The sequence below is a fragment of the Mustela nivalis genome, assembly GCF_964662115.1.
Source record: "Mustela nivalis genome assembly, chromosome: X".
NCBI lineage: Eukaryota > Metazoa > Chordata > Mammalia > Carnivora > Mustelidae > Mustela > Mustela nivalis.
In genome coordinates this window covers 123,719,159-123,862,460 of record NC_139040.1, presented here as the reverse complement: position 1 = coordinate 123,862,460, position 143,302 = coordinate 123,719,159, and the positions used below count along the sequence as shown (strand labels likewise).

The 143,302-nt window shown below is 46.6% G+C and overlaps 2 protein-coding genes across 6 annotated transcripts; both read left to right on the top strand.

Annotated features, from left to right (window-relative positions):
* The first annotated feature begins 67,919 nt into the window (after positions 1-67,919).
* EGFL6 (EGF like domain multiple 6) lies at positions 67,920-125,949 on the top strand. Of its 2 annotated transcripts, none has more exons than XM_082717020.1 (12): positions 67,920-68,217; positions 88,760-88,872; positions 92,997-93,089; positions 97,189-97,308; positions 100,539-100,658; positions 103,344-103,478; positions 105,223-105,345; positions 114,059-114,385; positions 115,468-115,545; positions 117,360-117,461; positions 119,485-119,747; positions 124,203-125,949. In XM_082717020.1, the coding sequence occupies exons 1-12, from the start codon at positions 68,144-68,146 to the stop codon at positions 124,311-124,313; spliced, it is 1,659 nt and encodes a 552-aa protein (XP_082573146.1). In that variant the 5' UTR covers positions 67,920-68,143; the 3' UTR covers positions 124,314-125,949. The 2 variants fall into 2 exon arrangements, with proteins under 2 accessions (XP_082573146.1, XP_082573145.1); XM_082717019.1 differs by having other exon boundaries at positions 117,357-117,461.
* A 6,133-nt stretch (positions 125,950-132,082) lies between these two features.
* On the top strand, positions 132,083-141,577 carry TCEANC (transcription elongation factor A N-terminal and central domain containing). 4 transcript variants are annotated; one of them, XM_082717040.1, is made up of 4 exons: positions 132,083-132,268; positions 134,370-134,496; positions 139,936-140,120; positions 140,460-141,577. In XM_082717040.1, the coding sequence occupies exon 4, from the start codon at positions 140,468-140,470 to the stop codon at positions 141,479-141,481; it is 1,014 nt and encodes a 337-aa protein (XP_082573166.1). In that variant the 5' UTR covers positions 132,083-132,268; positions 134,370-134,496; positions 139,936-140,120; positions 140,460-140,467; the 3' UTR covers positions 141,482-141,577. The 4 variants fall into 4 exon arrangements, with proteins under 4 accessions (XP_082573166.1, XP_082573165.1, XP_082573167.1 ...); XM_082717039.1 differs by lacking the exon at positions 139,936-140,120 and having other exon boundaries at positions 132,087-132,268; XM_082717041.1 differs by lacking the exon at positions 139,936-140,120 and having other exon boundaries at positions 132,256-132,360.
* Positions 141,578-143,302: the final 1,725 nt, after the last annotated feature.

Genomic DNA, 143,302 nt, shown 5'->3' with positions numbered 1-143,302 from the left:
TTAACCCCTTAGTGAGTATATGATTTGCAGATATTTTCTCCAGTTCGATAGTATGCATTTTTGTTTTGTGGACAGTTTCCTTTGCTGTGAAGAAACAAGTCCACTTGTGTATTTTCACTGTTGTTGTCTTCTTTTAAAAAAAAAAAAAATTTTTTTTAAGATTTTATCTATTTGTTTGACAGACAGAGATCACAAGTAGGCAGAGAGGCAGGCAGAGAGAGAGGAGGAAGCAGGCTCCTCGCCGAGCAGAGAGCCCGATTCGGGGCTCAATCCCAGTACCCTGGGATCGTGACCTGAGCCACCCAGGCGCCTCTGTTGTTATCTTTAAATTGTCTTCCTTAATCATGTTTTTTTTTTTAAGATTTTATTTATTTATTTGACAGACAGAGATCACAAGCAGGCAGAGAGAGGAGGAAGCAGGTTCCCCTCTGAGCAGAGAGCCCGATTCGGGGCTCAATCCCAGGACCCTGGGATCGTGACCTGAGCCAAAGGCAGAGGCTTTAACCCACCGAGCCACCCAGGTGCCCCCTTAATTGTGTTTCTACCACCAGATGGGAGGATCCAGAAAGGTAGAAGCGAGGCGAGGAGACTCCTGAGAAGCAGTGGGAAAATGTGGACCGTGTTGGAGGAACAAAGCGGACTCTGATATGGTCCACTGCTAAGTCATTAGAGAGAATAACAGAGACTGTAGGTGTGAAGAGCCCTGGGGCTCAGCCTGAAGTGTTTGAAGGCACTTGGGGAGATAAGGCACTGAGGACTTTGGAAGAACAGGGAATGTGGGTTTCTATCTACAGGGCTCTTTGACCCTGTCCCTCTCGATGGCTTCTGCTAATGTCAGTGGAAAGCACTGCTCAGAGTAGACACACAGCACTGTAGAGACAATAACAAAAAATTCAGAGAATCAGGCCGTGGCAGATTTTCTAACGACTAATTCCTGAGGACCTATGACCATGGTAGGGTTAAGGAGGTTTAGAAAGTAAACCTGAAGCCCTCTTGACCTCTGAAGAACTGGTAGAGAAAGCAAGAGATGGCAGAAAAAAGTGTATCATATGTAAATGGATATCATCAGATGGACAGAAAGCACAGAAGTAGGGAAAATTAACCAGTGATGTGGGAGTCTATAAAATACAGAAGCTAAGTCCAACAGAATTGAAAAAAAGTGCATCAGAATAGAGGAGTATAAAAACAGGGATGTCATTTGTAAAAGTACCATGGACAAAATTGACCTTTGCTGAACTGCTGAATTCACACAAAATATGTATTTTTCTGTAAACCATGTGTGTAGAATTGCATTGTTCAATAGCTGTGGCTTACTTGCATTTAGGTTTAAATTAATTAAATTGGAAGCATGCTTCCTCAGTCACGCTAGCCACATTGCCATGTTCAATAGCCACGTGCACCCCATGGCTACCATATTGGCATAGTGACAGCACAGACACAGAACATTGGTCATCATCTTAGAAAGTTCTATTAGCACTGTTAGAGTTGAGTTTCTTAAGTTTGGGGGTTGGTGAAGAGGGTCATAAACTCTTGGAGACACTAACAAAAGTTGTGGACCCTGTCCTCATAAAATGTGCAAACACATAGACATGTGTTCTTTTGTATATGACTTTGGGTTTTTTTTATGCACCCTGAAGCTTATTTATAGACCATTTAGGGGTTTATGGGCTCCAAATTAAGAGAACCCAGAAGGCTTTTAAATACTTTGGTTTTTGGGTTATAATCTTTCTCTTCGCGCTGAATCTTGTCATATTCCTGGAGGTCTCTAACATTTAAATGAATGTTGCCTAGAAAATCTTGCCTCTCATTCCCTTATTGTCTATATCAACTATGTCCTTCTATTCCGTATTGGCCACATGGTCTCTTTCTAGAGCTGGTCTTTGGAAGAACGCTTGCTGTTACCTCTGAAATCACAAACTCAAATATCTGATACTCTAACTCCAAACTACTTCCTTCCATCTCTCTCTGTGTCTCACCCACTTAATCCCAGTACTTTGCCTTTCCTGCTTCCTCAAGACACTAGCCCATCAGCCCCTACACTTCCTCCCTACCAATCACCCCCTTCCTTTATTCACTCCCTTCCCTATCCCGCTCTGATGACTTGGACCAACATTTCAACTACTCTCCTGCCAAGGTCTTCATTCCTCTTGCTTGTTAATCTGCTCTGAGCTCCGCCTGCCAAAACCCCATCCTCAGTGGGCCCAACCATCTGTCTTTTCCCCAGCTGCCCCCAAATTGCTAGTAACATTAGAGAAGAAGCAGAGAATTTCCAAGATTTGCACTACAGTACATTTATGGCATCCAAAATCAACTAGGCCGTCAATGCTCCTGCAATTCTTTGTTGTTTTTTTTTTTTAAGATTTTATTTATTTGTTTGCGAGAGAGAGAGAGAGCATTAACGGGGAGGACCAGAGGGAAAGGGAGAAGCAGACTTCCTGCTGAGCAGAGAGCCCGATGCGGGACTCGATCCCACGACCCTGGATCATGACCTGAGCCGAAGGCAGAGGCTTAACCCACTGAGCCACCCAGGTGCCCCTGTTGCTGCAACTCTATCCTGTTTCCCTTGTCAGGTCTTTCTCCCTTTTTCCACTTAAGACATTCTCTCATCTGCATGTTTACATGATGACATAGTATATAACAATAAAAAACTGGAAATAAGCCGTGTGTGTTGTATAGGGATGAACAAAATAAACTGTGATACGGCTACAAAACAGAACACTAGGTACCTATTAATAAAATGAGGGAAGTCTTCAGGACATATTGTTTTAAGTAAAATAAAGTGAAGACGAGTAGTATTTGCCATTCCCTTCGTCCCGATGGGTACATTGTATGCAGTAACAAGTAAACGATGATATCTCCGCAGCTTCACATAATAACGTAATACATATTTATGTCGTGCTCATGGCCCAGCTCAGCGGGGAGTAGGGTGACTCAGAGATCTAGATCTTAAACATGGGCGTCTTAAACATGCTGCTTTCCAAGCCATAACCAGAAAGCGCATAAACAAGGCTCAGGGAGTTGTGCAGGCGGGTCCAGAGGTGACGTAATCCCTTCTGTCCGTTTTCCATTGGCCAGAACCTCGTCACGTGGCCTCAACCTGTCAGCAAAGGAGGCTGGGAGATAGTCGGCCCGAGTTCCTCAGAAAAGGAGAAAAAGGGGAATTCGGAGAGCAGCCGCCATGGTCCCTGCCACCGTTACAGTTAAGTAAGAAAGAAGACAGAAGGGAGTGTTTATTAAAATTCACGTGTATTTGCATGGAAAATGCTTCCGACAGCAAGATTATAAACACGATTACTCCCGTGGGGGAGGGGAGAAGAGGCAGATGGGGCCGGGAGTAGAAGTAAGACTCCTCAGTGTGCGCGTACATCACGGAGCCAGGGGTCGGTGTTGAATATTCAGCGGAAAACAACTTTAAAATTTTAAAACAAACTGGCCAGTGAGTAGAAGGCTGTCCCCTCTCCTCAAACCTGCCACCCAGATGGCTCTCCTCCTCGTCCTCAGAGAAAACGAAAGCCCTTGGGACAAGTTCTGCTCATCGCTCCGACCTTAGAGCAGATTTTGGTTCTGTCCACGGAGAAGCCCTGACTCACCAGCTGCGGGGTACGCGGCCCTCCCTGGGGAGCGGGGTGTCCCTTGGCGCACTCGCAGGCTCCGCGATCACCGCGCTGAGAGCACGTGGTCCCCATTGTTCGTTTACATCTGTCTCCCCTGCTACCCCGCAAGCTCCCGGAGGCCGGCAATCTTGCAACCTCTACAGCCCTAGGCCCCATCGCTGCTGGCCACGAAGTCGGCCGCTGGTCAAAATGTATTCAAATGAATGAGTGAACTAACCCAGCAAAAGGTCAGAGCGGGTTAACTTCTGTGACGCCCCTGCAGTGTTTCAATGCTGAAGAAGGAGCCTAGTTTGTGGCCAGATGAGATACTGGTCCTATGGATAACTTCTTTCTAAGTAAATGCTGGTGGTTTTTTAGAGAGTCAACGTCCTGGGTTTTGAAGGGATCCTGATTATCACAGATCACAAAATGACAGCTGTACTCTTGTTCTTGTGTCCTCAGTGGGGCGCCTGGGTGGCAGTGTTGGTTAATCATCCGACTCTTGGTCTGCTCTGCTCAGACGGTGATCTCGGCGTGGTGCGATTGAGCCCCAGCCCGGACTAGCCTCTGCACTCAGCGTGCAGTCTGGTTAAGACTCTATTCCTCTCCCTCTGCCTGCTCCCTTACTCTCTCTCTCTCCTCAGGAAATAATAATGAAGCCTCTGATTTTCAGTTTGTTTTTAAAATACATCCTCTCAGTTCTTACTCTCTTCTGCAATTCTTTAGAAGCTTAAAAGCAGAGAGGGGCCAGTTTACCTATAGAAACGAGGCAGACAGAACCAGGAAGGAAGGCAAATTCAGGGTTAAGCTCTTCCTTCAGCCTACTTTTTCCCAACAGAGCCAGCTTGGCTGGGACCCCGGGTCTTCCCAGCCTGTTAGCTGCATGCATTCCCCATTCTGGCGCATTCTCACCCACCCCCGGCTGCCAGACTGCTTTCTGATACCAGCAGAAGCTCCTCATTACGGGAAGAAAGCTTCCCGTCTGACTCAGTGCACTGCTGAGACATCAGGTCCCAGCCTTCTGTGAGCAGTAACGTCTGGCCAGTGCAGAAGGTAGGAGGATGAGGCCAGGCTTTGGAGTAAGCAGAGCTGGCTTTGAATCCTGCTCCATCTCCCCGCCGGCGCAGAAATCTCTGACACATGATTACATTCTCTGAGCTTCGCATCCTCAGCTAGGAAAAGATGATGACCGGGGGCGCCTGACTGGCTTAGTTGGTCAAGCATGTGACTCTGGATCTCCGGGTTGTGAGTTCGAGTCCCACACTGGGCGCAGAGTTTACTTAACTAAAATAAATATAAAATAAAAGGAGGATGATCATTTTAATAGGAGTGTTGTAAAATTTAAATAAGTAATTGAAGTGTCTCATATGAGTTCTGTTTATATAATAGATGCTCAGTAAACAGGAGCTATTATTCCTAGCTGCATCATTATTAATGGTTCTATCTTACTGCAGACCCTACAAGAAGAATCTTAACGCTCCAGGAATAGGTCACAGGGACCTGCGAAGTGTAAGTAACCACCATCCTCTATCCTCTGGCTACCGCCCGTAGCAACTGAGTAAGGATGGCTAGAGGAACTATTTCTGTCTTCCAAATGAGAAAACACAGCTCAGGGAAATCGGGTCCCTTGCCTAAGGTTACACGGCTCATAAATTCAGAGCTAGGACCCAGTTCAGACTCTTCCTGCCACACCAGAATAACCAATCAAGCCTTACCTTATTTCCAGTTGAGGAGAGCACCAGCAATTTCGGGAGCAGATTTGAATCAGTGAATAAGCCCATGGGCATTGGGGGAGTAGGGGGAGGAAGAGTTTATCGGGGTGGCCCTTGGGGATTACAGAGCCGGAGTAGGAGAGCTCCACCATGACTTAGCCTAGGGGTTTTCGCACTGGCGCTGCTGGCATTTGGGGACAGATCTTGCTTTGTTGACAATCACTGACTGCCCTAGCCTTTCTTCGGACAGACGAGGCAGCGGGAATCGGTGTGGCTCAAGAGGGGTCCTGTGGGTCTCAGCAGACTTGAGATCATTTTCTTCCTTAATGATGTTTCTCCAAGGCCACTGCCTTGAATGGCAGCCGATTTCTACAGTGTTTCAGGACCAATTGGGTTCCCTTTATTCCTGATTCTGCTTTGATTGAGGCCTCCCACCTTCCTTTTCCCAACATCCTTCTGCCTTTGTTTCTTCCCCAAAGTCCTTCTGCCAGATTGATAGCTCTTGACATTTTGAGAATCGAGCGAGCTTATAAATGTGCAGACATCCAGCAATGGAGCAAAGCAGATGGCCTTGATTTGTCTGTTGTTGAGCTGTGGAGGACTGATTTGTGAGCCCATCCAGGAAAGAGACTTAAAAACTCCTCCCCCTGGAAGACTAGAGACATTTTGGTAGAGAATTGTGGTTCTCCAGGTGTGCTCTGTAGAACAGCAGCATCAACTTCACCTAGAAGCTTGTCAGAAATGCTAATTCTCGGGCCCCACTCTGGACCTACAGCATCATCAGAAACTCTGGGGGTGGGGCTCGGTCACCGGTGTTTAAACAAGCTCTCCAAGTGATGCTCATGCATATCAGAGTTTAAGAATCACTGATCTAGAACTACAGGCCCGAGGCCTGTTTTTTGTCAATAAAGTTTTATTGGCACACAGCCATACTACCCATTCCCTTACATATTGCCTATGGCTACTTTCAGGCCCGCGTTGGCAGAGCTGAGTCATTAAGTGAGTGACTGTATGGCCTTCAAAGCCTAAAATGTTTACTCTCTAAAACTTCGTAGAAAGTGTGATGACCTCTTATGTAGAATGATGGAAAAATAAATTGCAAGGCTTTTGATTATTATGGAAATAAATCCTGAAATGTATTAGTTCTTAGTTTCCAAACTCCTCCCCTTCTGCCCACCCCCAACACACGTTAGCTAACACATATGTTAGCTAAGAGTATAGCAGGTGATATGCACTATACATTATGAGGTTACTAGTGTTAACTCTTGAATTCCAGTAGCCTGGGTCTTCATTTTGACCCCATTGTTAACTAGCTTCATGACCTTGGGTGAGTTACTTGAGACCCCTGGCCTTCAGTTTCCTTTGCTGCAGAATGGTTATAGCAGTAGAACCTACCTCATAGGATTACTGGCTGAGTTCAGTGAGTTGGTACGTGTACTGAGCACCTAGGACTAAGCTCTTCAACCAGTGGCTGGCACATGGCCCCCGGTCTGTGTTAACAATGCCACTTCTGGGGGCAGAATCGCTGTGCAGTGAATGTTAGTGGCTGTGATTACTTAAGACACTTACATCAAGGTACTCCAAGGATATTTCAAAAAGAGAGTCGGCTTCTCCTCAGAACTCTGCTTTCTCCTTCATCATTCAACAATTGGGGAGGATCTGAAGGTCCAAGGTGTCTTAAAAAATTAAAGAGACATCAGAAATGTGTTATCCGTCCAGCTCCCCCGCCCCCCTCCATGAAGCTAAACCTCCTCCTAGTCCTCCTCCACCTCCCCAAACCTCTGCGGGGGAAGAGGAGGATGGGAACGGAAGGTCTGCAGGAAGTCCCAGTGTCTAACCCAGCCCTCTCTGACTTGACTTTAAACCACTTGACCTCTTCGATGGGGCTGAAGCACCATGTGGGTGTCATTCGTAGGTTCCAAGGTCATTAGGGTCCCTAATGTGGGGTAGAGAATACTCTACTGGCTGAAGCTGAGAGTTAGGCTCATTCTCACTGCCCCCTTCACCTTAAGACCTACTTCAAGGGCATGTGACCAGTGCAGTCCCACAGGGCCCACATTCGAAGGGGCCCCACACTCGGCTTCATGTTCAGTGGTTGCCATCCTGACGTTCTTAATTTGTGAGCAGAGGGTCTCCCACTTCTATTTTACACTGAACCCCGCAAATAATGTAGCCAGTCTGGCCTTCATCCTTTGTAGAAACCTGATTCTAACCTAAGCCCCCTGCCCAAGCCTTGCTATCTATTAAGGACTCTGTAGAGCATGAGCTCTGATTTTTTAAAAATTTTTTCTAAAGATGTTATTTATTTATTGACAGAGAAAGACACACAGAGAGGGAACACAAGCAGGGGGAGTGGGAGAGGAAGAAGCAGGCTTCCTGCCTGAGCAGAGCAGGGAGCCCAATGCAGGGCTCAGTCACAGGACCCTGGAATCATGACCTGAGCTGAAGGCAGATGTTTGGTGACTGAGCCACCCACGAGCCCCAAAATCCGATTTTAAAAATAAATAACAAAAAACAACAACAACAAAGATGATTTAATTTTTAAGAAGTGCAAAATAACGATGTCTCAGACTGGCCAGCAGATGTCGCCCTTGGTACATGGCAAAAGAGGGTTTTTTAAGAGGCAGGCTCATGATCAAAGATTTTTGAGCCTTTGGGGAAGCAAGGCCTCAAAGGAGCTTATTTAAGAACTTTTATTGTAACATCTTCCTCTTTTCTGATGAGGATACCACCACAAAGACAGGAAATTCACCATCCACCAAATCCAAATGGAGAATTACAAAGAAGATTGTAACAAAGTAACTCAGTTAAATAAAAAACAAATAACATAACCAAAAGTAACTTCTTCAGAGAGGTTGATGTATTTTCAACACTATTTTGTCCTTTCAAACTTGGTTAATACAGGGCATATGTGATACTAGGATTTACAATAAGAAATATGTATTTGGTCTACATCCCCATTTTTGAACAGAGCTCCTAAAACCCTTGGAATTTCCTAAGTGACAAGAGTGTAAAGGTGTGTTTTGTTATGTTAATGAGATGGCTTTGGGGAAGCACCTGAAGGTGGGGGCTGGTTGCCAAGAGAATTGACCTTGTGATTAGAGGATTGGAACTTTGGGTCCCACCCCGCCTTCCCCCAACTCTGGGGCGAGGAGAGAAGCTGGAGGTTAAATCCATCACCCAGGGTCGATGATTTAATTAATAGTGTCGGTGTAATGGAGCCTCCATAGATACCTGAAAGGTCCGCCCTGGTGAACCCGTGGAGAGGCCAGGGAGACACGTGTCCCTGGCGCCCTGGGGGCTCCTTGCCCTGCCCCATACCTTGCCCTCTGCCTCCCTTCCAGCTGGCTGTTCCTGCATTATATCCTTTTATAATCAACCAGTGATCTACAAACTAAAGTGTTTCTCTGAGTTTTGGGAGCCAATCTAGCAAATTAATTGAACCCACGGAGGGGGTCTTTGGAACCTCTGATGTGTAGGCGGTCAGCTAGCTGGTCTGAAACTCAGGTAACAACCTGGGCTTTCAGTGGGCGTCTGAAGTGTTGGGGGGGGGGGCAGTCTTGCAGGACTGAGCCCTTGACCTGTGGAATATGACCCTATCTCAGGGTAGATAAGTGTCAGAGTTGAGATGAATTGTAGGATACCCAGCTGGTGTCTGAGGAATTGCTTCTTGAATGAGTGGAGAACCCCACTCCCCACAATTTTAAATTGGGCCTCGGAATAACAAAAGAGCGTAGTAAAGACATTTTCCTAATGTGTTCCCTGTTGCCTTCAAGGGTTGGATTTGCTGCCCCAAAAATGTGTCAGAGGCTAAAGTTGAGCAAAGAATCCATGGTTTTCATTCCAGGGCTCACAGCAAAAATGGCAGAAGGAATCTTGGATGGATTTCCTAATTTGCTGGAAGTTTCCAGATAAACATATATCCCCTGTTCTTGAGGTACGTCATCCCCATGTAAATAAAGAGTGATGGAGTGAAATGATTCAGTTGCTAGAAAACCTGTCAGTGGCTAAGACCACGCTCCATTCTTAGCTAATGGAATCTGTCTGCCCAGTATTAAAACATCACTAACACTAAGGTAAAAATTCATCACAGAAAGACATTCAAATAGTTCTCACAGTCTCTCAGGCAAGTTATTTTATGTGGTGAAAGATTAGAAAGCATTTTTTTCAACTTTCACTGGAATTCATTAGTGTGTGTAACACGGCAAGACCCACAAAATTGTGGTCCATAAAGCAAATATCTGCAAACAGTAGCACGCAACAAAAGGAAAATAGTGCCTGGGTTTCGTTAAAGAAAGTGGTCTTGGTTAGTCCATCAGGATCCAGCAGTCCCTAAGCCAAACACCCTCCAAGTTTCTGGACCCGGACCAGTTATCCAGGTTGTGCGTGCCAGGAATATGTAATTCATCATATGTTGTTTTGGCAAAGTGGAACAAGCTAATTATGAAGCAGGAGCGGGAGGTTCTTGTCTCACAGAGTCCGAAGGATGCATCTCACGGACAAAGGAGGGTGAGCAGAGCGATAGAATTTTATTAAGCAAGGATACAGGAAAAAAAGGAGCCCTGACGGGGTTGCCAGTGAGGGCCCCCACCGACAAGTCTTTTATTTAGAACTCACCAGGGAGTTCGTGACCTTGACATTCCTGTGACATCTTGGTTTGAGTAAGGACCAGTGAGAATATCTTCAGTGGCTCACTTCTTTGGGGTTAGGGTTATTCTTTGTTCATCACAATGTGATGGCCATAAGAAGACCCACCTCTGACACCCAGGGCAGGGTGGTCTGGTGTGTTCCCTTATCTCTGGTTTCATTATGTCTCAGCCCTTCTGGGATTTCTGCGAGCCTGATGATGTAAGCCCCTACCTCTCTCTCCCTGCCTAGCCCCGCCTGTCCCTTACTCAATGAGACCCTTCGGATGTATATTGGTGGTTCATGTACTTGGGGGGATGATTGCCAACATGTATCGGGGCAGGGGGCAGATAAAGGACATTTCCAAGTGAATTTTTATATGTTAGAGTAGACTTACAGGGTCCCGGTGGTCAGGCTAAGATTGCCTTTTGTCCTTAGCAATGCATCAGCATTGAGACAGCTGAGTCCCTAGAGGAATGTCACTCTGCCTGTTTCAAGGACTTGTCAGTGGGCTGTTAGGTAGTAAGGAAATTTAATTTTTCTTTTTTTGCTGTAGGTGATTCCACTACCCACAGTGGGACAGGTTGGTGCAATCACAAAATTCTAGACTCCAGCTACGTCTTATCCCTCAGGGCTGATGAAAACCTTCCTCGTGACTACAAGATGTTTACTAGGCTTCTCAGTCCCCACACCTTGTTACTTTTAGCAGATGGCTCACTTTTCCCACATCTCTAGGAACAGGTTGGCAAACTCCAAACTCCACAGGCCAAACCCAGTTTACCGCATTTTTTTAATAGAGTTTTATTGAGACATAGCCACACCCATTTCTTCACATACTGTCTGTGGCCGGTTTTGCTCTACAGTGGTAAGGCTGAGTGGTTGGGACAGAGACGGCGTGGCTGGTAAAGCCTAAAATATTTACTCTCTGGTCCTGTATTAGAAAAAACTTCCTGACTCTTGTTCCAGAATAATAAGGCCATGGGGTATTTCTTCTTGTCTGCTGCCTTCCAACCGATGAATTAATTAGCATTGGATCCTGTTCTTACTTCTTCCCATCAGTCCCCAAGGATGAGACATCTCTTCCCAAGGCCAACCCCTCAATCTCTGGCTTCTGACTCTAACCCCTTTCTTCTCTGGAAAGGTCATCAGTCACCCATTCACTTTTCTCTGTCTTGACATTCTAGACTCACTTCATCTCCATGGTATTACTCTCACGCGCATTCCCTTCTATCTGATTTTCTGCATGTTTCCTTTACAACCTCCTAAATGCACTCTAAATCTCAGTTATCCATGGCCCACTGCCCTGCTCACTACATACATTTACAGCATATTTTTATCTACTCTTAGGACCTCCACTGTAGCCTATGAACTCTGCGTCTCCAGCCTTAATTAACTCTTTCAGATGCTTAGAAAGCTTCATGTGGATTTTCTTTGGCCAGCTCAAGCTTAACATGACCAAAAGCAGACTCCTCAACTTCCCACTAGTACCACTCTTTCCAGTCTCCATCTTTACATCACCCACCAGGCCCTGAGGTGGCCATTTGACGGTCATTTCTGACCTTCTTCTCATTGTCACGTGACACAACCCACAGACTTCATTCCTAACTTAGTTTCCTGCTTCATATGTATTATGTGAGCCCGTGGTTTTTAGGGTTGCCCCAGCCAATCCCCAGGGCACCCATACACCATTCGGTATTACCCCATTTAACAGGCAAGACTCAAAGCAGTGGAGTAATTTTCTCAAAGTCACGTAGCAAATACATGATAAAAGCGAAGCCAGTATTAGATCCCAAGACTGCTGTGACCTCAAACCCTGTGCTCTCCCGCTCCACCACTGGCTGTTCTCTTAATAGGAGTGATGTGGTAGCCACCGGGTTATCTACCCAATAACCAACCCTTCCATTCCCCGTTCTGTTATCAGCCATGCAGTTGGGGGGGGGGGGGGAATTGACTCCTCTCTCGCAATCCCAAGTATGGCTGTAATTGTTATCCATTTGTTTGTATTGAGGTGAAATTCACATAACATGCAGTTAACTATTTTAAAGTGTACAATTGGGCAGCATTGAGTACCTTCACGATGTGGTGCCATCATCACCTCTAGTTAGTTCCAAAACATTTTCATCACCTCCAAAGGACACCGCATATGCAGGATGCATTTATTCCTCATTGCTCCCAGCCTGAATTGTTGTAACCTCATCAGGATCACCTTCCTTGGGATTCAGCCTCAGCCAAGCTGAGCGTGGATGTCCCGTGGCTAAAGAGATGGGTCCTGGGATGGGCATGGTGGCAGGCCAGAGCCAGGGCCCTGGGCCAAAAACATGAAGAGAATGTATAAGTAGCCAAGTTTTATTAACTTCAGGCAGCAAAAATGTCTTTTCACAGAAATAGGGTGCTGCCCTGACCTCCAGCCTCCCATAGGATGTCAGCCTCAAACCGAATTTGGTGCAGTGAGGTCAAAGCAGTTCTGCTGGGGGCTTCCAGAAAAGTGGTTCCTCCAGAAAGTATTTTAATCTGTCTACACTGCCATGAACAGCCCCACGAGCAATGAGATTGCCTTGGTGGTTGAACTTCATTAGCTGTTCTCCCGCCTTCACTCCACAGATCCGAGACCCGTTTGAAACGAGTTGGTAAATAATCAGCTTTTAACAGAGCCGAGATGGAGTGTGAGGTGTATGAAAACTTCGATATGCATCACATAAAGCCAAGGCTCGGCTAAAATAGATCCTTTCATATTTGTCTTACACGTTTTTCTGCTTTTTCTAATTTTTCTCCAGTGGATCTGCATTGTTCTTCTAGTCAGGAAAAAAGAGGCCCTGTGGAACCTAGGTTCGTGTCCGCCCATCAGTCCTTCACTTTGTGGGTCTTCTGCTCCTTAGGGGTCAAGGGAGAGGTCTGGGCTATGCAATGGCTAAATAGATTCCAATCCCGACAACCCAAAATTTGAGGACTCTTATGAAATCCGAGCAAGACTGACGGAGGGGACCACTAACAAAACAGTAATAATGGAGCCATAGAACTTTGCCTCGGCTTGCAAGCTACGTATTATTTTCTCTGTTTTCACGGATGAGTCCGACAAGTTAAACAATTTCCTAGAGTCATTCCGGTTATGAGCCGCAGACCTAAGCTTGGGGCCCGGATCTGTAGGAGTCGAGAGAACATGTTTGTATTTCCAGCGCGTTTGCGCGTAGGCGGAGGTGGGCCACGGGCTCTGGATGATGGTTTTCCAGAGCGAGGAGGAGAGCAGCTGCTAGCGAGCGGGCCGGACAGCAGGTGCCCCCGGGGGGCCTCCCGGTCTGCTTATCGCCCAGGAGCTCCGGCCACGCTCTCCGCCTTCCTCTGCGCGCCGAAGGCTGTTCCCCGTGATCCCTCGTGTGTCTGGGCCCCCGCGCTGTTTTTCTGGTGGCATGAGGACGTTTGCTGTGCGGACAAGCCAAAGTGTCGGAAAGACCACGTTCTGGAAGCCCCAAGCAGCCAGATGACAAACGGGTGGACAGGAACGGCAGCTCCCTTGCCATCCTGGCGAGGCGAACTTGCCAGATTGCGCCTTCCCCCCTTTGGAGACCCCGCTGCCCACGGCGGTGAGCTCAAGGCCAGGCTTTATTGTCTCCCTCCTCTTCCCGGCGGCTCAAGTCCTGCTCCCCCATCGCGAGCTCTCCTGGGACCACCTCCCAGGCAGCCCGCTTGCCTTCACGCCCTTGCCTCAGGACACCCCCCAGGTGACACCGGGACACCATGAGGGGGAGGGGTGGCACTCAGAAGACCCTTTATTTTATACGGAACTGAAAACCGGACGTCGCTCGTTCTAGTTTGTGAGCGGGTTTGATTTCTTATCCACAGACCAGAAATCCCTGCAGGTGAATTTGGGCAGGGGAGCCCGAGAGGCCGCGTCGTCCATCGGAACACGCATGGACCAGGGAACGGCTCTGGAGCTTTACTCCAGACCGCGTAGGCCCTGGCCACTGGGAACTGCCCGGAGAGCGTCCGTCGGTGCTGCTTTGTGGGCCCAAGGGCCAATGGCCATGCAGGGGTGGAGCCACGGAGAAGAGGGGACGTGCTCCAGCGTCACACGCCCTCGGCCGCGGCCGCGGCGCAAGGCCGTGTAGCTTTCCTGCGTCCAGATCGCCGCGCTCCGTCTCCGTTTGCGGCTCTTCCGCCCACCGCCTGCCTCTCCTGCGCGTTGCTCCCGGACCCATGAGCGCGTGCCTCCGCGCCCCCGGAACCCTTGCCGCCTCGTAGGGATTTGGAAAGGGGATTCTTTCTGCTGTTCTGCGGCATATCCACAGAGAACGGCCCTCGAGGAATGGAGCAACCCAGAAATAGACAGAGTCCCAGCCCTCTTGCTCGATTTGCACGGGCCGCCGTCAGGTGTCAGTACGTGCGCGTGTGCACACGTGCAAGCGAAGAGCCACTGAGGAGTCGAGCCTGATGAGCAAGGTAAGGGGGCGGGTGGAGGCGGCTGCCAATCAAGTCCATTGTGTTCACGTGGATGGTAGGGAGTATGGCCCTACATATTGCTTATTTCCCATAATCGCTTGCTTTGAATTTGGGTCAAATTCGAGTGTGAAAGGGAGACGGAAGGTGGATTGGACAGCCCTGCCTTTAATCCCACTAACTGTGCTCTCCTGTATTAATACTTCTGTACTACTTTAAGCCTGGAATTTTCTCTCAGGGCTGTCCCAGCAGCTCTGGCTCATCTCCATTCAGAGTAATGGGGTTGTTGCTTTCCACGGAGAGCTCCCTCTACTGAGCTCACATGTCGCTTCTACGTAGACTCCTCAGGTCTCAAAGTCTTCAGGACTTTTCGGTATTTTTTATCTTTTTGGTCACTGTCTCACCTCATGTATCAAATCAGTCACTAACGGGGGCATTTGTCCTTTATGGCCCCTTTCTAAATCGTTTTTCCTTTTCCCTTGCTGCTGCCTTTGCCGGGGGCAGGTCTTCGTTAACAAGAGGACTTATTACCTAGGCTTATTACCTCGATTCTTACCCTAGCATCCTAATGGATTCCCTTAGTGGAGTTCGAGCACTTCCTCAAGGGCAGGGGCTTATTAATCTTCAAAAATGCTAATAATGACATGGCACAGCGGCAAGGGCAAGACTCTAAAACCTAAGTCGGCTCCCGTCATTCGTCTGCTCAAAACCTTCCAGGGCCTCCCCGTTCGGTTCCTAGTATGAAAATCTTTTTTATATGCAGTGTTTTAACTGATATGCAATTGACATAAAACGCTATTAGTTTCAGGGGCACCTGGGTGGCTCAGTGGGTTGAAGCCTCTGCCTTCGACTAGAGTCATGGTCTCAGGCCCCGCATGGGGCTCTCTGCTCCTCGGGGAGCCTGCTTCCTCCTCTCTCTCTCTCTGCCTGCCTCTCTGCCTACTTGTGATCTCTCTGTCAAATAAGTAAATAAAATAAAAAAAAAATACTGTTAGTTTCAGCTGCGCAATATGAGGATTCGACATATGGATATATTGGGAAATGATCACAAGTCTGTTAACATCTGTCAGCACAGAGTTAACAATTTTTTTTCTTGTGACGAGAACTTTTAAGGTTTACTCTCTTTGCACCTTTAATATATGCCAAACATTATTATGTCACCATCTGTACATTATATGGAAGTTTGTACCTTTTGACCTCCTTCACCTATTTGGCCCACCACCACCCACCTCCCCAACCTTGCCTTTGGCAACCACCAATCTGTTCTCTGTGTTTGAGTTCAGGTTTTGCTTTTGGGGTTTTTTTGAGATTCCACATATAAATAAGATCACACAGTATGTGTCTTTCGTACAGCCCTCAAGGTCCATCCATGTCACAAACAGCAAGATTTCCTTCTTTTTGTTTTTTAAAGATTTCATGTATTTATTTGAGAGAGAGCATGAGAGAGAGCACGAGTTGGGAGTGGAGGGGCAGAGGGAGAGAGAGAAGGAGACCCCCCGCTGAGAAAGGAGCCCAGATGGGGCTCAGTCCCAGGACCCTGAGATCATGACCTGAGCCAAAGGCAGGCACTTAACTGAGCCACCCAGGTGCCCCAAGATTTCCCTTTTTTATTTATTTTATTTAAAAAAAAAAATGTTCTAAGGTTTTATTTATTTATTTATTTGACAGAGATCACAAGTAGGTAGAGAGGCAAGGGGGTGGGGAGCAGTCTCCCCACTGAGCAGAGAGCCCCATGCGGGGCTCCATCCCAGGACCCTGAGATCACGACCCGAGCCGAAGGTAGAGGCTTAACCCACTGAGCGGTCCAGGCGCCCCAAGACTTCCTTTTTTTAAATGGCTGAATAATAATCACATTGCATTATACAGCTGACCCTTGAATGAGGCCAAGGTTAAAGGTGTTGACCCCCTGTGCAGGCAAAAATCCACATAAATTTTTTTACTTCCCCAAAACTTAACTACTAATTGGAAGCCTTACCAATAGCATGAAGAGTCAATTAACATGTATTTTGTATATTATGTATATTATATACTGTGTTCTTATAATAAGCAAAAGGAAATGCTGAGAAAATCATAAGGAAGAGAAAATACATTTATAGTACTATTCTATGTTTATCGAAAAAATTCCACATATAAGTGGACCCATGGAGTTCAAACCCATGGAGTTCAAGGGTCAACCGACGGGGCCCCTGGGTGGCTAAGTCACTTAAGTGTCTGCCTTTCGCTGGGGTTATGATTCCAGGGTCCCGGCATCTAGCCCCGAATCAGGCTCCCAGCCTAGAGGACGCCTGCTTCTCCCTCTTCCTCTGCTGCTCCCCCTGCTTGTGCTCTCTTTGTCAAATAAATAAAATCTTTTTTTTTTTAAGGGTCAGCTGTATGTACCACATTTTATTCATCCATTCATCCATCATTGGACACATAGGTTGCTACTGTGATGGCTTGACTATTGTCAGTGATGCCGCAGTGAACTTGGGGGCGCATACGTGTTTTCAGGCCAGCATTTTCATTTCCTTTGGATAAATACCCAGAAGTGGGGATTGCTGGATCATATAGGATTTCTGTTTTTAATTTTTTGAGGCACCTCCCTTTTGTTTTCCTTCTTGGGGGCACCAGTTCACATTCCCATCAGCAGTGCACAGGGTTCTCTCTTCTCCACATTCTCACCAACACCTGTTGTTTTCTTATTTTTTTTAGTGCCATTCTGACAGGTGTGAGGGGATAGCTCATTGTGGTTTGAAGTGCATTTCCCTGACGATGAGTGATGTTGCGAGTCTTTCCGTATACCCATTGGCTATGTGTATGGTTTTTTGTTGTTGTTTTTTTTAAATGTCTGTCCATTTGCTATTGAGGTGTATGAGTTTTTTATGTATTTTGGATATTAACCCCTGATCAACTAGATGATTAGCCATTATTTTCTCCCTTTCAGTAAGTTGCCTTTCCATTTTGTTGAGGGTTTGCTTTTTGCTGTGTGAAAGCCTTTTAGTTTGATGCAGTCCCATTTATTTATTTTTGGTTTTGTTGCCTTTCCTTCTGGGGTAAAATTGTTTAAAAAAAAAAAAAAATGTTTCCAAGGCTGATATCAAGGTGTTTACCACCTAAGTTTTTTTCTAGGACTTTTGTGGTTTCAGGTCTTATGCTTAAGTCTTTTGTCCATCTTGAGTTAGTTTTTGTGTATGGTTAAAATAGTGGCCAAGTTTCATTCTTTCGCATGAGGCTGTGCAGTTCTTCCAGCAATGTTATGAATTCCCATTATATATTCTTGGCACCAAACATTTATGTGGTTAGAAATTAATAGACCACATTTGTGTGGGTTCATTTTTGGGCTCTCTTACTCAGCTCTATTGATCTATGTGTGTGTTTCTATGCCAATACCGTACTGTTTTAATTCCTATAACTTTGTAATATAGTTTAAAATCAGGAAGTATAATGCTTCCAGCTCTGTTCGTCTTTCTCAAGATTGTTTTGTTTATTTGGGATCTTTTGTGGTTCCATACACATTTTAAGATTGTTGTATTTCTGTAAAAAATGCCATTGGGGGGCGCCTGGGTGGCTCAGTGGGTTAAGCCGCTGCCTTCAGCTCAGGTCATGATCTCGGGGTCCTGGGATCGAGTCCCGCATCGGGCTCTCTGCTCAGCAGGGAGCCTGCTTCCCTCTCTCTCTCTCTGCCTGCCTCTCCATCTACTTGTGATTTCTCTCTGTCAAATAAATAAATAAAATCTTTAAAAAAAAATGCCATTGGGATTTTTATAGGAATTGCATGGAATCTATACATCACATTGGGTAGTATGAACATTTTAATTATGAATTCTACCCATCCACAAGCATGTAATATCCTTCCTTTTGTGTCTTCTTCACTTTCTTTGTTCCTGATCTTAGAGGGAAAACTTTCAGCTTTTTTACCATTGACTATGATGTTAGCTGTGTGCTTGTCGTGTATGACCTTTATTAAGTTGACTTACATTCCTTCCATACCCACTTTGCTGAAAGTGATCCTTAATGGGTGTTGAATTTTGTCAAATGTTTTCTCTGCATATACCGAGATGATCATCTGACTTGTATCCTTCATTTTGTTAGTGATTGATTTGCAGACGTTGAACCATACTTCATCCCTGGAATAAATCCCATTTGATCACAGTGTATAATCCTTTTAATATATTGTTGAATTTGGTTTGCTAATATTTTGTTGAGGATTTTTGTGTCTGTGTTCATCAGGGATATTGGCCTGTAATTTTCTTGTGATGTCCTTGTCTGGGTTTGATAGGGTAATTCCAGGCTCATAAAATGCGTTTGGAAATATTCCCTCCTCTGTTTTTTTGGAAAAGTTTGAGAAGGATTGATGTTAATTCTTCTTCTAAATGTTTGGTAGTATTCACCAATGAAGCTACCTGTCCTGGATTTTTGTTTGTTGGAAGGTTGTTTTGTTTTGTTTTGTTTTAAAGATTTTATTTATTTACTTGACAGTCAGAGATCACAAGTAGGCAGAGAGGCAGGCAGAGAGAGAGGAGGAAGCAGGCTCCCTGCTGAGCAGAGAGCCCAATGTGGGGCTCCATCCCAGGACTCTGGGATCATGACCTGAGCTGAAGGTAGTAGAGGCTTCAAGCCACTGAGCCACCCAGGCACCCCAGGGGAGGTTTTTGATTATGGATTCAATCTTCTGACTAGTAATTGGTCTCTTCATATTTTCTATTTCTGCATGATTCAATCTTGGTAGACTATGTTTCTTGGAATTGGTTCATTTCTTCTAGGTTCTCCAATTTTTTGGTGTATAATTGTTCATAATAGTCTCATATGATTTTGTATTTCTATGGTATCTGTTGTAATGTCTTATCTTTCATTTTTTATTTTATTTGGGTCCTCTTTTTTTCTCTTGCTGAGTCCAACTAAACATTATCAGTTTTATCTTTTCAAAAAACCAGCTCTTGATTTCAAAAATACCAGCTTCTTAGTTTGAACTTCTCTGTTGCCTTTTTAGTCTCTATTTCATTTATTTTCACTCTGATCTTTGTGATTTCCTTCCTTCTACTAACTCAGGGTCTCATTTGTTCGTTTTCTAGTTCCTTGACATGTAAAGTTGTGTATTTGAGATCTTTCTTCTTTCTTTTTTTTTTTAAAACAATTTGTTTATTCTTTAAGTAAACTCTGGGCCCAATATGGGGCCCAAACTCACAACCCCAAGATCGAGAGTCACATGCTCTACCAACTGAGCCAGCCAGGTGCCCCTTCCTTATTTCTTGAGGTGGGCATTTATTGCTATGAACTTTCCCCTTAGAACCGCTTTTACTGCATCCAGTAAGTTTTTGATATGCTGCATTTCCATTTTCACTTAAGGTGTTTTATTTCTCTTTTGATTCCTTCTTTGATCTATTGATTGTTTAAGAATGTCGTTCAATCTCCATATGTCTGTGAATTTTCCAGGCTTCTTTTTGTAATTGATTTTGGACCACTGTGGTCAGAAAAGGTACTTGGTATGATTTCAGTCTTCCTAAATTGATACTGAAAAATGATCCATGTGCACTTGAGAAGAATGTGTATTCTGTTACTTTTGGATGGAGTATTCCTAAATATGCTTGTTTTTCTCTCCCAGGGTCCTTTTTTTTTTTTTTTAACATTTTAAAAATTTAAATTTAATTAATTAACATATAACATATTATTAGTTTCAGAGGTAGAGTTCAGTGACTCATCAGTCTTAAATAATACCCGGTGCTCATTACGTCACATGCCTTCCTTCATGTCTATCATCCATTATCCCCTTCCTCGCCCCCCCTCAGCAACCCTCAGTTTGTTTCCTATGATTAAGAGTCTCTTATGTCTAAATACACCTGTTAAGTTCATCTCGTCTAATGTGTCATTCAAGGTCAGTGTTCCCTTATTGGCCTCTCTGAATGATCTCTCCATTGACATAAGTGGATATTAAAAGACCCTATCATTTTTGCTGTCTATTTCTCCTTTAGGTCTATTAAATTTTGCTTTATATATTTAAGTGTTTTTATGTGGAGTGCATAAATATTTACAAATGTTATATCCTCTTGTTGGATCGACCCCTTTATCGTTATATAATGACCTTCTTTGTCTCTGTTTTACATCCCTAAACTCGATTTTGTCCGAGTGAAATACAGCTACCCCAGCTTTCTCTTGGTTTCCATTTACACAGAATATTTTCCATCCCTTCACTTTTAGTCAGTCTTCATGACAGCCTACACTGCCCTCTGTATGGCGCCTCTCTGAGCTCGTCATCTGCAGTGCCCGCAGCTCAGTCTTCTCCAGCGCACCAACTTTGCTGTTGCACACACATTCCTGCCATAGAACCTTTGTTCTAGTTGTGTCCTCTGGTTAGAATAGTCCTGTGGTAACCATCCTTCAAGATGGGACCCAGTGAGTCTCACCCGCTGGTATTCAGGCTGAACAGAGCCAACCAGTGTAACCAGTAGGACACCAGCAATGATGGCTTGCGACTTCTGAGGCTAGGTCATAAAAAGCATTATGATTTCTGCTTGCTCTTTCTTGGATCACTGGCTCTGGGGGAAAGCCAACCACCCTGTCATGAGGATACTCACACAGCCCCGTGGAGAGGCCCATGGGGAGAGGAGCAAAGACCACCCACTGACAGACACGTTAGCCAGCCGGCCATGCGGGGGAGCCCCCTTAACAGTAGATGCTCCTTCTCTAGTCACGGCTTCCTATGACTGCAGCCCTAGCCAACATCTTGACTACAGTCTTGGGAGACTTTGAGTCAGTTAAGCCTTTTCTGAATTCCTGACCCACAGGAATTATGAGAAAACAGATGCTTATTCTTGTTTAAAGCTTCTAAGTTCTGGGGTGATTTGTTTACCAGGGGTAGTTTATACAACCGTGCCCCCCGCCCCAATGCTGACTTGGTTAATGCCTTCTCCTTCAAATCCTTTCTCAAATCACACTTATCCAATGATGTGTACCCTCAGCATTCTGTTTATTTCTTTATTTGAGAGAGAGTACAAGCAGGTAGAGGGGCAGACCCTCCTCTGGGCATTGAGCCTGATGCAGGGCTCGATCCCAGGACCCTGGGATCCTGACCTGAGCTGAAGGTAGTAGCTTAACCAATGGAACCACCCAGGCGCCCATACCCTCAGCATTCTATTCAGTATTTTATTTTATTTTATTTTATTTTTTTTATTTATTTTTTTGCCGGCGCCTGCTGCCCGGCCGGGGCCGGGGGGGAGGCTGACCGGGTTGGTTTTGATCTGATAAATGCACGCATCCCCCCCGCGAGGGGGGGTCAGCGCCCGTCGGCATGTATTCAGTATTTTAATCTGTGCCCACTCTCTTGCCCTGCCCGCCAAGCCATGATTCCTTTTTACCCTGCTCTAATTTTCTTTTTCCCATAGTATTTACCACCTTCCAAAATAATATGTAATTTACATACGTATTGTGTTTTTTCTTATTTGTCTAGTCCCTCGCATATAATAGAACTCACCTGGAAGCAGGACTCTTTCTGTGATCTAACCATTGATGGAGCCCAAGCACCTAGTAGAGTGTCTGGCACATACTAAGTGCTTGAAAAATGCTTGATATCACTCTGATCAAAAAAATCTTCAGGGGCGCCTGGGTGGCTCAGTGGGTTAAGCCACTGCCTTCGGCTCAGGTCATGATCTCAGAGTCCTGGGATCGAGTTCCGCATCAGGCTCTCTGCTTAGCAGAGAGCCTGCTTCCCTCTCTCTCTCTGCCTGCCTCTCCATCTACTTGTGATTAAAAAAAAAAAAAAAAAAAATCTTCAGTGCTTTCCAGGGCCTGTAGAATAAAGGCAAGGGTACGTAATTCTCAAAATCCTTACCAACACGCCTTCTCCTTCTTCTGACCTATCTCTTGCCTCTTGTTTCCTTCCTATACATACCCTCCCTTTCTGCCAAGTTCACCTGCACACCATCTCTGCCCTGGCAGCTATCACTCAGAATACTTCCACGGCCTTCTTGGTGCAGGAGAATCTGACCTGCCCATGCTGCTCTTGCCTTGTCCCTGCTGATTTCCGAATCTCCTTTCAGCAAGAGGAGACTCTGTTCTTCGTGAACCCTCACAGTACCTGGAGACCCCTCATTTACACTTGGCTTATATTGCCTCTGGGATTAATGATGTGTGCGTGGACTATACGTACATTGACAGCAAAGAATCATTCACCAATCTAATTCAACTCACAGCATCCATGGGGCACTTGTTAAGAATTGGAATGTAGGGGTGCCTGGGTGGCTCAGTAGGTTAAGCCTCTGCCTTCGGCTCAGGTCATGATCTCAGGGTCCTGGGCTCAGCAGGGAGCCTGCTTCCCCCTCTCTCTCTGTCTGCCTCTCTGCCTACTTGTGATCTCTGTCAAATAAATACAATCTTTAAAAAAAAAAAAAAAGGAATGCAAAAGAAAAAAAATGGGGATACACAAAGTAGGAAAAGGCCCCTATCCTCAGTGTTTTGTGTAGAAGAGAAATGTAGCCACAATGAAAGCAGCAGAGAAGATGAGCCCGTGAAGGGCATGAGAACGAGAAGCTGAAGGGGGAGACAGGCAGCCGGAGGCACGTGGGGAACCCCAGAGAGCAGACGAGGCCAGGAAGCAGTCCTCAACTGTCAGCAGTGCCACAGGCAGGTCAGGGCAAAGGACAGCTGAAAAGTAGCCACTGGGTGGCAGTGAGGAGGTCACCACCCTTCTTGTGGAAGGTTCCATCCAAAGGCTCCCTGGTGCCATTTCCAGGGCACACAAAAGGTCTGCATTCCCAGACTTCCGCACAGTTCCGTTGAGGCCTTGTGACTGGTGGCTGACCGCTGGGATGTGGGAGGGCGTGATGTATGCCCAGTCGGGAAACTTTTTTTTTTTTTTTTTTTTAAGATTTTATTTATCTGTCAGCACACACAAGCAGGGAGAGGGGCAGAGGGAGAAAGAAGCAGGCTCCCTGCTGAACAGGGAGCCCGATGCGGGGCTCGATCCTAGGACCCTGGAATCATGACCTGAGCTGAAGGCAGACACTTAGACTGAGCCCCCCAGGCGCCCCTAGTTGGGAAACTTTCTACATAATCCTTTACTGCCTGGCAGGTTTTTTGGCAGGCGGAAAGCAAAGCATCCAGCGTGGAACTTAAAGGGAAGAAGGAAGGGACAAAGCAAGGGGGGACAATCTGGACAATCCTCAGCCAAGACGTGTCATTCGTCAACATTTCTGGTCGCAGTGGGAATGGATGAGCGCTTTTTTGGTTTTGAGGGAGTGAAATGGAGGTTCTGGCTGAGCCTCGAGCATCGTATCCATCTGTAAAGAGCTTCCTTATTATTTTTTTTTAATATTTTATTTATTTATTTGTCAGAGAGAGAGAGAGAGAGTACACAAGCAGGCAGAGTGGCAGGCAGAGGCACAGAGAGAAGCAGGCTCCCCACTGAGCAAGGAGCCGGATGCGAGGCTCGATCCCAGGACCCTAGGATCATGACCTGAGCCACTCAGGCATCCCACGAGCTTCCTTATTCTTGTTCACAGATGCCTAGCATTCCTCTGTGTGAATATACAGTACTTTATTAATCACTAGTTAACTAATCACCAATCAGCTAGTTAACTAATCACTAATCAACATTTAGACTGTTTTAAATCTTTAGCTACTAAAGGGCTGCGGGATAAAACACCCCAAAATGGGCCATTTGGGCATAAAGATTAGTTCAAGTTAAAAGTAATAAAAAGCCAGCAGGGCAGAAAAGGTGCTCCACTGCCCCGAGACTGCTTACATTCACATTGGAAAGGAGAGCCTGCCCGCAGGAGGGGAAGCTGGAACGGAGGCCCCTTTAGGAAGGAACTCATCTGCATGATAGACCATCTTGTTTTTCCAAACATCTCCTTTTACCTCTTGCTTAGGAGTTTTCTCCCCTTTGTGGCAGCAGGCCCCTTCTTTTTTCTTTGTTCTCCGAAGCTTCTCGGTGCCTCACTGTCTTTGGAATTCCGTGTCTGTGTGGCTTCTCCGTTTGTACATATGTTAAATTTTATTTTCTCCCGTGAATCTGCCCCGTGTCAGTTTGATTCTAAGTCCAGCTAGAAGAACCATAGGGCAGAGGAAGATTTTCCTCCTCAATACTATTCTAAACATATAGTACATTTTATGTATATATTCTATATGTATTCTAGTATTCTATAATATATCACTTTAAATTTACCAATTTCACATGACTGTATCAAGTTCACGGACTTCAGATTTTACTGTATTCGCACAGATAAAATATGGATGGATTTTAAGTGAAAAACGCAATACCGTTGATTTCGTCCAGTGAGGTCACCTAGATTGAAAGCGAAGAACCTGAAAACAAGCCCATGAGAAAGATGGAGAATGACCACAAAAAGAACAAAAAAGATAAAAATTATGTTTATTAAGAAATTTGACTGTGCGTCAAAACAGAGAAACAGCCTTCCTTACGCAGTTGTCAATAGTGGAGTCTGGTGGGGGATGGGGTAGCTGGGGGGTGGGCATGGGGGGGCGCGATGGAGTGAGCTCTGGTGTGATACACAACTGATGAATCACTGAAGTCTAGCTCTGAAACAAACAACTAATAAACTGTATGTTAACTGAATTTAAATTTTAAAAAAATAGAATCCGTGTCCCAAAATAAAGCAGTTTCCCTGACACTGTCCGAGCTTCTAGAATTTGGATCACATGCTACCTACTGCAGCTTGCCTGGGTGGGCCCTGACAAGAGAAAGAAGCTCTAGTTGTGTTCTTTCATCAAATGGTTTTCACACCAAGGCCGGTCTGTTACTTAGCAAACATAGAACCAGTCAGCCTCTAGAGCCTCAGCTTATCAAAACCCTATTTCTATGAGTTTAAAGACTGGTCCAGATTTTTTCACGTTCTGAAAGCGGTGCCTCCAAGGAGGGCTGGAGCAGTCCCATGAGAACCATTTACTTAAGTCACTAGAAGACTTTAAATTTCTAAGTCTTGCCAGTGTCTGTTTCAATTCATGCAGGACCTACCTAATATTTGAGGCTTGGCGAAGATTGCCTGGAGAATGGTTTCCTAGGGGGTGGGAATTGGGCCGCTGCGGTAGGGATTGTGATTCTTCATGTCTTTTACCATTGCATGGTTTCATTTTAGAAAACTAGATTTTGTAACCCCCGGCCCATCTGTCAGCCACATGAGGGTCAAACCCAGATCCGTATGAATTAGAATGATTTTGCATCTAGCTCAGGGAATTAGGCAATTAAAAGAAAGGCAAACCTCAGGAAAAATTTTTCTTCTTACAGATGCCTATTAATTGTAGTGTCTGATAAGTGAGTCTCAGATCCGAGTCTGGGGGCCCTGGTGTGTTCTTGGCTCTCACCAGCGTGCTGCTTCCTGTGGGAAATGCAGAGTTCCAGAACCTCCTGGTTCAAAATAATCTCACGTGTGTTAAAGAACCAAAGCTTTGATTGCTAGCTGCTCACAAGGAGACCACCACGTACGTGAGAACCGCTGGGGTCCGGCTTTTCAGATACAGAATTCTAATTCTTCAGAGGATGTTCGCATTCATTTTTTTTCCTTAGTTTTGTGAAGTTCCTATGATATGTGATCTGAAAGTTGTTTCTTTGAGCTTTCAGGAGCAGCTACTTTCCTGGCCTCGTTCAGGTGATGCCATTCTCGGGACATGGAACGCGTGTCCCCTTGTTCAATCACGTGGACATTTGGGGAGATGAGCTGATTGAGTTCAACTCAGTTACTTCTTGCTATTACAGCCCTGGAAACACAAAGCATGGATTCCATGCCTTCCATATCCTGACCTTGGTCCTGGACCCAAATTCAGGAGCATGACTAGTTCAGGACCCCCAGATGACTTGTTTACTCAGAGAACCTTCCAGGTCAGGAAAAGAAACTGATGGCCATCTGGTCCTTTGAAACTTTCACAGAAAGACAGAGTGACACACTTCAGTTCTTTTTGTTGTTGATAACGATGATCTATATTGTATCACATTCCATAGAACCACTCCTGACTGAGCTCCTGTTCTAGAAGCTGAAACCTTGGGGAAAGAAACCTGAAATATGCTTGTGTTATAAACAAAGGAGACCCCAAAAGTCTTTATGTCCCACCCCAGGGCCAGACACATGAAAGAGGGCCTTCCTGGGCCAGTGGGACCCCTGATATGCCTAGTCACAATTGCAGACCAAAAAATGCCATTACACGGATGCCTGGGAGGCTCTGTTGGTGAGGCATCTGCCTTGGGCTCAGGTCATGATCCCATAGTCCTGGGATCGATCCCTGCATCAGGCTCCCGGCTCGGTGGGGAGTCTTACCTTCTCCCTCTACCTGCTGCTCATGCTCTTTCACATGTGCTCTCTCAGAAATAAAATCTTTCTTTTTTTTTAGTTTTTTTTTTTTTTAAGATTTTATTTATTTATTTGACACAGAGAGAGAGAGAGAAATACCACAAGTAAGCAGAGCAGCAGGTGGGGGTGGGGGGGGAGCAGGCTCCCCGCTGAGCAGAGAGCCCGATGTGGGGCTTGATCCCAGGACCCCGAGACCATGACCTGAGCCGAAGGCAGAGGCTCAACCCACTGAGCCACCCAGGTGTCCCTCTTTTTTTTTTTTTTAATGCCATTACATTCTGGCCCCAAAATGCAGTTACAATCCTCCACGGCGATGTAAATAGTGAATGAGCAAATACTCAGCCTACCACTGCAGAAAATTTCTGGTCCGTTTTCAATGGCATTTATCTATTGTGCCGTCACCTACAGCTTCATTCAAAGGCAGACGTGTTGACTCGTACTGGTACTGTCACAGAATTTTAAATGCTTGTTAAATATTGCTAAAACAGAGGCACCTGGGTGTCTTAGTGGCTTAAGCCTATGCCTTTGACTCAAGTCATGATCTCAGGGTCCTGGGATCGAGCCCCGCATCGGGCTCTCTGCTCAGCAGGGAGCCTGCTTCCCCCTCTCTCTCTCAGCCTGCCTCTCTGCCTCCTTGTGATCTCTGTCTGTCAAATAAAAAATTCTTTAAAAAAATATATTGCTAAAACAGTATGAGCGTGTGACAGTGAATCACAGCTGTTAAAGCAGCCCTACTTCCTCCCCATGTCTTAATCAAGTTTCTGTCCCGTGAGCGTAGCCAGGAAGCTCAAATACGCCTGTCCTGTGCTTTCTTCCTCCCACTGTGATCAGGAGCACTCCTGACCACGTGATGGCGTGAGCTGTCAAGCCACGAGCCTCTGCTGCTTTTTCTGCTTTCTCCGGGGCCTACCCTTGCTCTCCTCTGGGCACGTAGCCTCGGTTCCTTCATGGGAGGGATGGCGCGGGCCGCGAAGGGCGGAGAAGGGCCCCTGTTGCCCCACGCTCCAGCCTGGAGAAGACGCCCTGGGATGTGGGGCAGGAGGAGGGCCCGAAGGCGGCTGAGAATCGGCGCGATGCCGGTGAGTCCCTCACGAGGCCTGGGCCCTCCCGCAGGCCGAGTCAGGGCCGACCGGAGGCCGTCACATGGGGCCAGCCCGGTTCAGAGATCCAGATGCAAAGGTGCCCTGTCCGGGGTTCAAACTGTAGGGGGCGGGAAGGCCCCGGGGTTCCCTATTTCAGCTTGCTGAGGAAGGGGAAGACACATCCATTTGTGGGGTCTACAGGAAGGGTAAGGCAGCCTCCTAGAGTTTCTCAGAGCCCTGAGCTGGCCAAGAATCACAGAATGTTCCTCCAAGCCAGGGAGGCATATAGTCATGGTACCATAAGCCAGTGAACCTCTCAAGTCTTTTTTTTTTTTTTTTTAAGATTTTATTTATCTATCTGAGTGAGAGAGAATGAGAGAGATCACGAACAAGGGGAAAGGGTAGAGGGAGAAGCAGACTCTCCATTGAGCCAGGAGCCCAGTGTGGGACTCAATCCCAGGATCCTGGGGTCATGACCTGAGCTGAAGGCAGATGCTTAAATGACTGAGCCACCCAGGCACCCTGAACCTCAAGAAGTCTTAAAGTTGGAAACATAGGGAGACAGTGGTGACAGGAATGCCCAGGCACCAAAGAGCGGAGGAGAATGAGGGCGCTCGGTGGGCACCAGGCCAGAGAGCCCCAGTGGTGGGGGTGGGATCCTCTCCCTCTGCAGAAGGAGCCCGAGATAGCAGGCCGACCTTCCATCTTCCAGGAGAAAGGACCCAAAGGACATTAGATTCTGTTACTTTGACATTTTATTCAGGGGCTAAGATTCCCAGCAGAAATCTACAAATACGGGCACGCTTTGTTCTATTGTGCTTTCCTATCCTATGCCTCAGATACTGAGGTTTTATTTTTGCAAAACGAAGGTCTGTGGCAAGCCTGTGTTGAGCAATTCTATGGGCGCCCTTTTTTCCAACAGCGTCTGCTCACTTCCTGTCTCTCTGTCTCATTTTAGCGATTCTCACAATATTTCAAACTTTTTCTTTATTATTCTCTGTGTTATGGTGATCTGTGATGTGATTATGCCTTGCTGAAAGTTCGGATGATGGTTAGCATTTTTTTTTTTTAACCAGAAAGTATTATTTGATTAAGATACATACATTGGGTTGGTTGTTTTTTTGTTTTTTGTTTTTAAGGCATAACGCTATTGCACACTTCATTGACTATGGTACGGTGTAAACAGCACTTTCTATGCAGTGGGAAGCAAAACACTCACTTGATTGGCTTCATTATGATATTCGCCTTGTCGCTGTGGTCTGGAATCACTCCTGCAGTATCTCCGAGGTGTGCCTGTCCCTGGTTTCCCAGCAGAGTGAGCTGTGTTCTCTTCAGCAGGGCCATGAAGTCAGCTCTGAGGATGAACGAGCCACAGCAAGCAGAAGAGGAAGGAAAAACACAGAGGACGTGCAGAAGGAAGAAAGGGACACTGAGGGTGCAGTACACTGCCTGGTGGGTCCCAGACACGGGAGCAAAAAGGCGGTAGAAGAACAGGAAAGGGAGGAAGCAGGGGGTCAAGGGTACGTGAACCTGCGGGACCTGATTATTTTGACCTCAGCTTTCATTTCCGCCATGGAAGAGCTAGGTGATGTAGGGGAGGGAGTACTTAGTGGAGGAGGTACTAGGACGTGTGGTTACCTTCTTTTAGCCTGTGAGAGTCGGGGAGGGGCTGGCCATCTTGAGGGCAGGGCCTACGTGAGAGCTCATGTTCAAGTGCACGAACTGGTACTTTGCACTTAGCTCAGGCCCAGAACTCCGCTAACCCATAGTCAGCTCTCAGTAGATGTTGTAAACTCCCAAACCAACCAATATACTTCACTCTGGTCATTCTTGTCTAAATTGAGAATTAATTTACCACGGCTTCCTGAGTTTAAGGAGAGTAATTCTCAAAAGCATCCCTGGGGGAAAAAGAAAGGCGTCGTCTCATATTTGAGTTTATATAAAGTCTTTCATATCACAGCGTCCTCCTTGAATTATTTTAAAAATGAAGTATTTTGAGTGAAAGGCAAATTAGCCCAATATTTTTAGGGGATCACAGTCAAACAATGACCCTCTCAGACACAAAGGGGTGAAGTGAAGTGAAAGTTTCTGAAGTGAAGGTGAGAGCAGAAAGGAAAGAAAAAGCTCTCTGGGGGGAGAGGGGTCCCCAATGGGTTGCCACTGGGGGGTTTTAGGGTCAGTCTTTTATTGAAAACTTGACCAGGGAGCTTGTGGCCTTGAGATTCTTGGGCCGTCTTGGTCTGAGCAGGGACAACAGAAAACACCCTTAATGACTGACTTCTATGAGGTTTGGACCATTTCTGCAATCACACTGTAGCCGCCAGAGACCAATACTCCCTCACATCCGGGACCAGGTGGCCTGGTCTCCTGCCTCATCTCTTGTTCACTCTTTCAGAGCCTAGTCATGGGCCCCCTGTCCCTCCCTGCCTGTACCTTAACCCTCTCCTTACTCAGAATGACTTACCCAGTATTATTCTTGGAGACCTAGAAAAGTCAGTGAAAGAGGTCCCTAGTGAGAAGGAGTAAAACAGCTGCTGATGCAGGCCGTGATTCCCGTGCATATGGTACTATCTATCATGTTTTGACTGTTCATGGGGCCAAGCACTGGCCAGGCCCGTATATCTGCTTATATCTTCTCATTAATCCTCCCAAAACACCTCTGAGGTTGGTGCTAATACCCCCATTTTGCAGAGGAGAAAACCGAGGCACAGAAAAGCTAATAAGTACCTTGCCCTGGTCATAGACCGCGGAGGCGGAGAGCCAGGGAAGGGCCACAAGCAGGCTGACTGACGCCTGCGCTCCGGCCCCTGCACCAGCCACCTCTCACAGCTTTGGTCAGTGCGTGTGAGTGTTTAAAAGCAATCTAGGAGGGGCGCCTGAATGGCTCAGTTGGTTAAGCATCTGACTCTTGATTTCGGCTCAGGTCATGATCTCGAGGTCTTGGGATTGAGTCCCATGCCGGGGCCCCACACTCCGCGGGGAGTCTGCTTCTCCCTCTCCCTCCCCCAGCTTGTGCTCTCTCTCTCAAATCAATAAATAAAATCTTTAAAAAAAAAATAGTAAAGGGCCACCTGGGTGGCTCAGTGGGTTAAGCCTCTGCCTTCAGCTCAGGTCATGATCCCTGGGTCCTGGGATCGAGTTCCGCATCGGGCTCTCTGCTCAGTGGGGAGCCTGCTTCCTCTTCTCTCTCTCTCTGCCTGTCTCTCTGCCTACTTGTGATCTGTCAAATAAATAAAATCTTAAAAAAAAAAAAAAAACAAAGGAAGTGAATAGAAATCTGGAAGATTCCTTTAGCCGACTCAAAAGTGCCTCCCAGAATGACAAAGACCTCAGCGTTAGAAGATGCATGTGGAGAATCTGAAGAAAATATCTTCTGTAAAATGTGAACAGGACAGCATTCTAAAGTCATGTTTTACATTACACGCGTATTTAATAGGGTTAGTGGTTCTCAACTGGAAGTACTCTTGCCCCCCACGGGACATTTTGGCCCTGTCCGAAAACATTTTTCACGCTCAGAAGTTGGGAGGGGGTCACTGCTGAAATCCAGTGGGTTCTATTTCTGCGTCCCTAGACTCCTAACACTCAGCCTTGAGAATGAACAATTCATGGGGCTGTGACGTCACTTGGGGTCAGACGTAACCCATGACTAATGTAGGAAAATGTCTCTCCAAGCATGTCTGAAGATCACTAATTGAGCGAGACACCCCTAGATCATGGCTTGCACTGTCCAATGATTTGGGAAAATGCTACGTACCAGCTTCTCTCTTAACTTAGCAGTAGACGGGAGTATGTTCAAGTCTCTTGAGAAGTCCTGGGAGATGCTGTGCTTTGTTTAATCCAGAACTTTCCAAATTTAGTTGATCATGGACGCTTTTACCAAGATTTCTGATGAGGAGAGGGCAGGATGCTTCCTCTGTCACCATGCTTGACTGTTGACGTGTTGAAATACATTTCGTTATGAATTACTCTCATCTTACTCCTTATATTACTGCTAGAGCAGCATGCCATCTGTTGACGGTAAGAAAAAGGTATGTGATTGCACTGTCCTGAGTTTCACAGAAGGACAAGAAAGTGGCTATAAACCATGTGTCCTAAGAGAGGTGACGGGTCTAGTCAGGTGGCGAGCCACTGTGCAGCAGTGTGACTCTGCATAACGGGAGAGTGGTGGCCTAGGCTGCCCACCAGCAGAGATGTGCCTGGAATGAGTGAACAGAAAGTTCTAGAAGCAGAAATTGTACCATCATTGTTTCCAAAGCATTTACCCTTTTGGTTCACGTTCACCAGTCTCTGAAGGGCAATGGAGTGATGGTGTGAGACGTGTTTCTCCTGAACTCTCCTTTCCCTTAAACTGCCTAGACACAACCCCATAGCACGAAGTTTAAGTGGTCCCCCTGGAGACCTTGGGATATTTCGGAAGGAGAATTGGCCAAGGAGCTAGGAAACATCAGACCAAAAACATCAGCCTTATTCTTAAGGATTAAGACCTTTTACGTTTCTTGAAACATACTCATCTCCTCCACCAGACTTTGTTGAAACAAAATGCGACTCTTTCAAAGAATCAGATCAACCCCAGAAGAATTCAGGTTTTCCACAAAAGGGAGAAGCATTTTCAAAAGGGAGAAGTTAAAGGGGCTTGGAGGGCCTGGCTCCTGCCCTCCTCGTGAGGCTGCTGGGTGTCCTTGAGACTGTCAGCTCACTTTTCTGTTTCCCCTGTCTGTATTTGTGGGAAGAAAAAGTGTTTTCTGCTTTTCTCAGGGTTGCTCTGACGGTAAAATAATGCCTAATAATACATCTTTTCCATCCTGAAATGAATGTGAATATTTCTGGAGATTTCTGTGTTGGGCCTCCGACTAATTCAGATTCCTCAGTTTGGTCACTGCCAAGTAATCTCGGTGACTTGCTGATGACGCCAAAGCGGTATGGCTTCCTCCCTCTGGACGAGGCCCGTAGAGAAACCAGATAGTTCTGGAATTTACATCCAGATGTGTTCATCACGCTTTCCAGTTTATACTTAACTGCAATGGTATTTCTCCATTTCCCAAATGAACCTGGAAATAGAAATGTTTTCCACGTACAGCATTGTATACTTGGCCACAGCAAACATGACCCTCGACCGGCAGAGGTTTCTTTCCCAGATGAACTGGAGCTGTTACCTCTGAGCAATTTTTTTTTCCTTTCTTTGTTTCTTTCCCTTGTCCAAAGATTTCCTGGCAAGGACCACAAGGGACACCTGTAGTTGACATGAACCTGGTTGGACACATTGGGCTTACTGGGCTTTTACGACAAGAGCGACTGCCCACACTGGGGCGCCACTGGGCAGCTCATGAACAGGCTTTCCAGAAGGCCTTACTTGAGAATTTGGGCTTGTGTTAGGTGACTTGGAGAGTTGCAAAAGGTGGGGTCTTGCTTTCGGAGAGTTGCTGTAAAGAAGTGAGGACAGTTCTGTGATTAGGTATCTTAGATCTGATCTTATGTATAAAGCAGAAGGATTAAACCGAAGCCCAAGCTATAATTGGTAGAAGCAATAGTCACTCATATTGGCCGGGAGAGGGACATGTGTGGTCATTTGGGGGACCTTACAAGGGTCAGGTTTTGTCTTCTGTACCCACACGTGACTATGGGGCTTATTTTTCCTGTGGCTCCACCCTGGTCACAGAGTGGGTGGCCCCCGTGTGATGTTGCTGCTCCAGAACATGTTCACGTTGAACAGAACCGTGCCGAGACCCAGCTGTGCGTACCAGGCCGTTCCAGCAACATCGAAGTCTCACTGACAGCGTCAGGCTCTCAGGGGTACTTTTCTTTTTCCTAATTCTTTGTCGTGAAATCGAGGGCGAGTACAAATCCCTACACACAACAGAAGCAGGGCTTAGTGAAGTTTTAGAAGAGAAACACCTTTGTAACCACCGTGCTCCAAGAGAGGGAGCCCTGCCAGCCATCCCAGAAGGCCCGCGGCTCCCTGGTCTCAGTCACAGCCCCCAAAGGAGCCATCGGACTTTCGCAACAATCACCTCCTGGTGTGTCTTTACCATTCTGTCACGCAGTATCTCTCCCTAGACATTGTTGGTTGGTCTTATTTTATTTTTAAAAACTTGATATATCTTTTGACTCTTTTTTTGGAAAAAAAAAATTTTTTTTAAGTAGGCTCCGTGCCCAACATGGGGCTTGAACTCATGACCCCAAGATCAAGAGTCACATGTTCTATGGACTAAGCCAGCGGGGGGGCCCCAAAAATCTTAGTTGAATCTTTTTGAATCCATGGGTTTCCTCTCTGTCCCTTTGTTGTCTTGTGATTTGTCTGTTGAAATATCAAGGCCATTCAACCTGTAACATTTCCCACTGTCTGGATTCTGCTATTTTCTATTTTAGGGCAGTCTGACCCTGATCTCTGTCTGTCTTCTTTATTTCCCTCCACTGTCATCTGGATCCAGAGGTCTGAATGGACTCAAGTTCAGTGTCTTTGGCAAGTGCGCAGGCAATGTGGTGTTCTTTCCTCGGGAGGCATGTTTCATCTCATTGTCCCTTGAGTTATTTTTATAAGAAAAATGTATGCTGTCTGTCTTCAGGTGGGAGATACTGACTTAAACAGCCATTCCCCCACCCCCAAGGAGGCCAGCTGGAAACCTGGAGAATGTTGCCAAGGAAGGCTCCGTGGAGCACAGAGGGTCTCCTTCCCTTACATCTCTGTGAATAGTTTCCCTTTCTCACCAGTTGTACATGTAATGGGGAAATGCCTGTCATTCAGAAACCCTTAAAATAGAGCGTGGCAACATCTGGCATAGGTCACACTTCCTTATGATATGATAACAGACGTCTGGCTGTTACAAGGCAAGACGTAGGCATGGGAGCCAGTGAACTAGAACGTAGGATCCTGTGCCCACGACACATAAAGTACTTGATCGTTTCAGAGATAGTACCTGCTAGAAGCAGCTACTCCCCTTAGGGCCCAGTGGAAGAGATTGGGATTATCCGAACAGGGAAGATTGTAGGAATGTCCCCGTGGGGCTGTCACCCAGCTCTCCGGGCAGGGTTCCTGTCTGATCTCAGAGCTCCGATGGGGCTGAGCAGGTGTGACAGCCTTCTGTGTCACAGTGTGACATCAGGTCTTCTGATGGAGGGAAAAAACAGCTTGAACTGGACCCAGCTGCTAGGGCCAAGGGGAGGGACCATTCCTGGGGGAGACGCTCACAGAAACCACAATAAACAAGGAGCAGCCTTCCCCCTCCTCCGGTGTCCCTCCCGTACCCCCCCCCCCCCCACACACACACACAGAAAAGTCTAGCAGGGAGCAACCGGCAAAGCGGAAATCTGGCGGTGTGAAATTGGGTCAGAGACAATAGCTTCACAGTCGGCGCACTTCCCTTCGTTCTTCTATGCTAGATGTCTCTGATTGCCCATGGTTGCGGTGAAAAGGGTCAACTTAGTCTTCTGAAGCTTATTTATGAATCCAAAGCCGTTCTCCCACAAGGGGCTGTGAGCTGTGATGCATGTTTTGGGTACACCCAGCTCTTAAAGAGCACTCCGGGTTTCAGTGTGTCTGGTAACCTGTAGCCAGGGCTTGGGATTTCCCAGTACCTGGCTGGTGAGCACGCCGCTCTTCCTCTGGAAAAAAGTTGTTACACACGCCAGTCTCGTGTAAAATTCTTGAGCCTGTGGTCTGTGGGCCATCCCACCATGGATTGGATCCCGAGGCCTTTAGTGCCCATCCTCAGATCTCTAATAGCTGAGGAGCCCTGGCCATGTCTTTGGTGGGGCCTTGAACTTTCCCAGAAGAGACAAGTTCTCGTCTGCCCCTTTCCTTTCTGTGTTGAAGACTGAAAAGAGGCTTCTGATTTGAACCATGAGCTTGGATCCCAAACAGGCGGTCATGGAATCCCGGGCACTTTGTGGGGCACCCCGTTATTGAGCAGAGTGTCTGGAGTAATTTGTTTGGGGTAAGTTGGTAAGTACCGATGTACCTAGTGCTCTCATCCAACACAGACCGCCTAGGGGACAGGGAAGTACTCCCTGACCGCCTGTTGATTCATTCACGAATTTAGTACATCTTTATTGGACACTTAGGTGCTAAGCACTATTTTAAACCTTGATGGTACAGCAGTGACAGATGACATCCTGCCTTCTTGGGGTTTGCCCTCTAGCGGAAGAAATTTACAACAGACAAGTAACTGCATAAACAGAAAGCAGACACGGGGTAGCAAGTGACATGGGGTCTGTTTCAGAGAGGGGACATCTAGGCAGACATCTGCGCCATGCTACTGGTGTCAAGAGGCAGTTCTCCCGCATTTCTGCCCATTGGAGCAAAGGCATGGACAGCCTTTGTTCTGGGTTATCTATCTTCCTAAGATGTCAGGAGACCACCCAGCTTTGGAATGCAGAGATAGTGTGTCGCTCTGGGGCAAAGGGCAGACTTCCTTCTGGATCAGGATAATGAAGACAATGGGTCCCTCCAGGGCAAAGGTGGGCAGGTTTGTTTGCTGCCCCCTTGGCCCATTAGGGGGTTCCAAACCACGGCGCCGCTCAGCGTGCACAGCGGGCACCCAGGGCCCACCTCCACATCAGCCCGTGGGACTTGGGGACTCGTGCTGCCTATTGTGCTCGGCTCTGTCCCAGGAGGCTCTGCAGTGTGTCTTCCCGCATGGAGCTGGGCACATCTCAGACAGTGCAGTCTCAGCCACTTTGGACAATTGGCTGGGTCTCCGAGACAGAAGCAGGAGGCCTTGGGTTATCAGGAGCGCCAACAAAACCGTTATTGCAGTAACGGCTCAAGCGTGTCTTCCTGATGAGATTAAAATCAAGAATGTTTTGAAACAGGACGGGCTTAGTCAAAGAAAAATTCTTCCGGCTATTGCTAAACATTTGAGATCAGGAAGAAAAGATAAACTTCAGGCATCGTCTGCACATCTGCAGGACTGAATCAAGGACTTGCAGAGAAGTCCCACTGGAGGCTTGAAAATTCTTTGCTTATCTAACACTTTCTTTGGCGGTGAAGGGGGTTCTGGCGGCATTGGGTACTAGCAGCAAGCCAGGCAGACTTTTTAAGAAATCTCTTTATTTTTCCGTGCTGGACAATTATACAGAATAAAAGGAAATCAGTTTGGCAGCCAAGCCCCCTAACAAATCACAGCAAGGTCAGGAAGAACAAAATCGTTTCCAGAGATCGCATTTAGTCTCCAAGCAACAGTTTTTAGCGACAGTGGAACGATGTAGCGGGATTTGACCATCGGAATTTACCCCAAGTCTTTCTAAATTTGTAAGGGGTCACCTGGATGGCTCAGTTGGTTGAGCACTCAACTCTTGGCTTCGGCTCAGGTCCTGATCTCAGGGTCCTGGGATTGAGCCCCAGCCCCACAGTCAGGCTGTGCCCTGCCTGCTTAAGCATTCTCTCTCTCTCTCTCTCTCTGCCCCTCCCCTTGCTCGCACATGCACTCTTTCTCTCAAATAAATCTTTTATTAGATGATAGATAGATTGATTCATAACAGGTTCACCTGTATCTACCTGACAAACCTTAGATATATTATGACTGTATAGATCCTGTGCTCTCTCTCCAGGAATGCCCAGCATTTCCCTGTAGCTTTAAACTCACACATCCAGCCCTGGTAATGATGGGTACACATCATGACACCCTTGTCCAAACCCACAGAATGTGGCAACGCCAACAGCGATCCCTCCTGTCAACTGTGGAGTCCGGTGATGATGTCAGTGCAGGCTCGTTGACTCTAACAAATGTGCTGTACGCTGGGGTGGCAGACTGGGGGGGGGGGAGGCTGTGCGTGGGCATAGGGCGGGGGGGTATACAGGAAACCTCTGTACCCTCCCCTCGGTTTGGCCATGAACCTAAAATCTCTCCGAAAAATGTGATGTCTTCAAAATAAAGCTCCAGCCCCACAGGCAGAAGGGCTAGAGTAAGTGGGCAGTTATCTGTGCAACTCTGAATGTAAGACTCAAAGAGAACCCAGATCAGCCTGCAACTGCCAGAATGACTTTGATTTTCCAGGCTCCATCTCATTGCTCCAGCAAGCTGGTAACAACAATTAGGGGAGTACCAGGGTACTGGAAATTCACAAACATTAAGCAGCAACAGAGACATTTCTCCCGCCACCTCATTCCCCAGAAGACCCCAGGTCACTTAGCGTTTACTGTGTCCATTTCACAAACTAAAGGTGGTGATCAGAGAACAAAAGGTGTACAACTAAGAAGGCTGGGGTGAGCCACAAAAAGCCACTGAGCTCCAAAAGAAAGTTGCCATGAAGCTGCTGATGGTCAAGTGTGGCAATGAACTTTTAGCAGCTTTACTGACATACACTTTCATATCATAAAATGATCCCACTGGAAATGAACGGTACAATGCTTTTTCATAAATCTGCTGAGTTATGCCACCATCCCCACAATCCAGACGAAGAACATTTCTGTCATCCCCAAAATGACTCAAATGCAGTGTCTCCCACCCCAACCCCCAGCCCCTGGCAACCACTGATCTACTCTCTGACTCTCTAGGTTGGCCTTTTCTGGACAGTTCGCATAAACGGAATTGTGCAGTATGTGGTCTCTGTGTCTGGCTGCGTCTAGCATAGTGATGTTAAGGTTCACCCATGGCAATGCAACATTTTGCTACAAGGAATTTGATATCTAATTAATAGGGGTCTCTTTTTTTTTTAAGGTATTTTATTTATTTATTTGACAGAGAGCACAAGAAGCGGGAGAAACAGAGGGAGAGGGAGGATGTGGGGCTTGATCCCAAGACCCTGGGATCATGACTTGAGCAGAAGGCAGATGCTTAACTGATTGAGCCACCCAGGTGCCCCAATCACTAAGTTTTGTAATAAAATTAAGCCACAGGCCACACACCTAAGGAGAGTTTGGGTTATTTCCCTAACCTTTTGCTTTTTTTTTTTTTCTTTATATTTATTAGGATCACATTCCATAACAGCTCAAAAACCATGGAGAACTTGTCGCGACCTAAAGTTTAAGGATTTTATTACAAACTTGGCATGATCATCTAAGAGGGCCACTGAGTGACTGACACAGACACATTTTCATCCCAGGGGAGACTACGGTAAGAATGGGTGTCAAGGGGCACCTGGGTGGCTCAGTGGTTTAAGCCTCTGCCTTCGGCTCGGGTCATGATCTCAGGGTCTTGGGATCGAGCCCCACATCGGGCTCTCTGCTCGGCGGGGAGCCTGCTTCCCCCTCTCTCTCTGCCTGCCTCTCTGCCTACTTGTGATCTCTCTCTATCAAATAAATAAATAAAAATCTTAAAAAAAAAAAGAGAGAATGGGTGTCAAGGCATCATCAACTAGGAACCACTATTCTCTGATTTCTTTTTAGTTGGGATTGAATTCCTACTTAAGGATAAATAGTAGTGTGAAGCATACTGGATTTCAGAATCATTGACATGGACAAATAATGCTTTCCCCTTACACACACACACACACACACACACACACACGCACGCGCGTGCATGCCTGGCTCTGTGACTGTTTCACTTTTCCATAGTTGTGGCCACCCCAGCCTCCTCTCTTGGGTCCGCCGCCATGCTACATTCTTCTCTTGGCAACCTGGTTAAGCTGGGAGCTAGGTGTCTACTTTAGGGTAGCCTAACTTATTTTAAGTATATACAGTTTTTAAATTTTATTTTAAAGATTGTATTTATTTGAGAGAGAGAGAGCACAAGCAGCAGAGGGAGAGGGAGAAGCAGGCTCCCCACTGAGCAGGGAGCCTGATGTGGGGCTCGATCCCAGGACCCCAGGATCATGACCTGAGCTGAAGGCAGCCACTTAACCGACTGAGCCACCCAGGTGCCCAGTTTATTTTACTTTTTAAAGAACTTTTTTTTAAGAATTAAAATCCTTCTTATATGGCTATACCTTTTATACACCAGTGAATTATACATCTAAGTAATTAGTGTATCCAGACCCAGCTTTTTTGCAGCTTCTCATTACTTGGATAAACAAAATGTTCGGAAGGTGTGCGTCAACAATCATGGGCACTGTCGAAGCCTGTGATTGTCTGAGAGGGAAACTGCTGAAGAACCTACTTAAAACATTTTGGTTACCCTTGTGTTATCCCACGGGTAGGGCCACCCACCAACCAGTCTATGTAAATCGTGATCAAGAAAATGGTAGGTCCTCCGAGCTACCCATTGGCATGAGTTTGCTTAGAGACAGTAGAGACGGCCAGCATGCAATGGTGACAGGAGGTATGATTTACACCCCAGTGGGGACAGGTTTTTGCAATTGAATTTGGGAGCCACCAAGAGGCTCAGAGAGGTGACATAACTCACCCAAGGTCATACAATTGCTTGGGATTCGAACCCACGGAAGGCAGCGACATAGGTCGTGTGCTCTAAGACTACTGTGCTGCTTCTGCCTAGCTAAAGGGGTGAGGGTTGAGGCCAGAGGGACAGAAGCCACCAAGAAGAACCTGCAGAGGACCAAGACTTAGAGTGGCAATTTTGAGGATTACTGAGGGTGAAGAGAGGGTGGGGAAGAGGATAAAGAGCCCTTAGCGAGAGCCAGAGGAAAATGCCACAACACACAGTGCAGAAATGGACCGATTTCTCTGGGGAGTCCCTCCAGGGTTCAAAAGGGGAATAGCTTTCAATGAGATGAAATTCTTGGGTGAGAGGTTCTAAAACAAGCTTCCAGCAAAACATGACCCTCGGGGGCCTCAAAGTTCTAATGCCCCAGACCATGTACCAACAACAAAGCCCTCGAGCTTGCCATCAGAGCTTGCTCTGATGATTTCCGGGCAAGGAAATGGAAGGAGACATAGAGAGGGATGTGGACAGATTCATGTCTGGGAGAAAATGAGGGAGCTTTCCTCTGGATTTTGTGGCCATTTGTGCATGCACACAGGGTCAGCATATACTGAATGAATTTTATTGAGCAGTTACTGTGTGCAAAACACTATTTTTCAAAGCTGTGTGTACGATCTATACAGATACATCACAGAGTTCACGGTGGCTGTCCCTGGGGCATGGAATTTGGAGCAAAAGAGTTCATCTGACTTTCTGCTTTCACCAGTTCTGTGTGGTCCAAATTATTATAATGTTCAAATTTTGCATACTGAGGGGCAGAATATAGCATCTCCCCTCCTCCAAATATACCAAGCTGCACCTTCTTCTATGCCTCGGAACAGATGCCTCTGTCCACGGTGTTCTTGCGCACTTGGCAAATTCCCGCTGTGCTTTCAGGTCCAACTCCCATGCCACCTCCTCCAGGAAGCCCCCTTGGTGAAGTCCTGGGCTGAATCTGGGCTCTTCGCTGTGCCATCACATTCTCCCATCCACTCTTTCCTGAGAGTTCTTACCGTAGCCTGTTACGATATCTGGGTCCTTCCTGCCCTTCCTGCTACTGGCCGGTGAGCAACTGGAAGACGGGAAGTTTGTTTCCTTCTCTTCCGTCTTTCCAGCTCCCAGTTTGGGGCCTGGCATTTAGTAATCACTAGCCCATGTTTTTTTAAAATCAGTTGTGTATTGATAGATACGCTAACTGTGTTTTCATGTGCTTTGGGTCCAGTTTTTAGTTGCTACCATCAGATTTGGGGATTTGGGGGCCCCCGCAGTGAGCCCGATGAAGACTGTACAGCTTGGTCACCACGCTTGACTACAGCTCCTATTCTGCGGTTTGCTCACCAAGTCACCAGTTTCGGGTCCTGTGTTGATTTCCAGCCCCTACACAGCCCCGGCTCAGGTTAAACTGGAAGTAGCTGTTGTCCGGCTCACGATTTGTTCAGGCTCTTGCCTTGTAGACCTACCTTCCTCATCTGTAAGTCATTTAAATTCACCTGGCATTTTGTTTAAAGAAGGGAGCAGTGGCGTGTCAAGGCAGAAGGCCCTGCCCTCTGCTGGAGAGGTCTGTCCCAGCAAATCCTGCCCGAGGGACTCGCTCTCAGCCTCTTGAGTTAAGCCCTGGGGTAGAGTGCGGGCAGGCCCTATCTTCTGGCTCTCTCTGCAAGAAGCCGGTTAGGAAGAAAGAAAGCACGTTTATTTGCAAAGGAGGAGCCCATTGGAACGCTGACAGGGACTGACAAGCTGGAGTGCAGACGTGCTTATTTTGAGTGATACAAATCCTCAGGGACCACGGCCGCAGAAACAGAAAGTAGCTGAGAATCACCTAGGGAGCGGGCCTCGTGTTAAGCAGGTCTGCAAGCCAAATCAGACTTCATTATCCTCATGAAAGAAATTGTCAAAGGCTGCGCCGTCCAGTACAGTAGCCACTGCCCGCATGTGCTGATTTAAATTTAAATTAGTTACAATGAAATGAAATAAAATATTCGGTTCCCAGGTTGCACTAGCCTCGCTTCCTGTGCTCAGTGGCCGTCCGTGGCTAGCAGCGACCCTCTGGGACAGGCCGTGTGCATCCTTGCTGAGTTCCAGTGCCCAGTGTGCGTCTAAGGGTGCCGCAAAGCGGTGTGCTGTTCTCACCACGAAATGTGCCCTAGAGCCTTCTTTCTGGTCATTTTCCAAAACTTCTGAGGGTGCCTTGCTTATTAAGGCCAGATCTCTGAATGAGCTGCAGGGGAACCAGGAACCACAAAGCAAGCAAACCCTGTCAAGGGCAAGCTCTTCACATTCAAGTTCCATGATTTCCAGCCGACCCCCCTCTGCCCTTGGCACCCACTCACAGGGCCTAAGCAGCCCCCAGCCAGCCTCGCACGTGCTCTTTCCACCAGGACACATTGCACACAAATGAAACCAGATTTCCCGAGTGAAGGAAAACTGAACACTGCGGGAAGGGATTTTAACGGCTTCCTCCCCAGATGTGAGACTGAGGCCGTTCCTCTGGGAGCTGTCTCAGATGGTGTGGTTTCCAGCGTTTTGAAAGAGGCTTTGAATACCTCTGGATATTTTACAGGCTGAGGAAATTTTACAGTATATTATAAGGGATCTAACCAGCAAGGGGAAGAAAATAAGTCCAGATTCAAAGCAGAAATTCATAGAATGCCATTCTCTTATTTTTAAAGAAAATGAATGTACTGTATAAAGTACATACTACCATAGTCAGGAAATAGGAGTAAGAAGGCATAGAAGAAAATACAGTTTATACAGTGTGTGTGTGGGGGGGGGGGGGTGCACGCATGCATATGCCAAAATGGAAAGTTTTTGTTTCTGAGTTCCCTGTTAATACCAGGAAGATACTAGGGACACTGACAAATCAGATATGAGTGAGAATAAGAATCTTAAATAAATAAATAAATAAATAAATAAATAAACTCATCAGTTGTTGCAAATTTATCAGGCATTTACAAGCAATTCAACTGCTACATATACACTTAACACATTGTGTCAAGTGTACTGATTATAAGTAAGTTCAAATGTATCAACTGGAGCACGTTTAAACAGATAAGGTTAATTTTTAAAAATAAGTGAAGAAATTAGGCAAAAGAAAACAGAGTGAAAGGCTCAGCATCCGTGCTGTGGCCACAAATTTGGTTCTGGGCTTTCACACAGCCAAGCCAAAGAGAACAGTGTACACATGAGCAATATGGAAATGTGCATCTCTGAGAGTTTCACACTTGATCTTAGCCAAAAGTCCGAGAAGTGATGTCTCTGAGAGTTTCAAAAACCAATTCTTAAACAAGGACTTGAGATCAAAATGTTTTTGTCCAGGGAAACTGCTTTCCGATGTATTGTTTCATCCAAGGATAAATTGTAGAGCTGTGATTCTTGGTGTAAGTGGGAAAATGAGGAGTCCTATTTGAATCAACATGGAGATTTTTTAAAATGACATCTAACATCTAATGTTCCCCAGTTGCCATCTTCCCTCGGATTTTGATGAGAATTCAGAAGGTTTGTCTCCAAATTTTATCAAGAGTGAGCCTGGAGGCACTCCCTCACGTGTGTTAGGGTGGGAAGTGCGTGGAGGAGGCCATGGTGAGAGGGTAACCAGGTGTAGGCATAAAGACCACCTAGGGAGCTCTCACCATGATCTGCCTAGACCTCCCTAGACCTAAGAATCAGGGAGTCTTGGCTGGAGTCATGTGCGTGTATTCTTTACTCCCTTACCACATGCTTCTGGTGCCAAAGTCCTTTGAGAAGGGCTAACTAGATTGATAGAGAGAACACGTAGTGTTTGGGTGGACTTTCCTGAATATTTTTAAAGAAAATTTTACAAAGGGGGTGAATTCCGCAGTCTATTCCTGGGTGAGCACAGCTGGAACACCCTCCTCTGTCATTCAGGTCGATCAGTTCTATGATGAATTTATCAGGTAATCTCACCCCACCGTGGCACAGGCGACCGTTGATTAAAGCGGGGGAAACTGACAAGGAGACAGTCTTCCTCCTCTGCCTACTGACTGGTCTCTGGACACAGACAACACATTCTATTGGTCTGAGTCCGGACTTTGTTTCCTTAAATGCTTGGCTTTATGAGGTGCCCCGTGGTTTGAGAATGTGCTGCTGTACGTCTACGCCCAACAATGCTGTTGACAGAAAAATATCCTGTTGCTGTTGTATACTTTTTGCTTAAAATATTCTGATGAGACAAACCATAAGAGACTCTTAATCTCTCAAAACAAACTGAGGGTTGCTGGAAGTTGGGGGGTTGGGAGAGGGTGGCTGGGTGATATATATCTCGTTAAACAATATAGACAAACTACCCAGCCAGCCCAGGTAATTGGGCATGCCTCAGGATTGCTGAACCAACCCCAACCCCAAATCATAAAATATAATTTCTAAAATACCAAAAAAAAAAAAAAGAAGAGGAAGAAAAGGAAAGGGTTGGGGGGAGAAAAGGCAGAGCCCCAGTTTGTTGTGAAAGCAATACATAGGCTTGGACTACTCCTGACAGATGCATGAAAAAACTCCAGAAACTTCATCTATTTTTAAGTCTAGCCTAGCCCCCAAGTGTTCCAAACACACTTTCATTGGGGTTTTTCTTCCCTTGTCTACCAGTTTTTAACGATTATTCCTAGGGCACCTGGTAGCTGTCAGTTAAGTGTCTGACTCTTGATTTTGGCTCAGCTTATGATCTCAGGGTCATGAGATCGAGCCCCACGTCAGGCTCAGTGCTCCGCGCAGAGTCTGCTGGAGATTCTCTCCCTCTCCCTCTGCCCCTCATCGCCGCCTGCCCCCCACTGAACGTGAGCATGCGTGCGTGTTTGCTGTCTTTCTCTCAAAAAAATTAAATAAAGAAGTAAAAGGTTATTCTTGGAAATGAGAGTGCGACATAACAGAAAAATAAGTACACAAGGGAATTCCGCTGACTTTAGGGGATTGGTTGAAGGAAAGCAGATCAAGAACTGGTTTTTCTCCACCAAAAATGAGTGGCCTCCAACTTTTAGAAAATTCAAAGATACCCCATGGGACCTATTCACTCAACCACCTCCCAGTAAAAATAACTCTGATTTCTAGTGCAACATAGTTTTCACGTAAGAAAAAAAGATGATTTTCAATTTGATTTGACTTTCCGTTTTAGCTGCATAGCTAAGAAATTACTTGGGATTAAGCTGATGTGTTTTCTTTTCTCTTCCTCTAGGGTTTTGTGAGGAAACATGAGAACTACATCTTTTGTGGGAAGTTACCTCTGTTAATGTTTGGGATAACTCAAGCTTATTGACAGAGGAGGTAGGAAGAGGAAGAGGTGGACTTTATTCTTTCATTCAAAAGGCACAGCTGGGATACTGGTGCTACTTGCAATAGAAATTCCTTTCATTCTATCACATTCAATTTCCTATTCCCCTTCCAAAGACAATAACCTGGATTTGAGGACAGAGAGAGTATCTGTGCCTCTACAATGCATGAGAGGTTACTTGAAATTCCTTATTTTTTTTTTTTAAGATTTTATTTATTTATTTGACAGAGAGAAATCACAAGTAGATGGAGAGGCAGGCAGAGAGAGATAGGGAAGCAGGCTCTCTGCTGAGCAGAGAGCCCGATGCGGGACTTGATCCCAGGACTCTGAGATCATGACCTGAGCCGAAGGCAGCAGCTTAACCCACTGAGCCACCCAGGCGCCCCTGAAATTCCTTATTTTTACTACCTTGAAGAGGTGTGGGAAGAAAAAAGAGTAGGAATATTATAACTGTGTTGGCATGCTTGTCTTTCATTTTATTTCATACTTTTGAAGATCTTTAAAAAGACCTATGTTCTGGACTCCTGATTTATAGTGTTCAAGGAACTGTGACTTGGGCACAAAAGTCCAACAAATATCCTCAAGAGGATTTAACAGTGTACCTCAGGGCTAAGATGTCTAATCGTTTCGTAAGTATTTTCATTGTAAAGGGAAGTAGATACAGGAAATCACATAAAGTGAACACTTAGTGAACTCGTAACCATCACCAGGTCAAGGTACCCATTTCTGGCCCTTCCCTGCCTCTCGCTGTAAGTAACCATCCCTCCGTCCTATTGGCCAGCATTTCGTCTGCTTTGTTGAATATGGTAATCACCAACTACCTGTGCCAGTTAAACACCAGAAATATGAGGCAAAGGAATTTTATTTTCATTTTAAATAACCATTTGCCTTTGAGCACTTGAAATAGCTAGTGTAACTGAACTGAATTTTTTTTTATTTTAATTTAAGTTTTAATGGCCCTGTGGGGCGAGGAGCTACCATGTCGGACAGCACAGATGGCGAGAAAGAATGAGATGAACCAGTCTACAAGGCTGGCAAAATAAAACTTAAGTACATATCAGTTCGTCCCAAGGAACTCCCAGGTGACCCCGAGCTTGGATAAACTCTGCAAGAATTGTTCCCTTGAGGGGGCTGGCCTCCACCCCCATGCATTTTGACTAAATTGGCCCAGTAGGAGCCTGGGATCATGAATATTGTTAACAGTCACCACCCCGTGATTCCATTATGCAGTCCAGCTTAGGTGTATAAATGTGTGATCCATTCATTCTTTCAACACGTATGTACGGAGGTCTTGTGAGCCGGCAGATGCTCTGCTGGCCCCTTCGGACTTTATCCCAGAGATTCCATTTCCGTAGCTCAGGGCAGTGGGTCCAGGAATCTATTGACAGCTCAAATTTGCAGAAGACGATGGAAAACCATTTCAAGTTCCCAGGATAGTAGTAACAGGATTTAGGCTATGTCTTCAGACAGATTCTGCCTGCGTGTGATATTGTGGTTTATAATAAATCTGTATTTGGTCTATGGCCTCTTTTCCTGGCACAGAGCTCCTAAAACCCTTAGGATTGCCTATGCCAGGGAGCAGGAAAGGTGCATTTTGTTACGTTAATGGAGTACTGTTGGAAAGCACGGAAGGAGGGGGCCAGTCGCCAATGATTCATCAATGGCCAATGATGTACTTAATCATGCCTAGGTAATGAAGCCTCCATAAAAACCCCAAAGGACTGGGGACGCCCCATGCTGGATGCGCAGATGTGCAGATGAGCTGAGTGTGTGCCCGGAGAAAACTGGGAGCTCCGCGCGCTCGCCCCATGCGTCTCTCCCGTCCGGCCCGTGCCCGAGTCATGAAAGGGAAGAGTTTACTGTTGGAATCTAGAGATGGATCCAACTGCTGGATGCATAAGGAAATGCAGGCTACTAAGAAAAGGGCAAATATTTCGATCCCTGGGTTGCTTATCAGTAATAGTTAAAATGAAATTTAAAGACCGCTGACTCAGGCTTCCATGCTAGACTGAACTGAGATTTCGGTGAAAGTGAGTCTGAGCTTTGTTTGGCCACGAGCCTCGAAGGAGCCCAGAAAGGGGAAAATTCTGCAGGAACAGCACAAAGTCCCTCTGAGACCCGCGGTCACCAAAGGTGGTCAACGGGTTGGAAGGGCAAAGCTAAGGAACTGTCAGACCCAAGGGTAGAGTGTGAAGTTGTTTTTAGTCTGTGGATGGGTATCCTAGCCTTGCGGATCCGTTTCTGAAGCGGCCTTTGCTGACCTGGATGATGAAAGCCGCTAGTTAGGAGTGGCTTGGGTTTTGCACGCTGCAGGGTGGAAGGGTATGTTAGGGTTTGTACAGAACCCACAGCTCCCCACGGAACTGTCAGAGATGGCTTTGTGAGAGCCAGACACAGAGGCCGTCCTTCCTGAAGGAGCAGCAGGCCTCGCGGACTGGATAAAAGCCCCTGTAGGATCTCGTAACCCTGAAGAGGGGGACTGCCCATCTCCCTTTATGCATACCAAGTGGAATGCTTCAGTTAAAGCAGCTCAGAAGTTTCTCTGCAAGCCATGGGGGACCAGCTTTATGATGAAATAGAGTAGGAGGGAAACAGACCGAGGAGAGCCTGGGGACTGCCCCTGCCCCCAGCAGGATGACAGTCTCAAGGTGGCTGTTGAGAAATGGACGCAGATGGGGTTAAAACAAGTTTCAGTAGGGTAAAGGCACTCCCATTGCTCCCCAACATTAAATAGCCCCAAGTGTGTCTGCTCTATTTGCCCCAATATGAAGGCACTAAAGTCCAAAGTTACATCAGAACCCCTCAATCATCACTGTTGTGCTACATTCCACTTTTTCACTTTGAAAGAGGCAGGTAACGATAAAACAAGTCATTTGTTTTATCATTAACCTCCAATTTCTAAGGTAATTGCCTTGCACACTGTAATCATTGGGGGGAGCTTTAAAAAAATCCTCCCATTCTGATTTGATTGGGCTGGTGTGGCCTGGGCATCAGAGTTCATGACCTCTCCCCAGGGGGTTCTGGTAAGAGGCCATGGGTGAGCAGCTTCTCAAACTTGAATTGTGCTTGCGAATCACCTGGCGCTTTGGTGAAATGCAGATTGATTTAGTAAATCTCACTGGGCTTCTGAGATTCTGCATTTTTTAAAGGATCTTTATTTACTGAGTGAGAGAGAGAGAGAGCAAGAAAGAGCACATGAGGGCGGGGGCCGGGGGCGGGGGGCGAGGGAGAAGCAGGCTCCCCACTGAGCAGGGAGCCCGACACAGGGCTGGATCCCAGGACCCCGGGAACATGACTTGAGCCCAAGGCAGACACTTAACTGACTGAGCCACCCAGGTGCCCCCAAGATTCTGCATTTAAAAAAAAATATTGTCCAGTGGGGGTGTAAATTGGGACAGCAACTTAGAACAATCCAGCACTATCAACCCAGAATTCCCCAACTAGAGGGATTCTCCTCACGTTAGAGTTTGCGCAACAGCCTAAACCCCCGACAGCGGGGGACCGTGCAGATAAATGATAGGGTGTCCAGGGAAGGCCTTAGGAGACTCTAGTTCAAAGCACAGTGAGGCCATCCACGGCTGCTAACCGGGAATAGTCTGTATATTACACTGTTGGTGGAAACAATGGCAGAAATGATGCAGATGTTTAAAGACCTAGTCTGTAGTCACAGAAACATCTAGGGAAGGATGTGTAAGAAGCCAGGAACAGGGGTTGCCTTCAGAGAGAAGTGGGAGTTGGAGGTCAGCCAAAAAACCCAGACTTGACAGACTTCATTAGAAAGGACTCTTGCGGGAAAGGTTCCCCCTAAGGCCGGCCTGCCCTATGGAGGGCGGTCTGCAGGCTCGGGCTGAGGGTAAGCCAGAGTTCGAGATCTGGAGGAAGGCTAGGAGCTTAGACTTCTGTTAACCAGCATATTGTTCCGATGGGTTGGTGGGTGCCGAACTATTCAGCTAATCATTTTTAAGGCAAAAAATGACAAATAGAGTTTGTGTCTGGCTTTGGGGTCAAGAAAGGGTTTCTCCACAAGTTTCTCAATGCTCTTGTGGAGAAGGGTGGTTCTTAGCCATAAGCTGCTTCCTGGAACACAAGAGCCTGGGGAGACTGCTTTCTGCTGTCTTCCAGGAGCATGGGGCTCAGGTACAGTTCAGTATTGTTGTTGGAGAGAAGGAACGGGATATATTTTTCATGGCAAATCCTTTTGTCCTTTTGAATAATACCCCAAAATAAACTTAAATAGAAGGTTTTAAGGGGCTCCTGGGTGGCTCAGTCAGTTAAGCATCCAACTCTTGGTTTGGGCTCAGGTCAAGATCTCAGGGTCCTGGAATCCAGGCCCATGTTGGGCTCTGCGCTCAGAGGGGAGTCTGAGATTCCCTCTCTCTCCTCCCCTCCTGTTTGTGTGCCTCCTCTTTCTCTCTCTCAAAATCTTCGTGTAAAATTTTTAAAAAAATTTTTTTAAGATTTTTTATTTATCTGACAGAGATCACAAGTAGGCAGAGAGGCAGGCAGAGAGAGGAGGAAGCAGGCTCCCTGCTGAGCAGAGAGCCCGATGAGGGACTCGATCCCAGGACCCTGGGATCATGACTTGAGCCGAAGGCAGAGGCTTAACCCACTGAGCCACCCAGGCGCCCTAAAATTTAAAAATTTTTAAACAGAGGACCATGAATTCCAGAAACTCTTTTTCGTCCTATAGTTTAGTTCTTCCAAAATGGTTCTGGCTGGAGAAGGACGTCTTGGGCTGTGTTGACAGAAACTTGGGTGGGAGTCCTGTGAGGCCGGAAATGTTCCCAGGGCTTTGATGGCTCGGTTCTGAGTTCAACTCGTGCCGACAGGCCGGGTGCTGCGTGGCTCCAGCCGGCCACACTGCAGAACCCGCCCCTGCGTCGACGGCTTTCACGTCCAGGCAGGCCCTGTGTCCGGTTCCCACTGAAGTGCTGCTCTCGAGCCTGTGCTTCTACAAACTTGAACAGATCACGAAATGGGACGTGGACTGTGGCCCGAGTACATGCGAGAAGGAGGGGGGGCATTCATATTCGGCTCAAGGGATCGCTTGCGGCGCTGTGGCTTGTCTCCACCGCTGGGGCCTGCTCTTTCTTGCCTAGACCCTTATGGCTCCAGCCAGGACCTTCTGCTCTGTCCTCCCTGGGCCATGGCCTTGGCTGTCCGCGCCCCGGGCTGTGGGCCCGAGCGGGGCTCCCGGAGCACAGGGCGCACTCCCTGGATCTCCGTCTTCGGAGCACCGGCGGCCCGATGGCAGTGGCCACGTTCCCCTGTTCATTTCTCGTCATGGCTAACAGGGTTCTTTTATGGAGGAGAAAATGACCACAGAAGAGTGAGTCCACATTAAATCCTCTCTCAGGAAGCAACTCTCTGTAGCTCCCGAAACAGCTGGCTGCAGGAAGGGGCGGGGGGCGAGGACAAGGCTGGAGCGGGACAGCTGGGGACCTGACTCGCGACTCCACCTCGGACGGACGCGGTGGATCCCCGGACAGAAGGGCCTGAGAGAAGCCCCTGCGGCGTTCTCGGCCGGCCGCCCGCATGTCCCCTGCCCAGTGGAGATGTCCCCGCCAACCCTCGGAGAACTAGGGCCTAGTGCCTAGTGCCCTGAAATGAATGCATCTCTGCGCTGGGACCGAGGCCCGCCCTCCTTTGTGCTGCCCCGGCCTGCCAAGTACCCAAATTGAAGGGAAACTGAGGCCGCCTGTGTTGGGAGACACCACTTTCCTCTAATGGTGGACTTAGGCTCCAACACTTCCCAGCACCTTTGCCAAACTAGTCTGCCCAGTAGCAAGGATCCTTCCGCCGTGCCTTCCCGCTCTCCTTTCCTGGGGTCAGACGTGCAGCGAGGTCTGAAGCTACAGCCCTCCCCCCAGCATCGACCCCATTTCTCCTGCGGGATTTCCCCTGGGCAGATCTGGCACATCTAACCTCCTCTTCGTCAGTGGTCTGTGGAGGACCTACGCTAACCCGGGGTCCTATCGAGATTCGTGCTTCTTCTGTTGGCTAGCCTGATTGTTGACCTTGGCCATGCTTGTCTCATGGCCCTGCCCCACTGGACCTCTCCTGCCAGTCTTATCAGGAAGGTCACTTTGTCCTATTCAGGTGCTCTGTCTTTCCTAATTACAAGTCTTGGTCTTCTCTGATGTCTGTGGAGTACACAGTCTTTGATGATGGTGTTTTTAAGATTTAGATTCTGATGTCTCTAATTGTGACAGCACAGATTTAAGAAATTCCAGCAAATTGCACTTCTTCTTTGCTAGTCTGGAATTCCCTGTGGACCTGGGCGTGTCTTTGGTCTTGAACTGCAGAATTTAGGGTCATTCTGGGCTTTGTCCCTCTAAGTTGCACTGAAGTTGAGGGGTAAAGACACAGGGCTGTTGGGACAGAAGAGCAACTTCTACATTAAAAATGACCTCAAAAGTTTCCCCAGGCACAGAAGTCACTGACTCCATGATAATTCAGGCATCTCTCATTCAGATAGACCCACGGACTCTCACTAAATCTCTTAGCACTCCTTGTGGGGGCTACACAAACACGGGTCCTATCATTTCAGTTCACGACAAGTTATTTTGTTGAAATGGAATTTTGCCACATCAGATACTGAATAATAGTAGTGGAAAACAGTTGGAGCTCAACCCTGCTGTTTATTTTGAAAATGAATCCTCCCTACATAGGAAATGGTGACAGTATTATCTCCAGTGAGGGATATTGAGGGACTAGAGGACGGGGCCACAGGGCCACACGGCCACGCGGAGGCTGACTTCTCGACGCTCACAAATGTTTCCAATTACTTTGCACTGAGGAAGTATTACACTTTTTCTAAGTTTTAAAACAACAAAAAATGAACTCTGAAATAGCCACTAAACCATGAAAATGGGATACTCCCTGGACTGTGTAGACATTTAGCATTTCATCAACGAGGTAACGCTATGCTTGGCCTGGTGCCATCAACGCTAGATGGTGACCGATCCTGACGGCCTGTCTCCTCCACTGCCATTCTTTCTGTGATGTAGAATCTGATTTTCATCTTGCCTTCACTATTTGCTGCTGGGAGGAGGGAGTCATTGGAAGCATGCCCCCCACCCCCAGCTTGGTTACCAGTGATGGTCAGCTTAGTTACTGTTGTGTTGTGTTGTGTTGTGTTGTGTTGTGTTGTGTTCAATAGTTGGGAGAAACTGGGAGGGGGCAGCAGGAGAGGGACAAGCAGACTCCCTGCTGGGCTCGATCCCAGGACCCCGAGATCATGACCTGAGCCCAAATCAAGGGTGCGATGGTTAACAGACTGAGCCATCCAGGCACCCCAAAGATAGTCTTTAAAGTGCCCATATATGTGTAGGCACAGAAGTAGCTCAAAGAGAAAGTAACTCTGTAACATGACTCTGTTCTACTTAAAAATATAAGGGGAAAAAAAATGTAAGGGATGGGGCGCCTGGGTGGCTCAGTGGGTTAAAGCCTCTGCCTTCGACTCAGGTCATGATCTCAGGGTCCTGGGATCGAGCCCTGCATTGGGCTCTCTGCTCAGTGGGGAGCCTGCTTCCTCCTCCCTCTCTCTCTGCCTGTCTCTCTGCCTACCTGTGATCTCTGTCAAATAAAATAAATAAAATCTTTAAAAAAAAATGTAAGGGATATTTTACCTTTCTAAAGCTGATGGCTTTTTTAAAGGGGGGGGCTGCTAACAAAGGTACAACATTGCTAATCCAACATATGGAAAATATTAGTGACTAAGAAGTGAAAGAGTCCTGAATTACATCCTGGAGATCTCCCTGGTTATAATTATGAACCCTTAGGAAATCACTGATGTATAAATGCAGCAAGATGAGGCCCTCTGCTCTTGGCCAGAGGCGAGCAGAGACATTTTTTTTTTTTTAATTCTGAAGCCAGTGATTTATATTTATAACACTTCCAAGCTGAAACTAGCATTCTCATTACATTTATTCATGAAAATGATAAATGGCCCATTTCCTGATGAATGAGCAGATTTCCTACCATTCATTGAAAACTATAGTACAAAAGGGGGAAAATGTCACTTAGCAAGGTATCTATATTCCTTTTCTTTCTGGACCACTGAAAATGACATGAAAAATGAGTGGCTTGTGATTGTTTAAATTAGACCTCCTGGGGCACCTAGGTGATTCAGTGGGGTAAACACGCTGCCTTTGGCTCAGGTCGTGATCCCAGGGTCCTGGGATCGAGCCCCACATCAGGCTCTGTGCTTGGCAGGGAGCCTGCTTCCTCCTCTCTCTCTGCCTGTCTCTCTGCCTACTTGTGGTCTGTCAAATAAATACATAAAATCTTAAAAAAGAAGTTTTTTTTTTTTTTTAATAAATTAGACCTTATCTCAGGGCTCCCAAACATAGGTGCTGAGATTAAGCAGAGCACAGAGGCACTAAGTTACTTTTGAACTTTCTGAACTGAGGCAGGGAGCAAGTCCTGTGAGCACAGCATGGAGACGGGATGGAACAGGAACCTAGTAGCCCTTTGACCCGAGGAAGCAGGGCGGAGGGGGTCGCCAGTCCAGGGCAGTGGAATACGAACTGCGGCGGGCAGACGCGAGGGTTTAGCAGAGTTAAAAGCAGCAGCTGTCTAAGTTGAAGCTGAATTTGCTATGGGTCCTGGTAAAATGAATCACTTTCCAAACCTGCCATTCCTCATTGTTTTTCGGAGCTGCTCTTACATTTCAGCCTCCACACTGCCCTGTCTCACGTTCATTCTTGCCCACAATTCTCCGTCTCGCATTCTCTTCTCACAGTTCATCCTCTCCCACAGTGCCCTGCGCTCCCGGGATGCCCAGGCTCTCCTACAGTTTGTTTGCCTTTCCAGTTCTAGTCTCTTCTCGTTTTCTCCCACAATTCTCATCAGCTCCCTCAATTCTTACCCCCCCGCCAGGAATTTTTTCACTCTAAGTTTCTATTCTATCAGTTCTTCCCACGGGTCTCCCTGCCACTCCCACAGGTTTCAGTATTGTAATTTCCATCTGCCTCATCTACAGTCTGACATTTTTTACTAAAATAATTGTATATATTCTCTTTAGCAGTTCTTTCATAATTGGGTGCTCCCATAATTATATGCATCTTTTATACTAGTGATCTCCCTCGCACTTCTCCATTGCCTGTCAATTTTATTTTGGTTCTCATAATTCTCCACTCTTATATCTCTCTCATACACACACCTACCCCAAGTCTCTCATAATCCACCCTTATCTCCCATAATACCCCTCGTCTCCCACAACCCCCCACTCCCACAATCCCCCCACTCCCACAATCCCTCACTCTCCCAGAATCCCCCCACAACACCCTCATCTCCCACAATCCCCCTCATCTCCCATAATCCTCTCCCTCAATCCCCTCTCCCATAATCCTCCAGCTCACCCACAATCCCCTTCATCTCTCATAATCCCTCTCTTGTCCCACAATCCCTCTGCTTTCCCACAATCCCTCTTGCCTCCATAATCCCACTTACTCCCATAATACCCCTCGCCTCCCACAATACCCCTCGCCTCCCACAATACCCCATCGGCCCACAATACCCCATATTCCCAAATACCCTTGCTCTCCCACAGTCCTCCTCGTCTCCCACAATTTCCCCATCTCCCACAGTCCCACAATCCCCCCATTCTCCCACAATCCCTCTCCTCTCCTCTCCCACAATCCCCCTCCTCTCCCACAATCCTATCCTCCTGTCCCGTAATCCCATAATCCACATGCTCTCCCACAATCCAGCTCCCCTCTCCCATAAACCCATAATCCCCTGCTCTCCCACCATCCCCCTTGTCTCCCACAATCCCCCTTCCACAGTCCCCCTCATCCCTCACCGGCCCCTCTCCTCTCCCACCATCTCCCTCCTTGTCTCCCACAGTCCCCCTGGTTTTCCGTAATTTGAGTGGATTTGGTTGCCAGAGATACTTCGTTTTGTTCAAATTTAATATATTTTTCAGACATAAGTGGAAATAAATTGTGATTTGAAAGGAAAAAAAACCCACAAATTTGTTTGGACTTCCCAATTGATGAAAGTAATGAAGACGAGAGCAGCAGCACCCAGGAATGTTGTAATTATCAAACTAGTGTCCCACAAATAAGGAGAACCAATGTTTTAAAAGTATTTTTTCTTTCAAATATTTATGCTCTATTATCAGTTAACTGTGATTAGACGTTAAGATTAATTAAGGGAAATTCTTCAAAAAAGGTAAAATCATGACTCTGATAAAAATGTAAGATGAGGGGCACCTGGGTGGCTCAGTGGGTTAAAGCCTCTGTCTTCCGCTCAGGTCATGATCCCCGGGTCCTGGGATGGAGCCCTGCATCCGGCTCTCTGCTCAGCAGGGAGCCTGCTTCCCCTTCTCTCTCTGCCTGCCTCTGCCTACTTGTGATCTCTGCCTGTCAAATAAAATCTTTAAAAAAATAAAAAGTAGTTTTAAAAAAAAAATGTAAGATGAACACATGATTAAAGATTTGATTTAACTCATCCCTGTGGGAACTAGTAAGATGGTACAACTAATTCTAAGGAGAAACCAAGAACAGACACAGAGATCAGGAAAGTTGAAATGAACTTGTAAGTGGAGACGAACTGGCCTCTTCCACCGTAGGGGAAGGGAGTCACTTGACCCTCCAGGGCACAGGATGTACACATCTATAGATATAAATGATTCTGCATCCTTACCAGTCATCTACAACGTGCAGTGAAAGAGCTCAAAGACTGTCATGAGCTGGAGGCAGAAAACAGCGTGGTAGGAAGGAAACAGCATGGTGCTTGCCATTGAAAGACAAACGTTTCTTGACACCATCGTACGAAAAACGCGGTTTTGACTGAGTTCTCCCACTGGCATGGTTGTGAGTGTGGGAGATCTTATGTAGCTGAAGGATAAAACCTTAGTGGGTTTCTTTGGGAACACAGGAGGCTTTTAACAAACTTTTGCTGTTGGAAAACATTGGTAGAATTCTTGCAATCAGCACTGGCTTCCCAGTTGTCACGCTGCATAAAATGAGGTCTCCCAAAATGCATACCTCTTTGGTATGCTAACCGATACTATAACGGAGAGATTAATTCCTGTTTGACCCCAGACTCCAGCACCAGTGTTGGCTTTTCTTTTTTTTTTTTTTTTTTTTTCAAGATTTTATTTCTTTGACAGAAAGAGAGAGAACACAAGTAGGCAGAGAGGCAGGCAGAGGGAGAGGGGGAAGCAGGCTCCCTGCTAAGCGGAAAGCCCGATACGGGACTCGATCCCAGGACTCCAAGATCATGACCTGAGCTGAAGGTAGAGGCTTAACCCACTGAGACACCCAGGTGCCCCACCAGTGTTGGATTTGAAGACGGACCATAGTGTGGTGGTTTGGAAGGAGCTGGCTGCCAGCCCAGCTGTGGGCTTTGGACACATCTCCTAAAAAGCCATTCTGACCTTGATGACATCTAACACTTCATGGGTTCTTCCCTTGTACTGGGCACCGTTGGAAGGCCCGGGTTTGTGCTAACACTCAACTTCACGATGACCCTGGGAAGTATCTTCTTCTTATTTCACAGCTGAGGAAATGAAGAAGCAAATTTAACTGCTGTCCCCCCCACCTCAAAACCCCCAACACCTCCCCACTCCCCCGGGTGATACAGCCAGTAAGAGGCGGGCTTTAAACTCAGTTCTTTAACCCAGGTCGTTCACAAGGTCCTATCTAGCTCTGAGTTTTACATCATAAAGTCAAAAAAATAAAGGTAGACGATACCAGATAAAATGGGATCAAGTTCATTAGAAGTTTGTTTTCCAGGGCGCCTGGGTGGCTCAGTGGGTTAAGCCTCTGCCTTCGGCTCAGGTCATGATCCCAGGGGCCTGGGATTGAGTCCCGCATTGGGCTCTCTGCTCAGCAGGGAGCCTGCTTCTCCTCATCTCTCTCTCTGTCTGTCTCTCTACCTATTTGTGATCTTTCTCTCTGTCAAATAAATAAATAAAATCTTAAAAAAAAAAAAAAAGAAATTTATTTTCCAAACTTATCTTTACAAGAAGATAAGGGGGAAGCATCAGGCAGAGGGAGAGGGAGAGGCAGGCTCCCTACTGAGCAGGGAGCCAGACCCATGGCTCAACCGCAGGACCCTGGGATCATGACCTGAGCCAAAGGCAGATGCCTAACTGACTGAGCCCCGCAGGTGCCCCTCATATCCGTACCTTTATGACTAAGAATAGGAACTGGAATTCTCAGTTGGCCTGGAATCAATTTGAGCTGGACAGAAGGGGAAAGGCACCAAAAAGGAATCTTTGCATAAACCATGGGTGGTGGGCTTTGACCCACTTCATTCAGAAGTGGCATCTTAGATCTGTTGTACCGACACTGAAGTCAGAACACGAACCTTCAAAACTGCTCATATCCCCAAAGGATTCCCATTAGTCCTTTGAGACTGGTGAGGAGACCCCGTCATTGAAAGAGAAGATTCAGCTTCACCAAGTATTAGCAGTTTCAGATCGATCATTTGATTTCTGAGTCTTAGAAGTCCGGCTCCATTTGATGTCACAAGTACACACGTGCAACTCTCCTGGTACAGGAAAAGAGAGGATGCTACGTTCCAGGTGAGGCCAGAGTGAGGCTGCACTTCGGCAGTATTGCTGATGTTTGGGGGACACCTGTCAGCAGGCTCGGCTCAGGGCTCTGGTTCAACTCGTGAATCGGGAGGAAAATATTCTTAGCTTCGCTCCTGGACTGGAAGCAGAACTCAGCAATACACTGCAACTCCTGTGAAGGCGTTTTTCCTCCTCTGAGGAGGAGGAGATCTCCTGCCGCTTTACGGCTGAAGCTTGTGCTTGTACTTTTGTGCATTTCCTCATGTTGCATGATCCTTTATCCCTCAGGACTTAGTAATGCGAAGCTTTAGACGGCTATCGTGCATGAGCTCCAATGACACATTCAAAAGGCACACATACTATAATGACACCCCTCACCATTTATCCAAAAGACACAGAATGTTTTGCTATTTAAAAAAATTTTTAGGGCTCCTGGGTGGCTGACCCAGTGGGTTAAGCATCTACCTTCGGCTCAGGTCGTGATCCTGGAGTTCTGGGATTGAGTCCGGCATTGGACTCCCTGCTCAGTCTGCTTCTCCCTGTGACCCTTCCTCATCTCGTGCTCACTAGCTCGCTCCCTCTCTCAAATAAATAAATAAGTAAATAAATAAAATCTTTAAGAACTATTTTTAAATGTTGCTTTAAAAAATGTGTTTTCGGGGCACCTAGGTGGCTCAGTCATTGAGCATCCGCTTTCGGCTCAAGTCATGACCCCGGGGTCCTGGGATCGTGTCCCTCATTGGCTCCAGGGAGCCTGCTTCTCCCTCTCCTGCTCTCCCTGCTTGTGTTCTGTCTCTTGCTGTCGATCTCTCTCTCTGGCAAAGGAATAAATAAAATCTTCAAAAAAAAAATGTTTTAGAAAGTAGGTGCAGTTTAAAAATCTCCAACAAAATTGGAGAGTCTAGTGAAGTCAGTGGTCCATGTTTAACTCTATATACCATTTATTTAAACCACACCTACTTTTTTCTTTTAAGATTTTTAAAATTTATTTGAGCAAGAGAAGGAGAGCACAAGTGGGAGAGGGAGAAGCAGTCTCCCCACTCCTCGCTGAGCAGGATCTCAGGGATCATTAAGCTGAGCCTAACACAGACACTTAACTGACTGAGCCCCCCAGGTGTCCTGTGTCTGCTGTGTTCTATAGATCGGTGCGGGGGAAGCGCTTTGAACAAAAGAGCAAATAGGGGCGCCTGGGTGGCTCAGTGGGTTAAGTCGCTGCCTTCGGCTCAGGTCATGATCTCAGGGTCCTGGGATCGAGCCCCACATCGGGCTCTCTGCTCCGCAGGGAGCCTGCTTCCCTCTCTCTCTCTCTCTGCCTGCTTCTCTGCCTACTTGTGATCTCTGTCTGTCAAATAAATAAATAAAATCTTTTAAAAAAAAAAAGAGCAAATAACATCAACTTTTTTTTTAAGATTTTATTTATTTATTTGACAGATAGAGATCACAAGTAGGCAGAGAGGCAGGCAGAGAGAGAGGAGGAAGCAGGCTCCCTGCTGAGCAGAGAGCCTGATGTGGGGCTCGATCCCAGGACCCTGGGATCATGACCTGAGCCGAAGGCAGAGGCTTAACCCACTGAGCCACCCAGGCACCCCTAACATCAACTTTTTAAGAATAAGCTTCAAACACAAACATTTCCATCAGACCCATGTTATATTATTAAGTCCTAAATATTAAGTCCTGAACATATTAAGTCCTGAGCAATCATCTACAATGTTTTAGTAATTAACTTGACTTAATAGAGCCTGATAGCAAAAAGCAGACATAGAGTATCTTATTTAACATGGGGGAAGATGATTTAACATCAATAAAATTTTAATACATATTTTTCTATTTAGCAGAGATACCTGTGAAATATATTCTAAGTATCATATTGTGTTTCTGCCCTAAGCGTCCAGGTATAAATTCTTGTCTGTAGCATCCAAGCAGTATCAGGAGTTTGGCAAAAGAAGGAAATACTAGAATTGACATCATCAATATGTCATTTAGGGAATTTATAGTGCACTTTGTTATAGTGAGAACAAATTTTAAAAAACGCATTTTCTTCATTTTCACACCATACAAATATAGCACACCCAAAACGCCATGTTTGTAAGTTCCTTAAAGTGAAATGTGTGGGGCCAAGCAATGAATTTAGGATTAGATTTATGGGTTTTATCCCCTTGGTTATAGTCAGACGAGAATAAATAAGGATTGTACCAAAATGGCCGCTTACCATCTAAGGAACACCAAAGTACCTCACTGGTTTTGAAATCGACCACGGGAACCTCGGAGCTCATATATACTGTAGAATTTATGTTAAATGGACCTGTTTCTACTAGAATGCACATAGGTGTCTTTTGGGGATTTTCCCAGAGGCCAGGGGGTGAATGCAGGTAGGTTATCAGGAAGATGATCCCAGGAAATATTAGCAAGGGAATGGGGAAGTGAGAGAGGGAGGAGAAGGAAGCCAGTAAAGAATAAATAATCAGGCCAGTTTCCATTCTGGGCGTCTGGAGCTGTATCCCCCTGGGGAGCCCTGGGAGACCAAACAAGAGATCAGGTGCCCGGTGTTGAGTCACCAGATCCCTGTCCGTCACTGGGTGAGCTGTCCTCAATGACTCTAAAACCCTCTGACAAAGAGTGCCAAGTATTCAAGGTCAACAGCCTTGACAATCAGTGGAGAGCACTGGAAAACTGGGGCGGGGGAGGGGGATGTCTTGATGGCATCCGCTAGAAAACATTTGGAAAGTTCAACTGATGAAAATCAGCTTGGGTGATGGGAAGGATGCCTATTGGGTGCCTTCATTCTTGCTCCATCTTTATGTCTTAGTCCCGTTACCATCTTAAGGCCAACCTCAGGCTGGAACTTTCTATACCTGTTTTCTCACCCGTAAAAGAGAGGCCTGGACCACGTGATCTCGAGCATTTCATCCATCTTAAGGTTCTCTGTTTGATGAAAATGGAACTCTTCTTTGCTTGAAAGGGTCAGTGCGGGCTGGCCAGACTGAGCAAAAGGTAGGAGGTAGAATGTAATAGTGTTTGAGTCAGGACTCCTCTGATTAGGTCCACATAGGGTGCAGGAGATAAACACTGACTATCTCAAGTTCAAAGGAAGTATATTAGAAGAATCCAGGGACTCCTAGAGATGGAGAGCAGCATAGATACAGTCCTTAAAGGAACAGAAGAGTCGTCAAACTAGAAATAGAGCTAGAGAGATAGTGATATGATATAGACAGAGGTAGAGAAACAGATAGATATATAGGTGAGATAGTCATAGTTATAGAAATAGAGATGTAAATATATAGCGGTATTGTGATCTATAGATACAGAGATCTAATTATACATATAGTGATAGAGGTCTAGTAATGGAGTTCCAGACGTGTATATACGGTATTACATCATTGAGGATATATAGCGAGAAATAATTAGACATACACAGAGAGTGATAGACATGTAGTTAGAGATGTATGAATACAGGCAGACATGAATATAGTTACAGTTGTAGAGATAAAGATACTGTGATACTGGGTTATATATATGTAGCTAGATACACAGATTGTGTATACGTACAGATACAGATGTGGATACAGATACAAATGCAGGTAAACATTGATACGGGACCACCTAGTCCTTGAGCATCTGCTCTCTTTCCGCTCCATAGCCTTGTAGCTCCTGCTCCTGCTCCCCGATCAGCCCCCTGCCCTAACTTCAGCTTCAACATGGCTTGACTTGTCCCACTGCCACTCTCCAGCCCTCACTGCTCACTGACTAATGACCTCAGTGGCCCTAATCCACAGTCCTGGAGAGGAAAAGCATGGCTTTTATATCCACCCCTGTCCAGTCAGCTATGGCCAAGGAGTGGTGAGTCACAGGGCACAAACTTGACTACTAAGCCTACCACATTATTAGGATTGTAGGATCTAGTTTTAAAACTGGGGGAGGGTGGGGCACCTGAGTGGCTCAGTCAGCCACTCACGTGACTCTGGATTTCGGCTCAGGTCATGATCTCCAGGTTGTGGGATCGAGCCACATGTTGGGCCGCCACACTCAGCGGGGAGTCGCTTGAAATCTCCCTCTGCTTCAGCCCCTTCTCCTGCTGGCTTGTTTCTAAAATGAAATGAATATTTTTTAAAAGATTTTATTTATTTATTTATTTTGTTTTAGCTATTGTTACTATTTCATCACATTTGAAACCTGTGCCCATCTGATTTTATTTGAAATATTTTATTCTACAAGAATTTTTATATCTTTTTTTAATAAATTAATCTCATTTTCTTCTTTTTTTTTAAGATTTTATTTATTTATTTGACAGAGACACAGCAAGAGAGGGAACACAAGCAGGGGCAGTGGGAGAGGAGAAGCAGGCTTCCCGCCAAGCAGGGAGCCCGATGTGGGGCTCGATCCTAGGACCCTGGGATTGTGCTCTGAGCTGAAGGCAGACACTTAATGACTGAGCCACCCAGGCACCCCTAAATAAACTCTTTTAAGATAAAAGTTGGGCAGTGAATCATAAGATGTCCAAGCACCCGAAAATATGCCTACTTATTACTCCTGAGAGTGCTGGAGGTAGGTGTAGCCCTGTACTATAAGAGGGGCGCCTGGGTGGCTTAGTGGTTGAGCCTCTGCCTTCGGCTCTGGTGATGGTCTCAGGGTGCTGGGATTGGGTCCTGCATCAGGCTCTCTGCTCCGCAGGGAGCCTGCTTCCCCCTCCCCACTGCCTGACTCTTTGCCTACTTGTGATCTCTCTTTCTCTCTGTCCAAAAAAATCTTAAAAAAAAAAAAAAAGAGTATGAGGACACCTGAACAACCAATGATTAAATTTTCATTCCAGTATAGCTAACATACTGTGTGATACTAGTTTCAGTGTACAGTATAGTGATTCAGCACTCCTATACATTACTCAGTGCTCCAAGCCAAGACAATTTTCAAGATTTCCTATTTTGTCAAAATCTTGCCATCTCAAAATTGTCCTAGAAAACAGTTCATGAAAGTAGGGGATAATCCAGGAGCAGCATTTATACATACAGAACCCAAAGAATTTATCTTCTTCCTTCCTTGTTTCCACAGCTCCCCGAAGTACTTCTGTTAACACACCAGTAATTCCAATATATTTACATGTCTGTCACCCAGGGCAAGGGATTATCTCTTATCCATCTTTACATCCCCCAAAATCACAAATGTAGTTCCAGTTTTCCAGTAGTAGCAGCTTTGAGTCAGCATCTGTACTTTTAAGGCCCACATCAATGGAGGTGCTCGACTTTCATTGTGTCAGATTTCCATAGGACAGAAGAGACAGACAAGCCTGGCAGGGGTACCCCAAAATTGGGGGGTTTCTAACCCCCAAGAAAGACAAAAAGAAAAGCCCTTGATGACTGAGTGCCTTAAAGGTTGCAAACATGAATTTAGTCAAAGTCAAGGGTGCTAACATTTCACACAGTGAAATTTCATTCGCAGGCAAGAGATTTTTCTATATAGTCGTGACATTTAAAGGGTCATAGATCATAGGTTCTGTCAACTAAAAATCAACAAAAGCCATGCTGATCCTCACCAACCTATAAAATATTTATTGTTTCTGGTGGTGAACTGACCTTACCGCGGTGAAGAATGAAGTCTGAATTCTGACTCCCAAATCTATGTTCTTCCCTATGTGGATACATGACCATAGATGAGACATAACTGCTCTAAACTTCACGTGCCTCAAAATCTGTAAAATGGCATGGTAACTTCTACCTTGTTGTCAAGAGTAAATACTTACCCTGATATAATAATAATAATAATATAATAATAATCACCCCACAAATAGCAATTTCTCTTCAATTATCAAATGGGAGATGCTACGAGCTGGCAAAATTTGAAGGAAAATGAATCCCAGTGTTACTTTTTTCTCTTTTTATCCCACCTTCATTTTTTTTCTGCTCCGCAAGAGGTGTGGTCCATTGTGTTGAAGTCCAGGCGTTCTAAGGACCTTGTGTTAGCTGGCCAGCCCCGGTCTCCAGGGAAAAATAAGCTACAGACTATCCAGTGGACACATTTCTGCCAAGTGGCCCCCATAGGGCCTGGCACTTTGTAGCTTCCAGATAAATGTCTGAGCAAGAATGGAGGGAGAGGACAAAGAAGGAAGGAAGTCAAAAGGTGGTAAAACGGAAGGGAACACTGACAGTGGTTGGGGTTTTTCTTCTGCCGTGGGGCTCCAAGGACTAGTTCCTTGATGGGCACAGGATGAAAAAAATGCAGTGTATACCTGAAGACACACCTTCCCATACAGAATATAGTTGTGTCTGCATTGAGAATCTTACATGTCTTCATTGACTTGTTTCATGGAATAAGAAATGGAAAGAAAAACAGACTGGGAAAACCCATCCATTTCTTGAACATGTCACTACAATTAACATAGACGATGATGAATTAAGAGGTGCCATCTTCCTCTTCAGCAGGAATTGTGATCAACAAAACATGAAGTTCAGGGGCACCTGGGTGGCTCAGTGGGTTAAAGCCTCCGCCTTCGGCTCCGGTCATGATCCCAGGGTCCTGGGATCGAGCCCCGCATCGGGCTCTCTGCTCAGCAGGGAGCCTGCTTCCTCCTCTCTCTGACTGCCTCTCTGCCTACTTGTGATCTCTATCTGTCATTAAATAAATAAAATCTTTAAAAAAAAAAAAAAGAAGAAGAAAATGTGAAGTTCAGGTCACTTGGGTGGCTCAGTGGGTTAAGCCTCTACCTTCAGCTCAGGTCGTGATCTCAGGGTCCTGGGATCGAGCCCCACATCAGGGTCTCTCCTCAGCAGGGAGCCTGCTCCCCCCCCCACTGCCTACTCATGATCTCTGTCAAATAAATAAAAATCTAAAAAGAAAAGAAGAAAATGTGAAGTGTCTCAGGTTCCTGGGGTCAAGCCCTGTGATGGGGTGGCCTCCGCACTCAGTGGGGAGTCTGCCTGAAGATTCTGTCCCTCTGCCCCTCGCCCCATTCACACATGCTTGTGCTCTCTCTCTTAAGGGAAAAAAAAAAGAAAGAAAGAAAAACATGAAGTTTGAGGGGAGGGCCATGTGATGGAAACAGAGACATGAACTCATCCTATGTGGGGCTTTGGGCAAGGCTCTTCACACATTGGAGCTGTTTTTCCATTTGTAAAGCGTTGGAGCCTGTCCAAACCAATGGTTCTCAATCTTGGTTCGCCATTAGAGCCACCCTCAAAGTTTCTCTGCGTCCCTAAGCTCAAGCCATTGTTCATACATTAGAAATTCTGGAGGTGGGGTTGGGGCGCCAGCAGTTTCAAAGCTCCCCGGATGATGTCAGTGTGCAGCTGAACTTGACAACTACTCGTCCAGGTGATCTCTAGGCTGTCATTACCGTAAAAGGTTCTCAGAGAACCAGCACAGGCATCACTTGGGTTGTTTTTAGTAATCAAGACACCGGCCTTACTCCAGAGCTACCCAATCAGAATATGCATTTTAACAAGACCCCCCCACCCCCGCCAGCTAATTTGTACCGACCTTAAAGTCTTTCATCTGATCATGCTTTGCTTCCAGCGCTGCTATTTTAATATAATCTTGGATCTCAGCGCCAGGCACAATGTAAGTATGGAAAGGTCTACATGCGTGCGACAGGCCTGTATACTCCGGAGGCAGAAAAATATCCCGTCACACCTGTAACGAAGGGAGCTCCGTGAAAATAGATTGAAAACAAAAGTAGTGCCGTAAAAGGTGCAGAGGAGAAATTCTGGAGGTGGGAGATTCTGATCAAAGATTGCTTTTCCTTTGTAGAATGCAGCGGGGCCCCCCGAAGAGCCGTGCTCTTCAAAGTCGGCAACGCCAGTGTGATTATTAAAAACACCTGCCTGTCCACGGCCGTTTGTATCCCGCGTCTTCTCACCTGGCCACACATCGCTTCCAGGCTCCTTCGCTGTTCCTCATGCTCCCTGACTGCGTCTTTGTGCACAGCTCCCCTCGGGAGATATTAAGTGAGTTGGCCGAGGAGAGTTTGACCACTCTAGAAGTTTCCTGTCGTAACGCTCATCCCCTCCGTTAAGCCTAGAAGAGAAGTCTGCTCTGATAAAAGCAAAGAAACAGAAAACGGCATCGATTCTATAACCCAGGGCTAAGAAGCCAGAAGGCCCCCTGTGTTAGGCTACTCCTGTTTTATTAGGACTCTTTGGAGTAATGGTTGATGTGGAAGAGGGAGTGGTCTGGGTCAGCATGTTTAGGGAGAAAAGCTCCTAATTGCCGATTTAATGCCGTTTCTAGATGGCATTTGGTGCCCTGCCCAAATTCCCCAGGGCCTTCCCGTTCTAGTAGGACTTCAACAGTCAGCATCGACAAGGCCGGGGGCTGCCTTTGGCTGTCAGCAGGGCAGGCACAAGTCCCAGGATCGGTACTCTGGTGGAAGCCGTCCCGCAGTGACTGGAGGGCCGTTTTGGAGGAGCTCAAGTGCAGGGCCATGTGCTAGGCTGGCTCTGGGGTGACGCGATATATACTTGCGGGTTTCCTTCCCTTCCTGATTGACTCCCCACCCCTGCCGGTGTCCTTGGGGGCTGCAGAGAAAATCACGTCCCCTCGGCGCCTTGCCTCGCGGTGTGTCTGTGGGGAAAGCCACACGAGGACACATTTTAGATTCCATTTGCTTCAAGATATTTGCAGGTACGCGGTTCATACTTCATATGCTTTCCTTTCACTTTTCATATTTTCAGTAAACCAAACCTCTTTTGGTGTGAAGAATAATGGCCTGGAAGAGGTCATTGTATTACCTATTCATGAGACTCATTTGACATCTGAGGCCACGGAGGAGTGAGAAGACGAGAAAGAGGATTTCTAGAACAGCAGAATGCAGCGGTGAAGGGCCCTCCTTTCCAATCCCAGTTCTACACTTGTCCATTGTATGACCTTGGGTAAGTCACTTAACCTCTCTGACTCCGTTCCTTGACACTTCAAAAATGGGGGAACCAATGATCACTACCTAGAGTCGTGGGTGTTGGGTCAGATGGTGCATGTAGATGGTTAGGACGGGGCCTGTCACTCTTCTCTAGCAACAGCTCAACGGCCTAACTGGTTTCTAACCAAGGACACTGAATCCATCAGGATACCTTCAACCATAAAACCAAAGATCCCATTAAACACAATTTAGGCCAGTAGGGAGATCCATTATGGTGTAAATGAAGACTCTCCAGCAAGCCTCTTCCCGGTCTAAACTTCTTACATTTTCTTGGCTAGAATTAAGGCATATACCCACTATATAACCACGAATCAAGCTCATCAAGACGAATTCCCCTTTCTTCATACTCTTCATTTTATATCTAACCCTAGTCGTAGGGGTGTTGGAGAACTAGTGCCGTGTAATGGATTGTCACAATAAACCTCGGGAGCTTGGCGGGCACCGCTGACCTTGGCTGAGCTCATTCATGTATCTGTGGGTTGGACGGCTCTGTTCCACCTGTTCCTCGTTCTCCTTGGGCTACAATGCTGGCTGGGGGCATGGTCTTCGGCATCCCGGAGAGAGGCTCAAGTGTCTTACGACCTATGCTTGGAACTGGCAACTTGGTTAACTTCTGCACTTCTGCCATTGGTCAAAGCAAGTCACAGCCAAGTCCCAAGAACAGTGTGGGGAGCTAGGCTCTCCCCACTGTGAAACGAAAGGGTATGGATGCAGGGAAGGGGTGGAGGAGGCGCCAGATGCCTGTCCGCCACTAGTTTCTGCCCTGGGAATTACATTTCACTGTCGTCCGGTGGTCCCTCGTGAGTGAGCTGTTGCAAATGAGCATGGAAGGTCTCGTCCGATGAAGGGGTTGCCCAGGACTTGGTGAGCTTCCAACTCCAGCAGCCCAGCCCGTGCTTTGCAGTTTGTGGAAGAACACCTAGCAGAGTACGATGAGAACCGAAACGAAAGGAGTGTGGAAGTGTTCTGAACTAGCACCCTTGTTTCCTGCTTGGACTCACCCAGATTCTGAAATCCGAGCGCAGGTATCACGGAAACCTGCGGCAAAGCAGCGGTCTGCAACAGATGGCGCGACCTGGTGACGGACCAGAGGGAAGTGCTCGGAGTCTGCGGGAAGTTTCTGGGTGAGCAGAGCGCGGAGGAGGATGCGCGGGTCGTGCTGGAGGCGGGTCCCAGCCAGATGTGCGCGGCCCGCCCCGCCTCCCCTCGCGCGCCGGCCCCGCTGCGCCCGGAGAGGAGCTGCCGCGCGCCTCACCAGGGCGCCCCCGCCGCCCGCTGGGACCGCGCCCGGGAGGAGCCGAGGCCCCGAGCGGCCGAGGGAGAGCGGAGGCTGCCGGCCCGCAGCGCCCCGGGGCCCGCGACCTCCCGAGAGGGGGTTCAGGAGGAGCGGCGGGACGCGACGGAGGGAGGCCCCGCGCGAAGATGCCGCCGCACTGGGCCCTGGCGCTCCCGCTGCTGTTCCCCTGGGTGGCAGGTGGATTAGGGAACGCGGCCAGGTGCGTGTCTGCTTCTCGCCCGGCCTGAGCTCCTCGTCGGGGCGGCCACTCTCCTTGGTCCCTCCAGGCATCCCGCGGGGGTGTGCGCGCTGAGACGGGATTTCATCAGGTGCCAGGCCCCGGGCGCGCACGGGCTTTCCTCCCCGCGCCCCGTTGGCGAGGCTTGTTCCCAGCCCCTCGGCACCAGCTGCGCCCCACCTGGCGGCGTCGGGCGGTTTCTGGGGGAGGGAGGCCCTGCGCGCAGCCGGGTGGGTGCCTTCTGGCTGGGTGGTGGGCGCGCATCTACTGGGCCGGCGGGGGTGCGAGTGGCGGCGGGCGGGTGGGTTCTGTGCCTGCGTAGTTTTGTGTTTTCCGTTCTAGCCGAAGGGCACCCACTGATTGTCAGTCGCTGGTTGTGCCGGCGGAGCAGGGGCAGAAACAGGGCGGCAGAGTAAGCCTTTGCTGGGCTGGGGCTGAGCCCGCTGGGAAGGGGGCTCTACTCAGTGCCTTTCTGATTAAGGTTAATGAACTGGAAAGAGGATGTCGTTGTCAGATGAAATCGAGTCGTTTTTCTTACTCTGACAATTTAGAATCTGAAGCCGTTTCTCTACTGTTGATAAACTGGTCCGAGCCGTGAGATCAGCAAAGCCCCTTGGTAAGCACAGGCATACTGGTGCCTGGCACTGTTCTAAACACTTTAGGGCTATTAACCCACTTGAGTGCCCGTAAATTCTGTGTGATAAGTACTGGTATTATGATCCCCGCGTGGTGGAGAAGAAAAATGAGTCTCGGAGAAGTTGAATAACTTGCGCAAGGCAGCATGGCCAGTAGTAAGTGATGAAGTGGGCGTTCAAACAGGGCAGCCTGGCCTCGGTGCCTGCTCTTCTCCAGGGCATGAGGGCAGCCTTTAGGAATCAGTCACAGGAAAGGCTTTCCTCGTTCTCTGGCTGTGACCTCGTGCCTTCTGAAGTGTGCGCTCCAGCAGCGTTGCTCCTGTGGGGCGCGGTGGACCTTTTGCGATGGGCTGGATGGTTACTGGTTGGGGACGGTCGGAAAGCTGTGCTGTGCGTGGTAGGATTTGGAGGACTGCCTGTGGCCTCCACCCTCTAGTTTCCCGAAGTGCCCTCTCCACAAAACTGTCACCGGCCCTTGCCCAAGGTGCGGGTGGGGGGCACTGACTCAGTGCCCTGCAGAGATTTGTTGGGTCAACAGTCACTGGGGAGAGCGGGCAGAGAGCCTTGGTTTGGAACAGGCTTCTGAAAGGTGAGCCTGACTATCTTTGTTTGACTTAGAGGAAAAAAATCTTTCATCAGCCAGCCACAGTATTAAGGGATTTTGAAGTTCAAACAGAACAAACCTCAAACCAGGTTCTTAGAATGTAGGATCGTAAGTTTCAATTTCCTTTCCACAATAAAAATGTAAGCAGATGCAATTTGCCCATAGTCACATTCTCCTTGAACATTGGAGGCTCTTGAATTGTTAGAAAGCCCCCTTAAGAAAGACCAACTGCTTTTGAGAAACGAGATTAGCAGTTTCCTAGCAGCCAGCAAACGGACCTCCAGGAGCTTCACTTTCAAAGCGCCACCAAATTAAACGAAAAGCCAGAAAGCCCCCCAATAAAGCAAGAAATACTAACATGAAGATTCCTTGTGAGGCTTCTGCAGGTCTGTGGTTTTCAGGATGTGAAATGTGCTTTCTTGACACACAGTCTGCTTCCCAAGCTGGTGTGTTTATGACGAGGTAGGGTCTTCGGGAGCTGCCTGGACCCTGTGTTCCATGGGGGCTGGTACTTTTACAGAAAAGGCAAGGTGCTCACTGTTCGTTTCCTGGGGCTTCACAGCTTGCAGTGAAGCTGTGACTGCTGTGTAGAGATTTCGAACATAAGCACTGGGGGTTTAAAATTTTTGTTTAAAAAAAGTTTTTTTTAGATTTTTAGAAAAGATTTTATTTATTTATTTGACAGAGATCTAGTTTGCTCTCACTCTCTATCTCTGACAAATAAATTTTTAAAAATCTTTAAAGGAGCATCCGCAGGATCTGTGGGTGGAAAAGCACCCCTTGGGGATACTGGGGCAACGGTGGAAGTGGGCCCTTGTTCCTTGGTTCGTGAACATACTCGCTTCATCGCTACTGGAGGTATTATTTACCCCCAACTTCTTTAGCCAAGAGAGGCAGACAGAGAGAGTGGGGGGAGCAGGCTCCCTGCTGAGCAGAGAGCCCAATGCGGGGCTTGATCCCAGGACCCTGAGATCATGACCTGAGCCGAAGGCAGAGGCTTAACCCACTGAGCCACCCAGGTGCCGCCCCGCACCCCCCCCCCCCACATGAAATTGTAATACCACCCTGAACCACCTTCTTTTGGCCAGCGGTGACTTTCCCGCCACTGCACACTCGTTCTTGCAGTTTGGGGCATTTCTCCTGGTTCCGGATAGTTTCTTTCATCTTGTAAGAGTGGAAATGCGACCTTGCAGGGGAGGGTTTGGCGCTCAGAGGGTGTGGGGGGGGGGCAGCAGAGATTAGGTGGAACCCTAGACCTTTTCAGTGCTGTTTGGGCATGGGGTCCATTGGCCAGTCTAGAATATTTATTGACCAGAATTTCCTGTCCACAGGGTTCCAGGACCTAACACTGGCATCTTTTGGCCTTGAGCACATAAGATAAATAGTAATTTTGCTATTCTTTTCACGTTTGGAGCAACTCCCTATTTATAACATATTTCTGTTATACATTTTTTCCGTCTATTCAAATAAAAGTAACATGAGATGAAGGAATGAGTGGGTTTGTGCTGAGGGTCTGCACTCAGGGAGAGATGCCCACTTTCTGTAAATCACACCTGCTTTGAGAACTGATTCCTCTCAGAGCCCCACTAAGGAAGTGCCATTGTAATAATTTCCCACAAACTTTATGGCTTTAAAAAAAACAAAACACAGGTTTATTATTCTCTTAGAGTTCTGGAGATCAGAAATCCAAAGTGAGTCTTAAGGGGCTAAAATTAAGATGTTGGCAGGGGTGTTCCTTCTGGAGGTTCCAGGGGAGAATCCATTCCTTGTCTCTCATAGCTTCTAGAGCCTTCCAACAGTCCTAGGCTTGTGGCCACATCACTTCAATCTCTTCTTTGTCACCTTGCCTTTTTTTTTTATCTTGGTCTTCTTCCTCCCTTATCTACAAGAAACCTGTGATTATACCAGACCCACCCAGATAACCAGTATGGTCTCCTTATCATAGAATCCTTAATTTGATCACATCCACAAAGTCCCTTTTGCCATATATGGTAACATTTACAGATTCTAAGGATTAGGTAGGATCTGGACATCTTTGGGGAGGCTATTATTCAGCCTTACACAGGAAGTGAGAACTATGAGTCGCTTGTTTTAGTTTTATGGGTTGGATCTTATTTTGAAAACATGATTTTAGTGATATGTGAGCGGTTGAGATATCATTTCTCTTATTCTTGAAACTAGAATTTGTGGAAATATCCTCAAAACTCAAGAGCTGAGTTTTTCTAGGAAATACTGAGCATGAAATATTCAATTACAACATAGAAATCACTTCTGAACAACCTTATTTCAATAGTTTCATTGGTTTAGAAGATACTACAATCCTGTTTATATGTGATTTATGTGCATATAACCAAGGCTGCATAAACATTAAAATGAAGATAAGGATATTACTTAGTCTTCATAAATCAGATTGGCGTTCAGCAAATACTGGTGAGATTCTACTATGTGTAAACACTTTTCAGTGTGATTTCAATGACTTATTTCATCAAACCTACAAAACAGATATTGTGCCTATTTGACAGACGTTGGAATGGAGAAACTTGAAGAAGTTTGATGAATTTCCAAGAACTTTATTTGATTTGATTTTCTGCTTTAAGAGCAGTGCCATTCCAACATTCCACAGTTTTTTCTCCAAAAACATTGGATACATAAAAGCTGAAGTTTTTGCAAAATGCTTTCTCATAGGTGGATTGTTTGGCTTGACTCCTGCCCAGTAGGACCCAGGGATGTGTATAGAAGAAGTGAGGGGTTTCTGAGGCGCCACCCTTCCCAGAACCACCTCCTTCCTCTAAGTTTACATTCTCTCAGAAGCAGACTCTGAGGTCAGGATTTGAGTGTACATGGTTTATTTGTGAGGGGACCCAAGAAAGTTCTAGTAGGGAAATAAGTACTATGGAAATAAAAAGTTGTCACTGTGATTCAGTCCTTCTGGGGAATTCTAGAAGACAGTAAGATACAAGCCTCAGAGCTAACCACCCCTGAAGGCGAGGGAGCTGAGATATTTAGTCATTGCTTGAAGGCTTCTAAGGAGGAACAACTGTAATAGAGGTCTTAGGACTTAGAAGGGGCAAACAGATACTGAAGTATCACTTGCATTGTCAGCCATGTGTAAATTACAGATCAGATCCCATTTACAGATAAACAAAGTTTCAAAAGATTAAGCAATTAAGTGATTTGCCTAAAGTATCACAGTGAACAGGTGGCAGATTCAAAAGCCATGGCTATCTCCCAAGGACAATTAGATTACTTCCCATGGGGTGGTTTGTCCAGATTAATCAGCAGTACTTCCGGTTTTGTCCGTTAACTTGCTGGGTCTCAACATACTGGTTCCAATAACCTGTTTTTTTTGTTTGTTTGTTTGTTTGTTTTAAAGATTTTATTTATTTATTTGACAGAGATCACAAGTAGGCAGAGAGGCAGGCAGAGAGAGAGAGGAGGAAGCAGGCTCCCTGCTGAGCAGAGAGCCCGATGTGGGACTCGATCCCAGGACCCTGAGATCATGACCTGAGCCGAAGGCAGCGGCTTAACCCACTGAGCCACCCAGGCGCCCCCAATAACCTGTTTTAAATCTGAAGGTCTTGCTTATGAAAACAAACAAAAGGCAAAAAACCCAATATTCTAAACCTAGTTAAAATTAAATCACTTCAGGTTCAACATTAATTGAACAAATGACATGCCCAGACAGTCTCCTGAATTCTGGAGATTCATATCTATCTGCTGCCCCTGCTAAACAACTTGGGAGGGCAGGCAACATATCGGTCTTTTTTGGTAAGTGACGTGCAGGGTAAGGGTTGTAACTCTAGCTCGTAGAGCAGTTCCTGGCACATAGTAGGTGTTGAACAAAAATCTTGGTGCATTTGAATGCCCACAGGACTCTAGTGGAGAGGCAAATAATGTTACTCACATATAAATAATGTGTGTTTATACCTCTATATATAAGCATTCAAAAGAATAAATATGTATATTTATGTTTTTACATATTACACTTGACCTATGATAGGTGTGAACTACATGGGTTCACTTGTGCATGGTTTTTTTAATAGTACAGCTCTGTGAATGTATTTTCTCTTCCTTCTGATTTCCTTAATAACATTTCCTTTTCTGTACCTTACTTTATTGGAAGAATGCCATATATAATACATATACAAAATATGGGTGAATCAGGTGTTTTCTGTTACTGGTACAGCTTCCAGGCAACAGTAAGCTTTGGGTTACATTGCAGGGGAGTCAAAAGTTACACAAGGACAAGTATTATAGTGCTTACTTCCGAGCAGCTACTGCATAGGAATAAATATATGGCTGGCTGGGTCGATACACAGCTGCAAAAGAGACACAAAAGGAAGGCTTTGGCTCCAGACAGGAAGTACACTGGCCGGCATCTAGGGGCACCAACCCATTGACAGCCAAGAAGGCGAGCTGGAAGCAGGCTGCGATGAGCCCTGTGTGTTGAACCAAGGAGCTCGGGCTTTGTTCTGAGAGTGCAGAGTAGAGCAGGGCGTTGCAGGCGGTGTTGTATAGAGATAACCCCATGGTGACCAGTTCACACTCACAATGATCCTGCAATCACACCAAATTATCTTTAAGGTACTGCACCAGAGTTTAGTGAAATTGGCAGCCTTTTTCCGTTCCGAAGGTAGACGCTGTCCGTGTACTTAGAATCCACTGTAGCTCAGACTGGATGAACACAAATGCAGAATGAAAACTCAGCACACCACAGCAGCAGCCATCCTTAGGAAGACCATTCCCTTTGCTCATTTCCGGGCACGGCATGTGGCCATTCAACAAAATACCCCAAAGCTCAGAGATTTAAAACATTTACTCACTACCCCTCACCGTTTCTTTACGCCCGGAATTCCCGAGAATTTTAGCTGGACGGGGAGCTTGGGGTTTTTCATGAGGCTACGGCCAAGTTGTTGGCCGAAGCTGTAGTCCTCCAAAGGCCTGACTTGGGGGGCTCTACCTGCAAGGCGGCACGCTCACCGGCTCGGGCAGGAGACCTCAGCCCCTCGCTGGCTCCTGGCAGGAAGCCTCAGCTCCTTGTCTCATGGAACGCCCCGTGGGGCTGCTTGAGTGTCCTCGTGGCCCGGCAGCAGATTTCCACATCGCAAGAACTCGGGGACGGAGAAGGTGAGAGTAGCTCTGCCTAACCCTCCGTCCACCCCCACTGCGGCCCCTTCCCGTGAAGCCGGGCGATCAGCTCATCCCACGTCCAGAGAGGGGAATTAGGCTTCCGCCCTTGGAAGGTGGATTTTTTTTTTTTAAAGATCTTATTTATTCATTTGACAGAGATCACAGGTAGGCAGAGAGGCAGGCAGAGAGAGAGGAGGAAGCAGGCTCCCTGCGGAGCAGAGAACCCGATGCGGGGCTCCATCCCAGGACCCTGGGATCACAACCCAGCTGAAAACAAAGGCTTTAACCCACTGAGTCACCCAGGCGCCCCTGCAAGTTGGATTATCAAAGAATTTGCATGCATATTTTAAAACCACATCACACCTTCTGGTTTTCCTTCTCAGCCTCTTTTCCAGGCTCACAGAGACAGCACATTTCCTATCGTTTTCCCTGCCATCCACATGTAGGTGGCTTCAAGGTGTGACTCTCCAGCCCCACGCTCTGCCCACTGCATTCTTCACCCGTTCATTGGAATGTCCCAGTGAGCTTCGGACGTCCGCTCTCCAGAGCTCACTGCCCCCCTCTCACCCATCCTCCCTGCTCCAGGACAAACGGTGTCCAAACTGGTTCAAGTCAAAAACCTGGGCATCCTTCCTGGCAACTCACTCTTCTCCCCGCTCCTATTCACTCTGGCACTAAATCCTATCGCAGACCGAGCCTCAAGCCCGTCTGCTCCTCTCTCTTCCGCCTGCCCCCAGCCAATTGTGCACCATCACCCCTCACCTGAACCCCCACGATAGCTCCCCTAGCTGCTGCTTTTGCCCCCTCTAGTTCACGTCCAGAGGGGTTCCTCTTAAAACTTAAATCACATCATGTTAGCCATCTCCTCAAAGCCTTTCAGTGACTTTGTATTGGGTTCCGAATAAGATCTGTTCTATTTAAGATGGCATTGCCCATTTCTCTAACTCCTCATTTTCTGTCATTCCCCACCATGCTCGCTGTGGATGGCCACTAAAGGAGCGGCCTGGAGGACACCTGCTTCATGGACTACCTTCTCTTCCTCATCTTCCTTCCCCACCCGCCCACCCATGTGCCTTTACCTCATAGACAAGCCAGTCACGTTCACCTCCTTGTCTCCGTCTGCTTCTGGGGGGCCCACACTAAGACCTCACCGTGCCAGATTTCCACCCAACTCCTTAGCGTGGAGGGTAAGCGAGAGAAACAGGAAGCAAGGGAGGGTGCTCAGTTTTGCTCTACTGTTGATGACATGGGAAATTTGAAGGTGGAAACACACACTGGTACGCACTTGATAGCAAGGTGTTTATCTTTTTTTTTTCTTTTAAGATTTTATTTATTTGAAAGAGGGAGAATAAGAGAGCACGAGAGCGGGGAGAGTCAGAGGGAGAAGCAGACTCCCCACTGAGCAGAGAGCCCGCTGCAGGACTCGATCCGGGACTCCCAAGATCATGACTTGAGCCCAAGGCAGTCACTTAACCAACTGAGCCACCCAGGCGCCCCAGTAGCCAGGCATTTGTTGGCAAGCAGCTGAGATGCTTTGGGGCGTTCCTGGGCCTGTTGGACCCAGACTTTGTATGTTAAAGATGGAGGAAATCGGAATTAATCTTAACCAGTAAGGTGCACTGGACTTGCCGTACTGGGAACTCTGATGAAAACAAAGGGAAACAAAAAACTCTCGTAGCTAGACCTATGGTCCCTATTTAGAAAAAAATGTATTTCACTCGTTTGGCCACATTTAAACATATTTAAACATCAGCAAAAGAAGTTCTAACTTCTCAATTTGTCTTGGAGAAAGACTATCATACAGTTTCCTGGAACGTGACCAGAAGCAAGCACACTAGGAATTCTGGCACGGTATATTTTCGCAGAAAATAAGGAACCCCATGAAGAAACACTACACTACTTACACAATCCCTGGAATGTTTTTAAATTAACTTCAGCTGTGGAGACAGCGATTCGTGATTAATTTGATCAGTGTAGACAGCAAGCTGTGTAATGCGTTAAAGGAACGGGGACAAGCGAACATTCAGCTCAGACTCCCACAGCTCGGGGCCGCCTCCGCACAGAGACTCGCTCGCCTACACGGACACTTCCCTGCCTCGAGACCAGGCTCCCCGGGCCTTCTATATGCCAAACGGTGTTCAGCAAGAGAGCTCTGGGAAAGAGGGAATGCTGCTGGCTTGTCCACCCAGACCTTCCGTGATGGCAAAGGCTCCTAAAGTCCTTTTGATTGATTACGTCACGTTTATCAGGTCCCATGAGGTTGGGCCAGTGCAGCCAAATGCACAGCAGCTCATCATACTCAGACATGTAGGACACGCCAGCGACTGGTTCTCAGCCAGACCATGCCTCCTTGGTACATTGGAATGCACTGCTCCCATTTTAGACATTTTTAAAAATACTTGCTTTACTAAATATGGAACTAAATGCAATTCATATTATAGTTTTGTAAGTGTTGTTGTTGTTGTTGTTGTTGTTGTTGTTGTTTTTAAGAGAGGTAGAGAGCAGGGAGTGCAGAGGAGAGGGAAAGAGAATCCTGAGCAGGCCCTTCGTCCAGTGCAGAGCTCCATGCAGGGCTCAATCTCACAACCGCACGATCATGACCTGTGCCCAAATCAAGAGCATGGCGCCTAACTGATTGAGCCACCCAAGCCCCTTCTAAGATTTTTTTTTTTTTTTTGTATGAATAGATTCACATATGAGGAAAAAGATCGTGTGCCTGAGACTTTAGGAAAAGAAATGATTCTTGAAATTCTACTCTGTTGAGCAGGGTAGGCTAATTTCTACATCAAACCATCTCAGAATCACAGTGGCTGAACAGAGTAAATTGTAACATGAAATTATGAAATTACAAGATATTTAGCGATTTTTAAAGAAGATTTTATTTATTTGACAGAGATCACAAGTAGGCAGAGAAGCAGGCAGAGAGAGAGAGAGGGAAATAGGTCCCCCGCTGAGCAGAGAGCCCAGTGCAGGGCTCGATCCCAGGACCCTGGGATCATGACCTGAACCAAAGGCAGAGGCTTTAACCCACTGAGCCACCCAGGTGCCCTATTTGGCAATTTTTAACTTACAAAAGTTTTGTGTAGTTTAACCTAATCATTTATGTCCCTTATCCAGAATACTCACAACCAGATATTTAAAGTAAAAGAATAATTGAATTGATGATGGGAAAGTTAGTAATGTTGGGGCAGGAATTAGAGCAAAGAACAGTAGAAGGAGAGGATGTTGAGGAAGGAATCTGAATAATTGGTTATGATTAACTTACAGCGCCATGCAAGAATATGTATGGGACCATAGATCACAGCTTCTTAAGCCGTTTTTGAAAACTTTTATGAGATAGTGTGCCATGCTGTTATTGTCAATGTCTTGCTTTCCTGTGCTGGATTCCTTTCTTCCCCTCAATAATATTGTTTCAACTTAAGCAGAAATATTTTAATATTTACTTTTCTTTTTTTATCCATAATTTTAAGTGACTGCATATGTGCCTTTAAAAAAAAAAAAAAAAACCTGGCAGGCTTAGAATGCAGGGCTGGATGCTTGGTAGAATAAATCAATTTCCTCCGACATCTACAAATCAGCAAGTGATTATTAGCCATTTTATCCACCAGAGAGAGATTCCTTCTCCCCCTTTAAATTGTGTTTCCATTTTCGTGGCCAGATGTAGAATTTGATGATTCAAACCACGAAAATCCCATTTGTGGTTGTCCCTTTGAGGTATCTCTCAAAACTGGGTGAATACAGGAATGGCACATCCATCAGCCAAAAGGCATGTCGCTCATTTGTGGACTTGCGTGCTTCTCTCATGGTTTTTCCTACGATGTTGTAAGCTCCTTGCTCTTCTCTAGGACATATGCACAAGCCGTGTCACTGCATCTACACCGCAGCTGTGAGCTCCGCCGGTGCTTTCTGGTTTGTGTTCAAGAGTCGATTTCTAATGATGGTTTCCTTTTTTTTAAAACAAGTGAAAATAAGGTTAGATTCAACAACAAATTTCTGTTATCTTCTAACAAAGCTGTAATGCTAAAATGCATTAGTGACTGAGGAAAGGATTCTTTTTTTTTTTTTAATTTTTTTTTTAAGATTTTATTTATTTATTTGACAGACAGATCACAAGTAGGCGGAGAGGCAGGCAGAGAGAGGGGAGGAAGCAGGCTTCTGGCTGAGCAGAGAGCCGGATGCGGGGCTCGATCCCAGGACCCTGGGATCATGCCCAAGCGGAAGGCAGAGGCTTTAACCCACTGAGCCACCCAGGCGCCCCAGGAGATGATTCTTTACAGTGGTTAAGAAACTTTACTTGATTAACAAAATTTTGATGGCCCAAGTGTTAGTCATGAACGTTTTGGAGAGCTTTATAAGTGATAATTTGTCGAGTTCCTTTATAAGTGATACAATGTCGAAAATGATGACTTCGGAGGAATTGATGCACTTTGGATTTCTCAGTTTCACCTTTTCACCTAAAGACAAGCATGTGAAAGCAATAAAACTCGAGAAAGAGGATTTCTCTGGAGAGTAGTGGTAATGTGCAAACAGTATATGAATTTCATCTCCTGCTAGTTAACCCCAGCCAGTGTTCTTTGCAATCAAAAGTAATTCACTTTGACCAATACATATGGAATGGGTTTGCCCACCTCTACAGAGGACCCTGGACTCCTTCACTAAAGTTTTTAATTAAAAATACCATATTTCAACCAGTTTCAATTATTTTTTTGTTGCGATTTCACATCTAACAGTTTTGATGATTTTTTTTTAAAGTATAACTGACATGTAACGTATTGGTTACAGGTGTACAAAATAATGATTCCATATTTGTATTTATTGCAAAATGATCATAATAGGTCAGCTTACTGTCTGTCACCATATATAGTTATAAATTTTTTTCTTGTAATAAGAACCTTTAAGATTTATTCTCTTAGCACCTTTCAAGTATGCAAAATAGTATTGTTAACTGTAGTCACCATTTGTACATTACATTCCTATGACTTCTAACTAGAAGTTTATACCTTTTGGCCCACTTCACCCATTTTACCCCAACCCCCCACCTCTCTGCCTCTGGCAACCCCACCAGTCTGTTCTCTATATGTGTGAGCTTGTTTTTTTTATTGTTCTTTGTTTTTCAGATTCTACATAAAAGTGAGCTCATGTGGTATTTGTCTTTCTCTAACTTATTTCACTTAGCATAATGTCCTCAAGGTCTATCCTTGTTTTCACAAATGGCAAGATTTCACTTTTTTTTTTTTAATGACTGAATAGTATTCCATTGTGTATATACCACATTGTCTGTATCCATTCATCCGTCATTGGGCCCTTAGGTTGTTTCCAGATCTTGGCTATTGTATATAATGCTGCAGTGAACATGGGGTGTGCGGGTATCTTTTCAACTTAGTGGCTTCATTTTCTATGGCTAAATATCCAGAAGTGGGATTGTTGGCAAATGGTAGTAGTTTGGTGAGAAACCTCCTTACCATTTTCCATAGAGCTCGCACCAATTTACACTACCATCAGCAGTGCACAGAGGTTCCCTTTTTTCTACATCTTCACCAACACTTGTTATTTCTTGACTTTCTGATATTAGCCATTCTGACAGGTGTGAGGTGATACCTCGTTGTGGTTTTGATTTGCATTTCCCTGATGTTGAGAGATGTTGAGCATCTTGTCATGTGTCTGATGGCATCTGGATGTCTTTGGGGAGATGTTTATTCAGATCCTCTTCCAAATTTTTAATCAGATTGGTCTTTTTGTTATTCAGTTGTATGAGTTCTTTCTATATGTGGGGTATTAACCTCTTGCCAAATATATGATTAGCAAATATTTTCTCCCATTTAGTAGTTTGCCTTTTCATTTTGTTGATTCCCTTTGCTGTGCAGACGTTTTTTTAGTTTGCTGTCCCCTTTGTCGATTTTTGCTTTTGCTTTTGGTGTCAAGTTTCAGTAATATTTTTGCTTATTGAGTACCTCTACTCTTACGGAGACTGCTTTGTTTTGCAAAATCCCTGATAATTCCACCTGCTTGAAATCCTTCTGGAACTCCATAGAGCCTTCAGGATGGACAGAATGTTTTCCGCGGTCACAGTAAGGTAGCAGCCCCTGCTGCCTTCTCCCTCGCTCTGTTTTCTCTGCTTCCCTATCCCCTTCCCTTCCCGCTCCCCTGCTCTAAACACACAGCACCTTCTACGCTCTAGCTTATAGGCCATCAACTCCTCAGGTTCTTGGTGGCTCCCTCCTTGGCCCAGGCTGTTTCCTCCGCCTGGAACACCTTCCCACCAAACGGCCTCCTTTCATTTTACCAGGTAAGTCCCACCAGTCCGCAGGATTCATATCAGGCCCCATTTCCCCCAGAAAACCCCTGACCCACCCACCCCCCACCTAACGACTCCTCCATCTTCCCCTAGCACCCGAGAACTTACTCCTTTCATGAGATGTGTCACGTTGGAGTAAATAATTATCTGTTCGCTTGCCCAGCTGCATCCCTAGACTGGAAGTTCTTTGTGGACAGGGGCTGCTCTCCGTGCCCACTCTAGTGCCAGACACATGTAGTTCTCTAAAGCATTGTGAGTGAATAGATGGATAGACGGACGCATGAATCACGCAGGGGAGGAAAGATTCTCTTCCCTCTACCCTTCTAGGTTCTGGGCTGAGAGCCCCCTCTAATAAAAAACAGATGAACAGGAGAAAACCAAACAGAAGTACATAGCTTATCTACCTGCTGTACCTGGGTGATACCCAGGAAATCCGAGTAACTCAAAACGGCACAAGCCACCACCTTCACACCATCTCCAGCTGGAGGTAAAAGATGTTGTTGGAGGCTGGGGGAGCAGGTTACGGGATGTGACCCAGCAAAGCACAGTAAATAAGAGTGAGGTTGGTCCACGGACTGAAGTCCCAGCCTTCTCCATTGATAACAGCTGCTTTTTTTTTTTCTTTTTTTAAGATTTTATTTATTTAGGGGCACCTGGGTGGCTCAGTGGGTTAAAGCCTCTGCCTTCGGCTCAGGTCATGATCCCTGCGTCCTGGGATCGAGCCCCACATCGGGCTCTCTGCTCAGCAGGGAGCCTGCTTCCTCCTCTCTCTCTGCTTACTTGTAATCTCTGTCTGTCAAATAAATAAATAAAATCTTTAAAAAAAAAAAAAGATTTTATTTATTTATTTGAAAGAGAGAAAGCCCAAGGAGGGGGAGGGGCAGAGGGGGAAGCAGGGAGCCCGCTAGGGAGCTCAGTGTGGGGCTCCATTCCAGGACCCCGTTTTCCTTCCTGTCTGACTTCTAATACCACTGTAAGGTCACCTGGTCTTTTTCTTGGCCCTGGTTTCTTCATGTGTAAAATGATAGGTTAGAACTGGCGGACGTCTAAGGTCACTTTCTTTCAGGTGAAATTCTACAATAAGCTCCCCTTGCAGTGCAAACGGATTCCTACATATGTTAACATGTGAAGTCACATGGAGATTGTGGCAGCCGCTGGGAGTGTGGCTGACTCGGGGCCCCCGCTGCTCGGCTCTTGGAAAGCCATCACCATGTTTGGGCAAGGCCCTGCCTCCCACGGGCTGCCCCTGCCAGGCCCCCCTCCAGAAGGAGCATGGCAGGGACACACAGCAGGACCTTTTGTGGGAAACACCACTCTCTGCTGATGGTCAGTTTTGGCTCCCGGACTCCCCCTCAGTTTTGCCAAACCCTCCTTTGACTACACAGCAGCCTCGGGTACCTCCACCCAACCTTCTTTCCATCTTTGCTTCGCTTGGGGTCAGCCTCCCATGGCGCTCCCATGGCCTCCCCAGCTCTCTTGCCATTTTCTCTCACAGGTGTTTCCTGTAATAACATGTTGCACATTCATTCTCACGGCTTCTGCTTCTCGGAGGACTCAGACTAAAGCAGAAACCTAGTTCACACTGCGGTTCATTTCAGTGATTCTGAGCCTACAGCAGTTTTAAACTTTACACCTTATTCAGCACATCTAATAGCAATCTTAATCCTACTACTCGTACCACTAGAAGTGATGCGTTAGGGAACATTTCCTGTGTCACTTACTGTGTTAGTTTATATATATATATATCGAGTCATTTCGTTGTCACAGAAACTCTTAAGGTAAATCCCCTTTTATCCCCATTTTACAGATGAGATAGTTGAGGCAGGGCACATGTTCATGTGTGGTGGGGCTCGATCCCAGGACCCCAGGATCATGACATGAGCTACCCAGGCATCTGAATAATGACATTTTAGCCATTACCTCTGACAAGAAAGAAATCAGTGACTGGTTACTACAATGCTTTAGTTTTCAGGAAAAAGACTGTCGTCCTAACCATCATAGTTTATAGCCGCTCAACATCGGAGCTCGTCCTGCTTTTTCTAGAAACATTCTGCATTTGGCTTAACCTGGTGTTCCTTTTACCTTTCTGGTCATTGCCTGGGTCTCTTTCTGGACCTTTCTCCTCCGTGGACCCCCTCTTACACACTAGCTTTCTTCGGGCTGTGCCCTAAGCCGCCTTTTCTTCTTATGCTACTTTGTTCCCATAGGTTCAGTAACCAAAGACCTACAGATGAATCCCAACCCCAGTCCTGCTTCCTGGGCTTCTGGCCCAGATAGCCACCTCCCTACTCAATATCTTCTCTTGGTTGTCGGTCTCATGAGCCCTCAAAATTAGCATGTCCCTAAGAGAGCTCCTCATTTGGCCTATTCCTGATCATGGTCCTCCATGGTCCCCGTCACACTCCAGATCCAACTGACCAGAATATGACCCCCATGAAGGCAAAGATCGTATGTTCCTTTTGGTTGCTGTTGACCCTCTGGAGACTAACCCAATGCATGATACATTGTAGGCTTTCAGTACAGAATGAATGACTGCTCTAAGCCATTACCAAGTCTTTTGCTTCCACCATGAATCTATCCAGTTTTCCTCACTGCTTCTGCTTCTGCTCTAGTCCAAAAGACCAGAAACTTCCAAGCCAACTAGTATCCCTGCTTCCATCTGCCTCCATCTCATCCATTTTCCAGATCACTGCCATGATAATATTTTTCTAAGGGAAAATGGTATCAAATAACCTCCCTACTCAAAATCCCTCTTTGCTGCCCTATTACCATTCCGCTAGCAGGCCTCACAGCCCTATCTTGACTAACATGGCGCCCAGTGCTGTAACCCGCTCCTCTTCCTCCCTTTGCTCCACTGCTGTGGTCTACGGGTCCCTCAAGCACAAGAGACACCATTGTCTCTTACCTCTCCCCCTGTATGCATTCCGTGACTTCTGCTTATAATACACTTGCCGTCATTTCATGTGGTTGGCTTTCGTTCATCTTCCATTTCACTTAAAGGTGCACCTGTGGAGAGAACATCTTGGATCCCTTCAACCAGAGTATATTTCTTTGCTTTAAGCCTTTCTAGCTGACTGACTGAATAAGTGTAGTGCCTCTGTTACTCTAATCCTCTTGTCTAAAAGCTAATGTCAGGGACCCTATTGTTCATGATTGCATTCCCAGTACCTTGCACAGTGCTAAATACATATTCATGTCCTATTGAATAAGCTGGGGCTTGGGGTATTAGGAAAATAGGTAAGGTCCTCACTTGTAAACCCCTAGTCAAGAAGTTGGCAGGAGTGTTTTGATAGATTGAAATCTAACTCAATGAACCCTCCATTACTTAAAAAATATGAAATTAAGGGGGCACCTGGGTGGCTCAGTCATTAAGCATCTGCCTCCGGCTCAGGTCTACATCTCAGGGTTCTGGGATCGAGCCCCGTGTCAGGCTCCCTGCTCAGGTGGGAGCCTGCTTCTCTCTCTCTCCCTCTGCCCCTCCTCACCATGTGTTCTCTCTCTCAAATACATAAATCTAAAAAAAAATTAAAGATTTTATTTATTTACTGGAGAGAGAGAGAGTGAGCATGAGTTGGGGGGAGGGGAGAGAGAGAGAAGCAGGTTCCCACTTGAGCAGAGAGCGCGATGTGGGGCTCAATCCCAGGACTCTGGAGATCAGGACCTGAGCTGAAGGCAGCCACTTAACTCACTGAGCCACCCAGGTGCCCCCATAAATAAAATCTTTTTAAAAAACTGCAGTAAGATACCATTTCGCATCAACTAGAATGGCTATAATTAAAAAAAAAAAAAAAAAAAAAGGACGAGAACAAGTGCTGGTGATGATAGAGTAATTGGAACCCTCGTATGCTGCTGGTAGGAATGGAAAATGGAGCAGCCATCTTGGAAAACAGTCTGGCAGTTCCTAAGAAAGTTAAACATGGTTACCATATGACCTAGCAATTCTACTCCTAGTTATATACCAAAAGAGAAATGAAAACATATATCTACACAAAAATTTGTACACCAGTGTTCCTAATAGCATTATTCATTAAACCCCAAACATGGAAACCACCCAGATGTCCATCAACTGATGGTTGAGTGAACAGAAGTGGTCCATCCTTACAAAGGAAGGTTACTCAGGCATAGAAAGCAATGGAGCACTATTACCAGGCACAGCATGGACGAACCTTAAAGGCATATTAAGTGAAAGAAGAGAGACAGAAAAGGTCACATAGCGTATGATTACATTTCTATGAAATGTCCGGAGAAGGCAAATCCAGAGACAAAAAGCAGATTCGGGATTGGAGGATTGTGGGGTGGGAAATTGGGACTAACTGCTCATGGATATGGTGTTTCTTTTCAGAGGGATGGAAATGTTCTGGAATAATAGTGGTAACAGTTGAGTAACATAGTGAATGTGCTAAAAACGACTGCATTTTTTTTTAATTTTTTTATTTTTTATAAACATGTATTTTTATCCCCAGGGGTACAGGTCTGTGAATCGCCAGGTTTACACACTTCACAGCACTCACCAAAGAACATACCCTCCCCAATGTCCATAACCCCATCCCCCCTTCTCTCAACCCCCCTCCCCCCAGCAACCATCAGTTTGTTTTGTAAGATTAAGAGTCACTTATGGTTTGTCTCCCTCCCGATCCCATCTTGTTTCATTTATTCTTCTCCTACCCACTTAAGCCCCCATGTTGCATCACCACTTCCTCATAGCAGGGAGATCATATGATAGTTGTCTTTCTCTGCTTGACTTATTTCGCTAAGCATGATATGCTCTAGTTCCATCCATGTTGTCGCAAATGGCAAGATTTCATTTCTTTTGATGGCTGCATAGTATTCCATTGTGTATATATACCACGTCTTCTTGATCCATTCATCTGTTGATGGACATCTAGGTTCTTTCCATAGTTTGGCTATTGTGGACATTGCTGCTATAAACATTCGGGTGCACGTGCCCCTTTGGATCACTACGTTTGTATCTTTAGGGTAAATACCCAGTAGTGCAATTGCTGGGTCATAGGGCAGTTCTATTTTCAACATTTTGAGGAACCTCCATGCTGTTTTCCAGAGTGGCTGCACCAGCTTGCATTCCCACCAACAGTGTAGGAGGGTTCCCCTTTCTCCGCATCCTCGCCAGCATTTGTCATTTCCTGACTTGTTGATTTTAGCCATTCTGACTGGTGTGAAGTGGTATCTCATTGTGGTTTTGATTTGTATTTCCCTGATGCCGAGTGATATGGAGCACTTTTTCATGTGTCTGTTGGCCATCTGGATGTCTTCTTTGCAGAAATGTCTGTTCATGTCCTCTGCCCATTTCTTGATTGGATTATTTGTTCTTTGGGTGTTGAGTTTGCTAAGTTCTTTATAGATTTTGGACACTAGTCCTTTATCTGATATGTCGTTTGCAAATATCTTCTCCCATTCTGTCAGTTGTCAAAACCACTGCATTTTATTATGAGTTATATCCATTTTAAAAATGCTAAGCAAAGATTCTGAAGTACGTTATTCTGTGTGTACTAGCACGCACTTATTCGACACGCTTTATGCTCAGTCTGTGGTTTCTCGTTTGGGAGTTGTTAGTTGCGTGCAGACAGGGTCAAGATGGCCGTATCCCCTGCAGAATGGTTAGTAATGTCAGATTAGATTACCACAGGTGACTGTATTATTATGACACTTACCGTGCGCTCTTCTACTGCAGAGTATCTACTTTTAATGGTTTGGGAATTTAAGAGAGTCAAAATTGGGTCATTTTCATCACTCTATGTGCCTAAGACAGTACTTGGGATATTGCGAGTGCTGAATACATGTTTCACTTGCAGTGGGACTTAACAAGGCACAGTTGGCAGCGCCCAGAGACATTTCCACCTGCCCCACCTGGACAGTGGTGCTTCTGGCATCTATAGGTGGAGACCAGGGATGCTGGGACCTGTCCTGCAATGCACAGGACAGCCCCCGAAGGCAAACATTTCTCTGGGCCCAAATGTCAGTCGTGTAGACGTTGAAAACCCCTGTTCTAAATGGTTGAGTAGAGCACCTGGGTGGCTCAGTGGGTTAAGCATCTGCCTTCGGCTCAGATCATGATCCCTGGGGTCCTGGGATCGAGCCCTGCTTCGGGCTCTCTGCTCCGCGGGGAGCCACCTTCTCCCTCTCCTGCTTGCCCTGCTTGTACCCCCCTCAAATAAATAAATAAAATCATTTTAAAACTTAAAAAATGATTGAGCAAATGACTTACAAGTCCCCCAAATAAGTTTCATCAGAAGATGAAAAAAAAGTTCCCTTTAAGGAAAATTAAATCATAAAATCATCCCTGAATTTGGTGCTCTCAGTTAATAAAATGTCCCCAACCGTATCTTTGTGGCTCTGAACTGAAGAAGCACGTGGGTGGGCGAGGCAGAGCTGGGGCACTTGCTGACCTTGACTAAGGATTATTAACTTGGGGAGAATTCAGTCCTGCAGCAGAAAGCCCATGGTCACATGTGCATTCCTTGTCTGTTAAAGAAACCAGGAACCATTTTATGTTGCATTTCATATGCCCAAGGAAAAAATCCCAGCCCTCCACAGAATACACGACTCAGGTCTTTCCTTCCCAAAGCTGGTGGCAGTCACGCCCACCACCAGGTCAGAAAGTATGTAAAGGAGCAGGAGACTTCAGTCAGGGCCCAGAAGGTGGCCAGGATCACTCCTTCAGGTCTCTGGATCAGGGCTCAGCAAGCTAAAGCCTGAAAGCCAAGGCTGGTAGCCATCTGTTTTTACATGACCTGTGAGCTAAGCCTGGTTTTGCCCTTTTTTTGTGTGTGTGTCTAAGATTCTAGACATTTATTTGATACAGAGAGAGAGAGAGAGAGAGAGCACAAGCAGGGGGAGCGGCTAGCAGAGGGAGAGGGAGAAGCAGGCTCCCTCCTGAGCAAGGAGCCTGATGTAGGACTCGATCCCAGGACCCCGAGATCATGACCTGAGCCGAAGGCAGAGGCTTAACCCACTGAGCCACCCAGGTGCCTCTGGTATAACCTTTTCAACTGGTTAAAGTTAAGCCAAAAAAGAATGCTGTTACATGACACACGGAAAGTATATTAAATTCAATTTCAGTGTCCATAAATAGAAGTTTTATTGAGCCCAATTATGCCCATCTGTTTGCTGTCGCCCACTACTGCCCATCTGGCTGTTCTTGGCCTTGGACAGAGATCGTTCAAGCCTATTGATGGCAAAGCCTGAAACATTTACCATCCGACCCTTTCTGAAAAGCATTTGCCAACCTCTTCTCCACGGTTAAAGAGTTTAGCAAATGGTTTTCCTTGGAGGCAGTGAGGAATGAGATCCCACCCTGGGCCAGAATCCCTGACGCATGGCCCAGCTGGGGACTGAGGCCAACTCTGAGACTCTCTAGAGCCCTTCCACCTCTGAACTGTCGGTGGTTGTAGAGAGTCCAGTTTTGGGTAGTGGTTCCCAGGTAGCCGATGAGGTACACGCACAGCATTCTTGTCGGGGACAAAGCCAGGGGGGGGGGAAGCCATGGCGTCACGTGACCACACTCGGCGCCAGAGCAGACACAGACCTAGGCTGCCCCTGTGTCTGAACAGAGGAGATTGGAAAATTGGCACCCAACACGGTTCGGAGACAAACTCTTGGCCCCTTTCACGTGCCCTAGTTTTATAGATTATGTAACCAGATTCTTTTAACCCAGCAAAGAAAGAAACGGACAGCACTCGTGACTGAGGAAGGCTTTCAGAATCTAATCGAACCCTTAGGGCCGGTTTATCGAATTTCACCAGGAGATTGTCCCCTCTTCTGTTCACTTACTGGCAGGAATAAGTGAGTCTCTGTTGCCCTTTTCTGTGTTTTCCATGCTAACATGCGACTCTTTATCCCCAGTCCAAAGGATCATGGGCTGTCCCCGCCGGCGCTGCAGCCTGGGGTCTGTCGCTACGGGACCAAGCTGGCCTGCTGCTATGGCTGGAGAAGGAACAGCAAGGAAGTCTGTGAAGGTAGTTGTGGGAAAACTCAGACCACCCTGGGCTCGAGTCGTGGGCCAGTGTCCTTAGGTTTTCATCTAGGACACCATAAACGGTCACCAGATGGTCCACTACTTGTCACCAAATCCCTTAATTGGTTAAAAAGGATAAAATCTTACCTGCATGTCCCATACACTTTAGGTGCTGGTGTGGATTGTGCTGGATTATACATGGTAAAGGGCAAAAATATTAGCTTTTTTTTTTTTTTTAAGAGTAACAGTACTACCTTCTTTCTGTCTCTGCCCCAAACTCCTTCCCTCTAGCTGGTTCAGAAATATCTGGATTGACCACAGGTGAAGACAGAACTTGATACTATCCAGAACCTATAAACCACTGAAAGGCACTGATGACATTCGCACATGTCACCCACCATCAGTTTCCTGGTGACATGATGACAACAGCATCAAGAGAGTAGGAAAAATATTTGAAGAGCTTTATTGCCTCCCTAGATAAAGAAAGTTAGAACATCCCCCTGGGACTTTGTCAGTTCAAAAAGAGGGTGGCTCTGTAGTATCATGGTCACGGGCATTGTCTTGGGAATGTCAGAATGTCAAGGTCAAGGTAAGCCAGCTGAGGCTCCACTTCCTCTGCAACTTGGAGAGATTAATCCCTGCCTCAGAAGGGAAGGAGTGTAAGCATCGAAGGCTATGCTTATGGCCCAGCATGCATAGAAAATAGCACCTAAATCACCCTTGACTCAGAAAGGACCCATGACTCTCCTGTTCCTTCAAAGCCCATGTGGTGCAGGCATTAAATGTTGCTGTGTTCTTTTTCTAGACACAGCACATTTTTATGTGAAAGCATTCAGGTGGAAAGGAGCGCTTGATTTGGAGTCTTAGAGCTGCACAAGCCTCGAGCCTCGGCCTCTCCTGCCATAAAACTTAAAAGTCTCTGGTGAATAAATGAGGGTGATCTTTGGCTTTCTGTAAGGTCTACTCTGTAACTAAATCAGAGCAGTCTGGCCACGTCACAGCCAGTTGGTCGCATTCTCGATGCTTCTGTAGACAATGTAATAGCACTGGCGTGGAAGGATGTAAAGCGAGCTGTTGAAAGAGCACGTGCAGAGGGTTCAAGCACAAGGCTCAGTGTGCACGTTTGGCAAGCCCAAGAGCTAATCGGCACCCCTGCCGCCCCAGTGAAATGTTAAAGTGTTAAATTGCAACCGTTTCTGTATCTAAAGTCTGTATTCTATCCAATTTGCATGGTCCTTCTTGACGGTAAAGCTGTGTGCTCCTTGAAGCACCAAATAACAGGGCTCCTAAGCCAGAGTGCGGGCTGTGTGGTAATGACAAGAGAAGACGTGCCCACCTGCCCGAATGGGCAGAGTCGCACCCCAGCCTGGCAGGTCCCAGTACGCCCGGACTCCACTTCCGTCCGTCTGTTCACCCTTCGCTCCTCCAGACACCCTGACTCCAGGCTGCAACTTTCTGGATCTTGGCTCCTGCTCTGCCTAAATCTGCTCCAAGGGCCGGATGGCTCAGCTCAGTACCCTTAACCTTCAAGTGTACGTTACTTAGCAAGATGAGGTAAAGAGTCATCCCCGAACCAATCCCAGTGAAAAGCCGCAGATGGAGGAGTTGGAGGGAGGAATGGACAGGAACTGTAGCTAACGTACACTTCAATCCCAGGCCAGTTTAGATATAAACTAAATTTCCCTGTGTTGTAGATTGGCTGTTCAAGTCCCAGATCCAAAGCCGCTGGAAATGGAAAACATCTTGCTGGAGATTTGACCTTATAGCAGCGAGGGTGACCTCCACCATTTCTCTTAAGTTCGGTTTGGCATTGATCCTGGCTTTCCCGTCTGGCCCACATTGAAAATAACTTTCCAGGGAGCAATCAGAGGTATTCAAGGCTTTAAAAAGTAAAAAAAAAAAAATGTATTTTCCTAACATCTAAACTTAAAGCTGCATCCCTAAGAGCATATCCATAACAAAATAGACACTGGAAAGCAAAATTCTCTTTTGTCTCCAGGAAGGAAAGAATTTTGCCGAGAAGCATTTTTGCCTTGCCTTCTCACTTACGATTTATTCAGAGCCATAAAATGGTTCCCTGTTAAAAGGTCTACACTGATTCCTTCATTTACTGTTTGAAATTATTTGAGTGTCTGATGTGTCCATAGCACTAGTAAATGCATCAGGAAGAACAAAGATGAATGTTTAAGTCCCTGTTCTGAAGGTGCTGGGAATCGGGTAGCAGATCTAAGTGAAGGATAGAAGCCAAGTGTAGGTCTAATTATTTCAGAAGATGGAGCCTGACCAATTTCACGGGCGAGGCCCACCCAGGTTCTGTGGAGTTCTCGAAGCTGAGTGGAATTCTGTCATGGCCGGAGAAATCAGTAAAGGCTTCCAGAAGGAGGGCTCATGCCAAGTAGCTCTTGAAGGAGCAGCAGGATATTAACCACTGGAGGGTGGGGAAGGGGTGCCCCAGGGTGGGGGTAACAACATAGGAAGAGGCAGAAAGGGTCCGGTTTAGAGAAGAGCAGGCAATCTCATTTGAGCATAGTGTTGCCCGTGTGTCGGGAACAGAGTAGGCCAAAGGTGCAAACTAAGACCAAAGCTGGGTCATAGTGATGATACCTGTGCGGAGTTCAAAAGGCAGTAAAGATTATTTGGTGACTTCTGTGCAAGGCACAGCATGACCAGAGCCGTGCTCTTGGAGTAAAACATCAGTTTGATGTCATATGTGATATCAGATTTCCCAGGAGCAGAGCCCGTGAAAGTGATTCTTGTGTCAGTCATCTGTTGAGGGGTTCTGTCCGGAGAAATCTGTGAGGGACCGCGGAAGCGGGGGGAGGAGCCAGGCAAAGATACTGTTTCAAGATCCTGATCTTGATCAGCCTGATCCCACAGGGAGCTCTACACCACAGACTTTGTCCTGCCCTAAAAGCAAGGGCTAGGCTGTTAGACCCCATATCGGTTAAGCTCCGGGTTACCGGGTCATTTGGGGTCCAGGTGATTGGGAGGTGAATGTTGACATTAACAAAGAATAGGGTTTGGGGTCAAGGGAGGAGATGCTGGGGTCAAGCCAGAGACTCAAGGGGAAGGCAAGTAGGCAGCATTCCTGGGCCATTGCCAAGTCATCCGTTCAGGCGCTGGCTAGTTCCTGAGCTCCTACCGGATCCGGACACAGAAACTGCTCAGGGCTCCGACTCCCCATAGACTCCTTTCTCTCTCATTCGTTTTTCCTTTGTTCTCTCCCCTCCTTCTCTTTGGGTTTTTCCACCTTCCTTTTGTCCCATCCACTGCCTCTTCTCGCTGCCTCCTCCGTATGAGCCACACTCAAACTTGCCATCATCGTTGATTACATTTTCTTGCCCCCAATCCAGTGAAACTTTCCTCTCTTGCTGTTTCTCTCATCACTTCTTTCATCAAACAAGTGTTTATGGAATGCCCAGTTTGTGCCAGGTGCCTGGATATGGAAGTGAAAAAGAAAAACAAAACAAAAAAAAAAACAGAAGAAACAAATCCTGCCTTTGTCGTGCCGCATCCCCCACCCCCCTCACGAGTCTTCTAGTTCTCATCCTTAGGGCTGGAAGTCGGGCCTCCCTACCTTCCTTCTGTGGTTCAGTCATTTTGACTGATCATACAGAGCTTTAAAGATAGAGTTTGATCATTCAAAAGCAAGAAAGAGAAAATATGGAAGACGAAAAAAAGGTCAGTGACAGAAAGAAGGACGACCTTGGCGCTTGACCAGGATTGCTCCGGAGTGGGTCCCTTCCTGCCCCCACACCGCTTATCTTTTATTAAATGTTTGTGTTTATTTGCAAAACTAGCCGGCTGTGGTCTGGGAGGCTTTGTTTTCCTCTGAGTGCCACTTGAGGTATAGGCAGTGCCAAGCAAGGTTATGATAAACTTGGCTAAACTCGCACTCCGCACTCCGTTGGGGTGGAGGGGTGAGGGAGAGGGAGCTAGTTCACAAAAAAGCGCTCTGCAGTATCCGGAAGGGGAAACCACAGCGAGAGAGGAAGCAGATCACTGTCTCCATCCCCCTCGTAGCTTTCTCCACCGGAGAAAAGGCTGCAGAGTTCGACCTGCGTCCATTTCTCTGGGCTAAGTACGCCTGTTCTTTTATCCTCAAAACACCTTTCCCTTCCACAGCTACGTGTGAACGTGGGTGCAAGTTTGGTGAGTGCGTGGGACCAAACAAATGTAGATGCTTCCCAGGATACACCGGCAAAACCTGCAGTCAAGGTCAGTACTACAGGCCGGGGTCCAGGTACAGACGTACCCCAGAGCTTTCCGAAGCCATGCAGTCATTGCGAAAGACATTCCTGGGCCCACCATTGGGTGGGTTGTAAGTTGACTCTTCCAATGAAAGGGGTTTCCGAACTAGATCTTTCAATCCATTTCTTCTAGAAAAATACAAAAATCCCTCCGAAGTTTTTGTTAAGATGCCAGACAAAAGGCCTTTTTTCCTCCTCTTAAATAACTTTTTTTTTCCAAAAAGCAATTTTCATTGTGTTCCTACACTACCAAAGTCATGCGTATTTTTTACTGGGAAAACAACAACACGGTGATGCAAAAGGAGGTAAGGTAAAAAGTGGGAGCGTCTCATCTGCTCCCCCGACCCGTTTACCCTCAGGCCCTGAAGGGCTCTCCTCTGGGTCGGTGCATTCTTACTGCATGTGCGGTCAGCCCAGACAGAGCCGGCTCATGCTTCTTAAGGCTGTATCCTCGGTCCTGAAGCAAACATTTTTATCATTTGTATAAAAAGGACATCGTTTAACCACTCTCATCTACGTGGTCTCTGATTTCTTGCCATTACACCCAGTGCTAAGCCACACGCCATCATACACGTAGCCTTGCACCCTGGTTTTATAGAGCAGACGTCTAAAAATAGAATTGTTGGCTTGAATGACATGCATGTTTTTATTATAATTGACATATCTTTTTTTTTTTTAAGATTTTATTTATTTATTTGGCAGACAGAGATCACAAGTAGGCAGAGCGGCAGGCAGAGAGAGAGGAAGGGAAGCAGGCTCCCTGATGAACAGAGAGCCCGATGTGGGGCTCGATCTCAGGACCCTGGGATCATGACCTGAGCCGAAGGCAGAGGCTTTAACCCACTGAGCCACCCAGGTGCCCCATAATTGACGTATCTTAAGAGGTACTTTAGGACTTCTCATAAACTGTTTATCTGAAGATACTAAAGACTGTGTTTATACTGTTGACCACAGTGGTTCTCAACTTGGGCAATTTTATTCCCCAGAAAGAGTTGCCAGATAAAATATAAATCTCAAATCAGATTTAAGTTGCAGGTAAACAATAGATAATTTTATAGAGTGCGTAGGTCTTAAATGCTGCATGAGACATATGTCCGCTAAAAAATTATTCGTTATCTAAAATTCAAATTTAACTTGGCATTAAAACTGCTTTCTGTTTGCTCGATCTGGGAACCTTACCCCAGGAGACATCTGGCAATGTCTGAAGATGCTGTGGGGGTCGGGGGGGGTCACTCCTAGCATCTGGTGGGTAGAGCCCAGGGCGGGGGCTGGTTTGCTCTGCCTCATATAGTGTATGGGGTGGCCCCCACTGCAGAGAAGGATCTGGCCCAAATGTCAGCAGGGCTGAGGCCCAGAGACCCAGGTGGGCAGAAGCCTGGCGTAATTTAGCAAGTGCCTGCAGTTTATAATACAGTTAGGCAAAGAACAGCGCATCAAGTTCAGCTGTCCTTGGGGCTGCCAGGCTTCTGGAGGGAAGGACGGAGTCTCAGAGATGGGCATGCAGCCACTCCACTGTGCCACCCCCAGGCCTCGCTGCCAAGCTCCAAGGTTAGCCGTGTACACCCATGCACCAAAGGGGCCGCTAGGCCTGCTGTTCAGAGGGGAACCTCTGAGTCTCCACTGTCCTACCACTAGCAGTGGGACAGTTCACACCAGAAAACCTGTTCCTCCGTTCATCCTGGATTCTGTACCAAGATATCGTCTGCAGAGGTTTGGAAGAGAGAAGATATTTTTCATGCTGGTTTTCCATTCCCCATAAGATATTAGCGTTGAGGGAGTGGTCTACCGGCTCAGGTTCGGGACTGTCTTGTCTCCTCCTGCCGTTTCCTGGCCCCACGATGGACCGATCAAAGTCCTTCTAGAGCCATTAATGGTGACAGGCCTCCGTCCTCCATGGTGGTGTCTTTCCCCCAAATGGTTCTTCCAAGCAAGGAGGGAGTCACCTCTTGAGTTAGGGCCAAGCGATGGGGTATTTCTGGATTTCCCCTTAATGTCCAATTGTGTTTTTCCAGTCCCCCTTTTTGAAGGGATCAGAACCCATGCAGGAGAAGGCAGAGTAGATGAGTAATGGAGAAGCTTTCAGATGTTCCACTAAGACATCAGGAAACTCCTGAGGTTCTTATAAGAGGGGAAAACAGACACCTCTTTATTTTCCACAATAGGCTTTGCCTGTTGCCCTGCTGAATTTTGGTCTTATGCAGAATTTGGTTCTTTTTTCCTTGAAGGACGTAAGCCACGAGGCACCCGCATGACTACATCTCCAAAGATAAGTTCCTCTACCCATGATCACTTTTTTTTTTTAAGATTTTATTTATTTATTTGACAGAGATCACAAGTAGGCAGAGAGGCAGGCAGAGAGAGAGGAGGAAGCAGGCTCCGTGCTGAGCAGACAGCCAGATGTGGAGCTCGATCCCAGGACCCTGGGACCATGACCTGAGCCAAAGGCAGACACTTAACCCACTGAGCCACCCAGATGCCCCAAAAGTCATTCATTCTTAGTATTTAAATTATTTTTTAGGAAATACTGAGAAGCACAGAGAAGAAAGTCACCCTCATTCTTACCCCTAGAGAGAACCATTGTTGGCATTTACAATATAGCCTCCGAGACTTAAATGGTATCCTACAGCCTCCCCACCAATAGCTGCCTGTCAGGGCTCTTTCTGGAAGGGTGTGAGCCAACACAAGTTAGCCGGCATGGGCTGCCCAAAACAGGAACAACCGGAAGGAGGCGTTGCTGTGGGCACCTGTCATAGGCTGTCTGGGACAGTATTAAAGGCTAAAATATCTAAATTGTATTTCTAGCTTTTTATTCTAATGTTATACACACAGAATTGTGCGCACATCAACAATATACTACAGAGTGAACTTTCAGATGCATCCACATAACCAAGAAACGGAAACTTAACAGCCTTCCTGAGAACCCCACCTGCTCTCCCCCAGTGCCTTGCCCCCTCACCCCCAAGAAGGAACTCTGTCTTGACCTTTTACACCACAGATGAGTTGTGCTTGACTTTGTTTTTTAAGATTTAACTTTATTTATTTGAGAGCACGAGTGGGGGGAAGGACAGACAGAGAAGCAGACTCCCTGCTGAGCAGAGAGCCCGATGCGGGGCTCCATCCCAGGACCCCAAGATCGTGACCTGAGCCGAAGGCGGACGCTTAACCAAATCACCCAGGTGCCCCTGTGCCTGACTTCTTAAAAAAGATTTTTTTTTTAATTTTTTTAAAGATTTTATTTGACAGAGAGAGATCACAAGTAGGCAGAAAGGTGGGCTGCTGGGGGGGGGGGAGCCAGGCTCCCCGCCGAGCAGAGAGCCCGATGTGGGGCTCGATCCCAGGACCCCGAGATCATGACCTGAGCTAGAGGCAGAGGCTTAACGCACTGAGCCACCCAGGCATCCCAAAAGATTTTATTTGTAAGTGGGGCTCCAACGCAACCCCGAGGTCAGCAGTCACGTGCTCTACTGACTCAGCCAGCCAGGCGCCCCTCGCCCGATTTCTAATGTACTCCTTTGTCTCCAGCTTCTTCCTCTCACTCCCGGGTCATGAGCTTCACCTGTCGTGGCTTGGAGCTATAGTTGCTTCAGCCTCATTGCTGTATGATATTCCTTTGCACGAGGATACAAGTCCTCTCTCCTCTCCTGCCCTCTGCTGGGAGCGGTAGGATTCTCTGCAGCCCAGGGCTGTTGCGGATAGCGCTGCTGCGATCCTCTCAGTCCGCATCTTCTTGCCGGGCGCCCGTCCACATTGCTGTTGGGGGTCCGCCTGGGAGTAGCATCGCTAGGTCATGCGTGTCTCTGGCTACAACAGACTCTGCCAAACAGCTTCCCAAAGTGCTTCTGCCCCTTTGCCTTCCCTCCGTCACTGTACGATCGTCTTGTTTGCCCCACATCCTCATTATTCCTTCAGAACGGAGTTTTACTGATAATTGGAGAAGAGGCGAGTCATTGACCCACGTAATCCGCCCCCCACCGCCACCAGCGGGGTCCAGGGAAGCCAGCCCAACCCTCCGTCCTGATGTTTCCCGATGTAGTTAGCCTCTCTTCTGTTCTGCCTGCTCCCTGCAGATGTGAACGAGTGTGGAGTAAAGCCCCGGCCGTGCCAACACCGATGTGTGAATACACACGGCAGCTACAAGTGCTTTTGCCTCAGCGGCCACGTGCTTATGCCGGACGCCACATGTGCAAGTAAGTTCCAGCTGCCAGGCTGCCTGCAGTCCTCCTTGGAGACCAGATGTTCGCAACCATAGGAACAATTTCTTTTAAAAATCATGGTAAAAGGGGCGCCTGGGTGGCTCAGTGGATTAAGCCGCTGCCTTCGGCTCAGGTCATGATCTCAGGGTCCTGGGATCGGGTCCCGCATCGAGCTCTCTGCTCGGCAGGGAGCTTGCTTCCCTCTCTCTCTCTCTCTGGCTGCCTCTCTGTCTACTTGTGATTTCTCTCTGTCAAATAAATAAATCTTTAAAAAAAAAAAAAATCATGGTAAAATAAATATAACATGAAAGTCACCATTTGAAACCATACATTTCCATGGCATTTAGTACATTTACGATGTTGTACAACTACCACCACTGTCTAATTCTAGAACATCCTCCTCACCCCAAAAGAAAACCCTGTGCCCATGAGCGATCATTTCCCATTCCTCCTCTCCAGCGCCCTGCCCCCGCCACCGCCACACCCACTAATCTGCTTTCTGTCTCTCTGCATTTGCCTATCCTGGACATCTGCGTTTTTGTTTTTGTTTTTGTTTTTAAGATTTTATTTACTTATTTGCCAGAGAGAGTGAGCACAGGCAGACAGAGTGGCAGGCAGAGGCAGAGGGAGAAGCAGACTCCCCGCTGAGCAGGGAGCCCGATGCGGGACCCCACCCCAGGACGCTGGGACCATGACCTGAGCCAAAGGCAGACGCCCAACCAACTGAGCCACCCAGGCGTCCCGACACCTGCTTTTTAAATAAAGAGGCGAACTGGGGAGAAAAATAAATTTCATGTCTCTGTATATGTAGGGCATTGGGGGTTTCTTCATGAAAATAAGCATATTGATTTAGGGAGGTGATAGATTTAAATTCCATTTGGGGACATCAGTTCTTCCCAACTGCCTTTCTCACGCCCCTTGCCCTGTGCTCACAGATTAGTGACTCTTGTTGGAAATACATTCCAATTCACATTCCCGAAAAGAAAAGCCTTTCTGTGATAAAGAGAAACCCATGTCCTGAGGGAGGTAAGAGTATATCCATTCATTTATCCAAAGGGAATCAGGTTTACTGTTGCAGCTGAAAGGCAGACCTGTCCTCCCTGCCCGTCTCTCTTCCTCGTCTCTCCCCCCCCCCCCCCCGACCTCCCCCTCCCCCAACCTCTTATGGCTTCTGCCGGCTTCCTGTGCTTACGGAGTTACAGACTTCTTGCCCATCTGGGGCTTTGCCACAGTTACACAGTCTTGGCTGCTGCATGGTTTGACGCTCCCCTGGCTTGTCCTTCTGTTTTCCGCCCTTGGTAAAGGGCCCCAACACCACCAGTCACCTAGATCCTCTGTTGGCAAGGAGGCTTAGGAGAGAAGGCAGACATTCAAATAAAAAATCCTTATTGTTAAATAAAAGTTATATGAATGTGGTAAAAAAAAAAAAATCCTTATTGTACTAAACGAAACAAACCCACAAGAGACAAATATGTTTATAATATATATGATATTATATATAAATATTATGTACTTGAATGAAATCTTGTAAGGTGAGCAACCGTGTAACCACTACCAAAGAGAACTTTGCCAGAACCCCTCTCCCTACCACATCATGGGAACCACTGGCTAGGTGTTTATGTTGATCACTTAACATTTTTTTTTTAAGATTTTATTTATTTGTCAGAGAGAGCGAGCGAGCACAGGCAGACAGAGAGGCAGGCAGAGGCAGAGGGAGAAGCAGGCTCCCTGCCGAGCAAGGAGCCCGATGTGGGACTCGATCCCAGGACCCTGGGATCATGACCTGAGCCGAAGGCAGCCACTTAACCAAGTGAGCCCCCCAGGCGTCCCCATTTAACATTTCTAAAAAGATCTATGCTAATGGATGTTTTGAAACACTCCATGAAGGCCAAATCGGTGCCAAAAAAGGTATGTTTTCCCAAATGGAAGGATAGAATTAGAGAAATGTTGAAGACTAAGTTTAAAAGAAGACAACTAAAGAGAAAAGAGAATGAATGAGAAATGTTGTCATCGGTAGGTATTCGTTACATTACTTTGACACGTGTATCCATCTTTGTACCTTCTTTGTCTATTTCTGGATGTGGAAGGATTGCTCGGACACCCAGTTTAGAACTCAATGCGTCCAGGTCAAACCTGGACCTCTCCTGATTTTATTTCACCTGACTCCTGGCAGTTTCTTTTGTCCTGCTGGATGATTGATATGTTATGGATGGTGCTGGATAAAGGGGGCATATTCACTACACTTCCCTGTAGGAGACACCAGTGATCCATATATAGTAGACTTTTGCTAAGGAAATACATTTTTGTGGGATAAGCTGTGTTTAGCAACAAGTAACAGAAAAATCCACCTAAATTATCTCATTTACTAAAAAAAAGCTGGAGGCAGGCAATTCCAGAACAGCTCAGTAAGAACTCACTCTCTGCCATCCTCAGGGTGCTGATTTTATCCTCACACTTGTGACCTCATAGTCACAAGACGGCTGCCCCAGCTCCAGATATCACATGTACATTTAAGGGAGGCCTGATAAAGGGGAGAGGAATAATGCCAGTGAATGAATGACTCTTTCATGCTTGCCCCTTTCATCATGCAGCAGCATCTTTTCCAGAAGCCCTGCTTCTGCCAGCAGGCTCATCTTTATATCTCTTTTGGCCGTAGCTGGATCTTATGGCCACCCACTGTCGCTCCAAGGGAAGCTGGGATGAAGATAAGTAACTGGCTTTCCTGCCTCAATGATGGGAGTGGTGAGAGAAAGAGGGCTCCTGGATGGATTGGGGCAGCCAGTCAGTCATATTCGCCACATGTTTTCACACAGGCGTGGAAATGACCAGGTCTCGTGACCTGAGTGGCTCTCATTGAGGCTAGGTATATACGGAGAGATCTGTAGAAGGGATTTTCTTTTCCCCAATAACTCAGATCGGTCATCCCCATCCGAGGTTGCATTTCTGCCTAGAGAGGCCTACGGGTGACAGAAAGGTGTGATAAGAGAATGTACGAGAGAAGGATGCAGCCTTTGGTGACCGAGGGGTGCCTGCCTACAGAACAGACCGTGGCATCAGCAAGATGCCACCCTCGCCCAGATGCCATGGGGGTCTCGGATGGTGATGCTCATTCTGTAATACATTCTGTGAATGACCCCAAATGTCCTAGAATGCAGAGATCCTTTCTCAGTGAGAGCTTTTTACCGGCTCAAGAGGGGAAGGCTAACGCTTATGTCCATTTTCAGACTCCAGGACGTGTGCCATGGTGAGCTGCCAGTATGCCTGTGAGGACACGGAGGAGGGGCCGCGCTGCCTGTGTCCGTCCCCGGGCCTCCGCCTGGCCCCCAATGGAAGAGTTTGTACAGGTAGAGCTGCCTGGCTCACCTCCGCGCCTCCTTTCCCCTCTACTGCGTTCCTTCTCTGTCATTCGGCACGATCTGCTTGTTGACTAGACTGAAAGCTCCTGAAAATATAGATTTCTGCCCATTTCTGATCCAGTTGGCCACATAGGCTCTAGACACCCTTTGGGATGCTAGACAGAACACTCCTCTGTTCCTTGGGGATTGTCTAAGGCCCTAGTGGAAAAGGGATAGAGATCATTTCACTTTAGCATATTTACCCTGCCTGTTTCACTTCCACTAGCATAGAAACCTGCTACTCACTGTCATTCAGTGAATAAAATCCCAAGGGCCATTGGTCTCCGTTTTGGGTTCCAGCTCATATGTTCCTACAAAAATGCAGTTACTTAGTTTTTGTTTTTAGATCTAAGACTGTTGAGAACAGTATGTCCTTTCTGCGTTGTTTGAGTTAGCAAGTAATCAACTTCCCCTTGCCTTTAAAGGTTGCTCTAAATGAGCTGAACTAAGTCTTCCAAAATCATTTCTCTTGGAGGGATGAGCAAACTGGATCCGCGGTGTTAAAGGAGGAGACAGAGCCCTCCTTTCTAGCTTGGAGTTCAGTCAAACCAATGGATTAGAACTTCGGTTTCTGGCTCTCCCCTGTCTTATTTTGTGTCTTAGTTTTGGGCCCCGCAGAAGCTGACCCTGAGCAAGTAGTTGATTGGGGAGGTGACCCCAGGGAACGCTCCTTGAGGAGGAGGTGAGGGAAAGCCCTGGGCAAATTTAAGGAGCAGATTAAACATGGGCGCCTGGGTGGCTCAGTGGGTTGGGCCTCTGTTTTCGGCTCAGGTCATGATCTCAGGGTCCTGGGATCAAGCCCCGCATCGGGCTCTCTGCTCAGCGGGGAGCCTGCTTCCCCCTTTCTCTCTGCCTGCCTCTCTCCCTACTTGTGATCTCTCCCTCTGTCAAATAAATAAATAGAATCTTAAAAAAAAAAAAAAAGGAGCAGATTAAACATCTGTGCTCCTCTAGGAGGCAGGGAAAGCCTCCAGGTTTTCCTCCTGGGTCAAGGGCACTGGGGATTTATGCACCAACTCCTGTTCTTTATTAACTGGGCACGTGCTGCTCTGGAACCTTGACTCCCCGGCATGCCCAGCCCAGCCTGGGTGAGTGTCACTGCACAAGGTCGCAGGTGCCGCCTGAGATAGAGAAAGGCTGTGTGCCAGGGGCGATGGGTGGGGCAGTCACAGGGTACCCTCATGGCTGATGAAACACTTTTTGCCTTATTTCCCTTGTGGATCTGAACTATGTTTAGTAACCGAACTGTATATTCTCATCACTCTGTACTTACATGCAAGTGAGCACACAGCATTAAGAAGGACTATCACACTGAATCAGTGCTGGAAGAGTTGTTAATCTTTTTTATTTAAATAAGCAAATACCTGTGCAATTTAATGTTCTTCCTTGTTTACTGGAATAGAAATATTTCTCAGTGCTGGATGTTTATTTATCCCAAATGTACATACCTTGATAAGCTGCATTTAGAAAGTTCAGCCAAATAGGTCCTGAATCAGTGAAATAGTTTTTTACAAAAAGCCCTGTAGGGGCACCTGGGTGGCTCAGTGGGTTAAAGCCTCTGCCTTCGGCTCAGGTCATGATCTCAGGGTCCTGGGATCGAGCCCCACATTGGGCTCTCTGCTTGGGAGGGAGCCTGCTTCCTCCTCTCTCTCTCTGCCTGCCTCTCTGCCTACTTGTGATTTCTCTCTGTCAAATAAATAAATAAAATCTTTTTAAAAAATAAATAAATAATTAAAAAGCCCTTTAAAATTAAAACTTTGGCCCTGCTCTTTGAGAATAATCTGATTTCATTAGATTCATAGGGTTTGGCATTCCTCAGTAAAATAAGATATATACAAGACTCATTCTTGACCAAACTGAAGCCAATTTTTCCTCACCTTTGATTTGACGAGTGTCATTTTTATTGAAGGGAAAGATAATTTGCACAAAAGTGGTCCCTGAAAAATTATTTTGGTCAATCCAATATGTGTTTAATCTTTTAAGAATGTAAAGAAAACAGTAAGCCAGTACTAACTTGCATGTTTACCCACAGGGCCAAATTAACAACATAAAACATCTATTCTATTTGACAGCTTAAAGTGAAAGCAAAGCCTGAGTCTGGATATTTGAGTCAGCATAGCCACGTGCCCCTCAGTAGCCTAACTCTCAAGAAAAGCAGGGAAGCCTGTTGTCTGCTCAAGTTCCATCCCGACATCATTACGCTTGACCCACAATTTATGTTAAAAGGTAGTTGTAGCAAACCATGGCTCTGGTATTTGGGTCAGTATCGTAGGAGCCCTGGGGGAACTGGCCGATGAAATCATTCTTCCATAGAAGACAACCTTGAAGGTGTGTATCCAGTTTGCTTAACATGTAGTTACCTGACTTCGTTTTCAAAAGTTGTATACCCTATAATAGCTGGAAAAATAATTCCATCAACGAGCACATCATGTCTCTGTGCCAAGTGCCAGCCATACGCTCCCTGCCCCGGGGATGTGAGTAGCCACGTGGCAGAGAGAGAATGTCTCAAAAACAAGATGTGCAACGTGACGGGAACACACTGCGTGTGTGTCGGTGTGAGCATGCACACGTGTGTGTCTTAAAGGGAGAGTGCTTTTCTTGCCATCGCTGACACCTTCTGGTTCTCCATCCTAGACATTGACGAATGTGCCTCCGGTAAAGCCGTGTGCCCTTACAATCGAAGATGTGTGAACACATTCGGAAGCTACTACTGCAAATGTCATGTTGGTTTCGAACTGAAATACACCAGGGGCCGGTATGACTGTGTAGGTAAGAATCGGTGTCTTTTTCTTCTGCCGTCTCCCCAGCAGACCTGTAGGCTTTGTCTGCAGGTGTTCGGGTGTCAGTTCAGTCTAAACTTGAACAATCTACTGTACCGACCAGTTGAACAATACAGTTTGTTTGTTTGTTTGTTTCTGGCTTTTACGGAACTCTGGTGAGATGAATTAGGTAAAGGCAGGTCAGTAAAGGTCTAAAGTAAGGGACTGCCTTGTTTCTAGTTCTGCTTTGTGGGCAAATATCTTGAGATGATTTTTGTGGATTTTTTAAAAATTGGGTTAGTTTTCTTTTTAATTTTGGATTCCCCGGATACATATCTAAACAAAGGGAACTAGAAAGCACAAAAGGAAGAATAAAAAGGCCCTTTTGGTCTTGATCTCAGTCATCTGTTCATAATAGTTTCCTTTGCAGGTGGCTTTAGAAAAATATGTGAGGGGCTGAAGGCACAGTCTCTTTCCTCCTTCGGCCCTGTCGTGGTTCAAACTCCAAATCCCCTAAAATGTTTGGTGGGTCACCGAAGCCACTCTCTCATAAGATTCTGGTCTCAGTCAGCTCATGGCCTGTTTTGTGTGAAATCAACTACCTTGGCCTTTAGTGAAGGGATTCCAAGCCTCAATATGCAAGTGAAGGGGGGTGTCTGGGAGCCCTTAGACACACTCACATCACCCTTGCTACAGCGCAGGATGGGGCCTGCCCTATGGTGAAGGGAGATCCGGACGCCCTGTAGATGCCTCTCTGTGTAGCATGTAGAGCAAATGTGTGTATAATGGGAACGCTGGTGGGTTGGGGGGAAAGTAGGATTTCATTCAACACCCCCATCCAGAGCATCCTGAAGCCTTCACATCCATCTGCACTCAAATCCTTTGAAACACAGAGGCTGGCATACACAGGCTCATAAAATCCATGTTTCTTGGGGGCTTGGCCCCCAGGCCCTGCTGCAGACACCCAGCTCCGCTCTGTAGCACCACAAAGCTGCATCACAAAGAAACCTGTTCGCTGATACCTAGGGGGTTTGTCTGGACGGGGTGGGAAAGCACACGGGGAGCTTCCAAGGGAAATGCATCTTGGGATTCTAAGTGAGTAAGATTAGCATCTGAGCTCCTTTGGTGGCTAAATTTGAAACAATGGACTATTTTGTGGGCACAGGTCTCCCAAAGCGCGGAGAGCAGGTGAGATGGAGAAGAGGGCTAATGAGCTGCTCGATCAGGTAGGGTTCGGCCAACTTTCCTGGCCTCCATCCAGCAGACGAGCTTGGACCAGCCTGACCCGGCTCCCGGCAGCTTTGAACAAAATGCCTATGAGTTCAGATGATGTCAGCGGTTCAGAGCCCCCTTATCCTTTGTTGGTTAGGCGTCCCAAGCCCTTCCACATATAGAATTTATTTTCTAATACTGTTACTTCTGAATTAGACGGATGAAAAAGTTAACCAAAACACTTGAACATCTTACAGATTTCAGTGGTGTTGATAAGCAGTCGGGGTTGCCACGGGGGCAGTGGGCTGCGAGGAGCTCCCCCCAGCTCCCCGCCGTGTGCTAGCGTCAGGCTGAGGCCAGGCTCTGCGCCAAGGCGTTGGTTCTGAACACCTCTCAGTTCTTAGGCCCCACTCGGTTCGTTTGGCAGTGCTGGGTGGTTGGCCCCGGGGTTGCTCGAGTGACGGTCTTAGAGTAGGTATGAGGTCATCTTCTAGCAAACCCTCCTGCCACAGACTTGTTCACGGGAACGTTCTCATTTTTAGATATAAACGAGTGCGCCATGAATACCCATACGTGCAGCCTCTACGCCAATTGCCTCAATACCCAAGGGTCCTTCAAGTGTAAATGCAAGCAAGGGTACAAAGGCAACGGACTTCAGTGTTCTGGTAAGTAGCACTTGCTCGTGGCATCTTAGCTATCCGCAGGAAAGTGTTCCTGCCATATCTCCTTTCTTCCTCCCTTCATTTGTCTGTGTGTGTGTCTCTGTCTCTTGGTGCACGTGTGATAGCTTGTGCGTGCCCTATTTGAAAATTTTCACTCTGCCTCAGTCTTCTCCGCTGACCAGACCACACCTTCATCACTCACTGAAGTGTGGGCACCGAACTTAAAGACCAGCAAAGGTCCTGGATATTTCTCTGGTCACAACTTATTTTCAGATACTGAAAATAAGCTTTAAGGACAAATGGCGCAATGTGAATGTTATCCGGCAGGATGGGGTAGGTTATGGTGCGGTAACAAGCCATCCTAAAACATCAGTGCCTCAGGACCACACACTTTTGAACCACATGAGTGCAAACTTCTTCCAGAACATACAACCAAAAGTACGATGAAGATGACATCATTGTATCAGTCGTCCTCAAACCTACATTCACATTTTTTTAAAGGTTTTATTTCTTTATTAGAGAGAGAGGACTAGCGGAGGAGAGGCAGAGGAAGAGGGAGAAGTAGACTCCCCACTGATCAGGGAGCCCCACGCAGGGCTCGATCCCAGGACCCCGGGATCATGACCTAGGCCGAAGGCAGACACTTAACCGACTGAGTCATCCAGGCGTCCCTGATTGACATTTTTAGCAAGAATCCCATTTTCCATGTTCGTGAATTCCTTAATGCTTAGGTACCAAAATCTTAAATTGATAAACCAAATGTATAACCAGAAAATGTCCCTGCCGTGAACAGCCAGGACAACAGTAGTGGGTTACTGCTCACTCATACTGTGTCCAGGGAGAGTTGTCCAGGGTTTCTTCTCAGTGTGGTCACTTAGGGAGCCACGCCGGCCGAGGCGCCATCATCCTAAGGCACCGCGGGATCAGTCTGAGGCCTTTGGTATTTGTCACGGCGGGGAAAGAAGCTCCAACAACCGCACAGTCGCTCTCGGTTCACTCAGCTTGGAAGTTTAGGCACAAAAAATACGTCATTCCCCCCCACTTGTGCCCAAAAAGGAAACTGGAAGTCCCGAAGAGGACCGGAATGTGTACCAAGGCAGACTCCAGGGACGACGGTGCGGTTGCTGTCCTGGCAAGTGTCTCACAGCGTTGAGAGTCACACAGGTCTATCCCGCTGCCCTTGTCCCTTTTAGCGCCAGCTTATGCTATGGCTGGGTCTGTCGACTGCCGCGACTCTGCCCCCCTGTGCGCCCTTAGCAGACTCCCCACATCTTCCCACACGTGCGGCTGCAGGTTCGGCCTTGACCTGTCCCGTGCCCTCGGGCGGCCAGTGGTCCAGATGACACAGCAGAGAGGCCGCTCCGATGGCAGACACAGTGGCCGCGCTGTGACCGACTCGGAGCAGCGGAGGTGTAAAGGCTCCCGGTGCCCCGTGGGCTGTGGCTGAGAGCGGCCGGACAGGAGTGTGTGCGGAAGGACGAGGAGGCGGGAAGTCACATCCTCTGAGGAATGCCGGAAGGACCTGGCCGCTTCTCATCTGGAAGAAACAGCGTGGAGGAGCATAAATGGTGCCCGCGCATATTTCAAGCGATTTGGAATAAATGCGACTGCCCAGAGGCGCCTGGGTGCCTCAGTCAGTGGAGCGTCTGCCTTTGCCTCAGGTCGTGATCCCGGGGTGGTAGGATCGAGTCCCGCGTGGGGCTCCCTGCTCAGCGGGGAGTCTGCTTCTCCCTCACCCTCTGTGATCTCTCTTGCGTTCTGTGTCTCTCAAATAAATAAATAAAATCTTAAAATATTTTTTAAAAAGGTGACTTCCCAAAGCAGACTGGGACCAATAGGTGGAGGGTGGAGCCTATATTCTCTCTTACGAAGGCTGGCCAGGTGTCTGACAGCAGATGCCGGAGCCTGGCTGGGGGACACATTCTACCGCGCAGCCTCCCAGGCCGGGCTCCAAGCTCTCTCGGCAGGATTCCTGCCTTGGGCTGGAGGTGGGGTTACAGAGCCGGCTCCATCCCGCCCCCCCCCCACCACGACCTTTAGTAAGTTGTCTTAACCTCTCTAAACTCCGCTTTCTCCTGCACACCTTGTGATGAGCCGGTCCGGGGGCACCCCCTGGCTTCAGCAAGGCAGGGTGGACAGTTCATGCAGATCTTTGCCCCCGTGCCCCGGGCTCCCTGCACGTGGCCATGTGCTTTTTCTAGAGCACTGCTCAGTCCCTTTGCAAGGACAGCTCTCAACCAGTGCGCCCCAGGAGTCTGGACAAGTACCCTGAGTGGTCACAGGATGGGACAGTTCTGAAATGTGTTCTACATTGGTTCCCAGATGTCCCCAGCAGGACTGAGCCCCTTACCCACAGCGATTTCCCACCCATTGAGGTACTGTCTTTAGCCTTCCCCCACGTCTGCCTCCTGGAATCTCCTCCCATAAACCCCCCGCACCCAAATCCTTGGTATCTGTTTCCGGTTCTGCTTGGGGGAGCTCTCATTCAGACAGGTACCTCTCAAGCACATTGTGAGGTTCGCATCGAGGTAATCTAGGTAGAGAGCTTCGTTCTGCCGAGCACATAGTAGATGCTCAGTAAAGTTAGCTATGGTTATTGCTATTCGTGCCAAGGGCCAGCTACTCCTCGATCTGAAATTCTGTAATGGCAAATGCACAAATGCTGCGCATGCAGAAGAGATGCCTCAGGAACACACTTGCTGCAGGAACCGGACAACTCACTCCGCATACCCGCCCTCAGCCCCAGACCTAAGAATCAAAGCAAAAACTGCCCAGAATAAACCTGGGGTCACCTTCCTTCCTGCTCAGTGAACCCCCTTGAAACTGTTTTTTAAGATTTTATTTATTTATTTTAGAGAGAGAGCTTGTGAGTGAGTGGATGGGCAGAGGGAGAGAGGGAATCTGAAGCAGACCCCCCACTGAGCGTGGAGCCCAGTGTGGGGCTCAGTCTCCTGACCCTGAGCTCATGACCCGAGCCAAAATCAAGAGTCAGACACTTAACTGACTGAGCCCCCCAGGCGCCCCCACAGTGTGTTACTCGTGTCCAAATGAAGGCGGTGTCCCAAAGCCTGCAGCCGGATAGCTGTTTGCTTCCCGCATTTGCTATGTTGTCCCCTAGCGTTGTGAAATGATAAATCCCACATCAACACAAACACTTCTTAGGTTAAGACTTCCGTTTTTCTTTGACCATCCAGCTTTAGGTGTATTCTTGGATAAAGCAAATATTTCCATATTCTGTGGAACCTAAGATTCCTCACAATGTTCTGTTTGGTACCTTGAAACCATTCGTTCTGCCGATTTGTTCTGCCCATTCTGCTGCTGGATTTTTTTTTTCATCTCTCACCAGAATGTTTATTTAAAAGAGAAAACTGTCTTTGGGTCATTCACCATATTACTTGCCCAGCCCTATCCATTCTGCTTTGATCCTTTGTAAAATAAATAGCCCTATCTCTGTTGAAAATTGATCTTAACAGACTCTTAACCACACTGCCGAAAGGATGGCCCCAGATTCACTCTAACGTGCATAGGAAAGTCATGCAAACAAAATTGAGAATCCCGTTCAGTTAGCTTGCCGCATTATAAAACATTATATTGTAAAATGTATTTGTGTGCGCATGAATTGCTGTCACATAACATACAGCACTGATAGAGCAACTTCTATTATGGGTTCATTGTTTTTGCAAAAGTCCAGACTCCGTGTTGCAGTACGGAAGAGGAGTTAGGGGCATCCAGGTGGCTTTTCAATTAAGCGTTGGATTCTAGATTTCATGATCTCGGGGTCGTGAGATCCAGTCTGGAGTCAGGCTCCATGGAACCTCCTTCAGATTCTCTCTCTCTCTCTCTTCCCCGCCCCCAAGGGGGGAAAAAAAAGCAAGAGGAATTAGTAGACTGTCCTTGTGCACATATGTGCCCAGGGAATGGAGTACCTTTTAGGCAGACGTGTATGGTTTCTTCCTGGTCTAATATATGTGAGTATTAATACTACACTGTTAGATAATTTGGTCTTTTTTTTTTTTTAAGAGATTTTATTTACTTATTTGACAGACAGAGATCACAAGTAGGCAGAGAGGAAGGCAGAGAGAGAGAGGGAAGCAGGCTCCCAGCAGAGCAGAAAGCCTGATGCGGGGCTTGATCCCAGGACCCTGGGATCATGACCTGAGCCGAAGGCAGAGGCTTCAACCCACTGAGCCACTCAGGTGCCCCATAGATAATTTGGTCTTAATCTGACAGTAGCTCTACTCATTCTAAGCAAATCAAAGCTTCAATATTACCTGACTTGGGTAGTGAGTCAATTTAGGAAAGGAACCGATGGCACTTTGTTAGCAGGGGCATGGCTTCTGCAGCCACATTACCTTGGCCTACTACCTGTGGGTTGTAAACAAGCAATTTCACCTTTAGGGCTCCAGTTTCCACCTCTAAAAAATACGGATAATGATATCTGGCCCTTAGTATTCTTTTGATGATTACATGAAATAATCCATATAAAAAAATGCCCATATAAAGGGCTTGGTTCCAACCTAGAATATATCAAATGCTCGATAATTGTACACTAGGAGTAGGAGCGATCATGGCAATGGCTTCTTTAGCAGAATTCAACAATTGTTCCCATCAAAAGCATTTCCTTGGTTGTTAGAAATGTGCTCTTGATCTAATTCAATTTGTAGACCACATAGTTAAGATCACAGGCGTGGCTACAATGGGCCATTCCAACTTTCTTCTTTCGATTATAATGGAAACCTTAAGACATTTGGAGGGATGGCCTGGAAAATACCTTTTTAACTCAGTAAAAGATTTTCGACATTCTGTTGATGAATTTTAAAACTAATAGCAAACAGGGGCGCCTAGGTGGCTTAGTCCGTTCAATGTCCAACTCTTGGTTTCGGTTCAGGTCATGATCTCAGGGTTGTGGGATCAAGTCCCATACCAAGTTCTCTGCTCAGCATGCAGTCTGCCTCAGACACACTCTCTCTCTCCCCATCTCCCTCCCTCTCTCAAATAAATAAAGAAATAAACAAAACTTTTTTATAAATAAACAAATAAAAAGAACAGCAAACAGGCCAAATAATATGTTCTGCACTAATCTTATTAATGGACATATATTTGCCCATTTAAACTTCACAAAAACCCTATTCTTCCCCCAACTTTATAAATGGGTAAACTGAGGCAAAGAGGAGTCAAGTATTGGTTTGAGGACAAATGCCCAGAGGATGCAGGGAAGTGGGCTGCGGGGCTGTGTGCTTAAGCACAGGTTAGGTGTGTCCGTGACCTGTGGCTACTCCTCGGGGACGGAGAGCGCTCGTGGGCCACTCCACAGCAACCTGCCGTGGCTCAGCCTTTCTGCCCTTTCAGCCCCGCCCTGTCTGCTGGGCCCCATGTCACAGTACTGTCCTCATCTGTGATGTGGCCTCTCCTCCCAGCGCCGTGCGCAGAGTTCAGATGAGAGGAACCTTTCTCCTGCCGGGTGGTTTGAGATCATCTGATGATCCAAGCCCAGGTGAGGGAATGTCAGAGTCCTGTTCTCTTGGCAAAGATGATCTCACATCATAGTGATCTTCTCTAAAGTTCAGATTTTCAGGTAGGTAGAAGTTTTTGACAAAGTGGATATTTAGAGAACTCTCCAATCTCTCCGAAGAAAAAATGTCAGTAGAAGACAGGACTGTGATTCTGAAAACTCTGAAATTCCCTGTTTTTAGGTCTGCGATCCCCACGCGTGCCAGTGACCCTCTGACTGTAACTTCTCCTCCCACGTGTTTATAGTCCCAAGAAGATGGTGCGTTAATCCAGAAATGTTTAAGAGACACAGTCACTGGTTAAGTCAACTTTGAAACAGCAGTATCTAGATAAAGCCACATCTATCAGGGCACCTGGGTGGCTCAGTGGGTTAAAGCCTCTGCCTTCCGCTCAGGTCATGATCTCAGGGTCCTGGGATTGAGCCCCGCATCGGGCTCTCTGCTCAGCGGGGAGCCTGCTTCCTCCTCTCTCTCTGCCTGCCTCTCTGCCTACTTGTGATCTCTTTCTGTCAAATGAATAAATAAAATCTTAAAAAAAAAAAAGCCACATCTATCCATTCATAGTCATGCGTATGCCTAGCTTTTTTCCCTTGCCCCAGCTCTTTTTACATACTAAAGCGGTGAAATTGTTGACACCACAAAGGTTGTGATGGTTTGATTTTTTTTTTTTTTCCAATAGGAAAAAATTGAAACTTCAAAGCAGAAACTAAAAGTAGATGATTAGGTTTGCCTGATGTGGGTTGAAACCCTCTTCCCCATTATTTAGTAAAGGTCCTTAGTTTTATGTTACTGATTACATGAAGGAAATTTCCAGGGAATGAGTGTTTCCTGTTAATTTTTCATGTGAGGTCTTGGGAAAAGACTCAGGGAACTGTTGACAAAATTACACAGTGGGACCTCCAGAGGAAGGGCCATGTGACCAGCGCCTTCCAATCAAAGCTAAATATGCAGCCTCTTGTAGAGTGCATGAAACAGGCCATCCGAAGGTTGGGAAAAGGAGTAATGATACATAACTTGTATTACCAGTAGCTGGTTTCCAGCCCGTAAGTATGGACTGTCACGCTGATAAGCGGCTCGAACATTTCATTGAAAAGGGAAATGCAGCTCTTACCACGATAGCTTTAGATTGATTTCAAAATGAAAGTGATGTGTTAATTAAGAGCATATATATGTTCAAAGCATTGTTCCTCCTTCTTTTGATTATCCCAAATATTGTAGACTACTTCTCGTTTATTCTTCTATTCTTTGGTACAGATCGAATCAGCCAAATGGTGGACAAGGAACTGAGTGAAAGAAGAGATTAGAAGATTTCTAAGACAGATATTCTAATAAAATCCCAATCCAGTTTCTTTTTCTAGAATTCTTTATAGGCACTGAACTTAATGCCTACTCACTTATTTCATTTTCCTCTAAATTATGTCAAAGTAGTAGCATTGAGTGAATTGGTTCAGGCTAGTTATCAGACCCTTTTTTGCCTAGTCTTAGACTGGCACATGCCAAGGTATTTTATAAAAGGACAATATATCTGATTTTAGAGATGACTGCTTTTAGTTCTTTAAAAATTAACTTTTTGGGGGTACCTGGGTGACTCAGTTGGTTAGGCATCTGCCTTCAGCTCAGGTCATGATCCCAGAGTCCTGGGGTGGAGCCCCACGTTAGGCTTCCTGCTCAGTGGGGAGTCTGCTTCTCCCTCTCCCTTTGCCTGCTGCTCTCCCCCGCTTGTGCTCTCTCTCTGTCAAATAAATAAGTAAAATCTTTAAAAACAAAATTACCTTTTTTTTTTTTTTTTTTAATATCGGTTAGGTATTCTTAATTATCATGAGTAGATCCCTGGAAAAGGGGCATGTATCTTTGGACCTTAGATCTCAAGGAATTTGAACCAGTCTAGAAAAAAGTAATCCATAACCCTGAAACAGGAATAAACCTGGAAAAGGAATCACTCATCTTCTTGACCCTCCAATTCTAACTTTGCCCCTGATAGCTGAGTGACTTTAGGCAAGTGACTCAGCATCACCCAGTTGTGTCATCTACAGAACAGAGGTATTGGGCTAAATGACCATTCTACCTCTTGTGTTCTTCCACACAAACATATTCTGCCCCCACCCGGGACATTGGTTGGGGGGGGGCAGTAAGAGGAATCAACCTGGAAGTGTTGAGATTGTATATATATTTTTTTAATTTTTATTTTATTCATATTTTAAATATATGTCATATATATATATATATATATATATATATATATATATATATATTAGAATTTTATTTACTTATTTGACAGAGCAACAGAGGGAACACAGGCAGGGGGAGTGGAAGAGGGAGAAGCAGGGTTCCCACTGAGCTTGATCCCAGGACCCCAGGATCATGACCTGAGCTGAACACAGACGCTTAACTGACTGAGCCCCCCAGGTGCCCTACTTTATACTTTTTAGAAGTGCATTTCTAAAAGCAACTTAATTTACTAGTGAGAAATAAAAAGTGAGTGTAAGATAGTAGATACAGAAGCCTCTCTAAATATTCAATAAATAAAATTATTTAGTTTTAGATAGTAGTTGATTGAAGTGAAGAGATTCAAATGGGGAGAGAGAACAGAGAAGAAAAATGGGGTCTCTATACATTGAACCATAAATCACCACTTTTAGAGGTTATAAATGGTCCATTACTGGAAGTTTATATGGTTCAAGCTATCGCTATCACTGTAATCTTAGAACATCAAATTTAGACAAATCAATAGGTTGCCCCAACAACACCAGCTTTGAAAAACATCAGTATGCATGCAGAAAGAGTAGAGGACCTGGAAAACCTATCACTGTGGAATCTGTAGCCCACCTTGAGAGGAGAAAGTATTTATTTCACTGCAGTAACTTCTGAAACAAAACAAAAGCATGTCCCCTAAAGAAAGGTAGCTAAGATACTACCATAACATTGGAACTGCTTTAAATAGATGCAAAAATAGTTCTTCTAGAATATCAAGTGCTAATGGGGCACTTGGCTGGCTCAGTTGATAAACCATGCAACTCTTGATCTCAGGGTCGTTGAGTTCAAGCCCCTTGGTGGGCATGGAGCCTACTTCAGAAACATCGAGAGGTAGAGCCTCATATGGGTTAATTCTGGAAACATTCATTTACCACACTTTAAATGTTACATTTTTCGTGAGGGACCCAATTAATAGCCAATGTGAAATGTCCCACCTTGATTGTTTATTTTAGTTATCCCTGAAAATTCTGTGAAGGAAGTCCTCAGAGCACCTGGTACCATCAAAGACAGAATCAAGAAATTGCTGGCTCACAAAAACAGCATGAAAAAGAAGGTAAAAATTAAAAATGTCATCACAGAACCTTCTGGAACTCCTGCCCCTAAGGTTAACTTGCGACCCCTCAACTCTGAAGAGACTGTTTCCAGAGCTAGGAACTCTAATGGAGGAAAAAAACAGAAGGACGGGAGAAAGAAAGAGGGGCTTGAGGATGAGGAAAAAAATGAGAAAGCCCTGAAGAACCACATAGAATGGGAGCAAAGCCTTCGAGGAGATGTGTTCTGTGAGTAACATTTTTGTTATTTTACACATTTTATGAAAAAGGAGTTGCGACTTCTCCTGGCAAGTGAAAGAAGAAAAGACAGCTTTGTGCCTGAAGTAAAATTAGGTTCCATGCTGATCCTTAAGAAGCAGGGTTCTCTGTAAGCTCTGGATAGCAATATCTTCAGCAAATCCCAAATCAAATTTGCTGCTGTGGGAAACGAGAGGATCGGTCTTTTCCCCTTTCAGGGCTAGGGTGGGGGGTGGGTTCCTATTCGATGCAGATTCTCTTTCTGCCCCCCACCAAGCACACTTGCTTACTCTACAAGCATAGTTGTCTGGCTACCTGGCTGTCCACACAGTGCACCCCCAAACCAGAGAGACCCCAGATCCAAGCAGATCTCCCAAGCTCTGCCTTTTCACTTCTTGAAGGCACTTTGAATCATCCCGCTCATTGCAAGGGTCCTATCGCAGTGGCGTGGCTATAATCTAAAGGCCCAAATGACAGTTATAGGGAGAAACATTCTGTAGATGAGCTTACGTTTCCCTATGAACTGGATGACTCTGCCCTTCTCACTGGTTGCTCTGTGGGACCCCACCAGGAGTCTCAGCCCCTCCAGGGCAGTTTCTAGATAACCAACCACTGCGTGCACGTGCGTGCACACACATTCCCAGGCTGAGACTTTGCATTTCTTTCTCGCCAGGCGTTTGTTGCTGCCTGTTTTTTGCCTTGTGTGTCCTTGGCTCCATGGCTGTTAGATTTAACCAAATGAAAAGTAGACCCAGGCACACCTATCCAAGAGCTACCATACCAATGACATTATCGCCTCTAATAGAGTGAAAATCTCAATAATGTATATTTCCAAACCCTGCTGAGAAGGGGCATGTTACTAGTGTAGATGCTTAGGACATCTTTGGAAAATGATGTTATAGAAAAGGGAAGTGAAACCAATGTGAATGCTTTGGGAATGTTAAGGAAACTCTGCTCTAACATATTCTATAATTAGAATACATGAGAAGAGTCTTATTCGGTCATCCATTCATTTCCTTCTTAGCGTATGAGGGTTCAGAGTTTTTCTTAACTTACCAAGTGTTCTTTATTAGCCCCTAAGGTGAATGAAGCAGGCGGATTGGGTCTGGTTCTGGTCGATGGAAAACTTACATCCAGACTCGAACACAAAGGTAAATACTTTTTCCCAAGCGTCTGCTCTTTGACAATGTCGCATGTCCTTTAATGTCTTTGTACGATGAGGTATGAATCACTGCTCCATTCCTAAACACCCGAGGGAAGAATCAGAACATCCTCACACACGGTGCAAGTATGAAAATAGTAGACCTTTATGTGATTAGTACCCGTGGTGACAATACAGGAAGGCTGTTTTCTCTCCACCCCTCCTGCCTGACACCTACAGTGATGGGTCGAGACAGATAGTTTTATATTTGAAGATGGAAGAAAATGACTCAGTTGCTTTAACTTCAACACCTGAGGGCCCACAACATGAAAAGTACCACATTCCGGGCCCAAGCACCAGTATCCCTTACCCATTGCCACAGTAGTGCTGCGTAACAAACAACCACAGACTCTCAGTGGCCTACAGTGATAGAAATTTATTTTTGCTTAGGAGTCTGGATCAGGTGGGTAGTTCTGCTGATCTGAGCTGGCCGGGGTGGGGCTTACCCATGTCTGCAGTCAGCGTGGGCTGACTCAGTGACTTGGCGGATCTTAGCTGTGCCTCTTGCATGCCTGGGGCCTCAACTGGGATACCATGGCTGACTCACCTCTGCTCCAGGTGGTGTCTCATCCTCCAGTAGGCCAGCCAAGCTTGTTCTTGTGAAGCAGTGGCAAGGTTCCAAGGAAGCGAGTGGAAGCACTCAAGCCTTTTGAGGTCTAGGACTGGCTCAGCATCGCTTCCATATTCCGTAAGCCAAGGCAAGTCACGAGGCTGAGCCAGACTTAAGCATTGGGAACGGTGCTACAAAGTTAAATTGCGAAGAACATGGCTACCAGGAGTCTTTTTTTTTTTTTTTTTAAGATTTTTATTTATTTATTTGGCAGAGAGAGATCACAAGTAGGCAGAGAGGCGGACAGAGAGAGAGGAGGAAGCAGGCTCCCCACTGAGCAGAGAGCCCGATGCAGGGCTTGATCCCAGGACCCTGAGATCATGACCTGAGCTGAAAACAGAGGCTTTAACCCACTGAGTCACCCAGGCACCGCCCCTCTTTTTTTTTTTTTTTAAGATCACAACAATTTGTCCAGAAGGACCGCACAGATTTAAACTGAAACAGAGTATCTGATTTGACACTGTCTTTAAGACCATTTCATTTGCCACGATCTGTGTTCCATGCAGTTGTGGTGACTTTTTTAAATTAATATTTGTTAAGTAGAACCCCCGAATGCCAGATGGTTCAATAAAAGGCCACTAGGGAAATTTAAATGGAGAAATGTATTAGTCACAGGCCCTGGAGGATCATGGCACATGTCAAGGGCCACACGGGGAAGTCGAGGCAGGGTGCTTAAAGAAAGACAGGACCTGGGGCACATGCCCTTATTAGCGTTCATGTATGGAGTGCTTTGGGGTTCCCAGGCTGAAGCTGGATTGGTCAGTTCAAACCAGAAAGATCAGGATCTTGTTGAGCTCCAAGGGAGTCTTATCAAAGGAGTTCACCCTTAGGGTCCCCTAAGAGGATGGCCCTGGGAGACAGGGCGGACTGTTGATCACAAGAACTGTTGGGAAGTCCTCTCAAAAACTTATATTTCCTTGTGACTCAGCAGGCTGCCCCTAGGGCTTGCACTGGCAAGAGGGGCAAAGGTCAGTTTTAGACTCCTGTAGGTTGTTTGGCCAAACAAAATGGCTACCAAGGCAGCAGCACCATGGAGTAGCTTAGCTCAGTGCTCGACAGCAACTGAAAACGTGGCGTGGCCTTCCCGAGCTCAAGATGTTAGATATGTTTCTAATACTCTTAATGATTATGAAATATACCCTTTTTCTTAGCAGATTTAAATATCTCAGTTGACTGCAGCTTTGACCATGGGGTCTGTGACTGGAAACAGGATATAGAGGATGACTTTGACTGGAATCCTGCTGACCGAGATAATGGTATTTAGATTTTACTCTTTTGTGCTCTGTGGTAGGACACAGGTAAAGAAGGCTCTCCAGTGATGTAGGGTTATTACTCTTATCTCTCCTTAGGTCAGGGTTGTTTGTCGTGTTTGGAAACTTTTAGACCTTCCTGAAATCTCCCCTGATGAGTGGCTAAGTTGGTTCAGCATATATACTCTGCCTTATCCCTCCTACCCCCACCCACCCACACCCAGGATGTTCTAGCAAAACTCTTCCATAGTAGTTCCTGCTGCTGAGAGAAAGAGATACTGGAATTCATGTACTTTTTTTTTTTTTTTAAGATTTTTAAAGGAGAACTATTTTTTTAAAGTAATCTCTATGCCAATGTGGGGCTCAAACTCCTGACCCCAAGGTCCAGAGTTGCATACTCTACCAACTGGGCCAGCCAGGAGCCCCAAGTTCATGTGCATTTTAAGAGTATTGTGGGAAAGATAAAAAGAAATTGTTCCTTTTCCCCAGTTTGCCAGCTAATGGTGTGCTGTAGCTTCTGTTTTTGCTTTTCGTGGGAAAAATCTGGAAAGGAAATATGACCTTTACCTATACCTGAAGTTTTAGCAGAGTCACCCCTCAAAGTATCAATACCATAAGGAGCAATTGCTTACAGATTTCTTGCCGGCCACTTGGATCTTTCTCAACTTCAGCTCTGAGCTGTGGCATCCCAGCCCTTTCCAGTTGATTGAACTCTACTGATGGCCCCTATCTTTTCCCTTGGGTAGAGCATTTGGCTGGCAGCTCCCATTTGGAGCATAAATGGAATCCCTGTCTCCTGAGGCTAACGATGTGTTAGAGAGAACAATGGGAAGTCCCCTGTTTACAAAGACAATTCGCAAATGGCCCCAAAGTTCTCAGCCTTTGTGTCACTCAAAACGTACTTTCCTCCCTCCTGTGTCCCCGACAGATCTCTAAGTGGGCTTGCCTTTCCCTACATAGTTAAATAGAAGAAACACAGGATGAATCAGCACTTTTAGAAGGATGAAATCTCAAGGACAGGTCAACGTGGGCTTTAGCTGAGAGAGAAGGGGAAATCTGCCACAGTGGGTCACCGAAGAGAGGGTGTCACTGGCAGAGGGGCTAGGTAAATGCACGATGCCTACATTTCAGATAAGCAAGAAATATTTGTCAGTGTATCTCAGACATGCTCCTTAACTGAAATGCAGCCTCTCCTGAGTGTGCTTATCTTTAGTTGCTGAATCTGGCAACTTGGCCAGCTGGGAGAGAAGACTGGACAGTCCTGGCTTCCGCAGGAATTCCTTCTTTTCATTGAGACCCCATTCTGTGAGACCCCATTCTGTGGGACCCATTCTGTGAGATCCCATTCTCTGAGAATTTTTGCCCAGGTTCATCAAAGCCACGACCCGAGTATCAGAGATGAGCCATGACTGCTTCCCGGGTTGAGAGACCCTTCGGAGATGGATTGTAGAAATAGATGTGCTCCTGTCATCCTAATCAGAACTCAGACTGGTACGCTACAAGAGGTTGAGGTCCGTGAAACCATTCGGACAAATTCATGTATGTTGTGGATTAAATGCCACACTACCTAATGAGCTGTCCGTCATACATATCATTGACTCTGGGGGAACGTACATTCCTGCAACCAAGGTGGAAAGTTCTGGAACACAAGTTCTCCATCAGCTGCAAATTACCTGCAGTGCTAAAAGACTGTTTCATTAGATTCCTACTGCGTATCTGCTACCACCACACTTTGTGAATGCAGACAGATTCCTCAGTTTCTCTGACCCTGTTTCCTTTTCTGTACCATGAAGGATTTCATCTTCGTGATCCCCACGCGCCATTTTCGCATGTGAACTTTGTTCCTGTGTTTGAAATGAAAAGGATTTCAGCTTCCCCTCGAGGACAGTATCATTCGTGTTCTTTTTTTTTTCTTTTAACGGGTTTTAAAATTTTTAATTCCCGTTATCATTCCTTTTCTATGCTGTTTAGACACTATAGGCAGAGCCCGTACAGTGGCTCCATTAACTGGGCGCTCTTCCTCTTGCAGCTGTTGGCTACTATATGGCAGTTCCGGCCGTGGCGGGCCCGAGGGACATCGGCCGCTTGAAACTCCTCCTCCGAGACCTGCCGCCCCAAAGCAACTTCTGTTTGCTCTTCGATTACCGGCTGGCCGGAGAAAAAGTCGGGAAGCTTCGAGTGTTTGTGAAAGACAGTAACAATATCCTGGCCTGGGAGGAGACCGGAAGTGAGGACGAGAGGTGGAAGACGGGGACGGTTCCGTTGTATCAAGGGATCGCCACTACCAAGAGTGTAAGTGGAAAGAAAGCCAGCGTGCAATGAGATACTAACGTTGTTTTTCCATGATCCAGCAAACAAAGCAAAACACTCAAGTACCTAGGCACGGGGGCCACAAAGATAAAACTTTTTCCTTACAGTTACAAGAGTTTGCATTCTGGAGCAAAATGGGCAAGACTGGGTCAGCCCTGCTGGCTTGTCAGGCGCATGCGCATCGCGTGCCCTAGTGACAAGATCTGTCCGGAGGTCCGGCTCCTCCCCGGCAGCCTCTCACTCCAGACTGCAAAATCCTTAATACGTAAAAGAATGTCTTTGCTCATTTATTCAGTGCCCAGCACTCACCCCAATGAATGGAAGCTAGAAGGTCATTTCTTTGCTAAGATTTTATTTATTGATCAGTGAGAACGCTGGGGTAAGAGATAGAGGGAGTGGGAGAAGCAGGCTCCCCGCTGAGCAGGAAACCTGATGTAGGACTCGATCCCAGAACCCCGAGTCCATGACCTGAGCCAAAGACAGGCACCCAACCGACTCAGCCACCCAGGCGCCCTAGAAGGTCATTTTTAAAATGTTTTTTAGATTAAACTGAGATTGTGGCTGTTGTCTGGGGTCCCAGGACCATTCAGGTTCTGTGGTTCCCTAGAAGGACTCACAGAATTCAGAGAACCTGCTGTATTCATGATTACAGTTTATTACAGTGAAATAAAGTCAGCAGAGGGAAAAGGTGCTTAAGGCAGAGTCCAGGAGAGCGCGGGCACAAGCTGGTGGTATTCCTCCTTCGGGAGAATTGTACGCACAGCCCTTGGTTCTCTCAGCAGTGTGTGTGACAACTCTCAAAATGTGGCCCACCAGCAAAGCTCACCCAAGCCTTGGTGTACTGAGTTTTTGTTGGGGGTCAGTCTGCCCACGTGACAGCCTGCACAGCTGACCTTTGTTACTCAGTCTCCAGCCTCTCCAAAGGTCAGATTTTTTTCTTTGTGACCCAGGGCCCCCGCTAGAAGTCACATTGTTAGCGTACATTATCTGGCATGGGCAAAAGCACTTTTTTTTCTTTTTTAAGATTTTATTTTTTTTTTAAAGATTTTATTTATTTATTTGTCAGAGAGAGAGAGGGAGAGAGAGCGAGTACAGGCGGACAGAATGGTAGGCAGAGGGAGAAGTAGGCTCCCTGCCGAGCAAGGAGCCCGATGCGGGACTCGATCCCAGGACGCTGGGATCATGACCTGAGCCGAAGGCAGCTGCTTAACCAACTGAGCCACCCAGGCGTCCCAGAACATGGTAGCTTGGGGGCGGGTAGTAGCATGTGCCGTCAAAACAGTGGGTTTTTTTTTTTTTTAAGTACACATTTTTGCAAATATGCTGCCAAAGAGCCCAGCCAGCAGGGACACTGTAACACAACACTGCTCTGTCAAGAGGGACACTTGTGCCCAGCCAGACTCTGACGCAGGCACCTATGCCCTGAACTCTTCCAGTATGAAGGGCATCCTTCCTGGGGCATACTGGAGGATGGGGATGCTGAATAAGGGGGGAGCGGGATGGGATTCGATCTCGGCTCTTTGCTCACGCAGGCTTGAGGGAGGGTGCCCCTCCCTAGGGGGCCCTGCACTCCTGAAGGGCTAAAAGCAGCCCGGATATTAAGAGAAGGCAGCACATTTTCACTTGATCCTGGGGGCCATGGATAGTCTTTGTACCCATCCAGTACGTAAAGTCACCCATCTCTTCACCAACTTCCATGTCTGGCCAGGACACAGAAATCTTTACTAGGACTGGAGTCTTGTTGCTAAGAATCTAGTGTCCATAGATAACCTCAGACAACCATTGGAAGAAACTGATTACCCATGATGAAATTGAATCAGTAGTCAAGAATCTCTCAAGAAACAGAAGTCCAGGATCAGACAGCTCGACAGGTGAATTCTACCAAACATTCAAAGAAGAGTTAATACCTCTTCTTCTCAAACTATTTCAAAAAAAAATAGAAGAGAAAGGAAGACATCCAAATCCATTCTATGAGGCCAACATTGCCCTGACACCAAAACCAGATGAAGATACCACAAGAAAAAGAAAACTTCAGCCCAATATCTCTAATGAACATAGATGCAAAAATCCTCAATAAAATATTAGCAAACCGAATCCAACAATACCTTAAAAAAATCATTTACTATGATCAAGTGGGATTTATGATGCAAGAGTGGTTCAGTATTCACAGATCAGTCAACAGGATCCACCATATCAAAAAGAGAAGGGATAAAAACCATAGGATAATTTCAATGGATGTATTTGACAAGGTACAACATCCATTCATGATAAAAATGCTCGACACAGTAGGTTTAGAGAGAAGACCTCAACATAATAGAGGCCATATATGGAAACCCATAGCTAACATCATCCTCAGTGGGGAAGAGCCTTTCCCCTAAAGTTGGGAACAAGACAAGGATGTCCACTCTCACCATTTCTATTCAACATAGTACTGGAGGTCCTAGCCACAGCAATCAGACAAGAAAAATAAAAGGCATCCAAATTGGTAAGGAGGAAGTTAAACTTTCAGTATTGGCAGATGACATGATACTACATGTAGAAAACCAGAAAGATTCCATCAAAAATCTATTAAAACTGACAAATGAATTCAGTGAGTTCATAGGATACAAAATCAATGTGCAGAAATCTATTGTATTTCTCTACACTAATAACGAGGGAGAAGAAAGAGAAATTTTAAAAACTGACCCATTTATAATTGCATCAAAAATAATAAAATACCAGAAAGAAACATAACCAAAGATGTGAAAGAACTGTACTCTGAAAACTATAAAATACTGATGAAATAAATGGAAGATGATATAAACACATGGAATGATATTCCATTCTCATGGATTTAGAAAACAAATAATATTAAAATATCCACACTACCCAAAACAATCTATAGATTTAATGCAATCCTAAACAAAATACCAACAACATTTTCCACAGAACTAGAACAAATAATTTTTTTAAAGATTTTATTTATTTGAGAGAGAGAGATCACAAGTAGGCAGAGAGGCAGGTGGGGGAGGGGGTTGGGGAAGCAGGCTCCCCGTGGAGCAGAAAGCCTGATGCGGGGCTCGATCCCAGGACCCTGAGATCATGACCTGAGCCAAAGGCAGGGGCTTAACCCACCGAACCACCCAGGCGCCCCAAGAACAAATAACCTTAAAATTTGTATGGAACCACAGAAGACCCCAATAGCCTAAGCAATCTTGAGAAAAAAGAACAAAGCTGGTGGTATTATAATCCCAGATTTCAAGATATACTACAAAGCTATAGTAATCAAAACAGTATGGAACTGTCCAGAAAATAGACACATATATCAATGAAACAGAATAGAGAACCAGAAATAAACCCACACTTATATGGTCAGTTCATCTACTACAGAGGCAAAAACACACAATGGGGAAAAGTCAGTCTCTTCAACAAATGGTGTTGGAAAAACTAGACAGCTACATGTAAAAATTAAACTAGACCCCTTTCTTATACCATACACAAAAGTAAACTCGAATTGGATTAAAAGATGTAAATGTTAGACCTGAAAACATAAAAATCCTAGAAGAGAGAAAAGCGGTAATTTCTCTGACATTGGTCCCAGCAACAGTTTCCTAGATGTCTTCTAAGGCAAAAGAAACAAAATAAAAAATAAACTGTTGGGGCTACATCAGAATTAAAAAGCTTCTGCACAGCAAAAGAAACAACGAAAAGTTAAAAGACAACCTACTGAGTGGGAGAAAATATTTGCAAATGACAACTGATACAGTGTTAGCATCCAAAATAAATAAAGAACTTATGCAACTTGGGGCACCTGGGTGGCTCAGTCGGTTAAGCTTCTGTCTTTGGCTCAGGTTACGATCCCAGGGTCCTAGGATTAAGCCCCACATTGGGCTCCCTGCTCACTGGGGAGCCTACCACTTCCTCTCCCTTGGTTACTACCCCTACTTGTGCCCTCTCTCTGTGTGTCAAATAAAATCTTAAAAAAAGAACTTACTGGGTGGCTCAGTGGGTTAAGCCTCTGCCTTCAGGTCAAGTCATGATCTCAGGGTCCTGGGATCGAGCCCCACATCAGGCTCTGTCCTCCTTCTGCCATACCTTTCTTAGCTTTTCAAGGCTATGCAGATGCTTTTAGGAGTGGCAGTGACCCTGTTTTCTCTGAATATAATCCTTTCAGTGCAGATACTGACATCTGGAAAATACATTATTATGTATGCAATGTCAATGCCTATCCCTTCGCCATAGGGGCTGATGAGTTCAGTCCCTTTTTTTTTTTTTTTAAGTAATCTTTATGCAGCATGGGGCTCAAACTCACCACCCAAGTTCAAGAGTCTCGTGCTCCACTGACTGAGTTGGCCAGGTGCCCCGAGTTCAGTTCTGTTTAATTGCTATTAAATAGTTGGATTATATCATTGACTTGAATGGTTTGAAGTAATTTTTTTTAATCTTCTCCATTATTAGATCATTTTTGAAGCAGAACGTGGCAAGGGCAAACGCGGGGAAATTGCAGTGGACGGCGTCGTGCTGCTCTCAGGCTTGTGTCCAGATGACCTTTTATCTGCGACTGGCTGAATGTTACTCTGGTCTTCTGTCTTTCTGTCTTTATGTTTTGTCCGTTCTCTGTTTTCTGATACAACATCATAGATCGCCCCACTGTAGAAATAACAAAATGAAAAATCATAACCTACCAATAGAAACATTATTGTAAGATGTCTTTCTTGTGGAAGATGGGCCAATAGGTGCCTTTCAGTATAGTGCCACTCATTCATTTCTGAATTTATAAAATGTGGAAGTGTGGAAAAAGCTCAGCTTTCCTCCCCTCTCACCCCAGCACCCCATCCTCCAGTGTATCTGATTTGTCTCCATGAATTGATGGACCTCTATAAAACATTTTTTAGAATTTTATAAAAAAAAAAAAAAAGACAAAAGACAAATACAGGCACCTGGGTGACTTAGTAGTTAAGCCGTTAAGCCGAAGTGATCTTCCGCTCAGGTCATGATCCCAGGGTCCTGGGATCAAGCCCGGCATTGGGCTCCCTGCTCAGCAGGAAGCCTTCTCCCTCTCCCACTCCCACTCCTTGTGTTCCCTCTCTTGCTGACTCTCTCTCTCTCTCTCTATCTGTCAAATAAATAAATAAAAACTTTTTAAAAAGTTTAAAATTTTAAAAAAATTAAAAATAAATAACAACAACAAAATCCCACGGGGAATTGTTTCTCTGACTTTTCTGGCACTTCTTGGAAACTGACATAGCAGATAGATTTTTATCTAAGTGGCTGAGCCTGATCTTTTATAGCCAGGCTTGTATATTTAAATTCTTTGTAATAATATTCAACTAATCACCTTGTGTCGTGGTCTAAGTTTTTCTATTTTTCTAAGTAAGAAAATGTGTTGTTAATGCTCTGTTTCATTATATGTAGAATTATTTGCTTTACTGGAAAATGTGGGTTTTCTTCTTTTTCTTTGGAAACACTCTATATACTTAAACCTTCGTAAAATTATTTCCTTTTACAGGAGCACAGGACTGCTTTATTAGGCCTCATAAGTGCAATGCAAATTAGCTGAAGTTGTTGAGCTTAAGGCCTCAGAGAAATATCTAAAACTAAATCAGGCAAGTGTAGGGTTCAGAAGAAAGACCAACGCCTTCTTTTCTCTGTTTCTCTCTTTCAAATTCAGCAACAGCTTTGTATGGTAATGAATCTTGAGTATATTCCCTGTGGATGAACATATATTATGTTTTAAGATTCTGGGTCATAAAGAGAAGGTTCCCCAAGTATTTTCCTGTTGTCCCTTGAAGCAACGAAGGCCTTGAGCTATAGGAGGAAGTAAGAAGAGAGAGAAGGTAGTCCACTTCTAACCTTTCATATGTGTAACCTCACTCTTAAAGTTTTTTTTTTTAAACTGAAACTCTTAACAACCCTTTTTAAAAAAAACTTAGTAACCTTTTTTCCATCAGTGTTCTCTTTAATACAACCAACACATACAACGTTTCAAGATGGTAGGGCAAAAACATTGTTTTCCTTTAGTGTGAAGTAACTTTGGCATATAGCGCCTTGTCTTCAACGGCTGTAGTTGTATCTGTTAGGAAAACTGCTAGTTACAGAAACCCGAAAAGTAGTATTTCTAGTGAGACCAGATGAAGAGGTACCTAGTTAAGTCCAATCGGCCTGCAGAATTATGAGAGAGAATAAAATGGTCATTTTAAGACACTAAGCTTTGGAGCGGTTTGTTGCGCAGCAAGGACTAACTGATACAGGACTGTGACAGAACTTGAAGAAGAACCCTCTGTTTCTTCAGTGACCAAAGAAATTCGGGAGCTCAGTTATGGTTTAGAATAAAGGAAGATAGAAGGGAGAACTTGCAATGAAGGACCAGTGCCCCAGTGATCCAGGTTAAAGGAAGAGATGAAATAGGGAAGCCTGGAAATCATGTTATATATGGGTAGAGAATTATTGCACAAGGCTGAGTCAAGTTGAATTGAATAAGAGTATTTCATGTTTCTCTAATATCTGTAGCAGAGATTTCTAGTTGCCTACCCAATATCCATTCTTAGATTTTTTCCTTACTAGTATAACCATATAAATGTGTGTGTGTTATTTGTTTTGTTTTGGTTTTGTTGTGGGCAGGGAGTGGAATGTGCTGAATTAGAAGGCTGCATTTCCCAACCCCTCTTTCAGATGGAGAGCCTACTGAAGTCATTGGTGGGGCTTCCAGGAAGGATCATTAAAGAGGGTTGTCAGTTGGCAGCCTCTCTTGCCATTTCTCTTCCTCCTTCTTCCTTCCTGCAGTGTAGTTGGTTGTGAAGGCAGGAGCTCTTTGAGCTACCTTGTGATCATGAGGTCAAAGACCATACCTTATGGAGGGGTGCATAGCTGGAAGAAACCTGGGTGTCTGATGACATTTTGGTATCTCTGTCCCTGTTCCCAATCAGTCACTGTTCAACATTTTGTTAAGTGAGATAAAAATAAACCCTCTCGTGGCCTATGTAGGATTTCAAACAAATCACAATCCAGACTCAAGTGACTACTCTTCCCTGACCCTGGGGGCTTCCCCTACCAATGATACCACAAGACCATAGTCTTGGGGGACTAACTCTTTGGGCCCTTAAATACCAACATATTGTTTTGAACTCTAGTCAATGGGCTATCAAGTCATGGAGCCCTAGCCTACACAGCCCTGAGTCATACTTGGGTTCCTTTGGGGAACCTAAGGGCATATCATTTAGCCAGGATCCATATCTATTGTCCCTGGCCACCACTCAACTTGAAACCCCCTTGTCATTCGCCCCCTCCCACTGTCCTGCCCAAACCCTCTGCCCACACTGTTACACGCTGCTTCCTCTGGATACTAACTTCCACTGTTTCTGCCCTCTCCCCCATCACACACACAACACTGGTAAAAAAAAAAAAACTCTCCTCCATCTTAATTCTGCCAACGGCCTCTTCCTCAGCTGAGCTGAGCTCTCTCCTGGGCAGCCTCTGTCCTTGCGGCCTTAGCAAATGAAAGCTGCTTGTCCTTCCTCCCTGCGCACATGCCGGGTCCTCTCGAAGGGGACACCCTTGTTGCTCCACTCTTGTTCACAATCTCCTATTTCTCTCTTTCCCTGTAAAGGCCACTGTTTTTTGAGGGTGCAGTGAAACAGCTCTACAGTCCTCTTGGCCCTTCCTTGCCATTGTCATCAACCAGTGTGGTGACATCTATGCAAATGACCCATCTGATGTCCTAGCTTCACTGTTCTTTGACCTCTGTTCCAGTTACCATCATCTTCCTGGTCCCTGCACCATGGCCACCACCTTGGACTTAATCATCAGGTCTGAACGTGAACTCCAACATCAAACTACCTAGTTTATCTGGTTTTCTCTTAACCTCATACTTCTCCTTTGGACTTTTTGAAGACCCATTCCCTTGACATTTTCTTTTTCTTCCCATCTCTTGGCTTCCTATCTTGACTTTCTCTCTAATAAAACAACATAGAGTCCAAGGCCCCCATCCCTTCAAAGACACTTGCCATTGCCCCCCAAGACCCATGCCCTTGTGTTCTTCCACCAAGGCCACCATACAGAGCCCCAATCTTGATCACCCCACTGACTTCTTTCCCTCTCCCATCACCAGACTGCCGAGCAGCGTTACAGAAAATGATACATTGTGCAGATAGATTCTTCAACAAAACCATGATCTTCAACCTTTCACAGACCCCGCGTGCTGCCCAAATTACCACTGAATGGTGCTTGCCTCTTCCCTGGCACAGACTAACAACATTCACCAGGATGTCCCACATCCTCCGACCTCATGAGTTTACATGAACACATTGAAATAACAATGACACGAGTCCCCATTTTTGCTCCCCTCTGGGGCTGAATGTCAGCAGCTGACTAAAGCACCAAGTTGACTTTGAGAGCACATCTGGGCCTTTGTCCTAAGTAGGGAGGGGTACTGAATGACACTGGAGTTTTCTGCTCTCAGGTGTGGGAAAAGCCTCCTTGTGGCCAGGAAGATGTGTCCCTCCCTTACAGACCTCGGGAGACTTCAGGTCCCCTGTGGGAAGTGTACCATTTCCCTCGTCTGTACGATGGCAGTTGGGACTTGGGCAAAACCCAGAGCCCTTGAGCTTGGGCATTCGATGTCTCTCGGCGACTCCACCAGTCTTCAGCCAGACCTGAGGTAGCCTGTAGGTTTTGTACTCTTCTCCTTGGAGGCACAGAATGCTCGAGGGATGACTATGGAATGGTTTCACCTGAGGTTGTTTTCAGAAGTTAAGAACTGTTCTTGAAAGCTAACAAGTTGGCCTCTTCTGGTTTCATATGGACCAGCACAAAACACAAGACTCCTGGATCGGAGAGCTGGGCTTTATTACTCACGGGATAGCAGGTAGCCTGAGCCTCATGTCCACACGGCTGCCCCAACCTCTCTGCCACAGGCCTCAGGGCAGGGGTGCAGTGCAGAGGCGGGCCCTGGGGGTCACGGTTTCCCCCACCCTGGGGCCACCTTCTACAGCATGAAGAATGCTGGATCCAATGAAATTAGGTAAGAACTAATTCCTCTTTCTGTCCCAGTATTTTTTTTTTCAAAGCCTATATATTTATTTTGCTGATGTTGTTGCTTGAAACACATTTAGAATTGCCTTTTTCAGGTAGAAAAATCATGCGAGAGACTTTGTATCAGGCATTTATGGCCTCAAACAGTATGACCGACCCAGAATTCCACTCGCAGGTATACCCTCAATAGAAATGCCCAGAAGCACGATTTATAATAGTCACAGTGGGACCACTCAAAAATCCATGATGTCCCTCGTGAGTAGAATAGAAAAATAAACCGTGGTATATCCATCCAATGAAATACTATCAGGCAGTGAGCATGAAGAAACCAACGTTGCCCATAACATCGCAGGTGAATTTTAAAATTTGGCATTGATCAAAAGAAACTAGAAAGGACATACTGTGTGGCTCTGCTTACCTAAGTTTCAAGATGAGGCAGGATTAAATCTGTGCTGGAGAAGTCAGGGTTGTGTTTACCCTCTGAGGGGGTGCTAGGAGGAAGCACGAGTGGGGATGTGGGGTTGTGGTCATTCTGTTTCTCGATGCTTTTTGGATGGACGTGTTCACTTTATGAGAATCATTGAGCAATACGCTTACAATTTGTGCACCAGCATTTCTACATATGGGCTATACCTCAATGAAAATTTAGAAAGTAAGAGTATTACTCCCCACCCCCCCAAAGCTGAGCTTCATCTATCTGACTGTGCCAATTAACTTGGGACACCTTGAGTGAATTCATCTCTCAATAAATACCAGGCAAGTCGGAACTAAAGTTGCATAGACTCATATATAACCCAGCCACCAATGACTCCAACACTGGGGATGTCCCCCGGCTTGCCTTTCAGGATACCAAAGGACTCTGGACATCAAGTGGGTTGCAGGAGGTCAACAGCATTGGAATTTTGATGGGGCTGAGGCCTGAGGAAATGTGCCTGCTGCTCAGAAAGCCTGGAACCCTCAACTTTCCCACATCCATTAGTCTTCCTGGACACCCACAGAAACTTCTACATCCCCCTTTCTTATCCCTGTCACTGTCCCTTTAAAAATCTTTTTCCTCATGGGATCAGGAGGGAGACAAACCATTAGAGACTCTTAATCTCATGAAACAAATAGGGTTGCTGGGGAGTGGGGAGGTAGGGAGAAGGGGGTGAGGTGATGGACATTGGGGAGGGCATGTGCTATGGTGAGCGCTGTGAAGTGTGTAAGCCTGATGATTCACAGACCTGTACCCCTGGGGCAAATAATACATTATATGTTAATTTTTTAAAAAATCTTTTTCCTCATGGTTCCAAGCTGCAGCAACACAGCTCGCCTCCAAAAGCTGAGACACTGGGTGCTCCCATTCAGTTTGTGGATCCTTCTCAGAGTTCCAGCAGTGCCCTCTTGTGATGGCCTATGTGCCCGGGGCTGCCACCGGCAAACAGTAGAGAGGGCTGTCTGCAGCATCTCCTGCTCCTGCTTTGCTCCATTTCTCCCTTCCCCATGTCTTGTGAACTCGTGCCTCTCTGGATACCTAGAACCTTCCAATTCAGTGACCCCTGAGATCTCAAAGAACCTAATCTTGTGGACCTTTCTTTCTTTCCCAGGTCCCCCCGTCAACGTTTACTTGTCCTCTATCCCAACAACTGAAGAGAGGCTACCCTTCTAAGATAATGCGGGTATAGGGAATAAAGAGTTCCAAATGTAATCTTTCAGATACTCGATCTTTTAGAATAGTAGCTTCCAATGCTTTACTACGAAGGAACAAGTAAGAAGGCAGTTTCAGCACCATCTATGATCAGGGATGCTCTTCGGATGGCTCTCAGATCACACAGCTACATTAAGATGGGGACTATGGCAGCGTTTGCTGGTAGCAAGCACCAGAACCAGACCTCCGCTAACTTACAGCAAAGGGAGGTTATGGTAAGGAAACAGGAGCGTGCAGGTGCATGGGAAGACCAGCAATCCAGCCTTGGAAATGGGCTCCCGGGCTGGAAGCCGAGCTGTGGAAAGAAGCCATTGCTGATCAGCATGCCAACGTTACTAGAATGATCTCTCACCATACTAGTCTCCACATTACTCTGCTCAAAATTCACATTTCAGGGAGGGGTATGCAGTAGGCCCAGCTTGGTCCTGTAGCTGGCCCCTGGCTAGGGTAGATGGCAGGCCCAATTGGCTGTTCAGAGGTAGGCTGAAAGCTGGGCGGCCCAAGTCCACCAAAGTCCGCCACTTGGACCCCATTTCATAAAAGCTGGTCTCGAGTACATGTAATTGCTCCAGCCTGCCTAGCAATTCAATTAAATTTACTCCCCCCCCCCAAAAAAAGTTGTTATTTATATATTTAAGAGAGAGAGAGAGAGAGAGAATGAGCAGTGGGGAGGGGCAGAGGGAGAGGGAGAAACAGACTCCCCGCAGACCAGGAAACGGGACAAGAGGTTTGATCCCAGGACCGGGAAATCAGGACCCCAGCCCAAAGCCTTTGCTTAACCTCTGAGGCTACACAAGGGCCCCCAAGAGCCTATTCAATAAATTAGATTTATAGGTGTCTCACTTCGTTCTTGTGTTAGAAACAATCTTAGGGGCGCCTGTGTGGCTCAGTGGTTAAGCCGCTGCCTTCGGCTCAGGTCATGATCCCAGGACCCTGGGATCGAGCCCCGCATCGGGCTCTCTGCTCAGCAGGGAGCCTGCTTCCTCCTCTCTCTCTCTGCCTGCCTCTCTGTCTACTTACGATCTCTGTCTGTCAAATAAATAAATAAAATCTAAAAAAAAAAAAAAAGAAAGAAACAATCTTAAAACAATAGCCTTTTGATAGAATATATTCAATGTACATTCTATTATATATTGTGGGCATAGATGAAAGTATTATTTCTGGAAACAGACATGTAAATCTATACTGAAACTGGAGATAAATAAACTTCCTACAATTAAAAAAAAAAAAAAACAATAGCCTTTTGAAAATAAAGTCTCTAGTTTTACCATCGCTTTGATTTTATTGGACCCTTGCAGGGAAAGAATGCATACAGGCGAGAAGTGCAGGACGTACGTGGCTACTTAATGAATGATTACTATTTCCATATCAACTGATGTGTGCCAGGGGTGCAAGAAATACTTGTCGAATTAATTGCTGCACTAAATGGCATTTTTGGCCAAGGTTTTGTCAACATTTCGCTAAGCAATGTCTTGAATGAAAGCAGAACGCGTATGTCGTAGAGTAGTTCAACAAACTCTGCAGCTGAAAGGCATTACTAGGGGTACTTTCTTCCCACGCACGCCCTGCGCCCAGATTGTCAGCGAAGCCCGGGGGCCACCGGCAGCCACGGACGCCGGAGTATTCACCGCCGCTAGCCGCTCTGCGCAGACACCATTTACCTAGCACGCATGCGCCAGCGCCCGAGGCCAGCCTTCTCTAGTCTGCGGGCTTGGATTGGTTGAGCCTTGATGGTCCCGCCCCGCGTACCGGAAACTCGCCCCCGACGCCGAGGTCTCCCGACACTCCCGGGCTTCTGCGCTTCTCGGTGAGCGGCGCCGCGGGTTCTCCGGTGTCTCAGGCCACCGGTGCTCGGGAAAGCCCACCACTGCCCCGGGGGATGCCCTCGGTGCGTCCTGGGTCGGGTAGGCCCGATCGTGCCCTCGCCCCTCTTCTCCCCCTGAAGTCGCTGGGTGGGCAGCCCTCTTGGGACCGCCGCCGCTCCTGTGCGGGGTGCCAGGTTGGCACCCCGGGACGGCATGCAGCAGGCTTCGCTTGTCGCCGCGCCCCACCCTCCGGAACCCGAACCCGGGCCACAGCGGGCCCTTGGGCTGGTTCCTTCCACTCAATGTGCCAGAGATCATTCCAACTTGAAAGGGCAGTAGCGCAGTGTTGAGGGGCTGTTCTGAAACGGCGGCGTCCCAACATTTGGCATCAGTTCTTCATTTGGGGAAGGGCCTCCCTGTGTGGCTGGAGAGGTGTACGTGACTTAATGACTAGAAACAGAATTTCTCTTCGATCTCCCCTCTCCCCGGGGTTTAAGCCAGATGGGTGCGACCTACCCGTATTAGTTAAATTTACAAGCTTTTATATGCATTCAGTCAACAGATCCATAGGACCTGCTCTTGCTCGCCACGTGTAAACTCTTTTTGATATGCATTTAGAACCTAGGGGTACAGGTGTGTATGTAAACATTACCCGTATTAGCAGATGCTCTAGAACTGTGTTGTACAATAGGTAGCCACAAGCTACACAGGCTAGTGAACATTGGAAATGTGCCTATTCCTAACAGATGCGTGGTAGCGTCAAACAGGAAATTTTGGAGAAGTAGTATGAAGAAGAGAATGTAAGAGATCACTAATTTGTTTTTATCGATTCCTTGTTGTAATGGCAGGATTTGGGACACACTGTTTAGGTAAAGTGTCATGAATTTCCCCTGTTTATTTTTTAACGTGGTTACTAGAAAACTTTAAATTGTATCTGTGGCTTGTGTAATATTTCTTCTGGATAGCACTGCTTTAGAAAGGGGTCAGCAGATAAGGGCCTGCACCAAATCCAGACTGCCTGTCTTTGAAAAAAGATTCACTGGAGCAAAGCCATCCCCATTCTTTGATGTATCGTCCGTGGCCGCTGTTCCTGCTGCAAGAGTGGTAGAGCTGAACAGTCCGTGCAGGGGTCCGATGGCCTGCAACAGCTGAAAATATTTACTGTCTGCCCTTTTATGCAAAAAGTTTGCTGGCGCGTTGCTCTAGAACAGTGCCTGGTATGGTGGATACATGTCACGTAAATCTTTTATTTATTTATTTATTTGACAGACAGAGATCACAAGTAGGCAGAGAAGCAGGCAGAGAGAGAGGAGGAAGCAGGCTCCCTGCCAAGCAGAGAGCCTGACTCGGGACTCGATCCCAGGATCATGGGATCATGACCTGAGCCGAAGGCAGAGGCCTCAACCCACTGAGCCACCCAGGCGCCTGACATTAATCTTTTAATGATAGCCCTGTGTCATTGTCGGTCAGACTTAACTGTGTGACAGGCATGGCTGTAAGGAGTTTATAAGGATTATCTCATTTATTCCCATATGAATTCGAGGATGTGGAATTTCTCTGATTTTGTACATGAGGAAATCGAGGCACAGAATGGGCAAGAAACTTACCAAACATGCTTAACACCCCTCACTTCCACGAGCTATACCGCCTTGACCCTCCTTATCCCCAAACGCTTGATTTCTGGAGTCTGCGCGTTTAGCCCGCAGTGGGCACCACACGGCCGCTGCTGCCCTTTTTCTCCCTCCTTTTGAATGACTTTTTGAACTAGAATTAAGATGAGGTTGGCGCCCGTGGAAGAAGCTGAGGGACACTGGGCTTCGGGGTACAAGCAAGCTGGCATGGAGTGAAAAGAATGAAGCCCACGAGCCGAGAGGGGAGGGAGCTCTCAGGGTGTTCTTTTCTCATTTAACAACAACAGCAAAAAACCTCCTTGTTGAGTAATAGGAAGCACTGACCAGGTGTTTGCCAGGCATGTCTCAGCAAAAGAAACACATCATTCTTCTAGGGTCTTGTGGGCAAGGCAGACAAAAAAAATTTTAATGTGATCCATGCCATGAAAAAAGCCACTGCAAACATTTGATTTTTTTTTTTTTTTTTAAACAGGCTTCCTCATCTGTAAGATGGAGGTAAGCCGTCTACCTGACTCGGGCTCATCGTAAGGATGGAGAGGACGTGAATGTGGATGGCGCGTGGAGTTCAAGAAATGCACCTTGTCTCCTGCTGTTAAGAGGTAAGGGAGGGGGGCGCCTGGGTGGCTCAGTGGTTTGGGCTGCTGCCTTTGGCTCGGGTCATGATCTCAGGGTCCTGGGATCGAGCCCCGCATCGGGCTCCCTGCTCCGCAGGAAGCCTGCTTCCCTCTCTCTCTCTCTCTCTGCCTGCCTCTCTGCCTACTTGTGATCTCCGTCTTTCAAATAAATAAATAAAATCTTTAAAAAAAAAAAAAAAAAGAGGTAAGGGAGGGCGTGGGTCCAGGGAATTGGGTGCCTCGTAACACTTAAAACACTGCACCCACCGGCTGTAATTGTAGAGAAGCTTCTCAGGTGAGCGGTGCACAGCAGGTGGTTTTAATCGCTCCCAATGGAGCTCGTCAGAGAAATCCAAAAACAGAAGTTCCATACATTCAGTCTAGGAGCAGGTCCGGAGCCATCTTTGGGCTGATTGCAGTGTAACAGTCCTGCCACAGGATGGCCTCGTGCCCGTGTGTACAGGGCAGTGGTGGCAATTCTGGTTAAAACCAGAGTCACCTGAACAGCTGGGACAATACCCAGGCCTCCGGTCAGGGATTCTGATCCCTTTCTGTCTGGGACGAGGCGCTGGCATTGTTTCTGTGTTTGCTGTTTAATTTCTCCAGCGGATTGAGGCTTAGAGTCAGACTGACAGCCACTAGTGGCGAGAAGTAGGCTTGGCCCAGGGAGCTGCTGACACAGAGGCACAGAGCCTCGAAATGGGCAGTGCCTGTCGCGGATCAGCGAGGTCACGGAGGAGGCAGGAAGGTGGCTTTTTATCACTTGACCGAGGGCCTCGGGGCTCCATCCTGAGAGCAGACGAAGCCTCTGAAGGGCTTTAAGTGGGAAGATGAGGGGATGTCTTGCTGAGGTCTGTACTAGAGGATGATCCCTCCAAAAAAAAGGCGTGAGTCAGGGCAAATGCAGGGAAGAAGCAGTTAGCACCTGCCGGATGATAGGGAGCCCCGCCGAGCTTCTGGATCCCCCCTCTGAGTGGCCTCTAGCAGCTGTGTCTGTCCTTCGGAGACATGGCCCGTTTTTTGTCCGTATTCCTTCCACTGGGCTGTCGGCTCCCTCAAGACAGAGAGGGTCTCTTTAGGCTCAGCATCTCATATGTCCTACATACATGATAAATGTTTATTGAATGAACTCTGTAGAGCTGTAAACTGGAGACACAACTTAGTCTTCTTATGGCAATGCTCAGAAGTTTGTATCTCAGTTGCTTTTACAGTATACCCTCCTGGAGCAATAAACGCTTTATATCCACATCAGTCTCCCACAGGGGGAGCAGAAACTTTGACAGCAGGTAAATGCTGTTAAACATGGAGGAGGATGGAAAACAGTATGGCGGTTCCTCAGAAAATTACAAATAGAACTACCGTGTGACCCAGCAATGCCAGTCCTGGATATTTACCCAGAAGCATTGAAAAGGAGGGTCCTGAAGAAATATTTGTGTTCCCATGTTCATAGCAGCATTAGTCACAGTGGCCAAAAGGTGGAAGGAACCCACACGTTTATTATGAATGGATAAGGAACACGTGGTCTGTACCTGCAGTGGAGTATAAATGATCCAGGACACAGGCTCCAACACGGGTGACCTTTGAGGGCGTTATGCTGAGTGACATAAGCTAGACCCAGAAGGCCAAATGCTGTATGCGCCCACTCCCGGGCAGCACGTAGTCAATGTCAAGGCAGAAGGTGCAATGACGGTTGCCAGGGTTTTGGGGGGAGAAAGGAGTGGGGAGCCGCTGATTAGTGGGTACAAAGTGTGGTTTGCAAGAGGAGAGGAGTTCTGGGAGTTGACGGCACGACAAGGCGAATGTACTGAACACTACTGAACCATACGCTTACAAATGTTTAAGATGCTAAGTCTTATGGTCCGTGTGTTTTACCACAACTAGAAATGAAAAAGGAATACGGAGGAGAGGTAACTAAAAGGACATGGGAAATAAAGAGCAGAGTGCTTATGCCTGCATACATGAATGTCTATCGATTTACCGACGTGAAGGAAAAGTTCCGCTGCTGAGACAGACTGCCGTGCTCACTGCACTGAAGCCCCAAAGCTACAGGGTCCCCTTCAGGATCTCCTTGAGACTCTGCCCGTTCGGTGGGAAATTCTGACCTGAGTTAAATATTGCCTAACCTCCTTGTGGGCGCTCGAGGCCTGTCTCTTATTAACCACCTTGCCAACACCCGGCAAACTTCCAGCCTGATTTCTTCGGTAGCGATTAACTCTAGGACGAATACAGAGTGCAGGCGAGAGGACTGTTTTCTCGTTAGGAAACTTCGCAGCAAGCTGGGCAGGGTTCAAGTGTATTAAGCAGCTTGAAACCTTATCATGATGACTTGGCTGCCTGACTTCCAGATCCCGGGACGTTGTGAGAAATGTTCAGTAAGGGAGGCCGTGTATTTTTTATTTTTCGGTATTTTTACCTTGCCTGTTCTTAGTTTGCTGAGCCTTTGATCCTTAGGAAGACCTCCTTCACTGCTTGCAGGTGGAATTATAAAAAGCTAAAACAATGATCTTGAAGTCCTGATACTTGATAATGATAAAAATAGCCTCTTAAGGGCGCCTGGGCGGCTCGGGCAGTTAAGCATCTGCCTTCGGCTCCGGTCATGATCCCAGGGTCTTGGGATCAGGCTCTGCTTCCGGCTCCCTGCTCAGTGGGGAGTCTCCTTTTCCCTCTACCCCTTACCCCGTTCTCAAGCTCGCTCTCTCTCTCTCTCTCTCAAATAAATAAGTAAAATCTTAACAACAACAACAACAACAAAAAGCCTCTTGCGATCCTGAATTGCCGGCTCACCAAGTGACTGCCCAGGTTGTCTACATGCCGGCACCCTCTGGTGGCAAAAATGCCAGACTCGCAATCTTGGTCATCCTTGAGCTGGTCCAGCAGGGAAACATCGATAGGAACCTCACAGTTGTGACCAAGGCTGTGTCTGTCCCAGGGGAGATTCAGCTGGTTTAGATTCAGCAGTAGTCCTCTTAGGAAATTGTCAGTGCTAATCTGGAGGCGAAGCCACAGGTCACGTAGCACCGTTAATGATGCTCCGATTCCAGAGGGAAGGTAGAAGAGCATTTACCGTGCCGTTTTCCAATAGGCAGACGTTGTAAATATCTGGAGTTTACTGGGAAATGATATCGGACGAATCACTTTTCTGGTTAGGAAAATAACACATGCTCATCACGCAAAATGTGGGGAGAATAAAAGAACAAACAAAAAATCATCTAAAATCTTGCCATTCAGGGTCGCCTGGGTGGCTCAGTTGGTTAAGCCGCTGCCTTCAGCTCAGGTCGTGATCCTGGAGTCCCGGGATCGAGTCCCACGTTGGGGTCCCAGCTCCGCGGGACGTCTGCTTCTTCCTTTGAGCTTCTCCCCTCTCATGCTTGCTTGCTCTCTCTCGCTCTCTCTCTCTCTCTCGCTCTCTCTCTCTCTCAAATAAATAAATAAATAATCTTTAAAATCTTGCCATTCAGAAAATGTCACTGTCTGAAATTTTGTGTATTTGTTTCTGACCTTTTCTCTTCACGTGGGATTCTTAAATGAAATTTGGATCAGACTCTATATGCTGTTTTTAAATAACAACTTTATTCAGATACAATTTATACACCATACAATTCACGTCCTCAGAGCGTACACTTCAGTGATGTTTAGTTTGAAAAAAAACAGTTGTGCAGTTCATGACCACAGTCAGCTTTAGCGAACATTGTTCACTTAACCCAAGAAAAACTCCTCACCCGTGGGAAGCCGCCCCCCTTTCATTCCACACCACTGGTTCCCGCCATCCCTCCGCCCCAACCCTAGTCGACCAGCAGTCTATTCCCTGTCTCTGTAAATTTGCCTGTTCTGGACATTTCATATGAATGGAATCTTACAATAGGGGGTCCTCTGTGTCTTTAACTAGCTTCCTGCTTTCAAGGTCCATCCCTGTTGTATATATCAGAATCTCCTGGGTCCTTTCTGTTTTGCTAAATACTGTTCGATCGCGTGGGTAAGCTACATGTTTCTCCATCAGTTGACTGGCATTTGGGTTGTTTCCATTTTGGGGCTATTAAGAATAATGCTTCTCTGAACATTTCTGTGCAAGTTTAACCATTTGCGACCTCACAGTTTCTTCGGAGTTGGAAGAAGATTCTTACCCAGACAGCTTCTACATCTCTCGTTTCCCTAAAGTATATTTATAAAAGTCAAGTCACCTGAAAGAAAAGGACACTGCATTTTGTGGAACTTGTCAGATGGTTTCTAGGGAGACTGCATTGATCCTCTCCGTGCTCTCTTCGGTGTTATTAGACTGTGTGCTCAGTGGTGGACATTTTTTAAGCTTTTACTTACTTAGAGAGAGTGTGAGCAGGGGGGGGGGCAGTGGGGGAGGGAGAGGGAGACTCTCAAGCTGACTCCCTGCTGAGTGCAGCGCCTGTGACAGGGCAGGATCCCAGGACCCTGAGATTAGGACCTGAGCCGAAACCAAGAGTCAGACGCTCAACCTACTGAGCCGCCTAGGCGCCCCAGCGATGAGCATTTAATATCAAATGCTATGAAATGGAAAGACAGGGTTCCTGCCATTAAGATGCATAAGTTGAGGGGCGCCTGGGTGGCTCAGTGGGTTAAGCCTCTGCCTTCAGCTCAGGTTATGATCTCAGGGTCCTGGGATCCAGCCCCACATCCGGCTCTCTCCCCAGCAGGGAGCCTGCTTCCCCGTCTCTCTCTGCCTGCTGCTCTGCCTACTTGTGATCTCTTTCTGTGTCAAATAAATAAATAAATAAAATCTTAAAAAAAAAAAAAAAAGATGCATAAGTCCATATTTAGGCCAGATGGGCAGGTGTAGATCCAGGGGTATTAGGTAGCAAGGTTGTGTACATTATGTGGGGAGAAAAATAGCCTGGGGGACCTGGGTGGCTCAGTGGGTTAAAGCCTCTGCCTTCGGCTCAGGTCATGATCCTGGGGTTCTGGGATCAAGCCCCACATCGGGCTCTCTGCTCAGCGGGGAGCCTGCTTCCTCCTCTCTCTCTGCCTGCCTCTCTGCCTATTTGTGATCTCTGTCTGTCAAATAAATAAATAATCTTTTAAAAAAAAAAGGAAAGAAAAAGAAAAATAGCCTGGTTAGATAAAGTAAACATTTACCTGTCCAGGATGGGATTCCCACAGATATAATCATCAAGCAACGTTTTGCATCTCAAAATTAAACAAAAAAGTTAATGGAACCAAACTGGCCTAGCGACCAGCTGGTCCAAAGTCATAACTTGTCCATAACTTGTCACTTAGTCTGAACCCTCATCCTGCTTTTCAGAAGGCTCCAATGTCAGCACAGTGCCCGTGGACTCCTGGGGCCCATCAGGTCTGCTTCCGGCCACCTTGCCACCTTACTGCCTTACGATTTCTTCACATTCCTTGGGACATTAAACAGCATCCCCTTACTGCCCTGTTTCTCATTATGTTATTCAGAAAAGTACCACTTAAAGATGATAAAATCAGTAAGGAGTTCAGCTCTCTAGCTGAGTGTGGGGGGGAACAGTCCAGCCTTGTTCTGACTTACCCGTCGTTGCTGACCCTGGCACGATTACATGCTCAGCGTGACCACCAGAGTCGATCCAAAGCAACCGACAGATCCGGATCCGGAAAGATCATTGATTTGTAAAATTTGGGATGGGAAGAAGTTCTGGGGCTTTTCCCGCGAGCTTCTTACAAACAACCATTAATGCGGAACCTGGTGGCAGTGCTGCCTTTTTTTTTTTTTTTTTTCTTTTTTCCAACAACCCAGACTCAGCCTTTTGAAACTGAACCAGACCACAACGCAGATTCCATTTGCTAAGAGGTCCCGCCCACTTGTGTTACATAACTCTTGCAGAAAATGCCACGTAGGTGACGGGCAGAAAGCCCTCCTCCGCTCCCATCAGGAGGCTGCAATTGGCAAGCCCAAGCTTAAAAAAAACAGAAACCCAGAAACCTCTTTTCTCTTTTCTTTGCAGCTGCAAGGATGTCTGAGCAGAGGCAGGTGGCTGCCAGAGCCTCCCTTATTGAGCAGCTGATGTCTAAGAGGAATTTTGAGGATCTTGGCAACCACCTTGCCGAGCTGGAGACTCTTCCGGTGACCAGAGAGCATCTCCAGGAGACGGCCGTGGTCAGGGCGGTGTACAGCGTCCTCAGAAACTGCCCTACAGTGGCGTTGAAAAAGAAAGCCAAGCGTTTGCTGTCAGAATGGAGGGTGCTTCATAAGGATCTCCACTTCTCACCGAGGGACAGCCCTCCATCTCTCCCTCCCGGTAGAACGGAAGAAAAGCCCGGACTTCCTCGTGACCCAAGTCAGGATGAGCTGTCAGGCGGCTCCAGTTCTAATTCATCGGCCCACGGTGTGGCGGGAGCCCTGGAAACGCTTGTGCCTGAAAATAGCACGAGTCACATGGAGCCCAGAGGGGAGCATCTCGGGGAGCCACCGGACCCCGCCGCACCCGTGAGAGCCAGATGCACAGAGCTCCTCTATGAAGCCCTAACGAGTGCTTGCACGGAGCAGCCCAAGGCTGATGTGTGGCAAGACTTGGCGAGAGAAATTGAAGGGCACCTTTTTACCCTTCACTCGAAGAACCTCAGAAAGTACAAAACTTGCGTTCGAAGCAAAGTTGCCAACCTGAAGAACCCCCACAATTCTCACCTGCAACAGAACTTGCTCTCTGGGACCACGTCTCCGAGAGAATTTGCTGAAATGACGGCGTTGGAGATGGCAAGCGAGGAGCTGAAGCAGTTGAGAGCCTCCTACACGAAGTCCGCCATACGGGAGCACCGCCTTCCCCAAGCTGCGGGGGGCACGCCGACCGGGAAAATAAAGTGCAGGCGCTGTGAGAAGTTCAACTGCGAGGTCACCGTAATCGCCCGAGGAACGCTCTTCCTGCCAAGCTGGGTGCGGAATTCAAATCCAGATGAAGAGATGATGACCTACGTGATCTGTAACGAATGCGGGGAGCAGTGGTACCATAGCAAGTGGGTGTGCCTGTGACTGCCAACGAGTGCTCTTTGAACCAAGAACCGGAGCGGTTCCCTTTCTCTGGGCACCACCCTTTTATGCTCGGTCTTTAAAATCTTACACGCACTATAGTCTTTTGTGCATGTTTTGTTTTGTTTTTGTTTTTGTTTTTGTTTTTAAGTTTATTTGAGGGGCGCCTGGATGGCTCAGTCAGTGAAGCGTCTGCCTTCGGCTCAGGTCGTGGTCTCAGGGTCCTGGGATTGAGCCCCGGATCGGACTTCCTGCTCGGCGACGAGTTTGCTTCTCCCTCTGCCTCTGTATTCTCTCTAATTTTTGCTCTCTCTCCGATAAATACATAAAAATCTTTAAAAAAAAAAAAAGATTTTAATGTGTTTATTGGAGAGAGAGGAAGATAGCAAGAGAAAACACGAGCAGAAGGTAGGGAGAGGGAGAAGCAGGCTTCCCACAGAGCGGGGATCCCAATGCGGGGCTCGATCCCAGGACCCTGGGGGAGAGAGTAGATGACTGTCTGCTTTGTGGCCGCTTAGCCCTTCGCAGTACTCAGTGTGGTTGAGAGCAGGCCCTCTAGAGTGTGTTAGAAATGCGGAGTCCCAGGCCTCATACCACTGAGTCCTAACTCTGCGTTTTGGGAAGATCCCCCGGTGATCCCGTTCAACGTGTTCTGGGAAGTGCTGCTTTCTCAGTAGGCCTGCGGTCCTTGGCAGGGCCTGTACATGAGACTTATCCGGGAACTTTGACAACCACTGATGCTGGGGCATGGGACCTTCCCCAGAACACTTGAATCCAGGAGCACCTGGGTGGCTCAGTCATTAAACCTTTGGTTCAGGTCATGTGGGATTGCCCGGGTGGGCTCCCTGCTCCATGAGAAGCCTGCTTCTCCCTCTCGCACCCCCCCTCCTTGCGCTCTCTCGCTATGTCTCTGTGAAATAAATAAATAGAATCTTTTTTTAAAAAAATTGAATCTAGGGGCGCCTGGGTGGCTCAGTGGGTTAAGCCTCTGCCTTCGGCTCAGGTCGTGATCCCAGGGTCCTGGGATCGAGCCCCGCATCGGGCTCTCTGCTCAGCAGGGAGCCTGCTTCCTCCTCTCTCTCTGCTTGCCTCTCTGCCTACCTGTGATCTCTGTCTGTCAAATAAATAAAATATTTTAAAAAAATAAATAAAGGGACGCCTGGGTGGCTCAGTTGGTTGGACAACTGCCTTCGGCTCAGGTCATGATCCCGGAGTCCTGGGATCAAGTCCCGCATCGGGCTCCCAGCTCCATGGGGAGTCTGCTTCTTCCTCTGACCTTCTCCTCGCTCATGCTCTCTCTCTCACTGTCTCTCTCTCAAATGAATAAATAAAATAAAAAATAAATAAATAAATCAATAAAATTTTAAAAAAATTAAAAAATTGAATCCAAATGCACGGGGTGCAACCCAGGCTTTTTGAATTCCTCAAGTTGTTTTGAGATGCAGGCGGAGTCGAGAACTCCTCACACACAGGCTCTCGAGTGATTGTCTCGCAGCCTTAAGAAAAGAATGTCGCTGTGCACTTTATACCTGAGGAAACAGATCTCCAGAGGCGCTGTGACTTGGCCGAGCCGAACAGCCTTGGCTAGCCTGGCTGGAACCACTTGCACAGTCTCCCTCCGAACTCACCGTCCAAGACCGCCTTAGCTCTGACTTCCGAGAAACAAGTTCCTGGTGACATGGGACAATCAGATAACCAGGGCTTTGTTACTTTCCCCTCTCTTTCCTCACTTGTCTCTCCCTCAAACCATGAAAGTTAGCCTCTGACCCCACAGTTAGAATTTTGTTTCAAGTCCTTCTGCCTTGTCAGAAGAGTTGTATGTTT

Excerpts from the sequence above, each read along its gene's own strand:
- EGFL6 (XM_082717019.1), top strand. The coding sequence starts at position 68,144 with ATGCCGCCGCACTGGGCCCTGGCGCTCCCGCTGCTGTTCCCCTGGGTG. Across the intron at positions 103,479-105,222 it reads GGGCCGGTATGACTGTGTAG|ATATAAACGAGTGCGCCATG; the intron begins GTAAGAATCGGT and ends TCTCATTTTTAG. Across the intron at positions 117,462-119,484 it reads TCCTGCTGACCGAGATAATG|CTGTTGGCTACTATATGGCA; the intron begins GTATTTAGATTT and ends TTCCTCTTGCAG.
- TCEANC (XM_082717040.1), top strand. The coding sequence starts at position 140,468 with ATGTCTGAGCAGAGGCAGGTGGCTGCCAGAGCCTCCCTTATTGAGCAG.